Raw genomic sequence first — 144179 nt, forward strand, 5'->3', positions numbered from 1 at the left:
CTCCGCTGCCCCCTTCTCCTTTTGCTGTCAACCTTCCCCAGCCTCAGGGTCTTTTCCAATGAGTCGGCTCTTTGCATCAGTGACCAAAATATTGGAACTTCAACTTCAGCATCAGTTCTTCCAGTGAATAGTCAAGTCTTTTATCCTGATCTCTTAAGATGAGATCAGACCGGACTAGACTGCTCTTAAGCACCTTTTTTCATCCAGTAACAGCCGGGGTGCTACGCTCGCCCCTGGTCGGGGCTGTCTCACTCATTTAGGGCTGTTGAGTCCCCATCGCTACAACCAATTTAAAACAAAAGCAGCTCCTAGTCTCGGAATCAGTCATAGCAGCAGTTCAGATTGGCTTAGGGGTCAAAATAAAATGAATCTACCAACACTGATTTAACCTGAAGAAAAGCCAGCCCAGTAAGTGGGGGAAAACACCAGCAAACACTCAAGACCTGGGCTGACGTATTTATTCAAACCCCAAACTCTCCTTTGTTCTGTCTTCTGAGTCCACCCAGGTTTACATGAGAGACCTTCTCTGGGGCACTGTGGCCCCCACAGTGGGTTTTCTAGGCCACCATGTAAGGGCCCCAACACGAGCACCGGCAGATCATTGCTGTTGTCCTAGACAAGCTTGCCAAATGCCTACCTGGTCCTTCTTTATGGATGACCCCCATGCTGGTTGCTGTTCTTCCAAATTGGTGCCAATCTAATGCCCTTTCTGTGCTCAAAATTATACCAGACACTGATTTCCTATTACATCCATGAGCTCTCATTGATATTATTAATACTGACCCATCCATATATTTATTACTATCTTTGTAAAGCTGTTTCTCTTTTTTGGTACAATTCTACTTTCATGTTAAGCTTCTGTATCTAAGACACCACTTCATTTTACCTTCATTGAGATATCACTAATATTTTCCCATGCTGTTATATGTTTTTAATGGTGGCATAGTAAGTTGATAGGGCCTCCCTGGTGGCTCGGGGGTAAAGAATCCGCCTGCAATACAGGAAACCCATGCAGGAGACGGAGGATGAGATGGTTGGATGGCATCACTGACTGGATGGACATGAGTTTGAGTAAGCTTGAAGAGTTGGTGATGGACAGGGAAGCCAGGTGTGCTGCAGTCCATGGGGTCGCAAAGAGTCGGACACGACTGAACGACTGAACTGAACTGATCCAGGACACGTGGGTTCAATCCTTGGGTCAAGAAGATCCACTGGAGAAGGAAACGGCAACCCACTCCAGTATTCTTGCCTGAAAAATCCCATGGACAGAGGAGCCTGGTGGGCTACAGTCCGTGGGGTCGCAAAAAAGTCAGACACGAGTTAGCAACTAAATGATGAATAAGTTGATACACAATTTAGCAGTATCCTACTGTAGAACATTCAGGTGATTTTCAACATTTTGATTTTATCAAAGAATAATGTGGTGATTCTCTGTGCCAAGCATGATTCAAAGTAAATGCTTACAAGTGGAATTGCTAGGCCACAAGCCATGCATTTATTGGTGGCTTTTGTTACCTACTGCCAACTCACTCTTGGTAGGTCATGATTTTACATCTATTTTGCTGGACTCATCCTTATCCAGTTTTGACCAATCCATTCTTCCCCTGAGACATATGGGTGACAGGGCCATTGAAGCTGGCTCTCGGGATGGGAGGTTTCAAAGTCTAGGACACTAACTTTAGATCCCCATGTTCTCTTGGAAAATTCCTCTTCGTTCATCCAACCGCAATGTTCCAGGCACCACTCCATGAACCAGCCAGATAAAATTCATACCCCAACGGAGCTTACATTCCATCTGGGAGGAGACAGTATGTGTGTGCTCAGTTGCTAGGACTCTTTGTGACCCCATGGACAGTAGCCCACCAGGCTCCTCTGACCATGGGATTCTCCAGGCAAGAAAACTGGAGTGGGTGGCTCTTTTCTTCTGGGGATCTTCCTGACCCAAGGATCGAACCTGGGTCTCCTACATTGGCAGGCAGATTCTTTACCATCTGAGCCACCAGGGAAGCCCAAACAATGCGTATATCAGATGGCAAAGTAAACACAGTGGTGAAACATATAGCAGGGGAAGGAGGAGGGGAAAGCAGGGATGTGAGCTGCATTTCAAAGAAAGGTGGTCAGGAAAGAGCCCACAGGAAAGGTGATGCTTGGCCAAGCCCTCAAGGAGAGGGGGTGCTGTGCCCCCATCAGGACTGGGCACTCTGATCATGCACACAAGACAGGTGGTCTTGAGACAGTCGCTTAACTCCTCTGTACCTGCATTGTCTCCACATGGTGTAAGGATGTTAAGAGATCAAAAAGAATGAAGTAATGTTAATGTTCATAAAATACTTGGAACTGGCATATAATGGGGCTTCTCTGGTGGATCAGACAGTAAAGAATCTGCCTGCCAGTGCAGGAGACCTGGGTTCTATCCCTAGGTCAGGAAGATCCCTTGGAGAAGGAAATGGCTATCCACTCAAGTATTCTTGCCTGTCAGCAATTTCACTACAGCTTTGCTTGAAACACTGTAAATTTAGACATGCCCATTAAGAGGAAAGTGGCCACAGTCCTCTGCAGTCACACAAGGCACCTGATATAACATAAGAGATCAATGAACTAGATCTCCATGACAGGGCACAAGATGATACTGTTGAAGGAAAAAGACCATGTTGCTGAAGCCTCCATATCCAGTCAGTTCATTAAAAATCTAGTTGGTTCATTCAAAATCCACAAAGCAGTATTATGAAATTATGATAATATATATGTACATATGGGATTCCCTGGTGGCTCAGAGGGTAAAGACTTTGCCTGCAATGCAGGAGACCAGGGTTCAATCCCTGGGTCAGGAAGATACCCTGGAGAAGTGAATGGCTACCCATTCCACTATTCTTGCCCAGAAAATCCCACTGACAGAGGGTCCTGGCAGGCTACAGTCCATGGGGTCACAGAGTTGGACACAACTGAGCAACTGTGTATATACATATACATATATATATAGTAAAACATAAAAGATGGATATAAATGATACACACTGACTTGAGAATGATGGCTACTTCTTGGGAAGGAAGGAATAGATGAGAAGAGATACAAAAAAAAAAAAAAAAAAAAAAAGAACTTCAACTATATCTAATATTTTATTTCTTGAAAATAAAAGACCTGAAAGAAATACAGCAAAAATACATCTGTTCAATCTGAGTGATAAGGACCTCAAGTCTGTTATAGTATCTTCTGTTCTTTTAGGGATGTTTGAATTTTTTTCAAGTAGACTACTTCTAGTGTATCAGTCCATGTACAAGTTTTAAGAAAGCAAACAGCGTATGGATGGTGCCATAAAGTGAGGGCAATCATGATTAGAGCATCATGTTTCACTGCAATGGAGATTCAACCCAGAACCATCATGGGATGAGGAGGGATAAGGGAGCATTAAGTAAACAGAGATTCCCTAGCCATTTTGCAAATCAGACTATGTAACTTGTTCCACATTATTATATATACACTTGGAAAGAAATAAATAGAAGGGACTTCTCTGGTGGTCCAGCGGTTAAGAATCCACCTGCCGATGAGGGAGGCACAGGTTTGATCCCTGGTCGGGGAAGATCCCACATGCCTCTGAGCAACTAAGTCTGTGCCCCACAACTACTGAGCCTGTGCTCCAGAGCCCGGGAGCCGCGACTGCTGAGCCTGCGCTCCAGAGCCCGGGAGCCGTGACTTCTGAAGCCCTCACAATCTAGAGCCCGTGCTCCACAATAAGAGGCCTGTGCACCACAGCTAGAGAGGAGGGATTAGGGGGGATAAGGGATAAGGCAAGCTCCCCACTTGCCACAAGGAGAGCAAACCTGCACACAGCCACAAAGACCCAGTGCAGCCAGAAATAAATAAATAAATATATATATATATATATATATATATTTTTTTTTTTTTTTAAAGAAATGAATGGAAGAGGAACAAGCTTTCAGAACACTGGCTGTAACTGCCTACTTTATAAAATCAGCCCCTTTTTGCGGTTGTTTTAAAGGTAATTAAAACATATTTGATTCAGAGCATGTGATGAAAACCCTTGAGATATAGAGCCCAAGGAAGGGGGCAGGGGCTGCTCTACTGCCGATCTAATTATCCCTTTTCATGGCCTTAACTAAACCCACCAAATTGCCTGCTTCTAAGGCTGAGACACAAATGGACAGTGTCCAGGCTTTTGCTGGCCACATCGCCAAACCCTTCTGCCAAGGTTCTTTTAAAGTGTTCCTTTCAAAGAGCGGGTCCCTGGCACACGTAGATGTGTGGCACTCTAGCGGATGGGAGCTGGTGAAGGAGAATGCAAGTGTGATGAGAAGGGAAGGCAGGACAGTGAAAGACGAGCCAGACACACAGAGTAAGAACAAGGGTGGGAATAAAAATCGTCATTGCAGATAAAAGTTGGAGAACTACTGGACGACCAAAGAGGTGCTCAGCAGAAAAAGCACAAACTCGCATCAAATACAGTCCATTCTCATCGTCCATGATATTTCTGTCATATAAAGTAGCTGCTAGTGCTGATTTAGAGAACTGGAGAGCTCTGTTCCTAGGGCAGATGCAGGGCTAGGCTCCTGTGAGCCTTGGGTCACAACAGCCGTGTCACCCACCAATAGATAACCTTGCTTTATGTGTGTTTCATTTTAATAGCATCTTCGTAGGAGTAGTGTTCATCATTCAGTCGTATCAGACTCTTTGCGACCCCACTTACTGTAGCCCGCCAGGCTCCTCTGTCCATGGGATTCTCCAGGCAAGAATACTGGAGTGGGTTGCCATGCCCTTCTCCAGAGGACCTTCCTGACCCAGGGATCAAACCTTGGTCTCCTGAATTGCAGGTAGATTCTTTACTGTCTGAGCTACAAGGAAGTCCCTTAATGACATCTTACTTAATATATGTTGTTGATCCATATATAGGAAAAGAATTCCCCCCCAAAAAAGTGGATATACAGATACGTATAACTGACTCACTTTGTTGTATACCTGAAACTAACACAACATTTTAAGTCAACTATATGCCAGTAAAAGTTAAAACCAAAAACATTGGACAAAGCCAACAGCACCATAACTTGGGCCTGAACAAAGCCAACCTCACACACACATTTTTTCCATAAGGCACCTCCCAGCCTTTTTGTGCTTAGGGACACTAGACAGCATTTCTGCATTAATGGTGGGTGGAGGGGACATTTTACACAGGAAAATCACCAACAAAAAGCAGGTAAATGCAAGAATCACAACACTAAATTGACTGAGGAAAAGACACTTATTCACAGCATAAGAGCTGAAGCAAGAAGTCACCTGTTCATCCTTGCCTGGGAACAGACACATTGGGAGACTCAAAATTTAAATTCATAAAAACAGAATCTTTGGATAATGAACCCCCTTCCCACCTCCCTCCCCGTCCATTCTTCCAGGTTGTCACAGAGCACCACCTTTGGGCTCCCTGCGTCATACATCAGACTCCCACTCAGAGAGGCCTCGGTTCAGTTCAGTCGTTCAGTCATGTCCAACTCTTTGTGACCCCATGGACTGCAGCATGCCAGGTCTCCCTGTCCATCACCAACTCCTGGAGTTTACTCAAACTCATGTCCATTGAGTCGGTGATGCCATCCAACCATCTCATCTTCTGTCGTCCCCTTCTCCTCCTGCCTTCAATATTTCCCAGTAACAGGGTCTTTTCCAAGAAGTCAGTTCTTCGCATCAGGCGGCCCAAGTAATGGAGCTTCAGCTTCAGCATCGGTCCTATAAATGAATATTCAGGATTGATTTCCTTCAGGATTGACTGGTTTGATCTCTTTGCAGTCCAAGGGACTCTCAAGAGTCTTCTCTAACACAATAGTTCAAAAAGTATCAATTCTTCGGCACTCAGCTTTCTAGGGAGAAGGCAATGGCAACCCACTCTAGTACTCTTGCCTGGAGAATCCCAGGGACAGAGGAGCCTGTGGGCTGTCGTCTATGGGATTGCACAATCGGACATGACTGAAGCGACTTAGCAGCAGCAGCAGTAGCAGCTTTCTTCATGGTCCAACTCTCACATCCATACATGACTACTGGAAAAACCATAGCTTTGACTAGACAGACCTTGGGCGGCAAAGTAAATAGTAGCAGTTACCCTCCATCCAAAAAGCAAAATCTCATCTTCCACAAAGAGGTGCGTACACTTTGGGATCCACAGGGACACACAGTGCTCCACCCAAGTCAGATTAATACGAGTTTATGGACACAGCGGAGTCTCCCACTTGGCATGGAGAGCTCAAGAACCCATTTTGTATTAATACAATCCTCACTTCTGGCATTATCCACTGGACAATGCATCCTTGTCTTTTCCACTCACAAGGCAACCACAGCTTAGGGCGAAATCTCCAGGAAATGAAGTGAAATCACAATTCCCGCCCCAGAAGGGGCAAGCTTAGCCCCAAGTGTTCTGGAGAAAGAGGTTCAATTGCAATATGCAGATGACAACTCTGCTCCCTTGCAGCACCCCAAAGGTCTTGAGGACTCTGGACACGTGGTCTGGCTTCAGGAGCTCCACTTTTGCTAATCTCCCTGTTGGGTCAAGAGGAGCTGGAAGCATACAAGGTTATCAAGCTATTGCTGCTGGTACTATAAACAGGAAATCAACCCTGTATTCATTGGAAGACCTGATGCTGAAGCTGAAGCTCCAATACTTTGGCCACCTGATGCGAAGAGCTGACTCCTCATTGGAAGAGACTCGGATGCTGGGAAAGGCTGAAGGCAAAGGAGACAGGGGCGGCAGAGGATGAGATGGTTCGATAGCATCACTGACTCAGTGGATGTGAATCTAAGTAAACTCTGAGATAGTGAAGGAGAGAGGAGCCTGGTAGGCTGCAGTCCGTGGGGTCACAGAGAGTTGGACACGACTTAGTGACTGAACAACAACAACTATAAATTTAGGGGCTGATATAGGTAGTTATGGGGCAGCTCTCCCAAAACCAGACCTCACCACCACCCAGGGACTTCCTGGTCACACCATTGTCCACCCATGTACTAACGGGATGCCTCGCATTTGTGTTTGGGTCTAAGTCACATGCCTTAAAGCTTTGTTCTCAGAGCCAAAAAGAATGCTGGCAATTCAAGGGCAGCCAATGGCCATGCTGGCCTCAGAGGCTCCCTTGGCTGTTTCCCTGTGGTCAAGTACAGCGCCTATTCTGTCTAGAATTAGAGCGACAGCCCCACCGAACCCCCTGGCAGGCTACGGGAACAACAGGCATCCTTACCCGAAGACGAAGAGTGTGCAAAGAAGAGGCCTCTGAGAAACTCTCCCCATCTCTGCATCCCACCAGTCAGCAGGTTCTCAAGTCACTGACCGAACACCCCAAGCCCCAGCAGACTGTGCAGTGGGACCTGGGCCAGGGCCGGACAAACTTGGAAGGACTCTTCAAAAGCAGCTCATGCAATGGAGGCTGAAAGAAGAAACAGTCCGTGATCACACAGTCCATGCGGGTCTCTAAGCCCAACTGCTACGCTCATTCCACTACTACGTTTGCGTTTTCTCCACAGTGACAGTCTCGCAAACAGACCTGGACACCTGCCACCACCAGCACCACGGCAGCCTGTTCCCAGGTCCACTCTGCTGCTGGAGGACACCCGGAAACCTTGCTCAGCCCTCTTGGTACTTCTCCGTGAGGAACTGGTAGAATCATGTCTTTCTAACCAACGTGTGGGCACCATGTGGGCTGGCCCACCGCGAGGCTCATTGCGTAAGAATATGCGCAGGACTCATTCTTGGCTCTTGGAAGTCATCCCTTCAGTTCAAGAGACCCTTGGCAGCCATGAGAGGCCTCTCCACCAGCTGATGGCAACTCGGACCCTCCCTGAATCTGCAGGGTGTCCCACACCCCACGCCTCTCTCGCCATCACACCACACCTGCCCGCTCCCAGGTGTTTCCAAAACACATTTTTGGCACCTCCCATCTCCACCACCCAGGGACTTCCTGGTCACACCATTGTCCACCCATGTACTAACGGGATGCCTTGCATTTGTGTTTGTCCACCCCTGCTCCACACGAGACGTCCCGTGCCTGCTCGAAGGCCGTCTTCGCTGGAAAACTACCCCACCCCCACTCCCTGGACTAAGGAATCCAGTTCTTTGTTCGTATAGCACTCAGTTTGCATCTCATATCAGGGCAGAATAATTTCCACCTTCCCCGATCCGTGACAACCTCGAGGTTAGGGTCACGGCCCACTCATCTTTGTATCCTGCCCAGGGCAGCGCCTGCCCTGTGCGTCGCCCATACACACACCCCTCGGGGAATGCGGAGAGGAAAAAGCTCTGTGGGAAATGACAGAGCAGTTTGGAAAAAAACAGGACAAAAGGAGGCCTGGTCTCCAGGGTACACACTAACTTTGCTTCCGATGCTCTCAGGACTTCCCTTTGAAGACCTGAGATTAAAGCAGGTCCCAGGAGTCCCAGCTCCACTCTCCCTCCTACAGGGATGAAGCCAGGGGCCCTGGTCTGGTGGCGGGATGGGAAGGGCCCGGGGCAGAGGTCATTCAGAGCACAGTCTGGGCTGCAGAGACTGGCAGTGTCTACCTCTGGAAGGGTGTGGCGTGCCCAAAATGGACGTTTAAATGACCAGTCCCAACTCTTCCAGTAATCATCTCGGGGTGTATGTGTGCACACACTTAGCTGCTCAGTTGTCTGATCCCGTGGACTGGAGCCCACCAGGCTCCTCTGTCCATGGAATCTTTCAGGCAAGAATACTGAAGTGGGTTGCTATTTTCTTCTCCAGGGGATCTTTCCCACCCAGGTAATGAATCTGTGTCTCCTGTATTGCAGGCAGTTTCTTAACCTGCTGAGCCTTTGGGTTGCCTTGGAAGAGTCACTTATCTTAGCACTTGGGTGCCCCATCTGCAAAATGGGTATAATATGCGCCTTAGGGTGTTGAGGAGGGTAAAGGAATAATGCCCACACTGAGCTTTTGCTGAAGTTGTGTTTTGTGTCCCTCAGCTGTGTCAGGATGGATGGATCACTGCTCTTCTGGAGTAGCTCATGCTTCCAACACCTCTTATCATCAGCATTTCACCTTCATCAACACAAACCTGGTCTTTTGGCAAAAAGCTCGCTTGGGCTCAGTGGTTCTTACTTGCGGACATTTCAGGGTACAGGACTTGATTGTCTCAAGCTCAGATGCTTGCCCAGTGCTTCCCTGACTCGTGTCTCTGCGAAGCAGCTTCCAGGGCACACCTGGGACTAGCTTTCTGGCCTACAGTCTCCCTTTCATTCTCCGCCTTCGAGCCCACCTCGTGCAAAGAAAACAAAAACAAAAAGCAGTGCTTCTAGAAGTTCAATCCTGTTCAAAGTGGACCACGAATAGGGTGACAAGTGTGAGAAAGAGGCCCCCAGAGGCAGCGCTCCAGAATTGTGGAGTCACCCCAAGGCCTGGCTTCTTTGGCTTCTGCAGTTCACTTCAGATGGCAGACTCCTACCCCTTTGCATTTATTCTCGAGGGTGTCCCATCAGCCTCCCAGATCTGGCCCGACTCCTCATCACACCCCCTCAGCTCACAGGTCCAGGTGTCTGCAGGCGCTGCGCCCTCTGCCGGAACCACCACATCACGTGACTGGCTCCATATCCCGCGGGTCTCAGCACCCCCCGCCCCCTCCCACCCACATCCTCTGCCCTTTCCCTTCAGGGCAGCGCCCACAGTTCTTTGCCTTCCGAACTATCAGCCCCCAGGACCGTCTTGTTCACAGCTCCATCCCCAGCACGCTGCAAGTCACCATCCACTGAAGGGGGTGGGCCACCCAAACATCACCCCTGCCCACCACCCACCTGAGCAAGAGGACCCCTCCCCCAGCCCAGGGACGACCTGCAAACGAGCCCTGCTGCAACAGGCAAGGGTCGCCCTCAGCGCTGAGAGTCCAGCTATGAATCAGCGTCTGGGGGGGCAGGGGGCGGCAGCAAAGAAGGGACAGTGGCTTCATTCCGGAGCTTCCAAGGGGGGGAACTGGCACACGCACGGCTGTCCTACTTAGCCAGCCTCCTTCCGAACACTCTCTAAACTGTGCCGTGAGATTCCACACACCCAGTGACCTGGAATGCCCAACAGCGTCCATCCATCTTCCTGGGGACCAGCAAGTGCAGGAAAAGGAAGTGGCAGTACCACCCCCAGGCCCCAAGGGTGGCTGCTTACCACCTGCGTGGCACGTGGCACACGCTAACCCCAGAGTACCTTGTTTATAACCAGAGAGGACAGACAGCCTCCACGCTACCAGAGGGATAAGACAACATGGTGTCAGGGTCCCCAGCTCAAGATCTGAGCAGTCACTCGGAAGTTGCAGGGTCAAGGTCAAACCTCTTGGGAGTCTTCTTTCCTCATCCAGATAACAAGGGTACTGCTCCTCTTATCACTGAGCTGAAGAGGCTAAATGAGGTACAGACTGTGTGTGTGCAGCATGGCGCACACACATAACAAACACACTCTAGGAAAACGCAAGCTTGCACCTCAGTCATGAGCACCTGAGTGAAACTGTGAGACCCAGACCATTGGTAGAGAATCTGTGCTCCCTCCAGCCTTGGCTGAGCGCCTGCACTCTCAGGAAATTCCTAATGAAACAGGAAGTAGCCCATTTTCCCAGATAATCTCTACTTTATCCCTTTTATTTCCAGTGTCCAGTTCTTAATGACCCTCTTTACTGAACTATTGCTCTTCAAAGAGACTTTTTTTTATAGCTTTTTATGCCTCTGGAGAAAGTGGAAGTTGGCTCTTTTAAGAGAAAGCAACTTGAGGAATCCGAGGATCCAGGGCAGCATCACGGAGGGAGGCAGCCCCAGGCGAGTTCAGAGCTGGGCGAGTCAGGCACCTGTTTGCTCATCTGTCAGTGCTTCAGCGTCACCGTCACCGTGGTTAGAAGAGGCAGAGGCCCAGTCTCCGCCCTCTCCACCCCTACCAGGATCTGTCTGTATAATCAGTACAACCGGAGATCTACCTTGGCAACTGACACTTCTCCCAACAACCTAGGTGCAGAAGCTTTGGGTTGTGGGCAAGACACCCTGTGCAGGGCCCTGCTCTGGGAAGATGGAAAGGCTGGGCAACTTCTTCCAATGCACCAGCCGCTGGGAGGAGATACAGAGACTTTTCCATCTTCACCCATCCTCACTCGCCACGGAAGGTATCCCACTGCCAGGGAACCTGGGCCCTCAGCTCGCCAGGCCTGGGGCAGAGACCAAGAAAGTCAAGATGTGAGTTGCTCACACATGTTCTACTCTTTGCGACCCCAGGGACTCTAGCCGGCCAGGCCCCTCCATCCATGGGATTCTCCAGGCAAGAATACTGGAGTGGGTTGCCATTCCTTCTCGAGGGGATCCTTCCTGACCCAGGGATTGAACCCGGTCTCCTGCGTTGCAAGTGAATTTTTTGCCATCTAAGCCACCAGGGACATACATGCAACTTGGTGAAGGAGAATTCTCAGACTGGGGTGTAAATTCAGGCTCAAAGAACAAATTCTCTGGGACTGACCAGACATGAAATCTCAGTTGGTCTCCTGATCGGTTTTCTAGTAGGTTGAGAGAAGAAGGGCTTGAGGCAAATTAGAGCATGCCTGCTGTGTTCTCGTCTGTCATTTGCCTCCCTGCCAATGTAGTCAGCCGAGAAGTCAGAATGCTGGACGCTGACTTCATTTGCTTCTCAGCTTTGCTTTCTCTGGCTTGGTATTGTTTATTCTTTTATGTGAGTTCTACTAAAGCTAACCACACAGAATATACAGGACACCCAGGTAAATCTGAATGTCAAATAGACACAAATAGACAATGCATCATTTTTTTTTGGTATAAGTGTATTACCATGTAATATTGGGGGCATACTTAATGTGAAAGCTGACTTGTCATTTAGCTGAAATTCACATTTAATTGGCCATCCTGCATTTTGATTTGCTAAGTAAATTAATTCAATCAATTTCAAGCAAAGACTGGTTGCTTCTAAGTCTCAAAGTATAACATTTCAAAAACCCAATTTCTCCTCTGCCAACATAAAGAAACTCTTCAAGCTTGTGTTTTTACTTCCAGGACGTTTTTTTTAAAAAAAAAAAAAGGTCTATAAGTATCAAATAAAAACAACAACAAAAAAGATGCATCTTCTAATAAGTGCCCCAGACTTAAGAGTTCAGCGTGCCGCAGGCCACAGGCACTGGCACCAGCTAGCACTTCAGGCATCTCCAACTCAACAGCAATCAGCCTCCAGGCCATCAGGGTGGCGGGGAAAAGCGACGGGGTGCAGAATTCAGAGGTGACGACTTCCCCAAAGAGGCCTGTGGGGCTGAGGGGTGGGGAGCGGGCAGTGCTAGTGGCAGAGAAACAACAGGACGCAGGGCCACCGCCAACTGCCATCCGGCACGCGCCCCTTCCCCAAGAGCAGCGCCCGCCGCAAGGATGAGCAGAGGAGCAGGCACTGCCCAGGGGTCAAGGAGCAGACGCACCCTACCTGCCCGCGCCCCGGCTTCTCCCAGGCTTGAACCTGGGCTCCTCCCAACACTACCAGCAGTCTGGGCGGACTGGAGCTGTGTCTGAGGCCTCAGCTGGTGCACAGTGCCATGGAGGGCCAAGAGGCGAAGGGTCTTTAAAAAAATCACACACTTTCACTCAGATCGAAAGTGACACGTATAATACAGTGGTCTTAAAATTTTATTTTGCATGGGTGTATACAGTGTGAATAATGACCATGCAATCCAAAGTAGTTTTTATGAGCTTTGCTCTTCAAACTGGGGTTAGTGTTGCTGTTGGGCAGGAAGTTCTCACTGACAAATTATACTCATGAAGTGAAAGCAAGGAGGACGTGCTGGTGCCAAAGATTACCAAGCGGCCCTAAGGAAGTCAGCCCCCAGTTCTCATAGCAAAGAGGACCAAGAGCTAAAAGTACCTCGGGAAAATCCAACCGTGCCAACAGCACCCTCAGATATAAAGATCAAGCCTGTACATTATCTATCCTTGGTGCTCAAAAGTGAGAGAATTAAACAGGAGGCTAAAGTGTAGTGCCTTCTCACTTCCTCTTCTTGGTGGAATACAGCTTTTCTTCAAGTGGCACCGGGACGATCCCTTCACATTCTTTCACTTCCTGGGTCAGAGGGTGTTTTACAACATTTGGTCTAATCACGTCAATGTCTCTAGACAAGTGCTCCATTATGCTTGCAACAGTTGTTGTTGGTGCATAAAAGTCCACCAAGAAGTACCTGCAATAAAATAAACATGTGTGAACGGCTGCATTCGGAAATACAGCGATTTCACAATCTTGGTCAATGTTTTCATTTTATGTCTCCCCACATAAAGACATCAACTACCCACAGATACCCATCTTTGTCACAAAAGAAACTGCCAGCGGACCAGTTAAACGCAAGTGCAGCAGCATGCCCAACCTCCCTTTCCCATTCACTCTACTGAATTTTCCAAACCATGAGTTGACACTTTTTGTGAAAACATCTACAAGTCTTCTCATTTCCCAAAGAATTTTACAAGTGACTTGATGCACCTATGAGAACCATAAGCCATATTCACAAACAAGGAGAATGATTAAGAGAGGCCTAAGACTCATCTATGGAGAAGGACATGGCAACCCACTCCAGTACTCTTGCCTGGAGAATCCCATGGACGGAGGAGCCTGGTGGGCTACAGTCCATGGGGTCGCTAAGACTTCCCTGGTGGCTCAGATGGTAAAGCGTCCGTCTACAATGTGGGAGACCCAGGTTCGATCCCTGAGTCTCATGGACCCAGGCTACAGTCCATGGGGTCGCAAAGAGTCAGACACGACTGAGCGACTTCACTTATTCACTTACTCACTTAGTACTCATCTAAGGCCATTCGGTACCTTCAAGAACTGACAAGGAACAAAAAGAAAATAACTTGAATCGTGGTGAGAGAAAAGAATTTAACATTCATCTACTCAGACCAGACTAACAACAGATAAGGATCTCTTACAGCTCACTGGTCTTAAAAGATGAATAACTTTATCAGGGGTTGTCTGTACGCGGATACAAAGGAAGAAGCGTCTCTATTCCCTGCCCACCCCACCCCTCAGTTCTAAAAATTTAAGCCTCCCTTGTGCTATTTAGTTTGGACCACAGTGCTGTTAAACGGACAGTTTTCAGGGTGGTATTTCAGAATTCTTCAGTGTTCCAGCTGGCTACGATGACCTCTGACATCACTTACTTGGTTCCGGCCACACTCTCCTCCCAGGCATATTCCTATCCAAGGTCTCTGCAGGCACTGTGCCTCTGCCGGAAATGCTCTTCGCCCAGGTCCACACGGCCCGTCCCTCACTTTCACCGCATCTCGGTCCAAGAGTCACCTTGTCTGAGAGGCCTGCTGCCCCACCCACCCGGCCTCGGTTGCTCTCCCCTCCCTTTCTGACGCTGTGGTTCTGTTACCCCCACCCGCACCTGATCACCACCGATAGTGTGTTTGTTTACAGTCGGGCTCACTGCACTAAAACAGAATGGCCCTAGGAAGGAGGACTTTGTCACTACACCCCCAGCACCCTGAACACAGGCTAACACACGTCAGATCCACAGTGAATACCTCACCGTGATGTGTTAGCCTGAAGGGTGGAATTCTCGCAGAAAGCAGGAAAGACCAAACTGAAAATGAACAAACTCAGCAAGGAAGAAAGTTATTAGACTAACTATGGCATTTTGTGTAATTCTGCACAAACTCAGCGTTCAAAACTTGTAAGGAAACTTCCTAACCTCACATGTGACCATTCACAAGCTTAGTGGGAAAGCCAATCAAGTAAAAATAATTAAAAGTTAAAGGATAGAAAAACATATCATGCAAAAACACTAATCAAAAGAAAGTTCAAGTAGCTACAGTAATATCAGACCAAGGAGACCGCTGAACAACAACAAAAAATTATCAGGGGAAAAAGGAGACAATACAGAAAGATGGGTGCCCCAAGAAGACACAATAACCCTCCATGTGTACGTAGAGGTAACAGTTTCAACATACAGTAAGTAACAACTAACAGAAACGAAGAAAAGAGACAAGTCCACAACTAGAGCTGAAAACTTCTAACATGCCTCTCAGTGACTGACAGATCTAGTACACAGAACATCAGCAAGGATACAGAACAAGCGAACACCACTCAACCAACTGGATCTGATATTTATTGAACCCTCCACCCAACAACAGCAAGATATTACACATACCTGTTCTCAGGGCGTATAAAACATTTACTAAGGATGACCATATTCTGGGCCATAAAATGAGTCTCAGTAAATCTAAAGGGACTTGAGTCATGCAGATCTTGAGAAAAATCCCCCAAACATGTGGAAACTAAACATGCATCTAAACAACCTATGGGTCAGAGAAGAAATCAAAAGGAAAATTACAAAGGACTCTGACTGAATGAAAATAAAACAACACATGAAAATTTGGAGAATGCCACTAAAGTAGTGCTTAGCAATAAATTTACAGCACTAAACGTGTAGGTAAGAAAAGAAAAAAGATCTCAAATTAATGATTTCAGCTTCCACCTTGAGAAAATGGAAAAAGAAGAGCAAATTAAATACAAATAAGACCAAAAAACAAAATAAAAATCAGAGCAGAAACCTCTGAAACACGAAAGAGAACATCAGTGAAACCAAACACTAGCTCACTGAGAAGATCGATAAAACTGATACAACTCCAATCAGATTGATTAGGAAAAAGAGTTAAGATACAGATCACTGATATTTGGGAATAAGAAAGGTGAAATGACTTGAAAAAATACTATCAAAACTCACTCAAGAAGAAACAGATGACCTGACCAGCCCTGTATCTATCAATGAAATTAAATTTGTAATTTAAAATCTTCCCATAAAGATTACAGGCACAAATAGTTTCACTGGTGAGCTCCACCAAATATTTAAGAAAAAAATATCAATTCTGACACAAACTGACCTGGGAAGTAGGAAAACACTTTTGAACTTGTCCTAAGAAGTCAGCATTACCCTGGAAGCAAGATCAGACAAAGACACTTTTTTAAAAAGAAAAGAAAAACAGACCAGTGTCCCTCATAAACATAAATGAAAAAATTCTAAACAAACCTCTAGCAAATTGACTACTATAATAAATAAAAAGAACAATATATCCTGACCAAGTAGGATTTAGTTCAAGAAGGCAAGATTGGCTTAAACATCTGAACATGAATGAAATCAATCATATTAACAAGCTTAAAAGCCATGTGATCACTCCAATAGATGCAAAAAGGATTTAGCAAAACCCCATATCCATTCCTGATAAAACCCTCAGCACACTACAGAAAGATGGAATCTTCTATGACCTTATATAGAGCATCTGTGGAAAACCCCACATCCAACATCATACTAACTGGTCAAAGTCTAGGTGCCTTCCCCCTAAGAAAGGGAACAAGCAAGAATGTCTACTCTCACTGCTTCCATCCAACATTTTACTGAAGTGCAAAAGAGTAAAAGGCATCTAGATCGATACGGAAAAAGGAAAACCATCTTTTTTGCAGATGTCATAATTATGTATACAGAAAAATCTGAAGCTTATAAAAAAGATATCAAAACTCTAGTTTAGCAAGATACAAGATCAATAAACAAAAATCAACTGTATTTCTATATACTAGCAACAGATAACCAGACCTTGAAATTATAAATGAAATATTTAGCAATAAATCTGACAAAAGATGTGCAAGACTTCTACACTAAAATTACAGAACACTGCTGAAAGAAGTTAAAGAAAATCTACATAAATGGAGAGGTATACTTTGCTCATAGGTAGAAGATTCATTTTATTTAGATGTCTATTCTCCCAAACTGATCTAAAGAGCCAAAAATATCCCAGTCAAAATCCTAAGACTTTTTGTTAGAAATTTACAACTGATTCTTAAGTTCATAAGGAAATTCAAAAGACCAAGAACAGCCAACACAACTTTGATAAAGAATAAAGTTGAAGGACTAACATTACCTGATTTCAAGACTTACTATGAAGCTGTGGTAATCAAGGCAGTAAGGTACCTGCATGAAGATAAGACAAACAGATCAATAGAAAAGAGTTCGGAATTAGATCCATACACGTAAGTATGCTGATTCGTGACAAAGGTGCCAAGGCAACTCAAAAAATAAAGGACAGACCCTTTCAACAAAAGATACAGGAACAATTTGATATCCACAGACCAAAAAATGAACTCTTTGATCCATACTTGTACCATACACAAAAATTAACTCAAAATAGAACACAGATCTAAACATAAAACATAACGTTATAGAACTAGAAGGGAACCTGAGACAAAATCCTTGTGACCCTGGATTAAGCAAAGATTCTTTAGACAAGACACCAAAAGCACAATTTCCATAAAAGAAAAATTTGATATTTTAGGCCTCGGCAAAATTAAAAACTGCTCTTTGAAAGAGACTCTTTAAGATAATAGAAAGATAAGCCATACACTGGGACTTGCAAATCTCATATTTGATAGAGGGCTATTTCTAGAATATTAAAACCTTTCCAAGTTTAATTTAAAACTATTCTAAAAAAATGCACCAACAATTTGAAGAGGCATTTCGCTGAAGATATACAATGGCAAAGAAGTGTATGAAAAGATGCTTAACACCACTACTCATCAGAGAAATACAAACTAAAACTACAAAGAGTTACCTACGAGAATGGCCCAATGGATAAACCACAAAGAATGACCTATTAGAACGACCATAGCAAGTGCTGGTGAGCAGACAGAGGAATGGGCACGTTCATACACTGCCAGTGGGAATGCAAAATGATGTGACCAACTTCGGAAAACAGCTTGGCATTCTCTTAAAAAATAAAACATATATCTGCCATTATGATCCAGAGAAGGCAATGGCACCCCACTCCAGTACTCTCGGCTGGAAAATCCCATGGATGGAGGAGCCTGGTGGGCTGCAGTCCATGGGGTCGCTAAGAGTCGGACACGACTGAGCGACTTCACTTTCACTTTTCACTTTCCTGCATTGGAGAAGGAAATGGCAACCCACTCCAGTGTTCTTGCCTGGAGAATCCCAGGGACGGGGGAGCCTGGTGGGCTGCCATCTATGGGGTCGCACAGAGTCGGACACGACTGAAGCAACTTAGCAGTAGCAGCAGCAGCCATTATGATCAAGCCATTCCATTCCGAGATTTACATTCCTAGATACACCCAAAGAACAACTCGTATATTGATGTTTATAGCAGCTTAACTTTTAACAACCCCAAACTAGAAATAACACAAATATTCATTAACATGTAAACTGATAAGCAAACTGTGGTATATCCATAAAATGGCATACTACTCAGCAATAAAAAGGAATAAACTGTTCATAAATACCAGTGATGAATCTCATAATAATTTTGCAGAGTAAAAGAAACTACATCTTGATTGTGGAGGTTTCGTGGGTTTACACGTATGCACAGTTCACTGTGTGCCATTTCTACCTCTATAAGGCTGCTGAGTTTTAAACAGTATGCAGAAGTTGAATGAGCAAGATTTGGTGAATGACTTGACGCAGAGTGGTGGGAGTAATAACAGCTGATGAAGATACCAAAGGTTTTTCAAGAAATGAAATATTAATAAAAACACCAATTCCTCCACTACCTGGGCAAACTTCTTGAAGCACTGCATTGCACATTTGCTCAATGAGGAGACCACCATTTGGGCTTCCTCTAAACGTTACACACCAACCTGGCCACACTTTCCAAGGTTTAGCTCTACTTGTTTATTTCTACTCCACATAGCAGGCAACAGTACTGCAATCACCCAACTGAAGAACTGCTCGTTTGTTCAACGGCTAATTACTGATTACTTATCTTGATAAGGCTCTGAATTAGAGCCTAAGAAATAAGTGCGGAAAGAGTTAGTCGCTCAGTCTTTTCCAACTCTCTGCGACCCCATGGACTGGAGCCCACCAGGCTCCTCTGTCCATGGGATTCCCCAGGCAAGAATACTGGAGTGGGGTGCCATTTCCTTCTCCAGGGGATCTTCCTGACCCAGGGATCGAACCTGCATCTCTTGCATTGCAGGTGGATCCTTTACCATCTGAGCCACCAGGGAAGCCCAAAGTAAGTGTGCTAAGTCACTTCAGTCGTATCCGACTCTGTGCAACCCCACAGACGGCAGCCCACCAGGCTCCCCCATCCCTGGGATTCTCCAGGCAAGAACACTGGAGTGGGTTGCCATTTCCTTCTCCAATGCAGGAAAGTGAAAAGTGAAAGTGAAGTCACTCAGTCGTGTCCGGCTCTAGCGACCCCATGGGCTCAAGCAGCCCACCAGGCTCCTTGGGATTTTCCAGGCAACAGTACTGGAGTGGGGTGCCACTGTCTTCTCCAAAAGTAAGTGTAATCGCCCTTAAATTACCTTCTCCTTGTCCACCCCCAGCACAGTACCCACTCCTCCAACCCCCAAATAATTATGCCACCTGGTGGCCAGGGCTGGGAACTCACTCGCTCAGCATGGCCTCCAGCATCTCTCTTCCCTTGTAATCCATTCGTTCTTTCATCCTGTAGTCATCAGAATGCCATGGACAAGCTGTGACCTCACCCTGTGCCAGTCAATATCCCACTGTGCTTAATCCTACAGCAGGGAGTTTTACTTTAAATATATACGCATATGCTCTCTGAGCTCCCTTTTGCTCAGGGTCCCCTAGAAGTGTCCTCTTTTTGCTTTGCTCCACTTAAAGCCCTGATGGCCTGATAAGTGCACTGTGAACTGCCATCTCCTATACGGGGTAATCTATGGAAGGAGATGCTTATGAGCAAGGGACTGACAGGCTCTGGGCACACAGCAACCCCGGCAGCTACCACAACCAGCTCCCAAGTGTCCCAAGTCCCCTCCCTCCAGAAAAGTACACAGAGATCTCTTGCACTAGTGAGTTAAGCCTACCCTTCCTTATGGTCAAGTCATTCAAATACCATATCTGGGGTTCAGAAGTATTGTTTTCTTCCGTTTTCCATTCTACTAGGCGTTTCTGTGGGCTCGCCTCCAAGTCTCAACAGTTTCTGAGAGAGAGTTTGTTTACGACAGCCAGCGACCAGCCCAGCCGCCACCAGTCACTTCTCATGCAGGCTTCCTGGGCAGGGCTCCCCGTCCACCGGCACTCGTCAGATAATGCCGAGAAATAACCCCAGCCTTCGGATGCCACTTTGTGATAAGGGGAAAGACGATCCCCAAGGATGGAAACCAGAGGCCAGATGGATCAGACACCTCTCATTTCAGAAACGGAAAGGAAAACGTCTCAGGTAGAACTTTGTTTTGAACAGCTCCTGAAGAAGAGCTAGGAAGTGGACGCTCCACTCCACGTGGCAACTCAGGGAGTGCGAGCAACGGAAGCGTGCTGTGCATGGCTGGGGCCCACGAGCCTCTCCCCAGCAACAACCAGCGCTCCAGCCTCTCTCAACATGGTTTCCTACGCCATACCCTCCTTTGAATTTCACACCGATTAAGTCATTCGTTCAAGGTCACTCAGCTTACTAAGTGGCCACTGCCAGAATTCTAACAGCCACCGAGAGCTCTGGAACCTGAGGGTTAAAGAATCAGAGAACGGAAGGGCTGGAGGAGACCACAGAGACGATGCAGTCCAACCCCTGCCGCTGCTTTCGAGACAGCTGAGCTGCACTGGGTCACAGGGTGAGAGGCAGGCTCCAGACCCCCATGGCTCCCTCTCAGTCCAAATTACAGCAACCAGCCTTTTGGAGGGTTCTCAAGGATAAAGAAAAAGCCCAAGAAAAAGGCCTGGAGAGCCTAAGCTTGGCTTTGTGCGGCAGGGGTGAGGCTCTGTGACTTCCAAACCCCCCAGCCTTCACCTTCTTTTTACCTATTCTGCTTTCCCTCTCCCAGTCACACGCACCCAGCAATCAACTCCAGACAAAAGCACTGGCCAAGATGCAAATGGGCTTGTGCCCACAACCACAGCTGTGACACTCATTTCACGCTTATCACCCTGCTCATCTACGCCCGGGGCCCATGTGGGCAAAGACAGCTTCCACTCCCATGCTCCTCATTACATCATGGAAATTTCCACCAAAAGGAAACACCACCACCACAGGGAAGGGGAGGCGTGGCTCACAGATGGGCAGGTCTTGCTGCAGTCAACACTCCTGGGCCAGAGCTGAACCTCTGATCTCCTCCATCTCCCCCCACCCCGATCCTACCCCCTGGGAACCAAGCTGCCGCTCCCCACCACAAGGGAACCAAGCCAGGGTCCAGAACAATCTCTGTCTGCCTTAGCAGTCCAAGCTCATAAATCAACAGTCCACCGTGGCTTCTCCACACAGGGGTGCCCTGACCAGTTCTGCCAGGACATACTCTTTTTCTCACTGACTTGTCTTGGGCAAACTTAACTTGTCAGTGACCATCGATGATGGACAAAGCTCAGCAGACTAAAAAGATGAGGCACTCATGGCCTTGACCTGAGTCCGACTGGGCACAGAAGTCACAGGACCGCTGTGCTGGCGGAGACCCAGTCTTCCACAACCCGCGCACATCTTCCTGTCCTGCCGAAGGCTGTGGAAGGGACACATCGGTCATGGACACCGACTCCTGGCTGCTGGGGTTTCTAACCACAGGAGACCTGAGGAATGACCGTGGGACTTGCTATACGTGAGGACGTGAGGCTCAGCAACAGCCTACTCAGGGTTGTAGGCCTGGGCAGCTTCTGATGCCTGCAAGGATCCTTCTCCCGTGAAAGCACAGGTCCAGGACAGACCTGTAGAGATGGGAGTGTGGCTAACAAAATGACCTCAGCACACCCTCCCACTGAAATCCGCCATGGAGAGGCCATTCTGAAATTCAGATGAGAAGCTGTTCTCATTCTTGTTCAGTCATATCCATCTCTTTGCGACCCCATGGACTACAGCATGCCAGGCTTCCCTGTCCTTCCCCATCTCCCAGAGTTTGCTCAAACTCATGGCCATTGAGTCGACGATGCCATCCAACCATCTCATCCTCTGTCAGCCTCTTCTGCCCTAATCTTTCCCAGCATCAGAGTCTTTTCCAATGAGTTGGGGTGTTTGCATCAGGTGGCCAAAGTATTGGAGCTTCAGCTTCAGGGCTGTTCTAAGGAAGGCGCCAAAAGAGGGGCTCCATGTCTCCAGAGGAATCTTTGCCCCTCTTTTACCCACAATGAGATTATCCACGTGGGCTACCTGCCCTAAACCAGCTAGGCAGGGTCAGAACGCAGACCCCCAATGTCACATCACATGGTGACTCTTTCGTCACCTCCATTCTCACGATAAGCTCCTCGCTCAAGGAAGTTCAGAATTATGACTGTAACTGCCTGGTCTCGACGGGCCCCAAAGCTGACATTTCAATAAGGGGGGAAAAAAGAAATCAAGTTCTCCAAATAGCTAGTTCTCCCTTCTCCCCATTTACTCCAATCAGTGATGAAATCAATAAAATGAATGGATCACTTTGGAAAAATCCAGTGTAGTAATCTGAAGTCTAATCATACTGCATACTCCCAGGATCTTCAACCATGCTTTCAGTGACACCAGGGAAATGGTTCTGTGTACCAGGTAGGCAGGGTAAGTACTGCCCTTGCCTTCAACACAAAACCCGGTGGTGCTGGCACTTCAAGGTGTGTTTTTCCCACGTGTGGTTCTAATGATAGGATCACTTTATCCGCAAGGCAGACACGAGCTTAATCCCAGCATCTCGCCTTTCCACAGAAAAGCACTAGGGTTTTATGCGGCACCAGCTCTGCAGAAGTAGAGCCAGGAGATGACTGATACCAGACAGGGAGAGAAAGGGGCTTCCCTGGTGGCTCAGACAGCAGAGAATCTGAAATGCAGGAGACCTGGGTTCGATCTCTGGGTTGGGAAGATCCCCTGGAGAAGGGAATGGCCACCCACTCCAGGATTCTGGCCTGGAGAATGCCATGGACAGAGGAGCCTAGTGGGCTAAAGTCTATGGGGTCGCAAAGAGTCAGATACGAGTGAACAACTAACACTTTCACTTTCAAGGAGAGAAAAGGCAAAAAACGGTCCAATACAAGAGTGCATTTCTCATCACAGAGTCCCATGTTCCAAAGCTGGAGAAACGGGGGAGCCGTCTCGTGGGCAGAACTGCCCACATGGTCTTGAAGGTGATAATTCACCCTCCTGTGTATTTCTGAAGACACTCACTACAAAGCTCTCCACTACAAAACCCCACAGAGACCAGAGAAGACCCCATCAACAAGGGCTTCCCCAGGACGGGCTGAGCCCAGCACCACCAGGACGCTCCAGCCCAGCCCGGTTTCTGGAGGGAGCCAGCAGCCCCGAGCATCCTTTCGGCTCCTCCTTTCTATGTGACGAGCCCGGGGACCACTCAGTCGCCTCCTGACACAAGGCTCAGCTGGCTGCCAGCCCCCGGCCCACCCAAGGGGCGGGGGGAAGAAACGTGCCTTCCTGCCATGCTCCTGTATGGAAAGGGTGTATTTGGTTTTCATTTCACTTTTGTCTTCACCCTGCATTTACAAGTTTTCCATAAAAAGTGCCTGCTTGAGTGTGAGTTACGTTCTTTGTCTGTCTCTCTCAGACAGAGCCACACACGCGCTCACGGCCTCCCCTTCCCCCCCGGCAGACGAGTGGAAATTTCCAGTGAAGCGCGCAGCCGCTCACAGCGAGTGGGGTGGGTGAGGGGGTGGGGGGAGGAGAGGGCTCTGCAGCCTAGCCGTGCAGCGTCGTCAAGCCTTTCTGAAGAGAAGAAACAGATCCAAGTGAGCGCCACTGCCTAGACTGCATGGGTTAAGCCTGCCGGATTCAGGCTTCCCTGAGGCAGTGGACTGTTGGCCTTCAAACCACCCTCGGCATGGAAAAGCCCCCGTTTCTTCTGATATCTATTGGGTCTCGTACATTTGAAAAACCACTAAACCTGCTGCAGAACGCTTACACATCTTGGGACACTGCCACCGAAAAAGAGAGCGAGACCAGAACAGTCCTGCCTTGAGACCCCGTCATGAAGCACCTACATGCAAGAACGGGGTCAGGGTGCTGGCCTGGGCCTGATGCTGGCAGCAAAGCACAAGAACAGGGAAACGTTAGCGAACGGGAAAACTACAGGGGAGAATCAATCTCGAGAGAGAGGGTGCCAGCGCTCCTGGAGGACGCTGCAGACGCATTTGGGGAGCGAGTCAGTAAAATTCCACTGATTCACCATAGAGCCAGTTATTTTTATCGTTCTGCTTACCCGTAAATAGAAGGGCATCTTATATGTAGGCCAGAAGATCTCTGCTGTAAGCACCTACTCACCTTTTACAGCAGATGAGAACAGAGAAAGAAGGGACAAAACAGGCCAGGAAAACCCCCTTCACTACTTAAGCATTCATATACACACGTGTTCTGGAGTCAGCCCAGTGGCACTGCAGGAAAATCAGACGCGGTAGAAAACAGTCAAAACCAGCTGGGGCATTGGGGAGAGGGGGGTTCTTTTACACACGAGCTGAGGCCCGACGCTGCCATACGGACCAGGGTTTCTTCTAAGGTTCCCTCTCCCGCATGAGGAATCGCTGAGTCTCAGTCCAGCCCCATCTAGTGGAAAGAGAGCCTTAAGCCAGGCTGTGTGGCCCGGAAGGAAGACGCTGTGAGGCTGCAGGCGGAGGGTGATGGACGCATGCTACGCCTCGGTGCGGTGCCTGACCCTTCTGAACAAGGGTCTAAACGAGCAAGTACTCCCGTGGCTCCCTTCTGAGCATGTCACACTGGACCCTTGTAGACATCAAGGAACACGGGGAAGAATTTTCCGTAACACCAAACTTGCATTTCCCACAAAGTCGACACGGGTACAAAGTTGAGTGTGTAAAGGCACAAAGCAAAGAGAATCTGCGCCCCCCCCATCCCGCCCCGCCCCACCTCCAAGACTCAGGCAAAGCCTAGCTGGGACTAAATCCCAGGCCTTCTCGGACCTTCCTCACCCAGCTCCTAACCACGCTCCCTTCAGAGGTTTCCAGACACTGCCTGGTGAAACAGGGCTGGGGGGCTGGGGGCTGGGGGCTGGTGACTGAGGCTGGAAGCGGCCATCTAGAGAGCTGGCCCAGGAGACCCAAACTCCCCAACCATCCCAACCCGGCCCAAACAGCGACAGGGCGTCTGGTCAACAGCCTCCCAGTTCCTAATGTCACATCACTGGGGGACAAAAGTGATGCGTCCAACTCTACCAACCCTCAGAGATGATGAGTTTAAAAGTAAGTTCCTATGGATCAGCCTAGGGAACTTAACCATCCAGTTGTTCCAGTGAGAAAACAGGTCCCCAGTTATAAACAATAAACACAAATTCCTGGAATGTAACCTGCTCCCAAAGTCAGGACTAAGTTAGTATCTGGAATACAACGATTACATGTTTGGGGGCATAAACTGGTAATAGACTTGCTATAATAATAAACACCGGGTACCACCTCCTCCTTTTGGAAAACTCCCGAAATCACCTAGAGAAGCCCTACGTCTCCCACCTAAGCACTCTCTCATTCTTCTTTCAGGCCTACTTGGCATGTGTGCAGCAGGGGTGCGGATCTGGGGGAAGGAGGTGAGGGTGGCAGGTGATCGCTCAACATGAGGCAAGTAACTGGAAGAGGGACGGCTGGCAGGCAGCCTGGCTGGGAGGACCCTTCCACACCGAGCCCCTGCATCGACGCACCCTTGGCTGGTGCCCAGATTAGCAATAGGCAGACAAGTCCTCAATTCAACTGAAAACTCCCTGAGATGAGGAACCATGACGATCACAAGAACCATCCTGAGACCTAGGAAGACCACTAGGATATTATCACTTCTTCCCATAAAATGTAAAGGCAACAAGCCATTAAGACCCACAGCACCACAACACAACGTGGATTCTTGGGGGCATCAGGGCTCACTTGTCAACCAGCCAAAACCTGGCTCTCACACATCAACTTCAGGATTCAAATCAGCACGTGCATGTTCAGTCGTGTCTGACTCTGTGACCCCATGGACTGTAGCCCGCTAGGCTCCTCTGTCCATGCGATTTCCCAAGCAAGAATGCTGGAGTTGGTTGCCATGTCTTCCTCCTGGAGATCTTCCCAACCCAGGGATCAAACCTGTGTCTCCTGCATCTCCTGCATTGGCAGGCAGATTGCCTACCACTGCGCCACAGGGCCCCAGGAAAATTACAGATCCATTTCACAGCCTCCAGGGCTGTTTGGAGAGAAAAACTTCTGATGCTGATAAACGTGTAACGAACAAGTCTGCTCTGTCTCTTCTCAACCACGTCCTAAAAGCAAGCCTTGACTGTACCTAACACACCCTGGCACTCGGTCTGCTAAGCACACGTCTGTAACGCCTCCTCTGGCTATGCCAGTGCACAGAAAGAACTCTCCAAGTGAACGTCATGCCCACTACAAGTGTTGCTGGGGTCAAGAACTATGGAGCACAGCAGACCGAAATGAAGCTCCCCACTACAGACATCTGGCACGTCGCTCAATTCTAAATCTCCGACCCGGGGACTCCAGACTACACGAGCCCCCCCATCTCATTACCAAGAGCCACTGTGAAGAGTATCAGCGAGTGTTACAAAAACAAAAGAAACGTGGTCAAGTAAAACTGACAAACGGAGGCATCTTACGAAGGGGACTCTTGCCATTTACACAGTAAGGTATGTTGTCAACCTCCAGGAGGATTAGATCATGCAAGGTTTCCCATCTTTTTTTAAACAAACAAACCAACCTAGTGACATGTGGAATCTTAGTTCCCCGACCAGGGATCAAACCCTTGCCCCTTGAGCTAGAGGCGCAGAGTCTTAACCACTGGACCAGCAGGGAAGCCCCCTAACCCCCTTTCTTTAAGGCTTCCCACATCTGACTGATCACACACAGCCTCCATTTTTTGGCGGAGCGTATCTGTATCACTCGAGTTTCAGAGACCGCACTTTGGAAAATATTACCTCAGACAATTAAACCCCACATACTGCTTTATCCTCAGCAAAGCAAGCTTAAAAAACATGACCCACCCCGCCTTCCCCCGACTGGTGCTGGGCAATGCCTTTCTGTGGAGACGTGAAACAGACACGGCCTGATACACGTCAAGGATGCTACTTCTCCTTTCCTAAGGAGTTTGAAAGTAAAAACAAACACACACCCTCAACCCCCACCCCAGAAATAAAGTCCTTAACTGTAAATGACCCCAGAGTCCTCGAGGGGCACAGGCACCTTGACAGGAACCCGGGATGTGCAGCCAGTCTTGTCAGCCCTCTGGCTTAATTTCAGGTGAGCTCTTTTCAGAGCTGAATTTATTCTACCCTTGAAGGAGACAGAGAACCACCCTACCCCAGCACGGCACACAGAGGCCGGGAAACAGTAAGTCAGTGCCGTGGCTCTCAGAGCGCGCTCTGCAGCACCCTGAGAAACGCAAATTCTAGGGTGCTGGACGCACCAGCCCTCAACAAGGTCAGAATCCTCTACGTGGAAAGGGGTTTGTGCTGTGCTTAGCTGCTCAGTCTTGTTAAGACTCTTTGCGACCCCATGGACTCTGGCCCGCCAGGCTCCTCTGTCATGGGGACTCTGCAGGCAAGAATACTGGAGTGGGTTGCCATGCCCTCCTCAACAAGGTCAGAATCCTCTACGTAGAAAGGAGTCAGAGGAAAGCATTCCTACTGTACATTCCTGCAAGTAAATAAGGAGGAAACTGGCTTTTCTCCCTGTTCAGTACCTCTCACCACAGAACCTCGCTAGTAAGTCTTGGCCAAGTTTTATCGGCTTCTCTTAAAAAAGAAAAAGTGGGGAGGTGGGCGGTTGGCAAAAGGATTCATAGCCTGGCTATTAAGACCAAACTCCTTTTTGGTTAAGCTAAAAAAAAAAAAATTCAGACACACAATCTCGATCGCTCACTGCTGTTATGATGGTGGAGAGAAATAAGCCACCCTGCATTTCCTGTTGCCTAGCAACACCTCAGGCACGCTCTTCAGAGGTGTTCTGAACACTAGCACAGATCGAGGGGAAGCAATCAAAAGATGGCACGTGCCGTCCGCGCCACATCTCGGCTGAAGGTTTACAGGCGAGGAAGAACGCCCGAGGTGAGATGAGACTCCGCCTGGGCCGTCACATGCATCGCACCTGCACAAGGCCACATGCCCCACGTGACTAAGGGCAGTGTCATATGACACGCCGTGTGTCCCACAGAGCACGTCCTTCGAGGTCATCTCGTTCCACCCCTGTGGCAGCGTGGATGGGAGAACGACCACCTGAGTTTCTTCCAGAGAAGCTGAGTGGCCTGCTTTAGGCCACACAGCTGGGAGAGCCAGAATCAGGTCTAGTCCAAGGCTTTCCCAGCAAAGCTAAAAACTGATTCCCATGTCTCCATCAACCTACTTCTAGGAAACACAACAATGTAAGATTCCTCCTCCAAACAGAAACCAGGGGCACAACTTTAGAGACGCGTCAAACCAACCCAACAAACAAACTGACCTCAGAGCATTTCTCCAAGACAGTTACTGCTACAAAATTGAACCCTTGACATGTTTGAGGAACTTGCTATATACTATATGGGAAAAAAAAAAAAAACCCATTACAAAATATTGTGATTAAAATTGGTTGGAGTAGGTAAAACCATTCTTTTGGGGATTTTAAGCTCTAGTTATATACATTGGTATTAAGAAACGCATCTTGCTTGTTATCTGCAATCTTCGTAATTACAAAGGAAGCACTGAGTAGGTGGACAGCATGTTGCTCAATGAGGCGTTTTAAAGGCAAAAGTTAAAGAACTATCAAGGGAAGACAGTGCTTATGCTGACAACAAAGGGCTCCCACAATCAGAAGCTTATGAACGTCTTTTCCCTGGCATGGCCCCTTTTGGGGCTCTGGTTAGTTCACTGTGAGTGAGCATGCATGCATCCCATTTGCAACAGAACATGCTGGGGTACACAACCTGCATGCCACCTGGCACAGTGGGGTGGGCCTGTGAGCACCTCGTCACCTCTGAGATGAGCTCCACAGTGCTCCTGACGGCGTCAGGCACGGGTCTATGACCCGCGGAGGACTTACCCTCCCCTGGTGTGCCGCTGACTGTGGGCTGACATCTTATAAGGAAGCGTGCGTTCGCCCAGGTTCTCCAGGCTCCTCACCACCGCCCCTCTGTCCATCAGGGCTTCCAGCGTCCGCTTCAAGGCCGCAGCAGTCTCAGGCTGGGTTTTGTTTTGGTTTTTAAAAAGAAGAAGAAGAAAAAAACACATGAGAATCAGTGTAAGAAGCAGAATGATTAAAGTCTGGTCAGTTCCGATCATAACAGCTCTATCGGAAGGGATCTTTGGGTAAAATCAACAGAAACTATTTCTGGCTAATTTAAAGTTTTTTTTTTAAAAAAAAAGAGAGAAAGAAAGACACATTATTGTAAGGATACGAATAGCTCACAGATACGGAGGAAAATCTGGAGAGGCAGGCCTCGGAGAGTTCAGGGACCACAGCAGCTCCAGGGGTCTGGGAGGCAGGGACTAACCAGTGGCTTCTTCAGAGCACCTTGGCCAGGGTGAGTCAGCACCAGTCACTGCCAGTCCTTGCAGCCCAGGACTCAATATTCAAACTCCGGGGAAAGGGCATCCTCTCGGCAGGACGCTTGGACCGGCTGTCCCACCAGAACCATAGACAGCCAGTGGGGAAAGGGGCTGTCTCCCAAAGAAAAAGTAAGAGACTGTAAACCAGGGGAAAGGATGAGTAAGACCCAATCTCTGCCCGCATGGAGCTTACAATCTAATGAAGACATGAACACCAAACACCCACATTAAGAAGACCAGAGGGCAGGAGGCAGGAAGTGACACGGGGGCCAAAGAGCTTGTGAAAAGAGAAGACACACTCGGCTGGGAGAAGGGCTCCACTGAGGAAGGAGGTCTGGACAGGAGCCCTGAGAAATGGCCATGGGGGACGCAGGAGCACACCACGCGGGCACTGAGGAAAGGAGCAGACAGAAAGAACGAGAGACAGCTCGGAGCCCCACCGGACGAGGTTCAGGACGAGGGAGGGCTGAAAGGCGAAGACTGCCGGCTGCATCCAAGTACAGAAACAACTAAGATCTGTGACCAAGACCCCAAATTGAAATGATAAGAAACTCCATCATCCAGAGATAAAAGATTTTCAACACTGTGATGAATTTTTTTCAGGTTTCTATGCATATGTATATACCAAAAGCTTTTGGAAGAAGAGACACTTCACAGGGGTAAACTTAAGAAGACAACTAAATAAAGGAAGGTGGAAAATGGGGGAGAGATGAGGCCGAAGAGAGGCCCCAGACATGGTAGCTGGGAGAATGGGGTTACTGTTAACAGCTAAGGGAACAGCTGATCTCTCAAGATGCAAGCATTCAGCTGAAAACCACAGGGCAGGCTATAGGGTTATGTTTCAGCGTCATCAGCAGAGAAGGGCTACCTGAGACCCGGGAGCAGGGAGGGCACGAGAGAGGGCGTGGGGCGAGCAGGAGAGACCGAAAGAGCCTCGGGAAGCACAGACACTCGGGGGCTAAGACAAGGATTCCAAGTGAGAGAAGCAAAGAGCAACAGGAAAACCAGACCAGCTTTATCACAGAAACTAAGGGAACAGGCAGCTGCCAGAGAAACAGCATGGAGAAGGAAAGGCCACAGTACGGGGACCACACGGTCACTCAACAATCTTGCCAGAAGCTGTACTGCCAAGGTAGAGACGTGACGGAAAGAGAAAACACCAGAGTCTGAGGTGCAGACAAATCTGACCAGTGTCTAAGGAGAGAAAACAACGAGCAAGTCAGCAGTTAAAGGGGAATGGACCAGCCAAAGGATAACAAGATGGATGTTTTCATACATTGCCAACACAATGTGTTGCATAACTGCTACATGACCTGGTCTAGTGTTTTACTGTTACATATATTTAATTTTCATCAGGACCAAAAAAAAAGGGAGCAAAGAAGGTTTACAGATTTGGCAATTGGGCCTTTGAGAGATGTCATGACTTAGAGACCATGTGGCCATTAACAACTGGAAGAGCCTGATGCGAAGAAAAGGAACACAGAAAAAGCTGAGTCAGGGGAAGAAGGTCAGAGGACGAGGAACATGACAGTCAGACATGACTGAAGGAACGCAAGCAAAGAAATCTTGAAATGCAGGAGTGAACTTCAGAAAAGGCTACCTTCCGGTGGCTTGTTTTGGATCAAATGAAAAGAAAACTGCAAAAAAAAGTTTAAAGTGTACAACCTGAAGAAAACCCACCACGTACCTGTGTAATTTCTTTCTGACAAACACTGCTAAAATGCTGTGAATGCACTAAGTGTTAGTTCAAGGTTTAGAAATAAAAGTTCTACTTGAATTTCATATTGTAGCCCACTAGGGATTTTTTTTTTTAATTCCTACTAATGAAAATTATGTGTATTTACATACTTAACCAACCTTATGATAAACAGAAATTTCCTGGAAAAAAAAAAGGGGGGGCCAAAATCTGCTTGTATTAACACTGGGTAAAAATCTATGGCAATTTCTCCATAGACATTTTTGTATAGCTCTAATCGAGTGGAGCCTAAATTCTTCTCACATTTCATTAGTTCACAGACATTTCCATGTTCTGCAGAAACCTCATATCTAACAGGAGGGGAATATTTCATTTCATTAAAAATGCTATTTCTTGACTTGGTATTACATCAATTAACTTATGATAAGACAGATGAACAGTCTATACAAATTAAGAACGAATAAGGGAAACACACACACACACACACACACACACACTCTAATTACAGTCTTCTGACTAGCTCCTCAAATCATAAATTTTAATTCAGCTTTGCCTGATTAGAAAGGAATATATCTCAATGCCTCTTGCCTTGTTTAAACTCCAACTGAAGAGTTTACAGTATGAAACATGGAGCACCTCTTCTGAAGTATGAGCTTGTAAAATCAAAGATTTTCTTCTGTCCAAAAAAGGGGAAAGGCTACCTAACAAGAATGTAGCTCAGGAAAACATCAAAACACACTCTAACTTTGGCACGTCAAGGTCAAATGGCCAAATGGCAGATTGCTTGAATGGCCACATTCATTTCACTGTAATTCATGTTACCAAAAGTTAAAAAAAAAAAAAAAGACAAAGGAGGGGTTTAAAGTCTTGTTTGTGAAGAGAGTTGCTCAATTTGTCCTATATACCTGCCTCATCAACTTGAAGTCTGGGCCTGAGGGCTGAATCTTAGCACGCCAGAATTGCAAATAAAGTTTTAGTGGCACATAGCCAGCTCAGGCATTTTACATAGTGTCCATGGCTGCTTCCACGCTAAAAGCAGCCTTGAAGTTACAGCCGAGACTGTATGACCTGCTAAGTGAAAACTAATCTGGCTGACCTCTGCTCCACTGTTACTGGGTTGAGGGGAAGCGGGCAAGACCTCAACCCACTCTCCCTAAAAAGTGCGGCAGCCAGTATGGTGAGCCTGGGCCGCTGAGCTCCAGACCCCCCAGGATGGGTCCTCAGGTGGACGCACTGGGCACCAACGTGCTGAGGGACATCAGCCTCACCGCACAAGCACGCCGGGATGCAGACGGGTTTCTGCAAAATCCACCACTCTCCATTCACCGGCTCCTTATCTAATCAACCCATGAGCCCAGGCATCCAACTTTCCTCATTTGGTGAAACTCAGAAGTCTATTAAAATAAAAATGTTAGGATTCTTAAAAAAAAAAAAAAAAAAAGTTCTGTTCAACAAAGCACAATGTTCAATTTGTTAAAAAAAAAAAAAAAGAAAAAAACACCATATGTCTACAGGAAGCACAGGACCCTGCTGGCGTAATTCTCCTTTACAAGGCTTCTGAACCCTTTAATTCCAACTATTCTGAGAGAGGTTGTGCGCACGTGCTTCTTGCGGGCTTCTCTCACCCTATCTGTAAAGCAGCTCCTTAAGACTTTCCTCCAACCCACCATATGTCAATGAAACACAGTTCTGTTACGGCACAGACTGGGAAGCCGAAAACGTTCACTTGAGAAAAAAAATATGGAAACGAAACAGTGAATGAATGTGAATGGGAACTAGGAAAACTGAATTCCAGTCACAATTCCTTCACCAATACTACACAACTCAGGATAAATTATTAAAATCTATCCATTTTAAAGCTGTGCTTCAGTTTCCTCAGGTGCTAAGTCAGTGGCTCTCAACCACTTTTCTGTCTCTGTTGAGTTTCACACAAACAATACTTATGCCACAATTCTCAAAATATCCTGGGGGCACATAAAAGTTTTGTGTGTGTGTGTGTGTTTACCAAGTCTTTTCCCCCAGTGTTCCTCCTTCTGATATCCTATCATCCAGAGGTGCCCATCCCAACCCCAGACTCTTTAAGTCATTCTCCTTCTTGCCTGGAGAACCCCATGGAGCCTGGCAGGCTACAGTCCACGGGGTAGCAAAGAGTGGGACACGACTGAGCGACTATCACTCACTCCACTCACTGATTCAATACAGCAACGTGAGATTCAGGCGAGCATGCACATCTGTCCATCGTGCACACGACTGTTACAACAGTCCGTATCACTAGAACAGGCGCCAGAAACGGGCTGTTAAATTAACTACCGCACCTCCTCCCAAGGGGGCCTCTTGCTTACCTATTCCCAGTTTTACCCCGGAGGGACATGAAGTTTCCTCTTTTCTCTAATACAGTCTGAAGCCGCTTTTCACATACAACACAGCTTACTGTCAGGGCAGTGACTGTAACACCGAAGCAACATTTCAGCGTGGGTGTTTTCTGCACCTGTCTCGTGTATGCCAAAGTGCTGCTAACACTAATACTACAGTTTAAAGGAACCCAGAATTCATTTAATACAAGTGAAACTAAAAAGCTCATGTACTTTAGGAATAGAAAGTTCACATGTACATAATCACAAATGTTAAATTTGGACTGTTCTAATAATCTGCTGGTAAGATACAGTATTATCCAAGAAATTTACACTAAACAATACTTTAAAAAATAAAGTTCATCCTAGACAAAATTAAAACTTAAGTTAAAATTTTGAACTATTATTAATTACTGGAACTACTGGTGTTCAGCCTACCGAAGACGACTTAGGGCGAAACTTCAAATATTTACAGGGCTACTATGTAAAAGATAGACATGTTTTGATTGGGCCCCAAGACTTAGACTGGAATCAAAAGATAAAAATTACAGAGAAACAGAGCCTTGATGTATAACAAGAACACATTTCTGAAAATTACAGCCTTGATGTATAAACAAGAACACATTTCTGAAAATTACAGCTACATGAAAGTGAAACAGGCTGCCTTGTGAAGCACTGACCTACCCATCACTCAAAATGCAAAGACATCAGGTGACCAGCAGATCACTCCTTGGACCAGGTGGAAGGTTAGACCTGTCCCAGGCAGGAATCCTAGAGTGGGTTGTCATTTCCTCTTCCAGGGGATCTTCCTGACCCAGGGATGGAACGTGCGTCTCCTGCATCGCCTGGCTGACTCTCTAGCGCTGTTGTCACCTGGGAAGCCCCCTAAAGCCCCTGCTGAGATTAAATTCCACTACTACTCTGGCACCACTAATCATTCTGAAGGACACTAGGAAGTAAAATGGCATTTTTAAAAACACTCCAATTGCATGGTGGTAAGGAATACATTGACTACGAGTAAAGTCTGGTGGTGCCTAGATTTATACTAAGGCAACAGCTGTTTTACCCACTGTTGTCTTTGCACCGATCCCCTGAAAAGGTCCCTGGGAAGCCCAAGGCTCCTCAGATCACAATTTGAAACCTGCAGCTCTAAGGACTCTGATAGGCAAAGCTGCTATAATAAACAAAGAGCAAGGAGATGAGGAAAACAAAGGAAGAGCATCTCCACTTGCCATCAGCAGCGTTATTTAAGCTGAATTCACGGGAGTACCATGAGCAGCACCATCAGTCAATGGCCAGTGTTTAATTGAATGTATTTTCATCCCAAAAGAGAAGCCTGTCAACAAAACTATCTCATAAATTAGATTCTCTGGCAAACATGGCTTTGAATCAGTGGTATACGCAGCTATCACAACAACACCCTCACGTCCCACCAGAAAACCATACAGAAGACACAATATTTCTTTTAAACATTTATTTATTTTGCTGCACCAGGTCTTAGTGGCAGCATGTGGGATCTAGTTCCCTGACCAGGAATGGAACCTGGGCGCTCTGCACCGGGACAGTGGGGTCTTAGCCACTGGACCACCAGAGAAATCCCCAGGAAATCACAATATTTAATGGCATACAGCACCCACTCATATCTCACCTTTCTCACTCTACAAAGAGTAGCCCAATTCCTGGGAGCAAGGAGGATTTAGGGAAGGCAGAGCCAAGTCAGAAAACTGGCAAAACCTGTGAAAATGTAAATGTAAAAAAGCCTTTCCCTATCTTTGCTGCACCTTAATTCCAAGGTTTGTCTCCTTAAAATAATTTCCTTGAAATTTACATTTCCAAATAGAGAGACTTGTGCCTGGAAATTCTGCATTGAGATTCTCACAACAGTTGGAAAAACAAAATCTGTGAGCACCTTCCAACAGAAGAACCAGGTTCCAAGGAAGCTCTGTCACTGGCAATCCTGGGTTAGAAAAGAGAGCAGACACCACTTACCTCCAGCCCTGCCTAGCATCCACAGAGCCCGACTCTGGGTATGAGTCCATGGGAACTGTTTCATCAGATATTTTTTATGACTCAAGAAAATCTCTTTGCCCCACAATTTATTGACTCAAGAGCTGCAGTCCTCACAGTAATTAAGGATTAAAACTGTTAAATACAGAAGCTATTTTAAAAATCTGAATAAAATTCGGTAAGGACAAATGTAAACTAAAAAAAATTTTTTAATGTAAAGATATATAAATATATGCTGGAACATGATTATACTTATCTATAATGGACTATTATACACTATATAACTTGTAGGTTAAAGTGGCTAGAAAAGTAACTCTTGGAGAACTTTTAAAGGTCAAAGACAGAAAACACTTTAGAGATCTTAACTGCTCTACTACTTTGTCCATGAATCATATTTAATAAGACCATTTTAAAAAAATGTAAAATAACTATGAACAAAAGACTCAACAGACTTTAAAAGGCAGAGAAGAGGATGGGAGAAGAGACGGGAACCAAAACACATCAAGTGTAGCAGGAAAGTAACAAATACTGTAACGCTGTGAAAAACTATTTCTTTTTATATGCCTCTGCTGTGTGCTTTGCAAAACCGAAAATACCTCAAAATTTTAAAATATTGGTATTAAATACATTCACAGTTCAGACATTCCAAGTGGTCATTTAGCCATTAAAGCAAAAGCACCCTAAGAGCTGCTGAAGAATGTGCTAAGTGAAAAAGCCTTCGTGATTATGAGATTCAATGTTTTACATAATCATCTTTTATGGTAAACAATTATTGTGGGGGGGGGGCATCTAGAAATCTCTACTGGGGAACAACTTCAAGATAATTTTAATGGCATAAATCAGCTGTAAGAGAGAAGGTGCAGACATTCACATCTGGAAATGGAGTGAGAATAAATTGGATAGATCTCCCATACATACAACACTCTGTGGGTATCAGAAATACAGGTTGAACCTTGTGAAACTGCCATTTGGGGAGGATCAAGCAGTCCAAATAGTGACTATTTCCTAAGGTTCAACCTCATATTTACCCACCCACATTCCTCTCCAAGTGCCTCCCTCAGGACAAGGATTTCCAAGTCACTCATCGGGTAATCCACCTCCAAAAGAAATGCCACAGGATAAGAGACACAGAGCCCCCGCCCTTCAGAGGGCTGTGAGGGGGACATGCAGACACACACGAGTAACTAACGAAAGGGGCGCGGTTAGAGCTGGCGGACTTCAGCCAGACTCCGACGGCTGAGCACCTCTTCAAGACGTGGGTGAGGGTTAGCTAGGGTCCTCTCGGAGCACGTGTGGGATAACAGTTCAACAAGCAGCAGCTTCTGATGGAATTTGCATTTGGGACGGAATCCACGTGGGCACTTTACTCAGTACAGGTGGAAGCCTTGCTTTTTTCCACTAATGGCCATTTTTGGCCTAGAACACTTAAGACTTCAGTTTCTTTGAACACACTTTCGGTAAAAACATAAACTTTCTGGAGGGCCATTTTGGCAATATATATTAGTTTAAAATGTGTACACCTTCAATCCTACAGTCACTCCTAGGAAATTACTCTAAGAAAACTACGATACCCATGCACAAGAATTTAGCTACCAAAATACCACAAAATTATTAAGACAGTAAATAGATGAAAACATAGTTGTCCATTAATAGGAGTTTGGTTCAATAAGTTATTTTCATTGATTGAACAAGTACTATGCAGCCATTAAAAAAGTGCTGACCCTAATATCCTTAAATACTGACATAAAAACATTTTAATAAAATAAAGAAAAAAATCAGCATGCAGGGTCAATACACAGCTTCTTCCGGAAGAAAAAAGTACTAAAATATACATATATAGCTTCTGGATGAATATACACCTAAATTGTATTAGTTTTCCTTAAGTAGTAAGATGAGAGCATTCCAGTCTCTCTCTTTTTATATTTCATTATATTACCTAATTCCTTTTAAAATGAAAAGGTGTTTTAAAAACAAACTTTTAGGATGGGGGTGAAGGGCAAATTCAGTTTTAAGAAGAATTTATTCCCCTAAGCCTATGCCAACTACTATCTTCTTAGATGCCATAGTTTGTGAATTCTGTGTCAAAGCCTTGAAACTATGCCTCAACACTGGGAACTCCACCGACTCCATATCCATACAACATTCTAAATATTTTATCAGGGTGGTACAGATAGCTTTTCCGGGTTTACTGAAAGAGTCTTGCAAACTGTACTTCAAGCATCACAAGCGCTTGCAACTGGCTGCTCCGTCTTTGGGGAATGAGAGGGAAAACTGGATCCCTGAGATCTCTGAGTCTAGAATCAGGGCAGACTGAAGAGATGTGATGGGGAAAGGCCAAGTGTGGCCTTGAAAAACACAACAGCCAAGGAAAGCAAGAGAATGAGAGCAGTTAAGACAAGCTGCCCATTCTACAGCCAGGCAGCCAGGGCTGAGATTCTTGAGGATCTGGGAAAGCTAACACCAAAATGTATTCTTTGGACGATATGAGGAAAATAGAAAGAACCCAGGAAAGAATGGAAGAAAAAAAAATCAGAGTGGTCAGTGTCCAATGACTGCCAAGTTCAGCACAGATGAACGCTGTGTCGACAGCAGAGTGCAAATAGTAAAGTCGGGTCACGGTCCGCGGCACGGTCGAACGTGCGGGTATAAAAGGGTTAGCCGCAAGATTGGCGCCATGCCTTTAAATCACAAACTGGACTTACCTTAAATGCAGTGGGCGTCCAAACGACCCCTGCAGCTAGTCTGTGCAGAGACATCAATACCGGCATTGGTGTCAAAGGTTATAAATGAATAAATTTAAAGAACGAGCAAGAAAGAACCTATGATTACAAGACAGCCAGAGAATGGCTACCCACTCCAATATTCCTGCCTGGAGAATCCCATGGACAGAGGAGCCTGGTGGGCTACAGTCCATGGGGTCGCAAAGAGTTGGACACAACTGAGCGAAACACACGAAATGACTAGTTGTCAGCTATTTATGTGCCTGGGTTATCAGTGAACATGGGCTTCCCTGGTGTCTCTGATGGTAAAGAAATCTGCCTGTTATGCAGGAGACCCAAGTTCGATCCCTGGGTTGAGAAGATCCCCTGGAGAAGAGAATAGCTACCCGCTCCAGAATTCCTGCCTGGAGAATCCGAACAGAGGAGCCTGGCGGACCCCAGCCCATGGGATCACAGAGAGTTGGACACGATTAAGCAACTAGCACTTTTTTTTTCACTCATCAGGAAACGTGAGTAGTTCAACCGCAATGTACTTTTTGTTCCTTAATAAACCTACTTGTGTCCAAGGTCTCAACTCAAAAAAGAATGTCATTCAGAGGTCACTTAGGGCCAAAGTGGGGGCTCATTTGCCCATAACCAACCATTCCCTTTGTGATTCCGGTTAGTCAAAGGAAAAGGGCGGAATCCCCAAGGCATTGCTCTAGATCTCATCAGAATCATCTGGGGAGTCTTTAAAGGGCACTCCGTTTCACCCTCAGATATGCTGATTCAGTTAGACTGGGGGTTCAAAACCTTGGGCATTACAATTCTTCAGAGTGCCCCAGGTGTGAACAAAGGTGAGAATGACATTCTAGTAGCAAGTTGGCTGGCTTCTCATCACTCCAAAGATGAATGATCCTGGCTGAACTATAGTTAACAGAGGATTTTCAGCAATGCTCTCCTCCAACTTTAAGAAGCATAAAAGCTCCACTTTTCTCCCAGTAATAATGGAGCCCTCCCTGAATGTGAAATGACAATTTTAATAGGTGACTACTTGTGGTTAATACTACCTGAAAAGGTGGGAAAATGCCAAAATTGAAGTATCCATGTTTGCTATTCTGAGAACATTGAAAACCCACAATCCTTTTAAAACTGGGGGATTTCCATTTCGGTCCTCCTCATTCCCCCTCCAGACGCACTTACAGATGAATAAAAGATGGGAATCAAGAAGACTGGCAGGAGTCCTGGTTACCATGGCAGCAAGCAGATGAGATGCCACAGCTCATGAAACTGATAGTGAGAGCAGGCATCAGGTGGACAGCATGGAGCGGCACCTGGCTTATTGACTGCTCTCCTTCATGCACAATTCAGTGCACGGCCTTCGCCTTATATTTCAACCCATTCAGGGCGCAGGAGGGGACGCAGCACTGGAATGACAGGGAGACCAGGGAGATAAGAATCAGCAAAGGGCTTTGATAGTAGAGAACAAGGGTTATCAGCAGAGTCAGTTTAGCTTCTGTGAATCTTCTAAGTGTCACTGTATGTATGGGTTTAGCAAAAATATCAGCCGACTGGTTTAAGGGAAATTTTTTTAAAATATGCCTCGAAAAGAGGCAGATACGTGGGCTTTGGCAAGAGTCAGATTTGTGTTATCTTGGTGAACAGACCCAAACTGTGACTATCCTGCAGGGGTGCTTAATTCAAGCAATGGGAGGAAGGTTCTTACAGGACTACATTGCTCTAAAGAGAAGAGAAAGGGCTTAAAAGCATAGAGGAATTCAAGAAATCAAAATACCCTTCAAGAGTCAGCTACTTCCAAGGAAAAGTGTGCCTCTCCTTCCCTAATCCTGTGTGTGTGTGTCTCACTCCACATGCATCTTGAGAGTGCCATTATTTAGGACACCCTCTTCCCCAACCAAGCCTCTCCAAGTGGCTTTCTGTTCCATCGTCACCAGGTGCTGGAGATCCAAAGAACCTGGAGCACAGGATGCAGCCGACCAAAGTCTGATGAATAAGTGCATCAGAGAGTATGTGGAAAGACAGACGGACGTTACTAACTGTACTTAATTCAACTAGAATGGAAAAAATGGCTTCAACTAAAAAATGAAAATTCAAGGAGAAATAAGATCTTCATTGCAAAAAGGCAAACAGCACACACATACACATATATACAACTACACATTATATATATAATGTATGTATATAAAGGTAGAGACGTGTAAGAAAGTTAAGCATATCTTGTTAGTCAAAATCAGAGACGTACAGTCAAGGAACTAGGAACAAACAGGTGGAGGGTAGAAATAAAGACACAGTGGGAGACTCAAAATGGTGCCTCCAAACTTCTGAAGATTCTTGGGATGCAATAAAACCAGTGGACATTCGACTCGTAGAGTGTACCAGAGAACAGTACAACAAAACTGAGACTCCAAACACCTATCAAAACTTCTGTTAATGAGTCAGCAAGCCCCGTGTGAAGACAATAGTATTTTACAGAGAATCTGCTATAGGGCATGACAATAAAATCTCAAATGAGAGCTAGAAGGAGTAAAATCCAAAGTTAACGACAGACCTCATTCTGTTCTATTTCCTTTCCTGTCAGTCTAAAATCAGCAGGATCTACCCTGGAGTACTGCATTCAAACTTGGAGGTCACATATAAAAGTTGTCTAACTCCCAAGGTAAGCAGAATTTCTCAGTTCCCACTGTGCTTCTGGTTGACAACATGTTCTTTTAGGATAAGGCAGAAATGGGCACCAGGCCCTGAAATTTCAAGCTTCAAAAGCTAAGTGAAGAGTGGATACCACGATTCCCCAGCAAGTTGGGAGGATTCAACAGAAGCATATTTCGCCCCCTCTTGAAAACCTACAAGGACTCCTGTGAAAGTGTTGCTGCTAACACACAACTCTACAAGAATGAGGGAGAGGAGGGGAAAACAGCAGTATGATTTTAAGAAAAAGAAAGCAGGTGGAGAAAAAGCACCAGTGGGGAAAATCAAGAGTCAACCATACTTACACTGTAGAATTCCCAAGACCTGGGGACCGGCAACACGGAGTACACCTTTGAAAATGAGGGTGAGTCAGGAACTAAAATAAAGCTGCTTGAAAGTTTATGGAGTAGTTGGACCCCTAGATGCATGTTTGGAGGCTGAGTCTCTGGAGTGGATAAAACAGAAATACATGGACTGGAGGGCACAGACACAGCTGTTAAGAGGCGATATCATGCACACTCAGTCATGTCTGACTCTGTGACTCCGTGGCGTGGACTGCAGCTCTCCAGGCACCTCTGTCCACGGGATTCTCCAGGCAAGAATACTGGAGTGGGTTGCCATTTCCTCCTCTAAGAGATCTTCCCAACCCAGGGATCAAACCCACATTCGTGTCTCCTGCATTGTCAGGCAGATTCTTTTACCACTGTGCCAGTAAGTACTCAAGAAACAACGGAACGTGCCACAGAGAACCCAAACTAGCTTGAAGGGACACCTGCTAGCTAAATCTGGAAACATCTGAGCAAAACAATGACAGTAATGAATCATAACCTACTAAATAAGGCAGTACATGAGTTCAAACTGATAGATAAAAGGCAGTACATGAGTTCAAACTGATAGATAAACAGGGAGAAGAGGAAATTCTTGATTTCAGTATAGTAAAAAAAAGAAAAAGAAAGAAAAATCACTGTTTTACACCACCACAGGAATAACTTGCTCAGGCAAGAATTATCAATGGATTCTAAAACTATGGGCTAGTTTGATGAGGAATAATAAGTTATTTATGTGAACTCTGTGAAAGCCACTCAGTCATGTCCAACTCCTTGCAACCCCATGGTCTATACAGTCCATGGAATTCTCCAGGCCAGAATACTTAAGTGGGTAGCCTTTCCCTTCTCCAGGGGATGTTCCCAACCCAGGGATCAAACCCAGGTCTCCCACATTGCAGGTGGATTCTTTACCAGCTGAGCCACAAGGGAAGCCCAAGAATACTGGAGTGGATAGCCTATTCCTTCTCCAGCAAATCTTTCCAACCCAGGAATTGAACTGGGGTCTCCCGCATTGCAGGCGATTCTTTACCAACTGAGCTATCAGGGAAGCCCAAATTAGAGTTTATCAGGGAAAGTGAAAGTTAAGTCGCTCAGTCATGTCCAACTCTTTGCAGCCTCATGGACTGTAGCCCACCAGGCTTCTCTGTCCACGAGACTCTCCAGGCAAGCATACTGGAATGGGTTGCCATTTCCTTCTCCAGGGGATCTTCCTGACCCAGGGATCGAACCCAGGTCTCACGCACTGCAGACAGACACTGTAACCTCTTGTGCCACCAGGGAAGCCCAGGGAGATACACTCAATTATCTCCCCCACAACTTACTTATTACCAAAAGGGAAGATGTTTACTAGATAGTGGAGAGACACAGTACGTACCACTTGAATCAAGTATCAAAGTTAATGTCAACAATAATGAGACAATACATCACACACCTCCCAATGTGAGGCTTTGTGGACCTATTATTATTGTTTATGTTGTAGTCAAAATGTAACCAAAAATGCATACTGAGTCAAGTCATGAGGAGAACAACCCTAAATAGGAGTGGAATTCACAAAATGACTGGCATCTAAACTTCAAAAATATCAGTACTACAAAAGACAAAAAGAACAGCTGGGAAACTATTTCAGACTAAAAAAGATAGACATTAAAGCTAAATGCAGTGAACTGGTTTCCAAACTTAAAAATAAAAAATAAAAAGTTGCTATAAAAGGACATTTAACAGAGTAACATTTGAATAAAAGCTTTAGATTAAAATATTGTACCACTGTTTTCAGATTTTGATAATTATTTTATGCTTATATGGGTGACTGTCCTTGTTTTAAGAACTATACCCCCAAGTACTTAAGAGGGTAAAGGGGAGTGAGGTCTGCAACTTATGTTTTCAAATGGTTCATGAAAGTGTCTGATGAGAGAAATGACAAAGAAGTTGTGGCCAAATGTTAACTACTATAAATCTGGATGAAAACGATTTCTGGGTTCTTCACACTATCCTTACAATTGTCCTACAATCTGCAATTATTTCAGAATCAGAAGTGAAAACACTGAGCATATTTTTATTTACTCTATATTATCAGTTAATACTTGCGAGTCCATGCTTACCAAGGTGAAGAGGAGCAATAAGCGGTAGGGGAAATGCACTGGAACTCTTCATGAGCCAAGAGAAAAGGAACTGAGGCGCAACCTCGAGGACGGGCGTGTGTTCGTACTGAAAATACTCAGTCACAGAAATGTAAATTTTTCATTTTATTCAAAGTTGGTACAGAAGTGCTAACGTTTCCATAAAATAATTACTATACTTCAGTTACAGGACAAAATACCACAGAAAGGAATATACTTTGCAAGAAATGTAGTTCATCTTAAGTTTCCAAATACTTTTAAAGGCTAATGCAGCAGCTGGCAAAATAACACACAGTACACAGAGAACAGTGTATTTTACAGAGTCAGTAATGAAAACTGACAGCTCTTTAGCAGATTTGCTTCATTTTTTTTTTTTAAACAATAACACTTTTAAAAACACATTAAACCAAGATCATATATGTCTACAATTTAAAAAATCAGATTGCATACAATAGAAGAGTCAAGTTAGAATTGTCATGTATGGTTAACAATCCTAAATCTACAATTTCAATTGTATTCCTTTCAATATGGAAGTTACCTGGTTTATACCAAATTCTACTTTCTGTTCGCAACTAAAACATTATACAATGAGATGGACTTGGTAAGTCAAACCTTAAAAAAGAAAAAAAAAAAAAAAACACGCTGCAGACAATGAACGGTACACTGGAAATCAGTTTACAATTCAAAAAACTCACCAATAACTCAACAACTTCATTTAACATCACATTTGGTCTACAATGCATAACTGACAAAACAATCCATGTACACAATACACACCCCAGTGCACAGACTGGTCTCATAGAACGTGTGAACAAAGCTTTAATAGGCAGGACACTGGGAAAAACATTTTTCAATGTAGACATCTGTTAAAAATGCGTTAATACTTACATATCAAAATTACTAGATAGAAGGCAGCAGTACTCTGCTGACATTTGGCTTAAAAATAAAGGAATGAATGAAGCAATTTCACAGGATATTAGAAAAGGAATTGGTTTTCTTCTTGAAGAAGACTACTAACTTTTGCACAGCAACTATTTTTGATATCCACCTTATCAAAAAAAAAAAAAAAAAAAAAAAAAAAAGGAGCAGCAGCAGCAGCAGCACTGAGAAACATAGCACAGTTCACATGTGACTGCCAACACAGGCCCAGGCAGCAGAAATGGGACATTCAAGCAAAGAACGGGTAAATCCTCGCTTTCATTTCTGAACTCTGTTGGCAATCCATCAACTGAAGCAATATTGGTGGGGGGAAGCAGGGCAACAGGTTCCATACCATCATCTGACACGAATGTAATATTCATTATTTAAAAAGAAAATAATAAAGCTTTTGCATATTAACAACCCCACAGAAAAGTCCATGAACAAAAAAGACTAGTTGATCTGTTTGCCACTCAAGAGAGATCTCACAGTGAAATGAAAAAGTTCTAACTGTACGTATTTACACCGCGACAGCCACGTGCACCTAGACTAAAGCAATCGTTCATGGAAATTAGAGATGAAAGATACTCTGCCAAAGGCATCTTCAAAAGCATCCTTTAAGTTCTTAAAAACAATTGTAGATTTAAAAACAAAATTTAAAGGTACAGAGCACATTCTATATAGTATATAGAACTAACAGGTTATTACTGCTTTGCCTTATCACACATGGCTAAGCCAAAGATGTTCCTCACACCTCTCCTTTTCCCTGTATTTCTCGTTCCTCTCAACTCCACCAAAGCCTGAGGTGCTACATTCTTAAAAACTGCTGTAGGGACACACCTGCTGGCTTTTTGCTGTGGGCCATACTCTCTCCCTCAAAGTGCTCAGGCTAATTCTTCTAAACCATGTTCCATTAGTCTACACCAGCTTGAATCTTCTTTCCATATTATTATTAAAGTTGACTATCCCTAAGATAAATATATGAAACAGAGGAGAGTGGGAAAAAGGTAGTCACTTGTCTCCATTCTGAGAGTTTTCCTATCTTTTGATGTATAGGCAAGATCCAAGAGAGAGATCTATTTATTCATTGCCGATAAACAGGGGCTAACTATTCAAATGAAGAAAGTGAGGAGTAAAACAAGGGCAATGCCGAGTGCAAGAAAACACATTATTTTTTCTTCTTTTGCAGGCATATTCATAGATTTCATCTAACCTAGTCTTGTAACACAACAGGCAAAAGAATCCTTTAGACCCTTACAATCAATGTGAAAAGCAAAAAGTAGTTGATTTGGCAGATGTCTCACTTTGTTTGATGCTTGTGACACCTGGATCGAATTCTGCTCTATTAAAATGAAGGTAGTCAGGCATATGAAAAAATACCTTCATTAAGCTTATTAAACTTACACAAAGATTAAAGATTAGTATTTGCCCTATTAAAATATGAGATTTCTCCATGCTCTCAGGGTGCTATTGACAGGAGGTAAAATTTCCTACAGATTTATGATTAAAAAAAATAACCCAAAGGCTCTACAGCTTAAAGCATGTTTGTCAAAATGCTCCACCCACAGAAACCTACAAGTCTGTTCCTGTTTCTCCAGTTCAATCGTAGGGAAGAGCCCACAGGCCCCGTTTTAGCTGGTAACCCCCCAGTACAACTGCAGCAGTCCTGACACTAGTATTCTCTCCTCCACCAAAGCAGAACACAGGCCCTCAGACTAGGACACTGACCCTCTTATGACTGAGGACCCCCGATTCAGGTACCTCTCACCGGCCAGGGCTTGCAGCACTGCGGTGCTCATCCCGACAACTCCGGAGACGACCCATGGCGGGCTTCTTATGCTGGGCACTTGCGGGATACTGAGAGTACTGTTAGCCTTGTGCTTTCCACACGTGGAGTTACACACATGAGGGAACATGGTTTTGTGCTTTCTATAAAACTTACTTTAAGCTTTGTTATCATGGAATGTGAAACTCTTGTCACATGTATGCTCTCAGACATGCCTACCCAACCTACACTGGAAAATGATAAAAGTTAAAACATACTCACAGAATAAGTAACCTTAAATCTTTATTTAAGGATATAAAGGAAACAAACACAGATGAATAAATAACATTTAAGCTGCAACACAAGTTAGACCTACCTGGTTCTTTGAACCTAAATAAAGGCTGCATGTAAAATACGTAAATATAAATGTATTTTCTTTACTAGTCATAGCAAAATTTAAAAAGAGGAATTATGTAAGAGTTATGTTTCAAGAAAGGGAAAGGTGTGAACTAGCAGATTAAATATCAGCAACTGAAAGGCGCTAATCAAAACATAAATTTCAGAAGCTGGTTATATTAAGGAATACCCTACAGAATGGCCTGTGCCACTTTGGGATTTCAATACTCTACATAGCAATGAGCTTTATTTCAGTTTCCAACTACTAAAACAAAAAAGTGAGTTATTAGTGAACATTCCACTTACAGAGGTATAGGCGACACTGATATACTGAAAAATTATCCAGACAAGTTTCTCCAGAGGCAATAAAAAAAGTAAACACTCCTTTACCCAGCAGCACTTGGGTATACAAGGTGAATTTACCAGGGAAAATACAAGTCTCCAATAAAGATGTGGTTAGCTACTCTCGATCTGTGCTGTTGCCGAAATCACTGAAAAATGTACTTCCCTCACTGATAGAGTTCACTCTCTGTAAACTGTCTGGGGGTGCAGGGGGGGGGGGTGCGGAGGCTCCATTATCGGGGAAACAATTACAATCCAGGGCTTCTCTGAGGAGAGCAGGGCACTGCACCTACACTAACAAGAATCTGAGGCCACTGTGCTTTGTCTGATTTATTCTAGCATCCCTCTACCCAAACACACCATAAATCCAGGTAGCCAAATCGAACCTCAGAAGTCATTACATAAATTAAGGTTACTGGTTTAAGTCAAGTCTCAGATTATGGTCCTCCCTCCAAAAAATAAAGTGCATGAGATGAGAAATGATGCAGATGTATCAAACCTTGGTGTTTACTTCTGAACAAAAGACTACATGCCAATGGTTAAGGCTATTAGTTACCAGATAAATGGGGTGCTTAACCCGAAACAAAAAGCTAAACCCTATCTTTTATAAAGGATTTGAGATGGAAACAAACATATAAAATTATATCAATTCACACAACATTCCTTTAAAGGTGAATCAGTAATTTAAAGCCTTATTCCTGCATTGGAGAGAGAAGTTTAAATAAAAACATTTATATGACAACGTGAATAATGGTGTGAGACTGAGCACTGGCAAAGCCTATCAATTATTTTGAACCTTAGCTAAATTCTGTTCTGCAGTCAAAGTAACTGAAAGTAACTCTTCCATCAGAGGTGAGAGTTTGACCAAAAAAAATACCAAATTAGGAGAAGTTAGCTTAATGGAGGAAAAGGGGGTTGGCAGCCCTGAGTTAAGTCAACTAAGAAAACCAAGCGTAGTGATTAAAACATCAACCGTAGTGATTAAAAGATTACTTCTTACATAATCCAGCTTCACACCTAACTAGTACAGAAGAGTTTCTCTCTATGCCAACTGACTAGTTCCAACTTTTTACCTTTAATTGCTGCAACAAGGCTTTTTGGCATCAAAACAAACCCCATTCCTCTCTACATTGCGATACCATCATTTCCAAGGGACTGGTGTGAATTTTAACTACTTCTGCCTAATTTTTGAAAAGTGAGCTTCGAGAATAAAATTCTGATAAATTATTAGGGCTTTTGTTATTAGTGAACACTCTGGAGCATTAACAGTTTAAGCTAATAGGTATTTTAGTACATTTAAACACAACTACTATTTAGCGAATCCTTCTCTGGGTCCAGGCCTTCAAATCTGGGGCAGAGCACCACTTGTGCACACCGTGGCAATAAGCCTGAGAGTGAATTAAGCTGACAAAAGATCAAAATAGGAATATGTTAAGTGTTCAAACAAGAATAGGTGAATTAATTAAAGCAATGTGAGAGAAGACAAATCAAGGGGAAAACCAGTCTCTTTGAATGGTAGGTGGGCCGACACATAAACAGGAATAAGTCCTATCTCTGACGTCTGCTCAGGCTAATGTCAACATTAAAAGGACAAGCAACTTAACACCCAGCTAATGAGAAATCTTAGGAATACTGACGCCTAGGGCTGCTACACCCAGGTACTTCTCAGCATCTCATCTAGCAGTTTTTCCGACTTCTTCAGAAAATCTTGTCCTGGCAGGTCTCTGTAGTAACATAATTTAACAGCAATGGTCTTTAAACATCTCTCAACCCAAACTCGGAAATGCAGAGGTGTCACTGCTAAATACCTGTGGGGTCATTTTGAGCCATCATAACTCAGATGAAAATGACACAGGGGAGTACAGGGTAAACAAAGGAATGCCAAGTGCGAACATTAATGGGTCTAACTTTTTAATAGCTAATAATATAGCAGGTCTACAGGGTGGTGAAGAATGAAAGTAACCTGTATTACGTGATCTCTAAAGAGAGAGGATCCACAAAACTCAATATAGAGAAGATAACAAGGGACTGAGAAATGTAGAGACTTAAAGGTTCTAACCACCCTGGACAAGACTTTTTAAGCCCCTACTCAGCCTCAGGTTAGAGAACTGAGTAGCAACCTTCCTCCCCAATTCTTAAAATGTGAAATTTCATCAAGCAACAGGCCCCTGTTAATTACTTCATGTGCCATCCCTAAGAGTTCGGGCTTTGTGACCCAGGCCAGCCTCTTTCTGCAAAAAGACAATGGCGCCTTTGAGCCAAGTGAAAAAGAAGCCTTGGGAGATCAGATCTGCTGGACGGAGGCCAAAGGACACAGCAGCACTGCTACTGCTTGATGCTTCTCTAACCAGAAGATAAGAGTGATAACTTCACTAGGAAAGAAAGGCTGGGGAAAAGATTGGCTCTGCTGTTTCAAAAGCCACTTACTATCTCAGGGTAGAAAGACAAAATATTCTTCAACAGGGAAATGAGACATTCCACAAAGAAACCCATAATCACTCTGCATGCCAGGGCAACAAGCTCTTCTCATCAGATCTTGAGACTAAGACTGCCCGAGAGGACAAAATCTAAGAACTGGGGATACCAGATGAGACAGTAATTTTCTCCACCTTTGAATACCAGTGTCCTCACTTCATTCTGACTTTTAGCTAACTATTTCAGTCAATCACTCTTAGCCAGTTCTCAATCTTAGCTTGAGCCAATAAGAAAATATATACATATTAACGTCTAGGTATCAATGTCATCACTTAGGACCCATTTAGTGTAAAGTATGACTATTTTGCTAGCTTTAGGAGAGACTATGTATCATTCCATGATCATTCTAACGAAGTAACGACTGAAGAATGGTCCCTTGAAATGAAGCGGCAATCAGGAATTCACATACTCATTCAAGCATATTATCTATTACTGGGAAGCAATAAGAAGGGCAAGCTTCAGGGACTTCAGTCTAAATAAAGTGATGTTTACACTGGCAAGAATAAACAATCCTAATGGATATGCTAACAACCATTCCTTATTTACAAACATTAGTACTCTAAACTTGACCTACTGCTATATACACACAAATAAGACACAAGATGATGTATTTTATGTACCATACTAAGACAACAGCAGAGAGAAGGCAGGGGGATGCTAAGACCCCAAACTATTAGGAGTCAACATTAAACAAAGCGGGGGAAATCCACTTAAGACACCACCTATTCATTTATGCTTTTAACAGAAGGGATAAGAAGGCTGCTCAGCCAATATGTCAAATCTCACTGCTGAGTTACACAGCAATGTGTTCAAAGAAAAATTTTAATTTCTACAACTTAATGGCAATTTTAAAAATCTGAGATCTTATTATTTCCCCAAATACCAAAAGGCTGTCTCAAAAGAAGAACAGTTCCTTTGAGAAAAGAAGAGGACAAACCATAAGTCCAGATTTGGACACCTGGTTTGCTGTTCTTCCCAACAGACTTTGTAACCTTGGATATGTCACAGCCTCGGCCTCCACTTGAGGACGGTCCTTACTTTCATTTGGCCCCCAGCTTATTAAATCTTAAGAATGAAACTAAAAAAAATTCCACAAGGCACTCTAATAAGCTCTCAGAAATCATACTATTCAAACACAAATTATTTTCTCAACTACAGATTCAGTCCATCACAAAGCCTCCTGGAGATGGGAAGACATTATGCTACCTAGTAATTTCTAAAAATCAACTTTGAACTAATCAAGTCCATCATAATGAACTTAGTTTACAAATACAAAAAAATTTAAAGTCATCATGACTGAGTTTTGATCCAAAATCTACAAAAGTATCTAAAAAAGTAATAATTTTCCCCTAAAGAATACAAGGTTAATAAAACCATGCAATTTAAAAAATATCAGAGATTACAGAAAAGTCAAAGAAAGTAGATACAAAATTAGTTTCCTTCATGTGCCATGGAGGAAAAAGGACAGCATGCACAAAGAACGACATCATGTGGAGAGCTTTTCTCAAACGTCTTTTGTACCCTGTGCTCATGAAGGGGAATCCACCTGTGAAAAATGGATTCTCTTCCAGGAACGCTGAAACTGGATACTGAGCCATGCCAAGACAGAGGATCCTACAATTACACAAGTCCTGTAATCTCCATAGGACACAGTACTAAATCCGTAGAAGCTCTCTTGAATCTGCCATCCATTCTACAGAAAGGCTATACTGCAACCCCACCAGTGGCAAAGCATGCACTCTTCTGAGTTTCCTGTTACTGATGGCCTGTTTGCAATGAAATATCCTCATGCTCTAAGTCACTGTAACTGTTTAAACAAAAATGCAGAGGCTGCGTACATACGTTATCTTAAAAAAAAATTTGGAAAAAAACTTATGAAGGATACATTATGATCTCAGAATGATATTTTCACTCTAAAAACTCAACTTCAACGTATCACGATCTAATCAAGTGGGGCAACCCAACACAAAAGCCAAGTTAAAATTTTTCTTCAAATTTCCAGACATATTTTCCAATGGATCCACTCAGGAAGGTTAACTAGTTAATAAAGAATGTTACCAAATGACAAGAACAAAGCTAGAGAATTAATGGTGTACAAGGAGTCACCTGTTCAGCTTAACTGATCAAACACTGCTTTAGGGGATGCTAATTTTCAAACTATATAAACGATCTTAACTTGGTCAGTAAATTTGGGGATCATCAGCAATGTTAACTTCATTTTCTCCCCCCCATAATCATTTACAATACAGTCATATGACATACAACTTTATAAAGACAAGACTACTTGGTGACCATTTGAGTGTGGTTCACTTAAACTTCAGAGGAGGAAAAAAAAGAAAAAAGAAAACAAAAACAGCTGGAACTTTTCCCCAACATTCCATATACTGGTGGTACAGGAACAGCTACAAAAAACATTCCTCTTCCTTTCTTCCAGCATACAGAATCCATAGGCTCATGCTAACAAAACGAACCTGGCAAACGAACTTGCCCTGAAACAAGTACTCCACAAGCACATGTTAGATTTTCAGTACATAATGGATTATACAATGTACAAATTCAGTTCTTTAAAATGGGAGTAGGGATTACAGAGACAGAGAAAAAACTTTAAAATGAGCAAGTCTTCTATTTCAGGGTAAGAAGGTCTACCAAGATTTGGCAGTGCGGACAGTGTATCTTACTCATGATACCTTAGCATATAACTCTGCTCTAAGTGCTCTATGAGAATAATTGGTCTCTCCTTACTTTGGTATGGAAAATTTTAAACCATATTTGCACTATTCAGTCTGTTTAAACAAGTTTTACTTCATTTAGGTTGAAAATTTACTTTCATCCATCTCTGGGAAAATAAAAGTCTTGCAAATAGATGATTTTTCTGCTAAGTAAAATTTGGCTAAAACCTACAGCGTAAACAATGCCTGAGAGATGCAACAGTTACATAAGTTTGCAGGATTTTTTTGTTGTTGTTGTTGTTTTCCAAAGACCAGTATTTTCTTAAGTTAGTGTCTCATCATATCCTTAAAAGTTCATAAGGAGAAATAAACAAACATGAAAATTCCAAGTGAACACACAGCAAAAAGTCCAATATTGAGTATTACTTTAACTTGTGGAGGTTCTTCCAACATTTGTAAACAAACAGCCTCCTCCTCCATCAGGTCTCTGAGACTCCTCTTGCTGAGGCTCTTACTTTTAAAGCCACAAAACCAATCGATGAACTTCCAGTACTGGCTTCCGTCCTCTGCTTCTTTCTTTCTCTCTTTCTCACCCATGAGCGCTGCCTGCCCGTTGGAATACGCATCCACGGGTGTTTCTGCCTCCGAATGACCTAAGGAAGCCACTGGGTTGCCCTCCTCTCTGCAGGTCACCAACAGATTCACATCTTCCGGCTGCAGGCCCTTGATGCTGTCCTCAGACTTCCCATTGGGGATGACGTGGTTGATGGCCTCGCTATTCTCACTGCATCTCAGAATGCTCTTCTCTTGCATTTTGTACGGTTCATCTTTTGGGGAGCAGCTCTCCTTGACCACCAGGCTCTTCTTAGACCAAAAGGTGGTGGTGCGAATCTGTTCCTTCGTAGGAGGTGGTGTGAGAAGACTAACAATTACAGTAATGAGTCCTGTGATCCAAAACAACGCTGTGGCCACATACATGTAATGGATGTCTTTAATGAAGACTGGCCTGTTATCAGGTTGGTCACATTCCGGGGCACGGTAGGCAAAGGCCAGTGTCAAGCGGACTGCTCCAAGGATAAAGCCCGCCATTCCACCATAGAAAGCCCCTTGTTCATTGCAGCGCTTCCAGAAAATGGCCAGAAGGAACAGGGCTGCAACTGGGGGCGTCAGATAGTCAGCTACCTCCTGGATGTAAAGGTACATCTGGCCTCCTTGCATCTCCACGATGATGGGCACCCACGCGATGCTGATCACCACCATGAAGGCCACAAATATCCTGCCCACGATCATCAGTTCCCGGGAGCTGGCGCTCTTGCGGATGAGTTTGTACACATCGAGGGTGAATATGGTGCTGGCGCTGTTGAAGATGGAGTCCAAGTCACTCATCAGAGCGGCAATCATCACGGCCATCATCAGGCCCCGGAGGCCCACGGGAACCAGCTTCATCACGAGGCGCGGGTAGGCAATGTTAGAGCACCCAGCTCTGCTTCCACACACCTGCATGCAGTGCTCGGGGTTGATGCAAGCTATGTCATCGGCAAACAGTATCCGGGAAATCATTCCGGGGACCACTATGATAAACATTGGCAGAAGCTTCAGGAAGCCGGCCATCAGGGTGGAGCCTTTGGCATGAGCAATGTTTTTGGCTGCTAGGACCCTCTGCACGATGACCTGGTCAGCACACCAGTACCAGACTGAAGCCGGGGTCTGCCCAAGGATGAATCCAGGCCAAGGAACGTCTTCATCTGTTGGGTTCCGCAACATTTTCAGTGCGTCTTTCTTGGGGTGGACATTACAAGAATTTGTGTTGGAAAGGTTGTACGTCAGCAGGATGGAAGTGACATTGGGTGAGGCCAACATGTACCTTCTCTTAACTTCCTCAAACCCGCCAATCTCCATCATGCTAATCACCATAAGTGTGAGTGCCCCAACGATCATGAGCAGAGCCTGCAAGGTGTCTGTGTAGATTACTGCGACAAGGCCTCCGGTGACTGTCAGCAAAGCGGTCATGCCAATGAGCAGGATGACAGACACATAGAGGTTCCAACCCAAAGACTCCTGGATAAAGAGGGCACCCGAATACAGATCCACAGAGAGCTTGGTGAAGATATAGAGAATCAGAGACAACGCTGCAAAATAGACCTGAATCCTATGGCCACCAAATCGCTTGGACAAATATTCAGGCATGGTGTATACCCCCGACCGGATGTAAATCGGGATGAAAACCCATCCCAGAAGTTGCAAAAGCAGCAAGGCATTGAACTCCCATGCGCCCACTGCAAATCCACTTGCGGCTCCAGATCCTGCCAGCCCAATGAAGTGCTCACTCCCAATATTGCTCACAAATAGAGAGGCACCAATTGCTACCCAGGTCATAGAGCGCCCCGCCAAGAAGTATCCACTCACGGTGCTTCTATTAGATTTCCACATGGCAAAAAAACCAATGCACATGACCAGGATAAAATACAGGGCCACTATGGCAATGTCTGCTGTCTCCAGTACAGCCCTCATGTTTGGTAACTTTGCAAATAAAAGCGTCCAATGACAGAAGTGTCCGACTTTTTATTTACTCATGAGTAACCCCAGCCAAGTCTGGAAACCATACGTGAACTGGACTACACAGAGCAACACAGCAGGTCAAAGTCTTTGTCCTTTGGTTTGCTGTCTTGATGGTGGTGGTTGTGATAAACTTTGAAGGAGACAGTTTAAATTTTCCTCCGCTTCTTAATTGGGATTGAGAACTTAGCTCGTCCTCTTAATCCACTCTCCACAAGACCATCAGCATTTACTCAGGGGCTGGAGGAGACATTCTGAGTTGCAGCTAAGTCTAGTGAAGCCTACTGTACCAACCCTGCAAGGCAGCAAAGACAAAAGACAAAGATTGAATTAGAGGAGGGGCTCACCAAGCGATGAGGAAACTTTCAGTCTAACAAAACGGCGCAACAAGACATTATTAAAAAAAAAAAAACTTTAAAAATATATATACTTTAGTTCCACAGGAAAGAGCAATCCATGCTATCACTTAATGTCAGGAAGAATATTTATCATTTTAAACTGAAAACAAAAATATACTGTCCTAAATAAGTGGTCTAACTTCTCTGGCAACCGACAACTGCCCATCGTGACACTGCACTTTCTTCTCTTACTGTGGTAGTCTCAGACTGGAAAAGCACCGAGGTCGTAAAGCAACCTGGGGGAGGGGGACTCTAATTATTCATAATAAATAAGGTCACCTAAATGAATCTTCAGTCTTCCCAGGTGGCTCAGTGGTAAATAATCCGTCTGCCAATGCAGGAGACACAGGTCGATCCTTGCGTCGGGAAGATCCTCTGGAGGAGGAAATGGCAACCCACTCCAGTATTCTTGCCTGGAAAATCCCATGGACAGAGGAATCTGATGGGCTACAATCCATGGGGTCGCGCACAGTTGGACACGACTTAATGACTAAACGACAACAAAATGAATCTTCAGATACTGCTGAGTTCTAAGAGTAATGTATTTTGTAGCTAAATTAGGGTCCTGGATAGAACAGGTATTGACTAGGTATTATCATCCACTCCCAAACACAATACCAAGTATTGCTTAATCTAGGTAGACTACTGTCACAAAACTTCCCTAAATTCCTACCACAAATGTACATCTGTGCTAGTCATCACACAGTAACCTAGAAACTTGACGTGACTCCTGCCTCAAAGGGAACCAGATGTTCCTACAAAGACAGGAACATACAATTTATAAACAACCCTAAATTTTTATTCTGCTAGCTAGAAGGAAGACACTGAAAAAAGTGTTTTTTCTTGTTGAAGGGTATACAAGGCAAGGAGAGGAGGGAAAAAGAGAAAAATTTTCTGGAAGACTGAAAAACAACATCATTATTGTTATATCTTCCAAACCTAAACAAAATAGACATCTGTAAGCCATTAGGTAACAAATTATTGTCAATATTAATCAGATTTTTTCAGTCCTGGATTAAGAAAATCACTGAAAAACCGACATTTAAATTTACCTAAAATTTAGTTTATGAATATGACAGGTTTTCTCCTGGAAAAAGAGAGAAATTCTGAACCTTCAAAGTAATTATAATTGGAGCTGAGGAACAATATGAAAAACATTTTGTTATTCAACCTAATGCCTTCCACATGTTAACTCCTAAAGTGATTTCTCCTTTTGAGATAAGGCAACCTCAGAGTGAAATGTTTTTCTATGCTTGACAAAGCAGATGCTTTTTGATGAACCTAGATTATTTTCCTTTAAAAATTAGTAGCAAAGTTATCAAGTCCTATAAATGATACTAAAGCCATCTCTTTTCAAAACAGACCACAGTACAAGTCACTTAACAGCATACGTCTTAAGGAGCTGGGGAAAAAGCTTAAACATAAATGCTCTACTGTATTAGTTATTAAGTCTAATTAATAACAGTGCCACATAGAAATGTCTTAAACCCTTCTCTATGCCTTTTTGAAGTTGAACACACTACAACAATTATACTAAAAAAAACTGACCGAATAAAATCCTTCGTCCTAAAACTCAGTGTCAATAATGACTGGCATGAGTAAAACTGCCACAAACAAAAACACACTAAAAGCTGGGACTTGTTTCGCTTTATTCTTGCCAAATCCTGAAACTGGTAGTATTTCTATGACTACTTTCTCTGACCCTGAAACATTCCAGTTATTTAAAAAAAAAAAAAAAAAAAAACCTGGATACTATTTAGGAAGAATTACCTAAATTTCAAACAAAATCTAATCAAATAACTAATTAACAATTATTATTTATAAAGGCACCTTTAGTGTTTCAGTTAAGAATTAGGTCCTCAACTACAAAGACAACTGTAGCTGGCAGTTACGAGATTCTTCCCTGTCATCAACAGAGCTCCCACTGCCACCCAACATCCAGCCACACCCCTGTGATTCTCTTCCAACTTACACATAGATAAGCCTAGTTCACTGGTCCAAGGGCCAAGTGTCTCTCTTCTCAACGGCAGTCGTTGGCCATCTCCTCAAGAAGGGACAAACACCCAGTGTGTTTATTTTTGTTTGGAGGGAAAGTGGAGTGGGGTACGCATTGTAGTGGCCACTACAGCAGCTTATTCGTTCAAAGAACAAAGCGCTCAGACACAAAATAAGCCCTTCCTTCTCCAATCACTAGGAAGCACTGCAAATCGACCACACTGTTTCCCATTGTCAAACATGATGCAAGTCAGACATCTAACCCATACTGCGCTCCCTGATGAACGCTTAGGCTGGTCTAACCCCTAACTTCCCTAGAACAGCAAGTGGGTCAGCTAGAGAAAAGATGTTCTTTCTGCCCAGAGCAGGGGTGGCAGGAAGAGGCAAACACTAGCTCAGGGCTTGAGTTCGCAACGCTTTCTGCCTCCTCAGATCCTTCAAAAGCCACTGCCGGCAGCCCCCATCTCACAGGACACCGTCAGTCTGTGGACAGACTTAAGATTTTTCCAATTTAAACAAAAAACATCCAGAAATCAGCACCTAGTTAAGACCGGAAAAGGAAAATAAAAATAGGTCAAATCAGTTTATAGAAAGATGTAAAATACTACAATGCAATGCACCAAATTCATATCTAGCCATTTAGAGATTGTCACAGCCTTGACCTTCAGCCTTTCAGAAAATGAACTGTGCAATTCCTAAAAATGGTCTCAAATAAAACATAGAGTAGGTTTTGCATATTTTTTCCCACTCTTTTTAAAAAGCAAACATTTCTACAACAAAAATATAATGAACATTATCCAGAGTTCCTTTACTGTTAGAAAGAAGCCACATGGAAAAATTTTTTCTCCAGCTGCTAAAAAGAAGCCTTTTAATTTATGTTTTCATATTTCTAGGACTAAGCTGGTTCACAGTTGAGAGAAATCCCTTAAGTGAGAAATGTAGGACAAGGAATAAAGTAGGTATAGTAATGATAAGTATGTGAGCTGGTTCCTTCCTACTGCATTTTTAGGAAAACAATATAATGTAAGTAATAGTCACAGAATATATAAAGAAATAGTCCCCTAGTTATAATGGCCACTGTAATAAATTTAGCCAATTTCAATCAAACACAAGGGTGTCATGAAACAGAGAGACTCCTCCCAACAGGAGGGGGCTTCCTTCTCAAAAAGCAGTGTTTTATTGGGAGTTCTGCACAAAATTAGAATACAATCTTGTACATGAAAGCACTATTTCATGTACTTGGATGAACTACATTACAACTGAAGAATTAATCCAGATAGAGAAGCATACATAAATATTTGCTGCTTGAACTAGAATCAAATAGGAAAGACCAAATTAACATCATCTATTAAACTCCTTCATAATATATCAAAACATAATTAGTTATAATGACCAAATCTAACATCTCTCTTCTATTATCTAGGGAGACCATACAATTTATCTTCCAAACTAGGAAGTTATTCTGGGACAGTCCATCAAAATAGGATGTATGGTCACTCTAAAAAGAAAATCATCTGCTATAGAAACCAAAGAACAAGTAAAACAATTCCTAAAGCCATCAGGGCTCCAAGTCATAATCAACTCAATGAGGCATGTGGACTGACAAAGAGTAGAACCCAATGACTCTCAAAGTGACCAAACCATGATCTTTTTAGCTTTGGGCTCAAAATGACCATCTGAACAGGCAAAATCCAGTACTGTCAAAAGTAGGCTTGCCAAGTCTTGTGCATTTGCTGACCCAATGGTCTGATAAGGAGTAAGTAACACCTAGGAAGTATGTCATCTTGCCCAGTGCAACAGACAGGTGTTCAGTGAATGTCACTTCACCATCTACAACTTGCATAGACTGGAAGTGGTGCTATAAGCCTCTTTCAAAGTAAAGTGCCAACGATACCCCCGGCATTTTAGGAGCTTCTTGTGCTGTGCCTGCTACATGCTCAGTTGCTCAGTCATGTCCGACTCTTGGGACCCCATAGGCTGTAGCCCACCAGGCTCCTCTGTCCATGGGATTCTCCAGACAAGAATACTGGAGTGGGCTGTCATTTCCTCCTCCAGTCCAACTCTTTAGGACCCCATAGACTGTAGCCCTACAGGCTGTTCTGTCCATGGAATTTTCTAGGCAAGAATACTGGAGTGGGTTGCCATTGCCTTCTCCACAGGAACATCTTAGAAATTATTTATTGATAAAAGATGAAATAATGTATTAAATACGCAGTTCTCTCACAAATATTTTAAACTGACTCCCAACCACCTCATCAACTATTAGTGCCTATCTACATCACTTCATTCAAATAAAACTCACTCAAGTAAAACTCAAGAAAACAAAAAACTCACTAAATGTATATAAAAATCTACTTTTCAGACATATTTTTCACCTTGACTCGAAGTCCAATAAACCCAATTCCACTAGTGGAACAGGTTACTCGTCTTGGTACGTAAATGCTCGTAACAGGACCTTTTGTTGCCCAATCCCTGCTTACCTTAAAAACGTAGAGCTTGGCTATGAGGGCAGTTTATCAGTGACACCAAAACGAAAGTTGAGTGCTTCTAACAGAACTTAGATCAATTCCAGCCTATTCAAAATTACAAGTGGAGCTGGAGATATTATCTGTAGTCATATAACAGTCCCTAAAACTTTTAAGGAGTCTGCCCTTAAATTTCTTTGGCAAAGTATTTCAAGTATGCCAACAATCTCGCTGAGCTTTTCGAAGTATATAAGAAATGTTCAAAGCCCTGAATTAAACTCAAATGGCTTATTCTGAGGGTTTATATTCTGAGGGTTCCTAGTCCCCGTGTCCCATCACAGGGGAGGGAGGTGAGGCGGAATGAGCAGGGATTAAAGCCCCACTCCAGCAGCCTCGACCAAGCAGAACTTTTCAGCAAAGTACTGGTGGGAAGGGGATTAGGAGGGATGGCTTCCCAGGTAAGTAAACTAAATCTTCAAATAAAATCTTCTTCATCTAGGAAAGTTCATAAACCACCAGACTTATCACTTCATCCATATACAAAAATCCCCTGAGATGTAGTCATTTTTATTTGTTTCTACCACTGCAGAAGTGTGGCTCACAACGGCTCTTTTTGGTTTTGCTTGTTCTTCTAAAGAAGTCTCAGAGAATGAAGAAGGGCTTTTGGGTATGGGGGCAACTTTGAAACTACCACGGGTTTCAACCTTTATTGGATGATACTAGATATTTGTGTATGGAGCAAACTCCAATAACCTATTTCTTTGAGAGAAATGAAAATGTAAAATAACAGAGCTGTAGTGCCTATGGTACCGTATCATGTAATCCCAACAACTAAACATTGGTGTTAACTTTGAATGGGGAAGAATTCAAGAGGTTCAGCGCGGTTTGCTTATAAAAGATTGATTATCATGTAAGTTATACATAATGGAGATTAAAAAATAAAACCCTGGCACTAAGTCCTGACACCTTGCAGGTACTGTGCTTTAAGTGCTTTCTGCATTACTTTAATCCTCACAATAATTGTAGGAGAAGTACAATTATTATGATATTACACACAAGAAAACTGAAACCAGTGAGGTAGTGTAACACCCCAAGATACAGTTATTTGTGTTTACATCTGGATTTGTACTCCCATCTGGATTTGTACTCCCATCTGTGTCTAAACTGCTTCTTCACTTAATCACCACACAATACTACCTTTAACGAAAAGGGCAATTTAATAACAGAAACAATATTAATAAAAGATTGTTCAACATCATCATCAAAAAGTTTTAAAATTTTTGAGCTTGCAGAGAAAACACCTGAGATGTATAAATAACAAATGTTAACAGAAAAAGTACATAGGAGAAAGTCCAACTTAAATATCTATGTATGATCATACGTGATAGATATATGTACAAAGAAAATAAAGAGATTAAAACAAAAAGAAGTCCCAGGTACAGGCTTCCTATATAAGTACAAACATGCAGATCAGAAAATCCAGCTAGAAGACCAAGGTTTAACCAGTTTCTCATCCAAGACGAAGGCTTTTGCCTCCATTCTGTTTTTCAGCATTAGAATTAAAAAATTAAGTCTCAAAGTCTATTCTACACCTGACCTTGTTACCATGGCTATATGAGTCTCAGTCTGCTAACTTCCATCTTTAAGACATTAGACTGAAAAAGTCAGCTCTATGATCTATAAACATGAGTTCTCATAGTAAAACCTACAGACCACTTTTCTTACTGAATGAACTGTTTGTAACCACCTATCCTTTTCTCAGAGTACGCACAATTTGGCTCATCAACTCTGAAACCACTGAATTCTTCCTCATCTCAGAGAATGTCAATTCCATCCTTACTATTATTGCTCCAGTCAAAAATTAACAGCGATCTTTGAAGGCTTGGGCTTCCCTTGTGGCTCAGACGGTAGGTAAAGAATCCACCTGCAATGCAGGTGATCCAGGTTCAATCCCTGGGTTGGGGAGATCCCCTGGAGAAGGGAAAGGCTCCCCACTCCAGTATTCTGGCCTGGAGAATCCTATGAACTGCAAAGACCATGGGGTTGCAAAGTCGGACATGACTGAGTCACTTTCACTTGAAGGCTTGCTCACTTTCCCTCCCCCCACACACAATCAATCATCAGCAAAATCTGCTGGCTTCATGTCAAAAATATACCCACAATCAGAACATATAATCTCAACTGCTAGCACCCTGACCATTTCCCTAATCATCTCCATCTCTCCTTATCCTGATTTATATTTTCCCCCACAGCACACAACACCTTCTAACATACTTTAATAAATCTTCCTTATGTTTACTGTCACCTCACTACCAGAATGTAAATTCCATGAAGGCAGAGGCTAGTCTCTCAGGTTCACAGATGTGGCTGGTCTGTCTAGAACATCATCTTACACACTACAGGGCTCAAATGTTTGTTAAATGAATCCAATATTAATGAGTAAGCACCTGATCAAGAGTGTTAAACTTCCAATAGTCTATACAGTCATCAACAACTGGGTTTTAAAGCAGTAAAAGAAGGTAGATTAAAAGGCCAAGAAGTAGGTGAGCATTTCCTCCCTGAGGAAAGTGATTTGCAATCTCAAACAGCACTGGTTGAGAGTGTACAGAATGACAAGGTAAATCAGACTAGGCAAGCATGCTGCCCTTTGTTCCGATAAAACCTCAACAGGCCATGACACAACAGAAACCTGTCTGGAGCCACCATCTCATCTACCTGCCTGCAGTCCTTCATTGTGCTAACTCCACTTCAGAACGTGTCCCAGATCTCACCTCTGCAACCATCAACGGCCGCTTCACCGTGAGCAGTGACACGTGCTTCGTGTGTTACAGCTGTTTCCATGCTGGTGTGGGCAAGCAGCACCTCCCTCAGCTCCCTCGACACAGGCCCCAGCGTCCTGCTGATGTCAACGCAGGAAGAATCTTTCCCATCTCTGCCTCTCCACTAACACCTGAAAAGTTCATTAAAAACTTACTTTAATAACTGCTACTGCTACTGCTGCTAAATCACTTCAGTCGTGTCCGACTCTGTGTGACCCCATAGACAGCAGCCCACCAGGCTCCCATCCCTGGGATTCTCCAGGCAAGAACACTGGAGTGGGTTGCCATGGCCTTCTCCAATGCGTGAAAGTGAAAAGTGAAAGTGAAGTCGCTCAGTCGTATCCGACTCTTAGCGACCCCATGGACTGCAGCCTACCGGGCTCCTCCGTCCATGGGATTTTCCAGGCAAGAGTACTGGAGTGGGGTGCCTTTGCCTTCTCCGACTTTAATAACTAGCACTTCCCAACACGAGTGCCAGGCACCACTTTTATACAACACGCACCAGGTCACTTAATCCTCACAAGAGGTAGGCATGATGACTGCTCCCAATTTACAGATGAGAAAATTTGAGGACATATTAAAAGAATTACTAAGGAAGTCCAGAACCATCCTCTGTGAAGTAAAGATGAAGAATGTATCCTTTCACAACACTCCCCAGGAAGATATACGTAAAAAGTAGAAATAAATACAACTCAGAAAAAAAAAAAAATCTGCTAATCAATTCAGAGGAAATGAGGCCATCTGAGAATCATCTTCTGTAATCCCTAATGAAATAATGTTCTGAGGCAATGATTATGGTTGATGCTAAAAGGTGAAAACGTCTGATGGGGACTTCAGAACAGACGGATGAAGTTGACAACAGCTGCCTCCTGACATGATGCTATACCCCAGAACTCTTGCAAAAACATCAAGTAAATACAACCTGTAGACGCTGGGATTCAGATTTAAGCAAGTCAACTGTAGTGACACATCTAAGCCAATTTAGGGCACTTGTATATAGACATCACACGTTAAGGGGTTATAGTTGTTCTTAAGCCCTTACCTTTTAGATATACACTAAATATTTACAGGGGAATTTTTGTATCTGCATTTGCTTTGAAGGACTCCAGCAAAAACTGATTTAGTATGTGCATGCACATACACACGTGTGTGTGTGAGTTGCTCAGTTGTGTCCAACTCTTTGTAACCCCAACTGATTCAGAATTATCAATAAATGCTAAATCCAATGGAAGACTGCTGGAGAAAAGAATATTCAGTATCAAGTTTGTCACTCCATAAACCACTTAATAATTTCTAAAGGAAAAAAAGCACATTAATAATGCAACAATCTGGTGGCTATCACCCTAACCGAATGATTGCGTGACACCCCCAAGAGTGGGACAAACTGGCCTGTCTCCTGGTGTAACACACTGGTCTCCCTGTGTAATGTTCCTGCCAAAAATGTTTAACCTATCTCTAATCATGAGACAACAACTAGACAAATTCAAATCGAGGGACTCTCCAGACCAGAGGGCCTGGACTCTTCAAAGTAACAATGTCTTTAATGACAAAGAATGGTTCAAGATCTGTTCAAGATCAAGTAGACTACATAACAACCAAATGCATGAACCTTGATTGAATACTGAATTAAAGAACTAAAGGCTAACACTGGAATAAGGTAACCTTGAACACAAACTGAACATTCTGCAATTGCATTGTAGTAATGTCAAACCTGATTGTAATGGTCATGCTATGGTTAGAAAGTCCTTATTCCTAAGAAAGGCATGTCAACAATACCTGCAACAAATGGTACAGATAAAGAGCCAATAGGGCAAATTTTAATCCCCAGTGATCTAGGGGGAAGGCATACAAGTGTTAACTGAATGGTTCTTATAACTCTTCTAAAAGTGTAAAATTTTCAGATGAAAAAATATAAAGTACTCCAGCAAAAAATAAACGAATAAAAGGAAGGGGTGGTGGAGATAAAGCAAGAGTGGTAAACATTGATAACTGTTGAAGCTGGGTGATAGGTACAATATAGAGATTCGTTAAACGAGTTACTTCTGTGTATGCTCGAGCCCACGTCTTAATTCTCACTTCTACAAAACGGAAAAAAACATGTACTTCAAGTCAACATCATCAAGACAGATTACTAATCAAGGTAGATTACTAGGTAAAAGTCCTGCGGGAAAGAAGCAAGCATTAAACAACCATCATATACTGTCAATTCTTTTGGGAAAGGCTTGGAGATGACCTATAACAAGAGAAGCCTGCTAAACTGAATGCATGTTAATATAATCACCCCAACATGTCTGCACTCATCTCTGCTCTTCTGCCCACAGCTAGTGGCCAAGGCTCGCTAAAGTCTCAGCCTTGCCTGAGCACTGTAACAAAAATACATTATGCCACATTTTGTCCCTTCATCTTGATGTTTCTCTTCACAGCATCTACTAGTCTGTCTCCCTCATTAGGATGTAAGCTCCAGGAAAGCTGGAACTTTTTCCTATAGTTTACAACACAGGGTAGTGGTAGGCACTCAAAATAGATGTGAAACACTTCCTTCAGTCTAAAGCAACTTTTTAGCTCTAATACTATTACAGTGGATGCAGTGATCAAAAGTTTAGCTTCTAGCTTTGAGACTGCCTTTAGGATCCTAACTTGGTACCTTACTGAGCTATGTGGTCCTGGGTACCTTTCTGCTTCAGTGTTTTCATGTGTAAAATGGAGAATACACACACATACACACACATATAATACACACACACACAATACACACACCTTGCTTAAACCAGCCACTGAGGATTAGGTATTACAAGCCATAAGTTTTATAGATGTGGGACATCCAACCATGTCAACTTGTAGTGGTTTACCTTCATGTTTTCCATCTTATCTTACTTGGTTCCAATTTTATGTTCCTAGAAAAACTGTTCCTAGAAGCAGAGAGGCCAAGAAGTTTCTCATTTTTCCATGAGACTGAGGCCAGAAAATGTAAACACAAGAGTCTTCCTGGTAAACCAGATTCTAACTCCCAGGAGGCCAAGTCATAAAACAGAAGATCCTGAAATTGGGATGATTCCTCAGGCAGATGCTTTTGGTTAGAAAACTTTTAAATCTTCTAATCTTCTCAAAGGTTTGGGGAATACAGAATTTTCAAGAAATAAACAACAGGACCATAAACAGGCTAACAGTTTTTGGAAGGAATGGTCGAGATTATGCCCTGAACAGAACCTAAGAAGTGAACATAAAACTGAGGCATGGTTTTGTAGATTACAAATCCAGCTGATTTTTCTCTTACATTTCAAAGATAGAACAAGTAAAATACAGAGAAATAAGATCAGAAATGCTTTCCTTGGATGTCAGAAGGCAGGAGATCTTGAAATTGTAAGTAGCTTCCAATTATTTCATCCAAATCAGGTAAAATATTTAATAAAGGAAAGGGTATTAGGAGGAATTTCTTTACTCTAATCTTCTTAAACTGGATTTGCACAAACTCCTGGTCCTCAGTCTACACATAAGAACGCATTCCTGAAACCAATCAGGCTACGAGAGTCAACGTTACAAAACTGCACTCTCATGTCACTGCCAACAAAACAGGAAACAGTATACCAGCACAAAGAATGAGAATCAGAACCACCTACTACTGGGTCATAGACTTACCTTGGTTGAAGCCAACTTTTTTAAAACGACACTTAAGTACACCTTCCCTGTAATATATACCTGACAAAGATCCTACCTCCAAACTTAGTTGACCACCACACAGCCAAGGTGTTCTCGTACTAAACTGCTGCTGCTGCTAAGTCGCTTCAGTCGTGTCCGACTCTGCGACCCCATAGATGGCAGCTCGCCAGGCTCATAGCAATCTGGCTGTTATAGCTGCCCTTGGGTTTCTACACCTGACAAAATCAAAGCATTTTAATAGCCAAGGAGACATTTTAAACACTGAAGTCTAAACAAAGTTACAAAACCAGGGATTTTTTATTTTTTTGGCTGCACCACGGGGCTTATAGGATCTTCATTCCCTGGCCAGGCATAAAACCCGCACACTCGGCAGTGATAGCTCAGAGTCCTAACAACTGGACCACCAGGGAATTCAAAACCAGGAATTCTTGATGCTAGGGCAGAAACAGGCAAATGCCAGTTTATAAGCATTGAGTGCTTCAGATGGAGGTTTTAAGAAGTCTCTGCTTTCACTTGCGATTTCATTTTTAAGCTCTCATCCATGTCAATCTCTACTGAAATGTTCCCAAAGTGGGTAGGGATTCCCTTAACTAGGGCACTGTAATCGTAATAAAAATGATGAGGGAGATGAGTGGGAACAAGTCAATTGTACCCTGGACTTGAAAGGTAGGGAAGAACAAACTGGACCCGAGTTTATCTGCAATCTGCTGTCGAGTACCTGGAGTGGGAGTGGGGAAGCAACAAAGACAAAGAGGGAAAGTCAGTCAGGGTAATGACTTGGCTTCCGTCCTATGGAAACATGAAGCCTGGCCAAAAATTGTAACGTCACATCATCCCCTTGATCTACACTGACAAGAGGAACACCTAATTTTTTTTCATAGTAATACTATATTCCAAGGGTCATGTGTCATATAAGCTAACGTGAGGAAAAATGTCATCTTCTAGATAAAGCCGACTCTTTCAAGAAGCATTATTTCAAACCTGTAGGACTTCAGTACAGCAGTTGTAAACCAAACTGTACTAAGGTATCCTTAAAATAAGCAATCACCCAGATGTCTAAAGACAAAGTGGACTATGAATACCAATTTCTGACAGTTCATACTAAGTCATACCTCAGTCTTTGTGTGACTCTCTGAAGTCTGTACACTTGGCCTAAATGGGCATACATAATCCACTAGTCCAAATAAACTGATACTCGTTTTAAAGACCTGGATGTGTTTGCCATTTACTATTAGTCCTATTGTAAATCAATGGTCAATTAATTAGATGGGTTCTGTCAATGTGAGCAGCAATTTCTGTAAGCTCAATGCTGAAAGAGGTCCAAAGGCAATTAAGGATGTCTTTAAAGAACATCTAAAACCCATTATCTAAATCAGAAATTACAAGATGTTAGCCAAACCTGACCAACAGATACATTTCCTTAGATCCATGGCGCTTCAATACCATGGTGCAAACATCTAAAAATGTAACAAAGACAAAAAGTAACCCCAAAAAATCAACTTCCTGTAATATCTGGAGTTTTGGCTAAGAATAGGATAGATAAAGACAAGCTGGCAAAACCAGGCCCGCACTCCCCATGGCAGTAATACACAGCGGTAGTAGGCACCAGCACCACCAGCACGAGCGAGCACGCACGTGCGCGTGCACACACACACCCCTGTAGCAGCTCCACCATTTTGCCACAGGCCCACTAACCCCTTTCAGTCTCTGAATTACAACATTACAAACTCCAACAAAATAATCTAAGGCTAATTCATACTTACCAGTTTTAACACACCAAAGTCAAGAGAATTCAACACATAACCTTTCTATTCCTCAGACAACTTTGTTAACAGTTTTCATTGACTCATGAACATATTTACTTCACACTGCCATCTCCAAACACAATGAAAATGATTTTAAAAATACCAGTATTACTATTCAATCTTCTTAGTCACATTCTTATCTCTTCATCCACTATTATACACTCACACACATTTCTCAAATCTGCTTCATAAGTGTTCGATATTTTGTATCATCCAGTATCTCATTATGGAGCTTCAGAGTAAAATAATCCAGTACAAAAAAAGTCACAAATTAAGTCTGAAACAAAGTTGGGCTTAAGAGGCTGACAGTTAAATATACATCAAAATAAAATGTGCATTCTCTTGTAAATGGTCTTGAAGATTTGGATCATAGGTACCTCTGGCTTACAAGATAATTATTTAAAATTCAATCATGTTAATGATATATATACATTCCAGCAACATATGCTATAATGCAAAATACTGTTTTATTTTAATTCTTTTATAAAAATAAAATCTGTACCAATAGGAATGGGAAAAAAAAACTCTTTTAAAAAATCAACTATTAAATGGAAAGATGTAGTCTTATAATACATTGCTCCATCAGAAATTAAAAGTTAAAAAAAATAAATGAAAAGAAAAATACTAACTGAAGGTATCACATGGCAACAGAAATCGATTAGGCTATGATCCACCAGCTCCATGCGTCGATTCTACTGAAACAGGGTCATCCCTGAAGTTTCAGCAGCAATTTGGAAAATAGCAATCAAAATTTACTTGAAGATTAAGATACTAAGCTTTCCCCTCACCTGCCTCAAATCATTTTGACACTTACAAGCCTATCTAAAGTAATTCTTTTCTTTAGATTTTCTTCACTTTCTCCAACCTTTTCTTCACTTAAAATACACATAAGTCTAAGTACTAGTTATACAAGGTCAGATGAGAGACAGAGATGAACACAAAGTCCAGCTTCAAATAGTTTAGTTCTTGATGAGGAATCCCACCCAGGGCACTCAGCCTGGCAAAGGCTGGCAGCTGCTGAATCAACGCTGCACATCTGTCTGACAGAAAGGCTGTTCCATGCGGTGGAGTTCATTCACCAGACCCCTCACATACATTCTACATTTCACGGAGGCAAAAGCTCAGCCTTACTTAATCAGCATGCAAGCTATTAGGAAGCATGGCTCATGTTCACTTCTAAAACTTTCACGTTCAATTCAAAAACTTTTGAGCAAGTGCTATATGTCAGGTTTGACTCAAGTCTTGGATTCTGGTAACTTAACACATTAACAAAATTTATCTTCTGGAGTCTCTTCATTAATAAAGTGGGAATAATGGGAAATTACACAGTAAAGTTTAATACCTTGCCTGAAAGCACAAAGGTACCTTAATGACACACTGAACACCTACTGCCTCCAAGGTTATGTTACCAACTTATCTTCAAAGACCCTCCAACTGACTGATCACTCCCATTTCACAGACAGAAATGAGGATCCAAGAGGGTTACGATTCCTTGTAGGCAGGTGCCAGGAACCAAACCCAGGTTCATTGTCCCCAAAGTTCTTTCTGCTGCCCCAGTGTCAGTTCTTTGTTTATTCCAACGTAACACAACCAGGACCTTCATTTCGGACCTTTTGCTCTTCTATTCATTGAGAAAACAAAAACTGGAGCACTGACTGAAGTGGAAGCGTCTGTATCCAAAACAATCATACACAAAAGTATTAAGTAAAAAAGGGATTAAAGCTGCCAGAGCAAATTTTTAAAAAATCATACATACCTTAAACATTTTACCTACATTTAACATATAAGTGTATTTCCCAATCTTAGTATGGGGCCAAGCCCTTGAAAGAACGGGACTGATGACGTAGAGCTCCTTGCTGAAGTTCCTTCTGCTTGATCTAAAGCAGTATCTATAAATCCATCATCTACCATCTCCATTCCAGTTTCACCAAAGTGCAAAGCTTTAAGGAGTCCTTGTAATGCAGTCTACATACAGAATCATCCTGGACTATTGTTATCTTCTCTCCAACACTTTATGACAGCTATATCTGATTCTACAGCCATTATTTTAGGGACTCACCTTCAGCATGTTTTTCCAAAGAATCCAACTTGGTTTTCAGGAGAGGAAAAAAAAAGTTTGTACTCATTTAATCAGTTTACATATTTAAATTATTATAAGAGCAAGACTACCTGCCATGAAATAGTCATGGAAACCAACACAACTTCTGGTAAGCATACAACTCCCTCAGTGCAACACGCACTGATCTGAAAGCAACTTACTAGCACCAGAGGTCAGCACGCTGTCTCATAGTCAAGAACTGCTTCAGACTGATGAGAACAGGAAACCCCAAGGCAGCTAAATAAGCATCAACCTTGTGGGTAAAGCAGAGCAGACATGAAACAGACCTGTCCCTCAAGCACATGTACCCTACCAAAGGGGATATGAAACATTCACCAATAAACTGTAACACTAACGAGAAAGCTGTCCACGAGATAAGACACAGAAACACGCCGTGCAAGTTCAAAAGAAAGATCACAATTCATAACAGTGCAGGTCCACAGTATTTGTTTCATATACCGAGTCAAAATGAACTTGAGGTATGTTTTCTTGGAGACGATCATTCCAAGAAAAGCAATGTCACACAAGCACCAAAGGAAATTAAAGGGAATGATATTTATAGGGATATACAGCAATTTTCTTTACTCAGTACTGTACAAAAATGGAGAATGAAAGAAATTAAAAGATGAGGTTAAAATAAAAGACTGGAGTCGTATTACAGGTGGCCTTGGATGTCAGACTTCATTCCGAATATCTCTGAGAAAGAGCACATTTCTGAATGTGCTGTAATTTGGCAATGGTGTTGACACAGTCAACTGATATGGGAAGGTGATGAAGTAATCAAAAAGGCATCACTACACAATGCTTTGTAATAATACAGTGGTTTGTATTATTTCCCTAAAAATGCATCCCAATTTAACTCTTTCAAAGTATTTCAAGAACCTGTATCTCTGCACCCCAGAAAGCATATTTATAGGCATGAATTACCCTCCCCTCAGCAGTATGTTAGAGATCATCTAAGAAACTGCAAGAATCTAAGCAAGAAACCTAAGTAGCTCAGCTAGGGCAGAGTAGAGACTATATGGGAATGAGACTGCAGGAACAAAGAGTTGGATTGGTTTAGTCCCATGTGACAGAAAACAGGAGCCACAAACAGAAACAACTCAGGCAAGTTTGGGGGTAGGCGACTCATTAAGTTTGAACCAAACCAAGTTAGCAGTGCCATGGGAATATACCAGCACAGAAAAGCACAAAATGCCAGAGTTCTTGGCTTGTTACCAAAGAAAGGCAAACCATATGAAGGTCAAACCATACGAAGGCAAAGGTACAGTATAGAAAGAGGAGGGAAAGGAAGGGATCAAAGCAGAAATCTCAGGATATAGCACCGTAAGAAGTTAAGACAAATGGTGAACCTAGGAAATTATAACTGTTTCCTCTAAATCAGGGGTCAGCAAACTTTTTTGTTGTTGTTGTAAAGGACCAGATAATAAATATAAACAAATGAATATGGTTATGTTCCAACACACCTGTATTTATGGACTCTGATATTTGAATTTCATATAACTTCCATAAGAACTTTTAATTTTTTCCCAACTACTTAAAAATGTAAAATCCTTCCTTAATCCCACAGGCCACACAAATGCAGGCAACAGGTTGGATTTGGCCTGTGAGCCATACAGTTCGCCAACTGCTATTTGGAGCACAACAAGGATATCAGGACTGGATTAACTGTCTTTTTCCAAACTTCTGATGGTAGCTTTTCCTTCAGATAAATTGGTAACTTACCAGATATTCATTAAATGTTAATGACTTCTTTAAATCTGACTAATTCCTTCAATTTGATTCCCCTGAGAAAGATTAACTACATGTGTTGGCAAACAGTCCCTGTTGGTTTAGAATTGCCTTCCACTGAACAGATGCATTCCTCATGATGAACAGATAAATCCTACCTGTACTACAAATACAATGAAGGTACTAGATGAAAAACATTAGTCTAGAATTTCTTCATTGCTTTCCAACTTAAGTTTTCCTTAGAGTGATTTTATAAGCTAAAGGTTGAGAAGCTTCAATGGTAGTCTGCATTGTGAAAACATCTAGATTTTGAAAGGCAATAAATATCTGCACTGAATGTGCGAGTCACAAAGAAAAAAAACAAAGTTTAGTACAGAAAGTCAACTTATGACCAGCAATCTTCACACATACAAACCATGTCTGTTGAGGAAGGCTTCCTCAGCCCCCAGCCACTCCTTGTACCTTAGCTGTAGCTCAGGGGCAGGGACAGCATTCCTTCTTCAATCGCTTGCTGCAGCAATGAGCTGGAACCCAAGAAAACTTTGGTACCAAGTCAAAGTACGACACTGCTTGCCCACAAGGCTCAGTTCTTTCCTTACTGGGTAACTGTTTTAAGTGATCTGATTGCAAGTAGACAAAGCACAAAGGGTGGCTACTGAAGATAAAGATTACAAGCTAAGCTGTTAAGGGCAGGCTGGTGAGGAGGAAAAAAAAAAAAAAAGACCCAACAGTCATCTGACAACTAGAACAAGGATGTTTCCATTTGAACTTCTGTCTGCCACCACCTGACAGCAAAAATACCCCTAGTTCCTAGTTATCAAATATTGCCAAGCAAGCCAAGCTACAATGACCTACGGTCAGCCAGTCTCATACTGAGTTCCCGGCTAGACCCTATGCCTCCAGAAGTATCTAAAATGCTAACAGTTTGCGGAACCTACTTTCACAAGACACTAAACTTGGGGTGCTGCTGCTGCTGCTAAGTCGCTTCAGTCGTGTCCGACTCTGTGCGACCCCATGGACTGCAGCCTACCAGGCTCCTCCGTCCATGGGATTTTCCAGGCAAGAGTACTGGAGTGGGGTGCCATTGCCTTCTCCTCAACTTGGGGTACAACTCTAGAATACACTTTTGCCAGGTCTTCTAATCAAAAAAACCTGACTGAAGAAAAATATGACAAACTCTTCCCTGCATTATCAGAAAACCTATTGCTTTGTACAATTATAGAAACTAGAATATAATCATACTTCTTTTTCTAAATGTATAAAACCCAAGTCATAAACTCGGCACATCATAAAACTCTGTACTTGCAAAGAACTATTTCAATGGGCTACCTTAAAATTTAAAATATAATCTGACTTTCAATGAAATATGAAAGATATTGAACATAAAATAACTTGTGAAATCTGTTTTAATAAAAAATATTTTCAAAGTAGCCATCTGCTTTTACTTCTATTTGAAAAAATACACAAGAGGATATATAAATGCTGTTTTATTGTACACACCTATATTTACTTAGAACTAAACTAAGAATTAGAACTAATTATTGTTTAAACCATTAACCTTTAATTCTTCATGGAAAAATTCCTGAGTAGCAATGAGAAGAGTTCAGGAAAAAATATTTTCCCAGGGCTTTTACAACTCTAAATATTCCAACTGGTTATCATCCTTTGGGCAAATGTGATAACACATGTTAAGTGTTCCTAAACTAAGTAACCAAAAAATATAAATGTTCTGCATAGATCTCTTTTTAACCTCAAAATTCCTCTTCCTAAGCCTATCCCAAATGTACAAATTTTTCTACAAAGTTCAGTTTTTCAACACAGTACATGCCTTTCAAGTTAAAAAACTGTCGATTCATTCTTTTACCTAGCTTAAATGAAGTGCCAATCTTTTATATCAAATTTCAAAGTGAACTCAACAGACATAACCCATTTCTCAAACTCTCAAGAGAAGGGACCTCAGAAATCAGAGTCATATCTCACTCATCGAAGTCAGGACCCCTCATCGCCTCTATCTACCTAAACTTCCCACAGCAAGAGGTCAGCGGGAACGTGAAGAGAAAACTCATCATCTCACAGGTAATCTGTTAATTTTTCAGTTGTTGAAAAATGTCTTCCAGAGGCTGGACTGAGACTGCTTGCAGTGTATGGTCTTTCCTCTGCAGCTATGTCCTTCCACACTACAGCCTTGAATACTGTGTTTGCAAGAAGTTAATGTAACTCTCACAATGCTAATCTATGATAAGCTTCTCAAAACCTTTTTATTCTGGAAACTCTTCTACATAATGGTCTAATACTGGTCTAAGCATCCATCTTCTCAAATGGCGTTAATCATGACCTTTAAAAGTCTAATTTCACCACGTCCATGACTTTACTGCATCAATTTTCAGAATTAAAGTTATCTACTTTTCACATCAGATTATGGAAATAAGACAACTTTATATATACACGTTTAATAAAACTCAAGCTAAATGGTACCTGCAAATAAATTTCTTCTTGGGAGGTCTGGCATCTACATTCCTAAGTGCACAGACTTGCAAGTGCAAAAAAAGACCCACAGACTCCCAACTGCAAACAGAGAAAAGACACTGAAACGTTTAAGTGACTAACACACAACTGAATATAGTTCAATAAGGATTCATTCTACCTACTACACCCTGAAATCTTCCAATTGGGACTCATAGAGAGACTGCTACAATGCAGTGGGGCTCCAACGAAAGAAATGATCTGCCTCTTAAATTCAACACCTCTTCTATGCTCAATTTTTAGGACTCTGAGCTAGGGAGTCAAAGGAAATGCAAAAGTTGGGAGAAGGAAAAGTAATACACCCTAAAGAGAGGAGGAATACTCTTCAGGCCTATGGTGGTGGTTTAGTCACTAAGTCACGTCCAGCTCTTTTGCAACCGCATGGACTGTAGCCAACCAGGCTCAAACGCTCTTCAGGCCTATAGAATATCCCCCCGAAAAACAAACAGGAAAATCTCTCTGGGAATCTATGAAAAGACTGCAAAAATGAGTCTCAATATCCACATCTAAGAATTACCTAGAGTATTCCCTCCATTGCAAAATACATAAATGACTTGAAGGAGGTGGAAATTAAATCAAAAAGGTACACCATAAGAGACATACACATTTCATCTAAAAATATAAAAGATATGTTACTTAAAATTGGGGAGTTACAACACGCTACCTACAGCAGAACCACAAAACTGCTGCATATTAGAAAGGTTTCCCTAAAGCCTGTCAAAGTTCATCGTCGCATTTTTCATTTATTTCCCCCAAAGTATTGATCTTATTTTAGAACTCAATTTTCCCAAATTGAAAGCAAACAGAACTTGGAAGACAGGAAGTTTTATGTTTATTACTCAAATTGACAACCTACTCAAAAGCAAGTTTTATGAATACAAAAAAGAGAGGGTTTTGTTGTTGTTTAATCTTACTTTATTTAGGTCAAGGATCTCTTCAACACAACTTCATCACTGTTACAATGTCCTTATCTGCAGCCATGGAGGCCTGCGCCTCCAGGCAGGAGTTCACCTTGATTATCTGCAAAGCACCCCCACACCACACTTGCCAGGATTTCAAGAAAGGTTAATTGAATTATTATTTTAAACTGCACTATGTAGCTTATCTGGAATAAAAATATGTGTGCTCCACACCACAGATGATCGAATAGTGGTTGTTACAGGATACCAAAAAAAAAAAAAATTATATAACATAATAAATACATTTAACATACTAGAAGCTCTGTGAACATATGTACAGTACTCGGCAGCTATGCTAAACATAAAGAAGAGTTCTGAATTTTCATTTCAAAGGTTTATAGAATAAACAAACACTATACACATTGACTCATGATACTGGCTTTCTCCCTAAAACAAGGTTAAACAAAAGAAATTTCAATACATTTCCCAGGTTCTGATACCTCCTAAAACGGGTAGGTTAAAAGGAAGATTTTTTTTCATTGTTCCTATTCTCTTTAAGCACTATATTTTAGAGGGAAGTGGGCCAAGAAAGCGGTAGTACTTAAGAGGCTAAACAATGCAACCTTATCGTCTCCCAAATTCAGGAAGAACAAGCTTGAGGCCAGAGCAGCATGCCTGACCAGTCTCTCCAGACCTGATCCAGAGACACTGGTGCCTTCCCAGCTCATAGTGTGCCAAGAACGTAAAAATTTCCTAATGCTCTGGGATTGGTAGTTTTCCAATAGCCCTAAATTTAAGTACCACCTAACTTTCTAACAGCTCGTTTTCAAAACTGACCCGAAATATACCATGTGCCCAAGTCTCTGGCGCTGTTAAGAAGCTAGCTATGTTCCCAAAGTCCAAACATTAATTTTTGTTGTTGTTGTCGTTATCTATACCTGCAAGGGAAGGGGGGAAGGGGAGGAAAAAAAAAGCATACACCACACGCTACGTTACCAAATTCACAGAAGAATGGGGGTTTCGGCGACGGCTTGAGGAGCACCTGACCCAGAACAGAGAACGAAGAGCGGCTCCGGGCTGCGGGGTCCCTGTCCTCGGCCACACCATTCCCTGGAGTGGAAAGGGCTTGCAGGATCGCTTAGCATCCCTCCAAATCTGAAATCCCCTACCTCAAGAGCAATCAAAAGCAGGGCGAGGGGAAGGTGGGGAAGCCAAGTTTCTTCCGGAAGGCGCAAAAATAAAAAATAAATAAATAAGGCCACAACTTGGATGAATGAAAACTGGGCTAAGCGTACCCGGAGCAGGACTGCCGCTGAAGTCAGAAAAAGAGAAAGTCAAAGAATTTTTTTTTTTTTTTTACGTGAGAGCCGGTTCTACGCGACCGTGGTCCAGACACAACCGCGCGCGCACGCACGCACGCACACACACACACACACACACGCTTTGGAGAAGGTTTTATTGAGCACGGACGGTTCCGGGGCGGCCGGCGGGCGCTACAGTGGAAGGCGGGCGGGCGGGCGGCGGAGGCAGGCTGAGGCGAGTGGGCGGCGGCGGAGCGGGGCCGGCGACGAGGCAGCTTCGCGACGGCGGGCGCGCGGGGGGCCCCGGGCTCCGGGCCCGCGCTGGCGCGTGTCCTCCCCGCGGACCTTCTCACTGGGATCCCGAGGGCCGGCCCGTCCCCCCACCTCCCGCCACCCGCCCGCCCGCCCGCCCGGCGAGGCCGCGTGCGAGGCACACACCCTCCCGCGCCGGCACACCCCCGCCTCCCGCGCGCACGCGGCCTCGCCCGGCCGGCGGGGGCCTCCCCCCCTCCACAAGCGCCCCCTCAAGCGAGAACGCCCCCCGCCCCGGTCCCCCCGCCTCCCTCCTCAACCTCCGGCCGCGCGGGGACTGAGGGAAGAGGCGGCGGCGGCGGCCTAGCGGGGAAGGCGGGCTCTGAGGAGAGGTGAGGTGGTGGGGGGGGGCGGTGGGAAGGTCACTTACCCGCTGCATGGCTTTCAGGATCAAAGCCAGCTCGTAGCGGGGCATGCCCGAATGGACGGCGCGCGGCTTCCGCACCGAGCCGGCTCCCGGGACACCGGAGGGGTTGGAGGGATGGGCTGACCCGCGCGGAGAAGCTGACGGGCTCGAATGACTGGGCCGGAAGGCTCCCGGGCGGCGACAGCACGCTCCGGCCGCGCGAGCCCGGGCTTAAAGGCGCTGGCAGCTGCGCAGACGGGACTGCCACGCCCCCTCGGCGGGCCACACCCCCCACACGGGCGCCAGGCCACGCCCCCTCCTTAAGGCGGCCGCGCCGCGCCCCCATCTAAAAGCCCGGCTCTCGGCGGCGCGCGGGTCCCATAGGGGCCCCTTCCCCGCCCCACCCCAGCTCCCAGCCCCCTGGCCGGGCCGGCGCGACGGAGCGGAGACGCGCCGCGGGTCTCTCCGGCCGGAAGCCGCAGGCAGCCGCCGTCAGCCACCGATAGCCCCCCTCCGACCCTGCGCTGGCTACGTATGCTTCTCGAACCAGCTGGAACTTTCCAGGCCTCCCGTCGCGTCCTGGGCGGCGGGCGAGCCTGCCCCCCCATGTGCGCGTGCGCTGCGGTGCGGTGCGATGCGGTCCGTGCGCGCGCGCGCGCGCGTTTCTACTCCGCGACTCCGGGGCGCGAGGGGCCTGGTCCACGGTCACGCTTCTCCGTGCGGAAATGTCTGCGGGACACGGGGTTCTCTTTCCCCGCACCCCCCGCCCCACCCCCGGCCACTCACCCAGGTTCTGGAACGTTCTGCGGCTTGGATCTGCGCCCCCCTCCACACACCACCACCCCTCACTCCGCAGGGGATGCTACCCGGGTGGGCTGCCCTAAGCGCCCTTGCCCACAAGCTCTCCTTTTCCAGCGTGGCTGCCCAGGGGCGGCTTCCCGAGACCCCTTCGCCGGGAAAAGTGAGAGCCCGGCGCTGGCAGTGGCGGGAGGACTCCCCTATTCGCCCCATCCCTCGTGGGCTGCCTGACCTTGGGGCCGGCTCCTGCATAAAAGGGGGATGTGAAGGGCACCTACTTTCTAGGGGCCGTGATAACCTGCAAGTGACTTGATGCTCATAAACCGCTGAGAACGATGCCTGGCACACACTGGCATTTGTTGTTGTGTCGCATAGCCTGACCCACGTGTTGTTGCTAAGGACAGGCTAATACTCCGGCTCAAACCGATATTCTTTCAATGTTTACTGGGCGTTCACTTAAGAGAACCAAGCTGAAAGCTTGGAAGGCCGTTTAGTAACCATCTGGGATCGTGCGTGCCCTGGACGCAGTGCCACTCCACCCCCCCCAAACATGCACACAGCTCACTGCCCAACAGCCTTGGCTGTGCTCGCCCTGGCACGTGGTGGTGGTGGTGGTTTAGTCGCTAAGTCGTGTCCAACTCTTGTGACCGCATGGACTGTAGCCCGCCAGGCTCCTCTGTCCGTGGGATTTTCCAGGCAAGGATACTGGAGTGGGTTGCCATTTCCTTCCCCGGGGCATCTGCCAGACCCAGGAATAAAACCAGGAAGGGAACCGGGGGTCTCCTGCATCACAGGCGGATTCCTGCATTGCAGGCAGATTCTTTGCCAACTGAGGAAGGAGTTGGACTCAATGCATCTTTCTCAAGCTAAGCTCCTGATACACCTGCAACTGTCGCCCCTGCCCATGCTTGCCCCATTAAAAGGGTCTGTAGGCATGATGTTTGTCAACATTTCAGTGCTTTAACAATAAGGAAAGCTTACTGAGCGCTTACTATGTGCCAGGCACCACAATGCGGCTTTTTATGTGTCTTATTGGTGCAGGCCACTATCCGTGGGGTCACAAAGAGTCGGGCACGACTGAGCGACATCACTTTCACTTTTCACTTTCACTTTATCAGTCTCCTAACAGCTCTATGAGGCAAGAACTATTATGGTAACCCCTCCTTTGGGATTTAGAAACGGGCACGCAAGACCAGCCCCAGGTCTGATAGAAACAGGGACCGAGTTTGGAGCCAGACTGACTATATGGAGGCTGAGCTCATACTGTTTTGCAGTAGGTCTACCATGTACTCTGTGTAAACCAAAATTGAGACTCCATTTACCACCTTATCCAGACACCTTATTGGTTCTTATCCCCAACCTCCCATCCACCACCAAAGGTGAGGATGGTTTGAATACAACCGCTTCTGTGATACCTGGATTTTGACATTTTCTTCGACCTCTCCATCACCTTGTCCTTTCAGGGAGAAACCATGGAGGCAGTAGTACAAATTACCTGGTTAGTGTAATTTCGCCTTTGGTTAAAGAGAGTAGGATAGTGTAAATAAATAAAAAGAAGGAAGTAAGAAATTTCTGAACCTTCAGAAGTGAATTAGGTACAGGTTTCCCAGGATGGTTCCTACCTCAGCTGTCCCTCCTGATATGAACCACATGTCCAAGTTTAAATGAGAAAATGTGGACCCCCAAAGGATGTGCCAAGCCAAAGACCAGGGCAATACCATGAGCTGACTTCAACTTTTAGCATCTCCTCTTGAGTCGCCATAATTTCCCCTAATGCCCAGGGTTGCTTGAGAATCTGGTGTCCTCCCCTCCTCCTCCCTCTAACCTGAAAAGTAGCATAAGGAAATTAGCCTGATTGCATAATATTTCAACAGTCAGCACCCCCAACTCTCCCAATCTGGTGACTGACTGCCTGAGGGCTCATCGGTTTCTTCTGAGAAGGAGAAAAAAGAGTTGTACTCCTTTGATTACTTGAAATGTTGATTAAAACATGCTTACTGCAGTTGAAACATGTAAATAAGAAAATATATTCAGTAGCTGTTTACTGTTCCTTCTTTTTTGGTTGTTAGTAAATTTTCTGCTGTGTGCTCAGTTGCTTCGCTATGTCTGACTCTTTGCAACCTCATAGACTGTAGCCCGCCAGGCTCATCTGTCCATGGGATTGTCCAGGCAAGAAATACTGGAGTGGGTTGCCATGTCCTCCTCCAGGGGATCTTCCCCACCCAGGGATCGAACCTGAGACTACTGTGTCTCCTGCGTTGCAGGCGTATTCTTTTACTGCTGAGCCACTGGGAAAGTCCCATTAATACATTTTACAATCCTTCAAAAAAATGTTTAAGCACAGTAGCAGAATACTGGTGGGTTCATTTAAAATAATAATAAAATCAGAGAATGCTGCTGCAAATTGAGTGTCTTCCTATGATAACTATAAGTGTTAATTCACCAAAAAAGATTTTTTGAATTTTGTACTATGTGTAGACAGTTAGTGGGCTTCCCGTGGTAGCTCAGATGGTAAAGAATCTGCCTGCAGTGCAAGGAATCCAGGTTCAGTCCTTGAGTTGGAAAGATGCCCTGGAGAAGGGGATAGCTATCCACTCCAGTATTCTTGCCTGGGAAATCCCATGGACAGGGGAACCCGGTGGGCTACAGTCCAAGGAGTTGCAAAGAGTCACACACAACTGAGCGACTAATACACACACACACAGAGTCATTTAGAATTACAAAATGTTTCTGCAGTATTCATTTATTAATTTTAAAAATTGCTCTGATACTTAGAAATAAGCTTAACCAAAAAAGGTGAAATGTCGATGTACTGAGAACTACAGAACACTAATGAGAGAAATTAAAGCAGACACAAATAAATGGAAAGAGATCCATGTTCATGAGTTGGAAGAATTAATATTGTTAAGATGCCAGTACTACCCAAAGCAATCTACAGATTCAATGCAATTCTTATCAAAATCTCAATAATAATTTTACAAAATTTTGAAAAACCAATCCTAAAATTCATATGGAATTTAAAAAACAAACAAACAAAAAAACCTGAAAAGCCAAAGCAATTTTGAGCAAGAAGAACAAAGCTGGAGGCATTGTACTTCCTGATTTCAAACTGTATTACAAAATTATCGTAAGCAAAATAGTACTAGCATAGAAACAGACATATATACCAGTGGAACAGAATAGAGTGACCTGAAATAAACCCACAAGTATAAGGCCAACCAATGACCTTAGCAGGGATCCAGGAATACATAATGGGAAAAGGATAGTTTCTTCAGTATATTGTGCTGGAAAAACTGCATGTCCACTTGCAAAAGAATAAAATTGGACTTGTCTTATAGCACCCACACATGTGCTGGGTGCTAAGTCAATTCAGCTGTGTCCAATTCTTTGCGACCCTATGGACTGCAGCCCGCCAGACTCCTCTGTCTATGGGATTCTCCAGGCAAGAATACTGGAGTGGGTTGCCATTTCTTCCTCCAGGGGATCTTCCTGACCCAGGGATCGAACCCGCATCTCCTGTGGCTCGTGCATTGCAGGCAGATTCTTTACCGCTGAGCCACAGGGGGAGCTTCATACCACCCACACAAATCAACTCAAAACAGATTAAATATATATATATATATATATTTGAACTGTGGTGTTGGAGAAGACTCTTGAGAGTCCCTTGGACTGCAAGGAGATCCAACCAGTCCATTCTAAAGGAGATCAGTTCTGGGTGTTCTTTGGAAGGAATGATGCTAAAGCTGAAACTCCAGTACTTTGGCCACCTCATGCAAAGAGTTGACTCATTGGAAAAGACTCTGATGCTGGGAGGGATTGGGGGCAGGAGGAGAAGGGGACGACAGAGGATGAGATGGCTGGATGGCATCACTGACTCGATGGACGTGAGTCTGAGTGAACTCTGGGAGTTGGTGATGGACAGGGAGGCCTGGCGTGCCTGGCAATCTTGGGGTCGCAAAGAGTCAGACACGACTGAGTGACTGAACTGAAGACTTGAAACCATAAAGCTCCTAGAATAAAACATGGAAGAAGCTTCTTAACATTGGCTTTGGTAACAATTTCTTGGGGACTTCCGTGGTGGTCCCATGGTTAAGAATCTACCTGCCAATGCAGGGAACCTGGGTTTGATCCCTGGTCTGGGAAGATCCTTGGGATTATCATCTGGGAAATGCAAATCAAAGCCGCAATGAGATGTTACCTCACACCTGCTGAAAGGACTGTTACCAAAAAGCCAAGAGAACACGGTTATGGCAAGAGCCTGGAGAAAAGAGAACGCTATACACTACTGGTGAGAATGTAAATTGGTGCAGCCACTATGGAAAACAGTGTGGATGCTCTGCAAAAAAAAAAAAATAATAGAAGTAACATATGACCCAGAATCCTTCTTCTGATTCTATATCTAAAAGAATTAAAATCAAAGTGTTAAAGAGATATCTCACTTAACAGTGAAGACAGGAAATAAAATGTTGAAGAATGGGGCTTCCCTGGTGGTCCAGTGGTTAAGAATCCAGCTCCCAACGCAGGAGATATGGGTTCGATCCCCGCTCCAGGAAGATGCTGCAGACCAACTAAGTCTGGGTACCACAGCTACTGAGCCCACTCTGGAACTACATAAGCCCAAATGCCTGGAACTACATAAGCCCAAATGCCTGGAACCTGTGGTCCCCAGCAAGAGAAGAGGGCACAGTGAGAAGCCCAGGCACCACAACAAACAATAGTCCTGGCTCACCGCAACTATAGAAAGTCCACACGCAGCAACAAAGACCCAGCACAGCCAAAAAACAAGTAAGTAAATCTTTTTTAAAAAAATGTCCAAGAGTAGATAAAGAATATGTGGTAAATGGGATATTATTCAGCCTTGAAAAAGAGAAACTGCTGTTTGTTTGCAAAGATGGGCTCAATAAAGGACAGAAATGGTATGGACCTAAAAGAAGCAGAAGATATTAAGAAGAGTTGGCAAGAATACACAGAAAACTGTACAAAAATGATCTCCATGGATGAACCTGGAGGATATTATGTAAGTGAAATAATCCAGACACAGAAAGACGAATGCTATACGATGCCACTTACATGAAATATCTAAGGTAGTGAAACACACAGAAGCATACATGGGAAGTGATTGGCAGGAGCTGCGAGAAGTGAGGAACCAGGAAGTATTAGTCAAAGAATACAAAGTCTCAGTTTGACAAGAAAAAAAAATTTTTTTTCTGTAATTTAGAGTTTCCTCAAAGTTCTCCAAGCCAGGCTTCAGCAGTACATGAACCGTGAACTTCCAGATGTTCAAGCTGGTTTTAGAAAAGGCAGAGGAACCAGAGATCAAATTGCCAACATCCGCTGGATCATGGAAACAGCAAGAGAGTTCCAGAAAAACATCTACTTCTGCTTTATTGACTATGTCAAAGCCTCTGACTGTGTGGATCACAATGAACTGTGGAAAATTCTGAGAGATGGGAATATCAGACCACCTGACCTGCCTCTTGAGAAACCTGTATGCAGGTCAGGAAGCAACAGTTAGAACTGGACACAGAACAACAGATTGCTTCCAAATAGGAAAAGAAGTATGTCAAGGCTGTATATTGTCACACTGCTTTTTTAACTTATATGCAGAGTATATCATGAGAAACGCTGAGCTGGAAGAAGCACAAGCTGGAATTAAGATTGCCAGGAGAAATATCAATAACCTCAGATACGCAGATGACACCACCCTTATAGCAGAAAGTGAAGAGGAACTAAAAAGCCTCCTGATGAAAGTGAAAGAGGAGATTGAAAAAGTTGGCTTAAAGCTCAACATTCAGAAAATGAAGATCATGGCATCTGGTCCCATCACTTCATGGGAAATAGATGAGGAAACAGTGGAAACAGTGTCAGACTTTATTTTTGGGGGCTCCAAAATCACTGCAGATGGTGACTGCAGCCATGAAATTAAAAGACGCTTACTCCTTGGAAGGAAAGTTATGACCAACCTAGATAGCATATTGAAAAGCAGAGACATTACTTTGCCAACAAAGGTCCATCTAGTCAAGGCTATGATTTTCCCAGTGGTCATGTGTGGATGTGAGAGTTGGACTGTGAAGAAAGCTGAGCGCCAAAGAATTGATGCTTTTGAACTGTGGTGTTGGAGAAGACTCTTGAGAGTCCCTTGGACTGCAAGGAGATCCAACCAGTCCATTCTAAAGGAGATCAGTCCTGGGTGTGCATTGGAAGGACTGATGCTGAAGCTGAAACTCCAGTACTTTGGCCACCTCATGCGAAGAGTTGACTCATTGGAAAAGACTCTGATGCTGGAAGGGATTGGGGGCAGGAGGAGAAGGGGATGACCGAGGATGAGATGGCTGGATGGCATCACAGACTCGATGGACATGGGTTTGGGTGAACTCCAGGAGTTGGTGATGGACAGGGAGGCCTGGCATGCTGCAATTCATGGGGTCACAAAAAGTCAGACACGACTGAGCGACTGAACTGAACTGGATTGTAACATTTTATATGGTATATGTTTAAGATTCAATTAGCCAGAAATTGTAATTCATTTTCAACTAAGTTTTTGTGATAGGGAATAAGTGGTGCAGTGGTAAAGAATCCACCTGCCAATGCAGGAGATGTAAAAGACTCAGGTTTGATCCCTGGGTTGGGAAGATCCCCTGGAGAAGGAAATGACAACCCACTCCAGTATTCTTGTCTGGAGAGTCCCATGGACAGAGGAGCCTGGTGGGCTATAGTCCACAGAGTAGAAAAGAGTGAGATACGACTGAGCACACACACTACATTACATTATTAGAAAAGAAAAAATAAGGGAAGTCAAGAGAGTTCCCTGGTGGTCAGTGGCTACTCCGTCCTCTCAGTGCAAGGGACACAGGTTCGACCCCTTGTCACAAAGCTAGATCCCACGTCACAACTAAAGATCCCACGTGTGACAGCCGACACCTGGTGCAGCCAAAAAGAAGCCCAGGTGTCAAAATCTGATTCTTTTCCAAAAAATAACTTCAGTGCATGCCCTAGGCCAGTATAATCACCTCTGCCTTCTTACTTTATATTCCTGTATAAGGAGACTTACCTTGAGTTCACACGAGATCATTAATTCTCAAAGATACCTCAAAAATAGACCTGAGTTTCTAACTACAGCCCTTAGAAAGTGAAGAAATGTGAATGTTTCCAATCAATGGAGAAAAAAAATCCCATGGTGTCACCAAGTCATATTTAAAGCTGTCAATCATCGCTCTCATCAGCCTATCAGCTTCTCCGTGGTGAAAAAGGGAGCCACCATTTCTGGCAAATTCAAGCTCTGTCTCCCAAATCCCTCCTCACTGAGACCTGGGGCTGTTTTCATCGCTAATTGCTCAGAGCCAGACTGTGGCCCTGTAAAATCTTGTGTCTCTGCCTGGCTGCTCAGTACCACCTTTGTTCCTCAAACAGTGGCTCATACCCAAGTCACAACATTTCAAATGTATCCTGTTCCTAAATGTTTTACCAGTAAGCCAGTGAAAGAAAAAAAAAAAGTGTTAGTCACTCAATCATGTCCAACTCTTTGTGACCCGTGGACCATAGCCCACCAGGCTCCTCTGTCCATGGAAGTCTCCTGGCAAGAATACTGGAGTGGGTTGCCATTCCCTTCTCCAGGGGGATCTTCCTGACTTAGGGATCAAACCCAAGTCTCTTGCATTGCAGGCAGATTCTTTACCGTGTAAGCACCCAGGAAGCCCCGTGAACCAGTAATGTTTCCTGTCCCCCACTCCCCACACCCTTGCCCCCATGTTTAGATCCTTTTAGCCGTGTTGATTTGCCTGCAGTTGTCTGTCTTCTCAGCAAGCCTCCTGGAAATATCTAGACTAATCTTTACCTCTCTCACCCCATCAACTTGCATGTGCTATTGGTTGTGTGCCTTGCGGAATGAAACCCTGTAGGCAACATACATTATTAGGTCAGGCATTAGGCAGTTCCCTAAACATTTTCCTCCCTTTTGATCCACCAATTTCAAGTTATTTTTTAATTTTGAAAAAATAAGGGTGTTTTTTTTTTTAATTTTTTTGGAAGCTCAACTCTGGGCTTCACTTACAAAGAAAAATAAAAAGATAAAGCAAAAGTTTGCCTAAATGAAATGTCGGAGAAGGCAGTGGCACCCCACTCCAGTACTCTTGCCTGGAAAATCCCATAGACGGAGGAGCCTGGTAGGCTGCAGCCCATGGGGTCACACGGAGTCGGACACGACTGAAGCGACTAAGCAGCAGCAGCAAATGGAATGTTCTCTTATTTTCACCTTTTCCCACCCTCTCCTGCACATAAATTATGGGATGTTTGTGGGAGACGCTCTCCTTAGCACAGTATCTTTTTTTTTTTTTAGGAAACAAATACTTAATGTATTTTTTAATTTTATGATTGTAAAGAGACAATACTTCCTGTATCTCCACTTACTGAAGCAGTTAGTTTTTCTTCTAACTTTATCGTGAAATATCCTCAACTGCCTATTGGAGGCCTTTAACTGTTCTTAATGTTAAACGTCAATAATGTGGGAGGTATTAAACAGCTTTGTGTTCTTTCTCCACAAGTGCAAAGTCCAAAAGAACACATATAGGAAGATTTTAGATTTATAATAGTAAAATGAACAAAGGCCATGAGCTGGAGAAGGTTGCAGATGGATCAGACAGCATCTGCAGGGATCTTAGAGGGGTCAGGCTTCTGGGGTGAGGTGAGAGCACCCAGAAGAATAAACTAGGGGCTTCTTAGATGGCTCAACAGGTAAAGAATCTGCCTGCCAATGCAGGAGACACGAGAGACGCAGGTTTGATACCTGGATTGGGAAGATTCCCTAGAGGAGGAAATGGCAACCACTCCCATATTTTTGCCTGGAAAATTCCACGGACAGAGGAGCCTGGTGGGCTACAGTCCACGAGGTCAGAAAGAGTTGGACGTGACTGAGCATGCACACACGATAAGATCTTAGATGTATATTAATAAAATGAACAAAGGCCATGAGCTGGAGAAGGTTGCAGATGGATCAGACAGCATCTGCAGAGGTCTTGGAGGGGCCAGGCTTCCAGGGTGAGGTGAGAGCACTGAGAAAAATAAACTAGGGGGTCAGTCATTCAAGGGGAGGCCTGCTCAGCACGGGGGAGTTTCTCAGCTGGAGGTAATTGGGGCTAAATGGATTCAAAGGGAGCAGGTGTACAAGTGTGCACCTGTGTAAGCAGGAACACACTCAGAGGTCACCATGAACCGGGCTCGTGGAGGTTGAAGGAAGGAGTGTGAGGGATGGAACCTGTCAGATTGGGAGACTGACAGGATATTTGAGGGGCAGCTAGAAAGGCAAGGGTCAAGAATAGCGAAAATATTCTAGACTGGCTTCCCCTTGTTTTGGTCATACTCCCGGGTGATGTTTCCTCAGCTCCTAATTCATCACGCTTATATTACAACTCAGCGTGTTGGTGTTTTTTCCTCTGGTTGTTTTATCTTCATAAATGTTAATAGCAAGTGTATAATCTTCTGTAGAGCCCAGGTGATGTCTTTTACTGCTCAGAATAGTCTCCCCATTCAGAGAACTTTAACCAAAGGAAGGAAGATGATAGTCCTGAAGCCTGCTCGAGAAGCACCCCCAAAATGACCTGGCCACCCGAGGGATGTCGAAAGGTGGATGTTGTGACACCATGGGTCAGCACTTCCCGTGGTAAGAAAGTCAACATACAAGCACCATCTCAAAGTCTAGCCCTCTGGGAGGAGCATCGCCCCCTGTGTTGCTTGGGCTCTGTTGATGGACATTGGTGAGAATGTCCCCATTATCATCAGACAGGACTGAAGAGAGATTTAGTAAAAAAGGCAAAGCACATAGGCACTAGATTATAAGTAATAGCTCTGCAGCCCCCTGCTGGCTCAGGGTCAAGTTTGCCTTGGCAAAACAGATCTATGCCCTTGATCTGAACTTCGTTGACCATCCTTTTATAAAGGAAGAGGAGGACAGCCAGCTGAGAGGGTGTAGGAGGCAGAGGGGATTCCAACAGAGAACATGTTCAGAAGGTAAATGATTATTTTTACTGGAGAAGGTATTTAGTAAGTAGCCAGCTTCCTCAGAAGCTGCTATGAGGAAGATTCTGTACTTCAGAATGTATCAAATCTAGATAGAATGTTTTCCTATTAGATTGTATCTATTTTTTCAGATTGCCCATATTTTTTTGAAAGTCTCCAAAAGAAATTCATTAACTTTATAATGCTTGAAGTTATTTTCTTTGAAAGTGAAAACTGCTCAGTTGTGTCCAACTCTTTAGGACCCCATGGACTGTAGCCTGCCAGCTCCTCTGTCCGTGGGATGCTCCAGGCCAGAATACTGAGATGGGTAGACATTCCCTTCTCCAGGGGATCTTCCCAACCCACGGATCAACCCAGGTCTCCTGCGTTGCAGGCAGATTCTTTACCACCCAAGCCACTAGGGAAGCCCAAGAATACTAGACTGGGTAGACTATCCCTTCTCCAGGGGATCTTCCTGACCAGGGGATTGAACCAGGGCCTCCTGAATTGCAGGCAGATTCTTTACCAGCTGAGCTACCAAATACTGGAGTGGGTTGCCGTGCCCTCCTCCAGGGAAACTTCCCAACCCAAGGATCCAACCCAGGTCTCCCGCATTGCAGTTAGATTCTTTACCGTCTGAGCCTTATAAAATCGTAGCATATTATTAGCTTCTACAGGTAAACCTCCTTCCTTGTGCTGCTGTGCTGTGCTGTCTTTTTAGTCGTGTCCAACTCTTTGCGACCCTAGGGACCATAGCCCATCAGGCTCCACTGTCCATGGGATTCTCCAGGCAAGAATACTGGAGTAGGTTGCCTTGCTCTCCTCCAGGGGATCTTCCCAACTCAGGGATCAAACTCTGCTGTCTCTTGTGTCTCCTGCATTGGCAGGTGGGTTCTTTACCACTAGCGCAACCTGGGAAGCCCAACCTCTTTCCTTACAAAACTGTAAACCAGGGGTTGGTTTGCAAACCCTAAGCAGTGGGCCAAATCTGTTCTGCTGTCTGTGTAAATAAGGCTTTATTACAAGAATACAGCTAGGTGACTTTTTCACACATTTTCAAGGGGCTGCTTTCATGCTATAACTGCAGAGTTTAGTTCTCAACAATTTTACAGGCCACAAAGCCTAGAATATTAAGTATCTAACCTTTAACAGAATGTTTGCTGACCGCTGTTACAGATAAAAAGACACATAAGAAACATGCCAACAAAATACAACCTGTGGAACTTTTCTGAATCCTGATTTGAACAAACCAAAGATAAGAAAACATTTTTAAGACAGGAAAATGGACATGGGCAGATAGATTATAATAAAGAAATATTGTTAATTTCATCAAATTGGCCATATTTAAAAAATAAATACAGTGGCAACAATAGCAACTATTTATGCTGCCAGAAGGAAAATAATTTTCCTCACATGCAATTAAGATTACAGGATAATTGGGAGCCATTAGGTGGTTCCTCCCACATTACATCAGCTTGAACTTTCAGCCTAGGTTTACTGAGGTCTTAGGAGAACATGCAGGAATTTGGAGTTAGCTATAAAGTTCATTCCGGAGAAGGCAATAGCACCCCACTCCAGTACTCTTGCCTGGAAAATCCCATGGATGGTGGAGCCTGGTAGGCTGCAGTCCATGGGGTCGCTAAGAGTCAGATACAACTGAGCGACTTCACTTTCACTTTTCACTTTCATGCATTGGAGAAGGAAATGGCAACCCACTCCAGTGTTCTTGCCTGGAGAGTCCCAGGGACGGGGGAGCCCGGTGGGCTGCCGTCTATGGGGTCGCACAGAGTTGGACATGACTGACATGACTTAGTGGTAGTAGTATAAAGTTCATTCAGGTTTTTCCATAAGATGTTACCGAAAAACCCAGACTTTTTGGATTGGCCAATATCTTGGGAATTCAGTTTCTGACTTGAATAAAGAAGTCCACAACTGACCTTAAAATCAAATATGTAATCACTAAAAAAAAAATCCCCATGTTAACTAAACACTCATCTATAATATTATTGCAGATGCAACAAGTCTTTTTAGCGATAAAGAATTGTTACATACAACGCTATTATTAAATGATTCCTACAAAGGGTGAACTTTTGGGATGATTGCTGCTGCTGCTGCTCCTGCTAAATCGCTTTAGTCGTGTCCGACTCTGTGCGACCCCATAGACAGCAGCCCACCAGGCTCCCCTGTCCCTGGGATTCTCTAGGCAAGAACACTGGAGTGGGATGTCAGTTCCTTCTCCAATGCATGAAAGTGAAAAGTGAAAGTGAAGGCGTTCAGTCGTGTCCGACTCGGTGCGACCCCGTAGACCGCATTAGTTACTTACAAATCCTTTCGCTTGTTTTTCTTTACCCCTCTCCACCAAAATGTCCAGCATGTAAATGAGAGGGCCCTTGGGACCCAAAATTACAGTTCACCTCCATCAGTAATATTCCTGATTGACCTTGGAGAGTAGCCAGGAGGGGCTCTCCTCTGGTTACAAAATGATTCTGTGATTAAGAAATGACAAGTCCCTGGATGCAGCAGAGCAGAGCAGTTGGCCTGATGGTGAAGAAGACCAGCCACTGGCTACAGCGAGGACCAGGCACCCTCCTCCTTTCCCCAGCTCATCCCCACTCACCTGGATCTCTGAGGCACATCCTCATGCCAGGGCCAAAGGATCTTTCTGGAAATAGATCTCATTCCGTTTCTCCACAGCTTAAATACTTCAGTGGCTCCCTATTGCCCTCTGGTTCAAACTCCTCCGTCTGCGGGGTCCTCCATCTACCTCTGTCACCTGCCACTCCTCACCTCGTCACCCCACTGGATTTGCAAGTCCCTAACCCCTGCATGCACCTCCCCTCCTGTCCTTTGCCCTCTGCTTGGAACACACTGTACTTCCTCCACGTAGCCTACTCCTATCCTCCTTCCTTTTTTAAAAAAAAGAAAAAACTACGAGTTATACAGACAGAGATTGCATGAAGCCCATATGAAGAATTTAGGGAAAAATTATTCAAGACAAGTATCCTGGATTCCCCCATCCCAGAATCCTCTTCTGTGCCTCTCCAGAAACATAGCCCCAACTTGCCCCCACTTTCCCTGCTTTTCTTTCTTTCTTTTTTTTTTTTTTTTTTTGTTTTTGATATTTATTTATTTTATCACCGCAGATCTTAGTTACAGGGATCAGGCTTAGTTACTTTGAGGCATGTGGGATCTTGGTTACCGGACCAGGGATCAAACCCAGGTGCCCAGCACTGCAAGACAGATTCTTAATCACTGGACCACTAGGGAAGTCCCTCCTTGTATTTCTTTATGGTCTTACCATCTATGCATATATTCCCTAAGCAGTATCTTATTTCTGCCTCCTTTTAAAATGTTGCATTCGTGACTTGATTTCCACCCCCCAACATTGTGTTCGTGATCCAAGTTATTGAGTGTAGCCATAAATCCACTTCCTTTCCTTGCTGATACTATTCCATTGGACCACAAGTCTTCTGTTCTGCTGATGGACATGGACTGTTTCCTTTGTGGGTGCCGAGTACCAGTGATACTGCTGGGCACATTTTTGTACACACAGACCAGAGCATCCATGTGCATGGGCAAAGATTTCCTCTAACTGCCATCCCCAGGAGTGGAGCGCTACCGCCCAGGCCATGCAAATACTTCAGCTTCCTACATACCGCCAGTGGTTTTCCCAAGCTGTGGTACCAGTATGCACCTGCATTAGCAGCATGTGTGGTTTTGCTAATTCCTCTTCTCTGCTCCTGTGTCAGTTTTGACCACTGCACTGCAGAAAAGGAAAGGAAAGTGAAGTCGCTCCGTCATGTCCGACTCTTTGCTACCCCATGGACTGTAGCCTACAAGGCTCCTCCGTCCATGGGATTTTCCAGGCAAAGGTCCTGGAGTGGGTTGCCATTTCCTTCTCCAGGGGGGTCTTCCAACCCAGGGAATGAACTCGGGCCTCCCACATTGCAGGCAAATGCTTTACAGTCTGAGCCACCAGGGAAGCACTGCAGAAAGCTTTGCCCTCATCCTGAAAGTCTGGATTAGATGCCTTTGTGCTCCTTTAGCACCTGTGCTCACCTCATGGCCACAGGAATCCGACCCTAGGGCATATGCATGACAGATGTGAAAAGATGCAGCTCAGATCCCTAGCTGCTGGCCCCCGGGAGCCCCTCCTCCACTCGTGCTAAGACCACACGTCCCTCAGACTGCTCCCAGCCAAGGACTGAGCACAGTGGGGTACCATTCCAGGCTCAGTTCTATTACCCCCAGGACTCCTCTGATGGATGACGCGGGCTCGAGGACTTCTCGGTGAGCTGGAACGTCCTTTCTTGGAGTTGCACGGCAGCACAACGCTCTCTGTCCCCACCTCCTCTCCCCCGCCTTGCACAGATGTCCTGTAATGCAATCTGAAAGCTCTCCCACCTTCTCTGGTTCCCTCCTTCATAGGTCTGTCCTTGATAGGCATTTCCTCCAAGAAATCTCTTACGTGAACATGTTTCTACTGTCATCTGAGGGCAGAAGAAAATTGCTCGGCCCAACCTGGATACCTCTTTTATTTCCATGGGTGTAGTCTGAAACTATACTTCCTTAATTAAAAGGTGTGGCCAGTGTGCAGCAGTGAATGAAGGAGCTAAGATTCTCTTTCTTTTCAGGAGGAGAAAGCAAAGTCTCCTCCTAGGTCATTGGCTCGGGAATGCTCTGACCTCTCATTCCACAGTTCAAAATCCTCTGAGCACAACCCCACCTATCAGACTTGTAAGAATCCTAGAAAGGGGAAGGGGCCAGTCATCAGTGGCCTCTCAGCTGGCTCCTGTGATCCCCACCTACTGGTGTTATACTTTAGATAATTCCCTGTCCTTGAGTGTGAGCCAGATTTAAAGACTAGCTTCTAGAGTAGTGAATACAGCAGAAATGACAGAACATGACTTTGGAGATTAGGTTATAGAAAGACTGAGGCCTCCATTATAGTCTCAGAGATGGAGTAGAAAAGACGCTAGGTTCTGTATCAGAAGACTTAAGTGTAGTTTTTCTCTGTATGACATGGCCAATACTGATAATACCTCTTTTCATCTTAAGTTCTTTATCTGTTAAAAGGAAAAATAATACCTAACTAGCTCCTATGATTGTTTTATACAGGAAGTTATATAAGAGAAAACTTTCATTGAATGTTGCTCTATATACTTTTTTTGGACCAACACAAGGATCACAGCAATCTGATGAGTGGATACTGTCATCATCCCCATTTTATAGATGAGTAAACTGAGGCACAGAGATATTAAAGAATTTGCCTAAAGTAATATCTGGAGAAAGGAAAGACTACCCACTCCAGTATTCTGGCCTGGAGAATTCCATGGACTGTATAGTCCATGTGGTTGCAGAGTCAGGCACGGCTGAGTGATTTTCACTTTTCAAAATAATATAACCAGTGGGCTTGCCTGTTGGCTCAGCAGTAAAGAATCTGCCTGCAATCCAGGAGCTGCAGGAGATGTGGGTTTGATCCCTGAAGAAAGATCCCCTGGAGGAGGGCATGGCAACTTACTCCAGCATTCTTGCCTGGAGAATCCCATGGACAAAAGAGACTGGTAGGCTATAGTCCATAGGGTCACAAAGAGTTGGACATGACTGAAGCAACTTAGCACGCGTGCATGATATAGCCAACAGTGCTAGAGCCAGGATGTGCCCGTAAGTAATTTGGCTCCAGAGTCCACATCATGAACACAACCCTATTATCTATGGGTGAAAGCACTTTATCTAAAATATTATAGGAATATAAATCATGCACTGACATATTGGTATAAAGATAAACACAACAACCATTGGAGCAGAATAGAGTCCATAAACAGACCCACACACATATGGTTAACTGATTTTCAACACACTTGCAAAGGCAATCCAGTGGAGAAAGGATCATCTTTTCAACAGATGATTCTGGAGAAACTTAATGTTTTTATTTGAAAAAATGAACCTCAATCAGTACCTCACACCATAGGCAAAAATTAACTAAAAAAATTTATCATAAATCTATTTAGGTAAAACTTAAAGCTATAAAACTTTCAGAAGAAGAAAATCTTTGTGACCTTGAGTTAAAGATTTCTCAGTTGCGATACCAAAAGCACAACTCATAAAAGAGAATAGTAATAAACTGGACTTTATCAATATTTAAACCTCCTACAACTTGAAAAGACATAGTTAAAAAGCAAGCCAGGGACCATGAGAAAATATTTCCAAGTCATGTGTATGATAAAAAATTGTGTCCAGAATCTACAGAGAAACTTGAAACACAACAGTAAGAAAACAACACAGTTTTAAAAATGGACAAAAGATATGAACAAACGCTTTGTCAAAGAAGATGATGAATGAGCTCGTGAAAAGATGTTCTTCATTAGTCATTAGGAAAATGCTAATTGAAACCACAGTCAGCTACCACTGCTACAATGGCCTGAGTTTGTTTTTTAAAGCAACTATTGGTGAGGAGAAGGAGCAACCACAATTCTCCTGCATTGCTGATGGGAATGAAAATGGTGCAATCATTTTGGTAATTCCTTAAAATGTTACATATAGACCTAGCCTAAGGCCCAGGCATTCTACTATTGGGTGTAAATACCCAGTGTAAATACCTAAGATGAATGAAAACATATGTCCACATGAAAAGACCTGTATAAATAAATGTTCATAGCAGCTTAACTTGTAATAGCCAAATACTTGAAACAACTAAACAACTCAAATGACCATCAATAGACAAATAAATTGTGGTATGCTCATGCAATGGAATACTACTCAGCAATAAAAAGAATAAGAGCGAGCTATTGATCTGTTTAAAAACATGGGTGACTCTCATTATGTGGAGTGAAAGAAACCAGACAAAAAGAGTACATACTGAATGGTTCTGTTTATATAAAATTGTAGGAAATTCAAACCATAGTGACAGAAAACAAATCAGCAGTTGCTTGAAGGCTTGAAGTAGAAGTGAACGAAAGAGTCTATGAAGGGGCATAAGGAAACTTTTGGGAGGAGATAGATATATTTGTTATCTTGATTAGGGCAGTGGTTTCATGGATGTATACATATGTCAAAACTTAACAAATATGTGCAGTTTTGCATATCAATTATAACTCAAAAAAGCTGTAAAGCATAAATCACTCACAACATTATTATAGCCTAAGAAGTAATTGTAAGTCATTGCCTGACTTACCTTTCCCTCATCTTCTGCTTCCTCTTCCCCAAATTCCTGGATAAGGAGTCAAGACCATATTCACCTCTGGTATTCATATCAATTAAGGAAGGAAAAAGTCCATGTGGAAAGAATTTTGTTAAGTTCACAGGAGATACAAAGTTGGATAAGAAATAGTTCATGTCTTCAAGAAGTTATAATCCAGTGCTCACTTCAGCAGCACGTATACTAAAACTGGAATGATACAGAGAAGATTAGCATGGCCCCTGTGCAAGGATGACACGCAAATTCGTGAAGCGTTCCATATTTTTAGAAAAACACCGATACAGTATACTAACGCATATATATGGAATTTAGAAAGATGGTAACGATAACCCTGTACGCGAGACAGCAAAAGAGACACAGATGTAAAGAACAGTCTTTTGGACTCTGTGGGAGAGGGAGGGGGTGGATGATTTGGGAGAATGGCATTGAAACATGTATAATATCATATAAGAAACGAATCGCCAGTCCAGGTTTGATGCAGGATACAGGATGCTTGGAGCTGGTGCACTGGGATGACCCAGAGGGATGGTATGGGGAGGGAGGTGGGAGGGGGGTTCAGGATTAGGAACACGTGTACACCCATGGCAGATTCATGTTGATGTATGGCAAAACCAATACAATATTGTAAAGTAGTTAGCCTCTAATTAAAATAAATAAATTTAAATTTTAAAAAAAGAAGTTATAATCCAGATAGAAAGGATATAAGTATGTTTAAAGTTAAATTATCTAATAAAGTATAAATATCAATTCTAAAAAATAGAAAACATTTAAAAAGAGAATGATTAAATGCCTAGTGAAGCATACAGGCAAACGATTTCCAAAGAATTACTTTGAGCTGGGATGGTTCAGGAATGTTTCGTGTAGGATGTGGGATCTGAGCTGGAATGTGAAGAATGGGTAACATTTAGATAGACAGGAGAAGTAAGGAGAATAAACATAAGATGTTTTGATGGGGTCAGAGGATGGTGACATTGAGTGAATAAGTTGGATGGGAAGAAAGTCTTTTATAGAAGAATCACAGAATTTAACTGTTCAAAAGTAGAACCAGAGTTGGAGGGTCTTGAGTGTCAGGCAGTCTAAACTCCCAGCCTTTATTTCATCTTAACATGAAGAAGAACTTGTGAACTAGTGAATTTTTCAGTGTTGGAATCATTCAGCAGAGAGTATACAAGCATATGTGAGGAATATAGAACAGAGATAACTTCCCTGAACAGACAAGTTCTTCCCAATCACAAGACATGGGTCACAAATTCACAGGCTTTTCAAGAATCATTAGGGGTGGCCCTGGAAATTTGTCTGATAGTATCTTGGTTCCTCCTGGAGGTGGTGCCTGACTTCCACGTGAGAGTCAACAGGGACCTTTTTTTCCCCTAATCCACCCTGCCTTCCTTCAGCTGGGGAATGGATGATCTAGGTGCAACCATAAGACTCTCTCCCATGATTCTGACTCCTGAATGAATGACTCAGGGACATGAGGACCAGTTAGAAGTCATTCATCATTCTGGTCAAACCTTGGTCTGCTCCATGGCTGTGGCTATTCTTCCTGCTAACCAGCACTCAGGATACTATTGATCCCTGGCCAGTACTCTGTGTGCTGAGTTGCTCAGTCATGTCCAACCCTTTACCACCCTTTGGGCTGTAGGCCACCAGGCTCCTCTGTCCTTGGGATTTTCCAGGTAAGAATACTGCAGTGGGCTACCATTTCCTTCTGCAGGGGAATCTTCCCAACCCAGGGATTGAACCCTCATCTCCAGTGTCTCCTGCATTGTACGCAAATTCTTTACCTGCTGAGCCATTGGAGGCCAGTACTCTGGTATATGGTTAACTCTGTGATTCCCTCCCAAATACCATTCCAGCAAGTTTTGTTTTTGCCTAAGACATTAGAGTCTGTTTCTATTGCTTAAAGCCAAGAACCAGAACTGACATGGAAACCTTTGGATCTTAGTGCTTCACTTCCCTACATGCTTTACTGGCCTTACTTCAGCCACCTTAGATCATATGGAGCAGATGGAGCTATTCTCTTTTCCACATGAGTTCTTCCTAAGTCTTACGACAGCTCTCCAACCTATCCTAACCTTTTCCCTCCCTAGGCTAAATGGTCCATGTTCTTTTGGGCGCTTCTCATTTTGTATGAGCTGGATTGCTTCACTAGCCTGCACACTTTTTCCAAGGGTACTTCACATTCACATTTAGACCTCTGTGACTCAATAAATCTTTGTTGAATGAGTGTTTCACGAATTTAAAGTTTTACTTTTGGCTGCACTTCTTTTGTATAAAACTATGTAAAGACTGTGTTATAGTTAAGGGACTGGCTCAGCTGCTGAAACATAAGTCAAAATAATAGGGACTTAAAGAAAATGGTTTATTTCTCTCACATGGAAAGGTCTAAATGTAAGTTGGTCTGGGGACCCTAGCTCTTTCTAGATTTTTGATCTCTATTTACAATACATTACTTTCATCTTGAGTTCCAGCATGGCTGGACCTGCTGCCAGAACCATGTTCAAATTCCAGGAGAAAGAAGGGAAAAAGAAGAAAAGGACATTCCTTTAAGGAATGTTCTGAAAGTTACTCCTGTCATGTCCACTCCTTTTTTAATGGGTCAGAACTTAGTCTTATGGCCTTGCCTTGCCTTCAAGAGGGGCTGGGATATGTAGTTTTTGCTGGGAGAGAATGGTGAACTAACAGCTTTAACTACAGACTATGCAATGCAATTTGGGGATCTCCCAGTAGACTAAGTATAATGAGATGCTATACAAGTCACAAGTGGTTAATTGACTGTAACTTTCTTACACCAGTTCTGGGCATTTTGCAAGTGAAGAACTGACTCATTGGAAAAAACCTTGATTCTGGGACAGATTGAAGGCGGAAGGAGAAGGGGACAACAGAGGATGAGATGGTTGGATGGCATCACCAACTCAATGGACATGAGTTTGAGCAAGCTCTGGGAGTTGGTGACGGACAGGGAGGCCTGGCATGCTGCAGTCCATGGGATTGCAAAGAGTTGTATATGACTGAGCCACTGAACTAAACTGAACTGTCAGAAGTCACAAGTGGTTAATTGACTGTAACTTTCTTATACTCAGCATTGGGTATTCTGCAAGAATTATCAGGCCAGAGTTACTCTAATAAATGAGTTTTAGGTAAATGCAATTTTGTGAACTTTTCAGGGGACCCACCTTGGACCAGTACTTATAACCCTAAGGTCAGATCCACACCGGAAAGTTCCTCTCATTGAGACAACCAAGTAGCTATTTCTTTTTAAAATAAAACCCTTGAGTTTGCTTAGTATGAAGAGTATATTTTCAGGCATATTATATAGCATTTTTTGGTCACAAATAATAGAAACTGTTTTGTTCAGAAGGGGGAGATGAATTATTATTAGTGTACCAGATGCCTCCCAAGACTCCAGGCTATGTGCGGCTGACTGGGCTTCAGGAACAGACTAGAATCCAAAGGCTCCCCATCTATCTTTGTTTCAGCCTCTCTGCCATGAGCTTGATTCTTCTGTCTCTAAAAGGACCCTTTGCACCTGCTCTCCAGTCTCCAAGAGTAGACGAGAGCTAGTCCCAGTTCCTACATATGATCCTTCTAGCCACCTAGAGAGAGTCTGAGGCTCTCTTTCAACTGGCACTCTTATTAACCTTGCTTAGGTCAGTGGTCACCTTGGACCAAGGTGGACCAAATCATATCATTATGACAGCTAAGATACCTCTGAACTCTGTAGACATGGGGATTTGGAGTGGGGAGAAACAGTATGCAGCCAGGAGAAGCCTAGACAAGCATCCCAATAGGCATCTTGTCCCCCCATGTGTGCGTGGAGGAGTATCATAAGCAGAATGAAATTTAGAAATATGACCATGAGATCTATGACACAGACAAACTGGAAACATGATGTAATGGGGTTAGGGAAGAAACTGAATCTCCCTCAAGACATTCTTGGTTGTAAATAACAGAACCTATTGAAAGGCTCATAAACATGGCACTCGAGATTTTTTTAATATCTGATGAAGGCTTTTACGTGTCAAGGACCAAGCTTCCCTGGTGGCTCAGTGGTCAAGAATCTGCCTGCCGGTGCAGGAGACATGGGTTCAAGCCCTGATCTGGGAAGCTCCCACGTGCCACAGAGCAAATAACCCTGTGCACCACAACTATTGAGCCTGTGTTCTAGGGCCCGTGAGCCACAATTACTGTGCCCATGTGCCTCAGCTACTGAAGCCTGAGCACCCTAGAGCCTGTGCTCTGCAACAAGAGAAACCACCGCAGTGAGGAGCCCATACATCACAGCTAGAGAGTAGCCCCCTCTCGCCGCAACTGGGGAAAGCCCACCTACGGCAACGAAAACCCCAGTACAGCCAAAAATAAAATAAATATATGCAGAGAATCACCTATACCTACTTGTTTTAATTAATATTCAAATTGTTGGATTTTTTAGATTCCTGGAACTTATTTATCTTAGATTCCTTGTACTTTGGAGAAGGAAATGGCAACCCATTCCAGTATTCTTGCCTGGGAAATCCCATGGCAGAGGACCCTGATGGACTGCAGTCCACGGAATCGCAAAGAGTTGGACATGACTTAGCAAATGAGCATGCCTAGTACTTACTTATCTTATAACTGGAAGTTTCTGCCTTTTGGCTACCTTCATCCAATTCAACTTCCCCCAGCAGCCACCCCTGGTAACCACAAATCTATATTTTTGTTTATGAGCTTGTTTGTTTGTTTTTGAGGTGTAATTGACCTACAAAACTATGTTATTTCCTGTTATACAACATAATGAGTTGAAATTCCTATCTCAAAGAGATCACCATAAGCCTAGTTATGATCTGTCAGCATATAAAAATATTACATAATTACAAAGATATTATAATTATTCTCCACATTGTACATTTTATATGTGTGACTCATTTATTTCACAAATGGAAGTTTGTACCTCTTAATTTCCCTCACTTATTTATTTCCTCCCTCACTCTCCCCTCTGGCAACCATCTGTTTATTCTCTATAACACTGTTTCTGTTTTGTTCTGTCTGTTCATTTGGTTTATTTTTTCAGATTCTCCATATAAGTGAAATCATGTAGTATTTGTCTTTTTCTGCCTGATTTGTCTCACTGAATATAATACTCTGTAGGTCCATCCACATTGTCATAAAGGACAAGATTTCATTCTTTTTTATGGCTGAGTAATATTTCACACACACACACACACACACACACTCCATATCTTCTTTATCCATTCATCTATTCATGAGCATCTGGTTGCTTCCACAACTTGGCTATTGTAAATAATGCTACAATGAACATAGGGGTGCATATACCTTTTCATATTAGTGTTTTTGTTTTCTTCAGATGAATACCCAGGAGTGGAATTGCTTGATCACATGTTAGTTCTATTTTAATTTTGGGGTGGTCTCCATACTGTTTTCCATAATGGATGCACCAATTTACATTCCCACCAACAGTGCATGAGGACCCGCCTTACTCCAAATCCTCTCCAGCACTTGTTGTTTCTTGTTTTTTTTGATAATTGCCAGTCTGACAGGCATGAGGTATTCTACAGTAATGGAAGTTCAAAGAAAGCTGGAGTAATAATACTTACATCAAGCAAAATACATTTTAAAACAAAGACTGTGACAAGAGACAAAGAAAGATATTATATAATGATCAAGGGATCAACCCAAGAAGAAGATATAGCAATTGTAAATATATGTGTGCCCAACATAGGAGCACCTAAATACATAAAGCAAATATTAACTGACAGAGAGAAACTGACAATAACACAGTAATAATAATAGGACTTTAACACCCTGCTTACATCAATGTGACATCAATGTGACAGATCATCCACACAGAAAAATCTAAGGAAACACTGGTTTTAAACAACACATTAGGACTTCCTCAGTGGTCCAGTGGTTAAGAATCCTCCTGCTAGTGCAGGGGACACAGGTTCAATCCTTGATTCAGGAAGATTCCACATACCGTGAAGCAACAAAGCTCATATGCCACAGTTGCTGAGCCTGCTCTCCAGAGCCTGTGAGTTGCACAAACTACTGAAGTCTGCGTGCCCTGGGGCTCGTGCTCCACAGCAAAAAAAGCCACCACAATGAGAAGGCCATGAATTGCAATGAAGGCCCAGCACACAGCCTCCTCCCTCAAGTTAGACCCAATGGACTGTATATATAGGGAGACAGCATTTCATTCAGAAGAATACACATTCTTTGCAAGTGCTCCTGGGAATATTCTCCAGGATAGATCACATGCTAAGTTACAAAACAACTCTCAGTAATTTTTAAGAAAATTGAAATCACATCAAGCATCTTTTCCAAACACAACACTGTGAGACTAGAAATCAACTATAGGAAAAAAAAAAAAAAAAAACCTGCAAAAAACACAAACAATTGGAGGCTAAAAATGTGCTACTAAACAAGCAATGTTTCACTAAAGAAACCAAAGAAGAAATTCAAAAATACCTAGAGAGAAATGAACATGAAAACACACTGATCCAAAATCTAGGGAACACAGTAAAAGTGATTCTAAGAGGGAAATTTATAGCAATACAAGCCTACCTCAGTTCAGTTCAGTCACTCAGTCATGTCCGATTCTTTCCGACCCCATGGGCTGCAGCACGCCAGGCCTCCCTGTCCACCACCAGCTCCCAGAGTTTACTCAAACTCATGTCCATCAAGTCGGTGATGCCCTCCAACCATCTTATCCTCTGTCATCCTCTTATTCTTCCACCTTCAATCTTTCCCAGTGTCAAGGTCTTTTGCAATGAGTCAGTTCTTCACACCAGGTGGCCAAAATATTGGAGGTTCAGCTTCAGCATCAGTCCTTCCAATGACTACTCAGGACTGATTTCCTTTAGGATGGACTGGATCTCCTTGCAGTCCAAGGGACTCTCAAGAGTCTTCTCCCACACCACATTTCAAAAGCATCAATTCTTTGGTGCTCAGCTTTCTTTATAGTTCAACTCTCACATCCATACATGATTGCTGGAAAAGCCATAGCTTTGACTAGATGGACCTTTGTTGACAAAGTAATGTCTCTGCTTTTTAATATGCTGTCTAGGTTGGTCATAACTTTTCTCCCAAGGAGCAAGTGTCTTTTAATTCCATGGCTGCAATCGCCATCTGCAGTGATTTTGGAGCCCCCCAAAATAATCTGTCACTATTTCCACTGTTTCCCCATCTGTTTGCCATGAAGTAATGGGACCAGACGCCATGATCTTCATTTTTTGAATGTTGAGTTTTAAGCCAACTTTTTCACTCTCCTCTTTCACTTTCATCAAAAGAGGCTCTTTAGTTCTTCTTCGCTTTCTGCCATAAGGGTGGTGTCATCTGCATATCTGAGGTTATTGGTATTTCTCCCAGCAATCTTGATTCCAGCTTGTGCTTCATCCAGTCCAGCACTTCTCATGATGTACTCTGCATATAATTTAAATAAGCAGGGTGACAATATACAGCCTTGACATACTCCTTTCCCGATTTGGAACCAGTCTATTGTTCCATGTCCAGTTCTAACTGTTGCTTCTTGACCAGCATACAGATTTCTCAGGAGGCAGGTCAGGTGGTCTGGTATTCCCATCTCTTTAAGCCTACCTCAGAAACAATAAAAATCTCATAATAATTTAACCTTACACCTAAAAAAACTAGAAAAAGAATTACAAACCAAAGTTAGAAGGAAATAAATCATAAAGATCAGAGCAGCAATAAATGAAATAGAGGTTAAAAAACAATAGAAAAGATCAAAGAGCCAGTTCTTTGAAAAGTTAAACAAAATTAGTAAACTTTTAGCTCGACTCTTCAAGAAGAAAAAGAGTCAAATCAATAAAATCGGAAATAAAAAAAGAGAAGTTACAACTGAAACCTCAGAAATACAGAGAATTATAAGAGATTACTACAATTATATGTCAATAAAATGGACATCCTAGGAGAAATGGATGAATTCCTAGAAATGTACACTCTCCTGAGACTGAACCAAGAAGAAACAGAAAATACGAAGGGAGACTAATTACCAGTAATGAAACTGAATCAGTAATTTAAAAAATTCCCAGCAATGTAAGTTCAGGGCCAGAAGACCTCACAGGCAATATTTATTAAGATTATTTCTTTAGAGCTGTTTTCGATTCATAGAAAAATTGAACAGAAGGTACAGAGATTCCTCATAGACTCCCTGACCTCACACATACATAGCCTCCAGCAGAGTCAACACCCCCCACCAGAGGAGTACTTTTGTTATAACTGATAAACCTGCATTAACACATCATCACCCAAAGTCCAGAGTTGTATTCAAGTTCACTCCTGGTATTATACCTTCTATGGGATTGGACAAATGTGTAATGCCAATGTTTTCACCGTTACAGTATCATACAGAGTATTTTCACTTCTCTAAAAAGCCTTGTGCTCTGCCTATTCATCCTTTCTTCCTTTCTAACCTGTGGCAATCATTGATTTTTTTTTTTACTGTCTCCATAATTTTACCTTTTCCAGAATGTCACGTAATTGAAATAATACAGTGTGTAGCCTCTTTAACAGAGAAAGCAATGGCACCCCACTGCACTACTCTTGCCTGAAAAATCCCGTGGACAGAGGAGCCTGGTAGGCTGCAGTCTATGGGATCGTACAGAGTCGGACACGACTGAAGTGACTTAGCAGCAGCAGCAGCCTCTTTAAACACAATACCAAAGGCACAGTCTATGAAAGAAAGAACAACTCAGTTGTGAAATAGGCCCAAGACCTTAACAGACACTCTATCAAAGAAGATATACACACGGCAAAAAAGCATGAACATATGCTCTACATCATGGGTTACAGGAAAATGCAAATTAAAATAATAGGAAAATATTACAACACACAGATTAGAATGGTCAAAATCCAGAACATTGAGAGCGTCAGATGTTGGTGAGGATATGAAGCAATAGGAAATGTAGGAATTCAAAATCATACCAATCATACAGCCAGTATGGAAGACGGTATGGTGATTTCTTATAAATCTAAACATATTTTTAACAATCCATCGTATTTCTTGGTGTTTACCCAAAGGAGTTAAAAGCTTATATCCACACAAAAACCTGCACATGAATTCTTATAGCAGCTTTATTCAAAACTTGGAGCAACCAAGATGTCCCACAGCAAGTGAATGAATGAAGACACTGTGAACTAAAATGGAGCAGCTTTTATAAAAGGGTTTTTAAATGAAGCTGAGAGAACATTAACATCATACATACTCATCCTCCCCAGGTGGAGCCATGAACTTTTGAACTGGGCCAAAACACAATTATTCCAAGGACTCTGCAAAAACACCTGCAACTTATCACATTAATGAACTTTTTCTTCCCTCTAGCAATCAATCATGTCTAGCCAAGACTTACTTCTGCCTCCAACTCCAGATAAAATTCTTTGTAATGCAAACTTCTCTTCTTTACCTTTAAACGCCCCTGACTTTTACTCCCCAGTGCGACTCTGTTTGGATTGCTAACTGAACTTGTGTGTCTTGAATTGCAATTCTTCAATCCCCAATAAACACTTTTTGTTTGATTATTGCCTCCTAAGTTTATTTAGGTTGACAAAACTATGGTACATCCAAACAATTGGATATTATTCAGCAATAAAACATACATGGACTGTGAAGCCACGAATAGACATAGAGGAAATGTAAATGCTATTAATAAGTCTAAGACGTCCATCTGAAAAGATGTAACATTTTTAAAAGTTAGGATTTTTGTAACCATTTATGATGGTGACTGCAGCCATGAAATTAAAAGACGCTTACTCCTTGGAAGAAAGGTTATGACCAAACTAGATAGCGTATAGAAAAGCAGAGACATTACTTTGCCAACAAAGGTCCAGCTAGTCAAGGCTATGGTTTTTCCAGTAGTCATGTATGGATGTGAGAGTGGGACTGTGAAGAAAGCTGAGCACCAAAGAATTGATGCTTTTGAACTGTGGTGTTGGAGAAGACTCTTGAGAGTCCCTTGGACTGCAAGGAGATCCAACCAGTCCATTCTGAAGGAGATCAGCCCTGGGATTTCTTTGGAAGGAATGATGTTAAAGCTGAAACTCCAATACTTTGGCCACCTCAAGCAAAGAGCTGACTCATTGGAAAAGACTCTGATGCTGGGAGGGATTGGGGGCAGGAGGAGAAGGGGACAACAGAGGATGAGATGGCTGGATGGCATCACCGACTCGATGGATGTGAGTCTGAATGAACTCCGGGAGTTGGTGATGGACAGGGAGGCCTGGCATGATGCGATTCACAGGCTTGCAAAGAGTCGGACACGACTGAGCGACTGAAATGAACTGAACAGAACTGATGATTGAAGGGAGAAATATCAATAACATCGGATATGCAGATGACCCCATCCTTAGGGCAGGAAGTGAAGAGAAATTAAAGAGCCTCTTGATGAAGGTGAAAGAGGAGAGTGAAAAAGCTGGCTTAAAACTCAACATTCAAAAAACGAAGATCATGACATATGGTCCCATCACTTCATGGCAAATAGATGGGGAAACAGTGGAAACAGTGGCAGACTTTATTTTCTTGGGCTCCAAAATCACTTTGGACAGTGACCGCAGCTATGAAATTAAAAGACACTCCTGTGAAGAAAAGGCATGACAAATCTAGACCATGTGTTAAAAAGCAGAGACATCACTTTGCTGACAGAGGTCCATCGAGTCAAAGCTATGGTTTTTCCAGTAGTCATATATGGATGTGAGAGCTGGACAATAAAAATCACTGAGCGCTGAAAGGTTGATGCCTTTGAACTGGTGTTGGAGAAGACTCTTGAGAGTCCCTTGGACTGCAAGGAGATAAAACTAGTCAATCATAAAGGAAATCAGTCCTGAATATTCACTGAAAGGACTGAAGCTGAAGCAGAAGCTCCAATACTTTGGCCACCTGATGCAAAGAGCCGACTCATTGGAAATGACCCTGATGCTGGGAATGATTGAAGCAGGAGGAGAAGGGGACGACAGAGGATAAGATGGTTGGATGGCATCACCAACTCGATGTACATGACTTTGAGCAAACTCCGATAGTTGGTGATGGACAGGGAGGCCTGGCGTGCTGCAGTTCATGGGATCACAAAGAGTTGGACATGACAGAGTGACTGGACAACAAATGTTTAACACAGAATTTTTTCTTAATTAAAATAACATTAATTGTTTCCACTTTTCTCTGATTAATATTGAACTGACTCTTATATTTAACATAGTTCTGTTCAGTTCAGTTGCTCAGTCATCTCCGACTCTTTGTGACCTCATGAATTGCAGCATGCCAGGCCTCCCTGTCCATCATGAACTCCTTCGAGTCGGTGATGCCATCCAGCCATCTCATCCTCTGTTGTCCCCTTCTCCTCCTGCCCCCAATCCCTCCCAGCATCAGAGTCTTTTCCAATGAGTCAACCCTTCACATGAGGTGGCCAAAGTACTGGAGTTTCAGCTTCAGCATCAGTCCTTCCAATGAACACCCAGGACTCTCACATCCTTTAGGATGGACTGGTTGGATCTCCTTGCAGTCCAAGGGACTCTCAAGAGTCTTCTCCAACACCACAGTTCAAAAGCATCAATTCATTGGTGCTCAGCTTTCTTCACAGTCCAACTCTCACATCCATACATGACCACAGGAAAAACCATAGCCTTGACTAGCCGGACCTTTGTTGGCAAAGTAATGTCTCTGCTTTTCAATATGCTATCCAGATTGGTCATAACTTTCCTTCCAAGGAGTAAGCGTCTTTTAATTTCATGGCTGCAGTCACCATCTGCAGTGATTTTGGAGCCCCCAAAAATAAAGTCTGACACTGTTTCCACTGTTTCCCCATCTATTTGCCATGAAGTGATGGGACCAGATGCGATGATCTTCGTTTTCTGAATGTTGAGCTTTAAGCCAACTTTTTCACTCTCCACTTTCACTTTCATCAAGAGGCTCTTTAGTTCCTCTTCACTTTCTGCCTTAAGGGTGGTGTCATCTGCATATCTGAGGTTATTCATATTTCTCCCAGCCATCTTGATTTCAGCTTGTGCTTCTTCCAGCTCAGCGTTTCTCATGATGTACTCTGCATATAAGTTAAATAAGCAGGGTGACAATATACAACCTTGACATACTCCTTTTCCTATTTGGAAGCAGTCTGTTTTCCATGTCCAGTTCTAACCGTTGCTTCATGAGCTGCATACAGATTTCTCAAGAGGCAGGCCAGGTGGTCTGGTATTCCCATCTCTTTTAGAATTTTCCACAGTTTATTGTGATCTACACAGTCAAAGGCTTTTGCATAGTCAATAAAGCAGAAATAGATGTTTTTCTGGAACTCTCTTGCTTTTTTCATGATCCAGCAGATGTTTTCCTAAATAATCAACCCAATTTATAAACTTATAATTTAATTTCCTGAAACATTTTAAGTGCATTTACAATTAAAATATATCTGTCTCTCTAAAACACTTAAACATCTGCCATGACAAATGTATAAAACTGACAAGTGAAATCTTTCTACGTCTTTAAGCAATTACTGAAATTTAATAATTTAATCTACTGAGTGAAGTTTCTTAAGACTCATGGTGGATGACTGCCAAATATTTCCTCTTGTTAATTCTCCCATTTCTTCCTTTAGCTAAAATCCCTGGATTTCAGCTGGACACATGTCCACCCAGCCGTAGGGTGCGTTTTGCAGCTAGTGTGACCATGTGACCAATGAGACATGAGCAGACATGATGTGTGCTCCTTTAACATTCTTACCCTGGACTCACTTCTTTCCCACTTCCCTTGGATGTCGTGGTGTGCCAACATTATCCAGGTTGATAAAGATAACCCCTCAGGCCATGGCAGCGCCAAAGTACAGAAGGACCCAATTTCCTAGAGACCTCACATAGCAAAGTTGCCTGGTCCACCGCTCTGGACCACATACCACCTGACTGTTACAGGAGCATGAAGTAAACTTCTATCATCTTTTCGCTATTGTACTTTAGGAAGCCCCTTCCCTGATAGCCTAGCTTATTCACAAATGAACGGCTTCCCTGATAGCTCAGTTGGTAAACAATCTGCTTGCAGTGCAGGAGACCCCGCTTTGATTCCTGGGTCAGGAAGATCCGCTGAGGAAGGGATAGGCTACCTACTCCAGTATTCTGGCCTGGAGAATTCCATGAACTATATAGTCCATGGAGTTGCAAAGAGTTGGACACAACTGAATGACTTTCACATACACAAATGAACAAATTGTTCTAAAACATTTATGTCATACAGTATTACAGTCACAGTGATAATCCAGTATTGGAAACATCATTACCTTCTTTAAAAAACACTAACCTGTGAAGATAGGTTGATACACAATTTCTCCAATTACAAAGGAGAAGGGCGTTCTGTAAGACAATGTAATTCTTTTGAAAGTAAAGTGGTAAAACAGTAAGAAAACTAAGGTATTACTAATTTGATGTTTGCTATCACTCACCCTATGTCCACGTAAGGAGAGGCTATCCACTTCTATATTAGTCTTGTCCATGATGTTCTACATGATGAACACTTAGGCCATGATAATGGCATGAAAGTGTTCCACACAGTTCTTGATGCACAGTTATTAGATTTTCATACAAAGACACTCACATACACACAAAAGATATGTTCATGAACTGTATGGCTTGATGATTGTTTACTGTACATTAAGTGGAAGTGAATCATCATAAAGGTCTTTGTCCTTGTTGTCTTCATGTTGAAGAGGCCAAGAAGAAGAGGAGGAAGAGGCAGCAGAGGCAGAAGAGGTGGAGAAGTGAGGAGGGGAGCAAGGAAGTGCAGACACACATGGTGTAACTTTCTGGAAATACATCCTGAGTTCTGTCTGACTTCTTTGTTTTTTCATTTCTCTAAAAGTGTTTCTACCTGGTTCTAATCATTCTCCCACTGTTTGTTTCAGTTTTGTCCATATCATAAGAGGATACACATCGTAAAAGAAGTCAAAAGCAGTCTTCAATAATCAGAACTCTTTTATTCTTCTACCAGATTGTCTGATGCCAACTTGTTTTCTGGCACTGTCTTTTCGGTCTTCTTCTTCATCATCTGACACTCATCTCCATCAAGTCATCTTCTGTTCATTCCTCTGGTGTGGTGCCTATTAACACTTGAATTTCTCCAAGACCCATATCTTGGAACCCTTCATCCCAACTTTTTTTTTTTTAATTTTTCCATATCCACAATCTCTTTCATGATCTCCTTGATTGGCTCTGTCATAAGTCTTGTGAAGTCATGCACAACATCTGGACGGAGTTTCCTCCAGCAGGAATTCATTGTTTCATGATGGCTGTCGCAGATTTCACTACAAAAATGACGCCATCTCCAATGATGTAATCCTTCCAGATGGTCATGATGATCTTCCTACTGGGGGTCTCTTCCATAGCACTGACAATCCCTTCCATAGAGTACTGCATATAATGATACTTCAAGGTTCTTATGATCTAGAGGCTGAATTAGAAAGGTGGCAAATAGACCAATTCAGCACCTTCATGGTGAGTTCATGGGGTTCTGGGTGGCCAGGAGCACTGTCCAATTAACAAAAGAATTTTAAAAGGCAGTCCCTTACTGGCAAGGCAACTTCCTAACTTTAGGGATAACACACTGGTGGAACCAATTCCGGAAAAAAGGGTGGTTGTTCAAGTTTTTTTGTACAACCAGCAGTCCTGATCAGAAACCCAACTGCATTTGCACAAAACACTAGAGTTGGTTAGTCTATCACTTCCTACCTTAAATCATGGTGCTCACTTCTCTTCTTTAGTAATAAATGTTCTTTGTGGCATTTTATCCCAGAATAGGGCACTTTCATCTGCATTTAAGACCTTCTCAGGCACATTTCTTTCTCCTCAATGATGTCTGGGAAGTCATCTACCTCTTGGTCAGCAGAAGTTGCTTCTTCTGTTATCTTGACCTTTTTTACGCAAAGTCTCTTTCTAAAATGATCAAACCATCCTTTGCTGGCATTAAATCCTCCTGTTTTAGATCTTTCACCTTTCTTTTGCTTTAAGGTGTCATACAATGACTATGCCTTTTCTCAAACTATCTTAGAGTCCATAGGAATGCTAATCCTGCATTCCCACAACAGCTGCATTTTCAATACCAGATAAAAAGATACTTCATAAACCTCAAGGTTTTCACACGCACTGATGTAGCTTTTTTTTTTTTTAACCAGAGTCCTTACATTGCATTCATTTATCTTGAAATGGTGGGCCGCTGCCATCTCCATGGCACATGTCAAGCAAGTCAACCTTTTCTTGTAATGTCATGGCTTTCCTCTGCTTCTTGGGAGCACTTCCAACATCACCAGTGGCACTTTGTATGGGCCCCAGTGTGTTATTCAAGGTTTACAGTATTGCCCTAAACCCAATGAAAAGTGAGCCAGAACCATGGTCACTTTTTACTTTGAAACACAATATATTTGAGAGAGGAACTGCTCACTTGGAGATGATAAGCATCACATGGTGTTTTAACCAGATATCACAGCTCTTGAGCTCACATACAACAGAAAGTGGCTATGAAATTGTTACAGTAGCACAGTATGCACCACAGTTTACTTTATGCAGCTATGATTTATTACTGTATCTTTACATTTGCTTATATTTCTCTTAGCAGCAAATGGTACCATGTGTGGTCTGTAAGTGCTGGTGTACATGCTTTGATAAAATTTAACTATTTATAATAGATTTTTGCATATTTTACTGTACAAGAAAGATCTTCACTATCCAGATAATCACGATGGTGTGATCACTCACCTAGAGCCAGACATCCTGGAATGTGAAGTCAAGTGGGCCTTAGGAAGCATCACTATGAACAAAGCTAGTGGAGGTGATGGAATTCCAGGGGAGCTATTTCAAATCCTCAAAGATGATGCTGTGAAAGTGCTGCACTCAATATGCCAGCAAATTTGGAAAACTCAGCAGTGGCCACAGGACTAGAAAAGGTCAGTTTTCATTGCAATCCCAAAGAAAGGCAATGCCAAAGAATGCTCAAACTACTGCACAGTTGCACTCATCTCACACGCTAGTAAAATAATGCTCAAAATTCTCCAAGCCAGGCTTCAGCAATATGTGAACTGTGAACTTCCAGATGTTCAAGCTGGTTTTAGAAAAGGCAGAGGAACCAGAGACCAAATTGCCAACATATGCTGGATCATTGAAAAAGCAAGAGAGTTCCAGAAAAACATCTATTTCTGCTTTATTGACTATGCAAAAGCCTTTGACTGTGTGGATCACAATAAACTGGAAAATTCTGAAAGAGATGGGAATACCAGACCACCTGACCTACCTCTTGAGAAATTTGTATGCAGGTCAGGAAGCAACAGTTAGAAATGGACATGGAACAACAGACTGCTTCCAAATAGGAAAAGGAGTACATCAAGGCTGTATATTGTCACAGTGCTTATTTAACTTCTATACAGAGTACATCATGAGAAACGCTGAGCTAGAAGAAGCACAAGCTGGAATCAAGATTGCTGGGAGAAATATGAATAACCTCAGATATGCAGATGACACCACCCTTATAGCAGAAAGTGAAGAAGAACTAAAGAGCCTCTTGATGGAAGCGAAGAGGAGAGTGAAAAAGTTGGCTTAAAGCTCAACATTCAGAAAACGAAGATCATGGCATCCGGTCCTATCACTTCATGGGAAATAGATGGGGAAACAGTGGAAACAGTGTCAGACTTTATTTTGGGGGGCTCCAAAATCACTGCAGATGGTGACTGCAGCCATGAAATTAAAAGACGCTTATTCCTTGGAAGGAAAGTTATGACCAACCTGGATAGCATATTGAAAAGCAGAGACATTACTTTGCCAACAAAGGTCCAGCTAGTCAAGGCTATGGTTTTTCCTGTGGTCATGTATGGATGTGAGAGTTGGACTGTGAAGAAAGCTGAGCACCAATGAATTGATGCTTTTGAACTGTGGTGTTGGAGAAAACTCTTGAGAGTCCCTTGGACTGCAAGGAGATCCAACCAGTCCATTCTGAAGGAGATCAGCCCTGGGATTTCTTTGGAAGGAATGATGTTAAAGCTGAAACTCCAGTACTTTGGCCACCTCATGTGAAGAGTTGACTCATTGGAAAAGACTGTGATGCTGGGAGGGATTGGGGGCAGGAGGAGAAGGGGACAACAGAGGATGAGATGGCTGGATGACATCACCGACTCGATGGACGTGAGTCTGAGTGAACTCCGGGAGTTGGTGATGGACAGGGAGGCCTGGCATGCTGCGATTCATGGGGTCACAAAGAGTTGGACACAACTGAGCAACTGAACTGAACTGAACTGATGGTAATAAATGATCAAATGGACTAGCATCTATGTGTATTTTGTACATTTATGACTTACCTTTTCCTTTCTGTCTTTTTTTTTCTTTGGGCTATGCAATTTACAGAAAAATTATGTAAAATTTTCAATTTGTTGCAAATATCAAGAAAAAAATCTTCCAATGTATTTATTGAAAAAAATCCACATATAAGTGAACCTGTGCAGTTTGAATCCGTGTTGTTCAAAGGTCAACAATATTTCATAGGATCTAAGATATCTTCAATTATAAGATGTAACATTATTTTAATATCACTCAGTTCAGTTCAGTCGCTCAGTTATGTCCGACTCTTTGTGACCCCATGGACTGCAGCACACCTGGCTTCCCTGTCCATCACCAACTCCCGGAGTTTAATATCCTAGAGCTCTTAATATCATTAAGAAAGAAGAAATAGCACCATTTATAATTATATGATGTCATTGACTGTAGAATACACTCCAATTTCCAAGATGCTAAAATGGATAAAATACAGCAGTACTCTGGTCTTGATTAGTTCATTTTCTATTCTGATCTCCACATTTTCCAGAGGTTACAAAATCACTAACCCAACAACCAAGAAGAGGATATTTGCTATCTCAGGCCAACTGAGTCTAGTTGTGAAAAATTCAGGACCTTGAAGTAGTTACAGATTCAAGTTTTTGGTAGAGATGTGGAGACTGGTAGTGGACGTGGGAGCATGGTAATTCTAAAATGATTCTTCCTGAGCAGCTGTGAAAACTAGGGTTGAGATATTAGAGTTGGAATCTATCTGCTGGGTCAAAAGGAATTTCCTTGCCTACACCTTTCACCTACAATTTTGTTTTCATTAACACTATATCATGTGTTCTCTGGGTGGCTTTCAAGTTTCTCCTTTGTACTATTTTAATTGAAGTCTCTTTCAACTTTTTGTCCCCTGATATGAGTAGACATACCCTATAAATATATGCAGACTCACACCCACATACAGACAGGAGATTGCAGCTCATCACTTATCTGTAAGATGAGAGTTAATTGAATGCTGAAATTCTTTTTATGTTTTTGCCTGTCTCATTGACCATCATTTTGTAATTATTACAACGAAGAAGCAAAACCCAGGAATTTACTAAAGGATTCCAGAGTATATCCTAGAATCCATAAACAGAATGTGAAGCTGAGGCTACTAGAACTAGATGAGACTAAGGAACTAGATGTGACAGTCTTGGTGTTTCTGGGACTACATATATCCTCCCTGCTCCAGAAGTATCTGACGCTGTCTCCCCCTTCCCCTACCCCATCTTGTCTCTCTGCTTTTCCACCCAGCCCAAACTCCCACTGTGGAAGGTGGCTGTCCCATAGCCCGACTTCCCTGACGACACGTGTGCTGAGTTCAAGTGACTGCTGACATTGATCATCATCTTTGGTCTGAAGAAGGAAACTCACTTGAGATCCACCTTGGGAGATACCTCCACCTTGAATCCAAGGGAGTGTGGCCATGAAATTCAAATACTTGATCCTCAGGAAAGAGCTGTTCTCGGCGGTTTGGGGATAGTAGAACTTGCCGGTAAAGGGTATGGTGCCAAAGCTAGACTTTCTGGATCCAAACCCATGGTCCCACTGTGTGGCCTTGGCCAAGTGGGCAGATTTTCTGGGTCTCAGTTTCCCCATCTATAACACAATCAGGCCCAAGGCAAAGGACGGTGGTGAGGATTATATGGTAGCATGTGGAAAGCATGGAAAACCTGCCTGCCGTGTAGGAAGTGTTTCATAGCTGTTTGCTGTGTATTCTGATCAAAAAGACAGACAAGAAAACAGATGGAAATTGCATGAATTTACTCCCCATCACAGGCACTAGAATTATTGCATTCACAAATTAACCTATCTACATACATATTAATCTAAATCAGATTCTCTGGTTTGGCTCCCACCACCAAGCCTGACAAGGGACTCTATCTCAGTCATGACTTGCCCCTGGGATGTCCATTCTCCATCTAGAGCAAAGGGATGAATCCAAAGGCAGCAAAGCCCCAGGCCAAGCACTAGTGTGGAGTTCACTGATGGACTCACCATGGAGTGGTCAGTTTACATGCTGGGGGGCTGGACCCAATGACGACCAAAACCACACACCTTTCTGCCTCCTGAAGAAAAACATACAAGGTAAAATCAGCAAGGCTTATTGATTGAGTGGACGTGGAGGGTGAGGCAGAAGAAGGTGTCAACAGGGACTTCTGGGCTCTGATTCTCTCATTGGATGGATACTGGTGACATTAGGGAGATGACATGAAAGGGAAATCACAATTTCTATTTAAGGCAAAAAACAGGAAGTTTGGTAGTGTACAGAATCAGGCTGCCTGGGTTCCAATCCAGTTCTGCGCCCACTAACTGCACATCCAGGCAAGCCCCTTGGCCCCTTTCTCAGGTTTCTTCTCTGACAGTGAGGAAGGTACTGTTGTGAAGATGAAATCTGTGTCCATGTGCGAAGCCTCTGAGACAGTGCCTGGCTCCATCAGCATCAGCCTACAGAACATAACGGGTTTGTGGTGCCTCTGGGACGTCAGAAGGATGCCAGCTTCACGGAGCAGGGGCTTAGTCTAACTGCTGCTGGTCCTGGCTCCTGTAGGACGCCCAACACACAGAGGGCATCCATTAAGTATCTGTCGACAGCACAAGGCAGCGTTTCTCGCATTTTGTCCAGGGGAAGGCTGTGGGTGTCAACCTGTGAGTCCCGGGATGGGAGGTACCCGAGCCTTTAGCTCAGTGAAGCTCCCGGGAACGGAGACTAGAGGAAGAAGAGCATCAAACTTGAGGCAATGTGTTCCATTTGGGACACAGATCACGGCCATTTCTGCCCCCAGGCTCCTTCCCCCTAAGGAGTCCCATGACATGCTCAGTCGTGTCCGATTCTTTGCGACCCCATGGACTATACAGTCCATGGAATTCTCCAGGCCAGAATACTGGAGTGGGTAGCCTTTCCTGTCTCCAGGGGATCTTCCCAACCCAGGGATCGAACCCAGGTCTCCCAGATTGCAGGCGGATTCTTTACCAGCTGAGCCCCAAGGGAAGCTAAGGGGTCCCTTCAGGGGGCCTAAATTAAGAATATTCTAGGAGGAATTCCAAGACAGCTCAGTCTTCAGACAAATGGCGGCCTCCCCATCCTGGTGTCGTCTGGGGGAGGGGGGCATTCTCCTTTCTTGGGTCCACAGCTGTGCAAAACAACAAGGCGACCCCGTGGGCGTTTCATGTCCCTGATAATCCAGCCCCCAGAGTGCGTGCGCGCGTGCTCAGTCGCCGAAGTCGTGTCAGACTCTTTGCAACCCCATGGACTGTAGCCCGCTATTCTGCTCTGTCCATGGGATTATCCAGACAAGAATCCTGGAGTGGGCTGCCATTTCCTTTGGTGTTTTATGTCCCCCGTAATTCGTCCGGCAGAGAGTCAGCTCTAACGCCGGCTGGCTGCCCTGTTCCTGCGGTCCCGTCCTGCTTTACCGCTCCCCCCAGTCCCCGCTCCTCTTCCTGCCTCTGCCGCCATCCGCGCACCTCCCGGGTGGAGAAACAGGCCTCGGAGCCTGCTGCTGCGCCTTCCTGGGCCAGCTGTCTGCTGGCTTGCCGCTCCAGAGCCTCCTGTGATACCATCCCCCTGCCTTTTAAACTGGAGGATAATTGCTTTACAATGTTGCATTCGTTTCTGCTGTACAACGAAGTGGATCAGCTGCATGTGTATCTACATCGCCTACCCCCCATCCCACCGCCTGCCATGCCACCCCTCTAGGACATCACAGAGCACGAAGCCGAGCTCCCTGTGTCATGCAGCCCCTTCCCACTACAGCAGCTTTACACATGCAAGTGCAATCTTAATCTCCCAGTTCGTCCCACCCTTCCGTCCCCACCCCCAACTGTGTCCTCAAGTTCATTCTGTCTGCGGCTCTATTCCGGCCCTGTAAATAGGCATCTGTGTATCATTTTTCTAGATTCCACATATATGCGTCCATATGCGATATATGTCTTTCTCTTTCTGACTTTGCTGTGTATGGATGGCCTGGGAGTCCACTATGGGTGAGCCAGGGTAGTGTGCTAAGGGGCTCCAGACTGGCCCCAGGAGGCTGAGTGCTCCACCCCCAGGAGTGTACCGGGGTGTGACTTAGTGACAGGTGTCAGGGACAGGGTGTGGGAACGGCCCTCAGGAACTTTCTGGTAGTTCTCCCTGCTCAGTGTGCTCTTCACAGCCTGTGTTTAATAGCTTTTGCACATTCTGAATGCCAACACCCTAGGACAGAGCCCTATCTGCCCCACCTCAAGAAGGGGGTCTAGTCTCCAGGGGACGCCCTGCCTAGAAGGTTCGAGCCTACTTCCGTAAACTTCCCCAGATAAATAGACAAATCCCAGGCCACAGAGGACAGAGGGAGTCGAAGGAAGCCCGGGACAGCTCTGTTCTTGAAAAGCCTGAGAAGAGAAGATAGCTTTCCGATTAGACTTCAGGGCTTTTAAAGTTATTTTTATTATGTGTATTTTCCATTGCAAGATCAATATAACCTCATTACAGATAAATTGGGAAATAGTAAAAAAACAAACAAAAAAAAAAGCCCATAATCCCACAATCCAAACCCAGCCACTGTTGACATTTTAGAGTTTCCTTTTCTAGACTTCTTGTGCATTTTTATTTACATAATTTTAATCACACTACACACATCATTTTGTATTCTCTTTCCTTCCTTAATATCTTACCAGCAACATTTTCAGGTTCTTTAATTATCTTTGTGACTATTCTAAAAACTGTTGCATTAGGGACTTCCCTGGTGGCCAGTGGCTAAGACTCCACACTTCCAACGCAGGGGGCCTGGGTGTGATCCCTGGACAGGGAACTTTATTCCACATACTGCAACTAAGACCCTCCAGAGCCAAATAAATAAATATTTTTTTACACTGATGTGTTATATTCCATCCAAGGAAATGCCATTGTCCTCTTAATCATTCCCCTGCTTTTGGCCATTTTGCTTCACCATTTTTCATGCTTCATTCTTTTTTTTTTTTAATTGGCGGCTAATTACTTTACAATATTGTATTGGTTTTTGCCATACATTGACATGAATCAGCCACGGGTGTACATGTGTTCCCCATCCTGAACCCCCCTCCCACTTCCCTCCCATCCCACCCCTCAGGGTCATCCCAGTGCACCAGCCCTGAGCGACCTGTCTCATGCATCGAACTGGGACTAGCCATCTATTTCACATATGGTAATATACATGTTTCAGTGCTATTTTCATGCTTCATTCTTAAAACCAATCCAAAGATGAACATCTTTGGGCATCGGTTTTTTTCTGTATTTTGGAAGGCCTCCTTCACTCAGCATCCCAAAGAAGAATTTCCTGAACTATTTATGGTCTTAAGGTCACACGGTTTTTCCAAAGAGGGCACAGCGGGTGGAGCAGCCCTCAGAGGAAAGCCAGAACTGGGGGGAAAATGAGGCCCAAATTGCAAGTATCCTAAATTCTCAGTCTCCAAGAAACTACAACCAAACTTCCCCAGAACTAGGGAAAGAGGTCAGAGGACCCAGGAAGAGGAACTGGGAATGGCTGAAAACACCTGATTTATGTGGAGATCTGTGCCAGAGAATGTGAGTAATGAGTCTAGACGTGGTAATTGCCCACGTGTGCAGACGGTGCACTTGGACCTGCACCGCCCTGAATTGCTCAAGTGCTCTGCTGCAGAGGCTGGGCGTGGGAGAAGGATGGGTGAAGGCCATGATCCCAGGGGCATGACACTTAGAGAAGCTCTACTCTCCTGGGAGATGGCATCCAAAGTTACAAAAAGACAGAAACCGCCCCAACCCAATGGTTCCTGGAAGTCACCCCACCTAGCACCTCACCCAGGGTGAAAAGTATTAGTCACTCCGTCGCGTCTGACACTTTGCGACCCCATGGTCTGTAGCCCTGCCAGGCTCCTCTGTCAATGGGATTTCCCAGGCAAGAATACTGGAGTGGGCTGCCGCTCTCTTCTCCAGGGGATCTTTCCAACCCAGGGATCAAACCTGGATTTCCTGCATTGCAGGCAGATTCTTAACCGTCTGAGCCACCAGGGAAGCCCTGACCTCACCCAGGGCATCATGTAAAGAGGGAGCCCCTGCTTGTGCCAGGCTGCTTGCCTTGGTCCGTTCCTTCAGGCCACACTCCATCCTGGATTTTATCCTTTCAACTTTCATTCTTACTGGTCATTCTTGCATGCTTCAACTGTGTTCATAGGCAAAATCCTTTTGCTTTGGACTTTGGTTCCTTCAAATCGTAATTCACCATCCACCAACATCTCTGAGCCCATCGTGGGCACCTCTCTGCTTCGTCCTTTCACATGGCTCCAGGACCTCTGCAGTACCCACCCTGGAGGGCCCCCTTCCTGGGTTGTCTCCTCACTCACAGGCTCCATGCACTACCTCGACACTGCTGGCACCTAGAGAGATCTTCCAGCCCAGATCTCTCTCTTGGGCTCCAGGCCCACATTTTGGCTGACTATTGACATCTCTACCAGGACGTTCCAAAGCCACTTAGATTCAAGACTCCAGCTGAATCCAGTAACTCCTCTTTGGGTTCTGTGTCTTGTGCGTGACACTAACAAACATCTAGTTCTTAAGCCAGAAATTTGCAACCCTTCTAGCCTTGACTCTGGAGAAGGCGATGGCACCCCACTCCAGTACTGTTGCCTGGAAAATCCCATGGATGGAGGAGCCTGGTAGGCTGCAGTCCATGGGGTCACTAATAGTCAGATACGACTGAGCGACTTCACTTTCACTTTTCACTTTCATGCATTGGAGGAGGAAACGGCAACCCACTCCAGTGTTCTTGCCTGAAGAATCCCAGGGACGGGGGAGCCTGGTGGGCTGCCATCTATGGGGTCGCACAGAGTAGGACACGTCTGAAGCGACTTAGCAGCAGCAGCAGCCTTAACCCTACTTCTTACTTCCATCATTTAATCAGTTGCCAAGTAACACTCAAATCCATCTCATCCTTCTGATCTACCTCACTCCAGGGTCCTTAAATTCACTCCTGATCACCCCTCACTGACTTGAGTCTTCTTCTGCTTCCAGAGTGGTCTATCTCAAATGGCATTCTGAGCAGGTCGCCCCCTACTGACACTCTCACTGGCTCCTGGATACTCTGGAGTAACATTCCAAATCCATTCACTCATTCAAAAAATATTTACTGAGGTCCTACCATCTGACAGGCACTGAGCCAGCAGTGGGTATACATTGGTAAATAGAGAAGACATGGTGATATAAAATTCAGTGAAATCCAAAGTCATCTGTGAATGGCTCTTCCACATATCCAGCTTAACCTCTCAGTGCATCCCTGCCTTGCACCAGACTGTTCCCCCAAAGTACCACTTCCTTGCTTTTAGTAAGTTGGTGCCCTTTACAAGCTTCCCCACATATTTGGATGATTATGGTCCTCTTAACTCAGCTGCATTCTCAGCTCCTCTTGAAAGCTTTCCCTCACACCCCACTATAATCCTGTTCATATTCACCTGCCCTTCCTCTATGCCACCAGCATCTCTGTTTAACTCTACAGTTGACTTACTACACAGTGTAGTATTCTCTTTCCCACCCACACCCTCTACACACACATACACATACTTAGAAGCTCCTTAAGTAATGGTTATTTTTTTCACCCATACCCAACGATGTGTGGTACATAGTCAGCATTTGGTAAATGAACTAGATAGATAACAGACTTCATTCTTGTTATTGAATTAATATCATATTTAATATTAATATGACTCTTGAACAACCCATAGTTGAACTGTGGGAGTCTACTTATACACAGATTTTTTTTTCATTAAATATACTACATATCTGGGGGAGATTGACAACAGTTTGAAAAAACTCACAAACTGTGTAGCCAGCCAAGAAAGATTTTAAAAATTAAGAAAAAGTTAGGTATGTCATGAATGCATAAAATATATGTAGGTATACATACAACATACAATATATGTATTAACTGACAATTATTTTATCAGCAATGCCTCTGGTCAACAAGGCTGCTAGTAGTTAAGTTGAGGGGGAGTCAAAAATTATACACAGATTTTTTGAATGTTGCAGGGCATCAGTGTCCCTAACCCCAGTGTTATTCAAAGGGTAACTCTTTTATTTACATAATTCATTATAAATGCAAGCAACTATATTAATCACTTTGGATGTAACGTAATAAGCTCCAGAGGGACTAGCATTAAGCTCACCTGTTCAGTGCTTAGTGAACAGTTTTCTTGACTGCCCATCATATGTCAGGCATCATTCTGGCACTTGGGATACTGCAAAGTTAGCAAGTCCATCTCCTATTGAAGCTTGTATTTGTATAAATGTATAAATATGTATAAATATGTGCTGTTGTTCTTGTTTAGTCACTAAGTTGTGTCTGACTCTTTTGGGACCCCATAAACTGTAGCCCTCCGGGCTCCTCTATCCATGGGATTCTCCAGGCAAGAATACTAGAGCGGGTTGCCATGCTCTCCTCCAGGGGATCTTCCCAACACAGGATAGAATCCACATCTCTTACGTCTCCTGCATTGAAGGTGGGTTCTTTACCACCTGTACCACCTGGAAAGCCCCTATAAAAACATTTTGTTGTTCACTTATGCAGTCGTGTCTGACTCTTGTGACCCCATGGACTTCAGCACACCAAGCTTCCCTGTCCATCATCATCTCCCGGAGCTTGCTCAAACTCACGTCCATTGAGTTGGTGATGCCATCCAACCATCTCATCCTCTGTCGTCCCCTTCTCCTCTTGCCTTCTCTCTTTCCCAGAATTAAAGTCTTTTCCAATGATTCAGTTCTTTGCGTCAGGTGGCCAAATGATTGGAGTTTCAACTTTAGCAACAGTCCTTACAATGAATACTCAGGACTGATTTCCTTTAGGATGGACTGGTTGGATCTCCTTGCAGTCCAAGGGACTCACAAGAGTCTTCTCCAACACCACAGTTCAAAAGCATCAATTCTTTGGCACTCAGCCTTCTTTATGGTCCAGTTCTCACATCTCTATGGACATTTGTTGGCAAAGTGATGTCTGCTTTTTAATACACTGTCTAGGCTTATCATAGCTTTTCCTCCAAGGAGCAAGCGTCTTTTTAATGCCGTGAAGAAAATCTCAGAATAATGGGAGAGAGAACTGAAGGAGGCAATGGAGAGGCACTCATAATTAGCTAAAGGATTCATGAAGACCGGACTGGAAAAGGTCAGTTTTCATTCCAGTCCCAAAGAAAGGCAATGCCAAAGAATACTCAAACTACTGCACAATTGCACTCATCTCACACACTAGCAAAGTAATGCTCAAAATTCTCCAAGCCAGGCTTCAACATTATGTGAACCGTGAACTTCCTGATGTTCAAGCAGGATTTAGAAAAGGCAGAGGGACCAGAGATCAAATTGCCAACATCTGTTGGATCAATGAAAAAGCAAGAGAATTCCAGAAAAACATTTACTTCTGTTTTATCGACTATGCCAAAGCCTTTGATTGTGTGGATCAAAACAAACTGTGGATAATTCTTCAAGAGATGGGAATACCAGACCACTTGACCTACCTCTTGAGAAATCTGTATGCAGGTCAGGAAGTAACAGTTAGAACCGGGCATGGAACAACAGACTGGTTCCAAATAGGGAAAGGAGTATATTGTCACCCTGCTTATTTAACTTATATGCAGAGTACATCATGAGAAATGCTGAACTGGATGAAGTACAAGTTGGAATCAGGATTACTGGGAGGAATATCAATAACCTCAGATATGCAGATGACACCATCCTTATGGCAGAAAGTGAAGAAGAACTAAAGAGGCTCATGATAAAAGTGAAAGAGGAGAGTGAAAAAGTTGGCTTAAAACTCAAAATTCAGGAAACTAAGATCATGGCACCTGGTCCCATCACTTCATGGGAAATAGATGGGAAAACAGTGGAAACAGTGGCAGACTTTATTTTGGGAGCTGCAAAATCACTGCAGATGGTGACTGCAGCCATGAAATTAAAAGATCCTTGCTCTTTGGACGAAAAGTTATGATCGACCTAGACAACATATTAAAAAGCAGAGATGCTACTTTGCCAACAAAGGTCCGTCTAGTCAAAGCCATGGTTTTTCCAGTAGTCATGTATGGATGTGAGAGTTGGACTATAAAGAAAGCTGAGTGCTGAAGAATTGATGCTTTTGAACTGTGGTATTGGTGAAGACTCTTGCGAGTCCCTTGGACTGTAAGGAGATCCAACCAGTCCATCCTAAAGGAAATCAGTCCTGAATATTCATTGGAAGGACTGATGCTGAAGTTGAAACTCCAGTACTTTGGCCACCTGATGCGAGGAACTGACTCATTTGAAAAGTCTGTGATGCTGGGAATGATTGAAGGCAGGAGAAGAAGGGGACGACAGAGGGTGAGATGGTTGGATGGCATCACCGACTCGATGAACAAGAGTTTGAGTAAACTCTGGGAGTTGGTGATGGACAGGGAGACCTGGTGTGCTGCAGCCCATGAGGTTTCAAAGAGTCGGACACAACTGAGCAACTGAACTGAACTCTTTATCTCAACTTCCTCATCTGTAAAGTGGGAATCTTAAGAACAGCTCCAATGTCAGGGTACTTGAAGGACTGAATGAGAAAATATGGACGCAGCAGTGACATTTCATAAAAGTCACCTTATTGCAGGGTTTGAAGCCAGGGAGAGAGGTAATCTAATTTTTGCTCTGACAGGAATACCCAGCTGCAGATGGGAAATTGTTTGCATGACCAGGAGGGGCATCATGGAGACCACACAGGAGGCTATTGTGATGGCAAGGTGAAGTTTCTGACTTCAGGTCTCTGGAAGCTGCTCTCGTTAGGTGTCCCTGTGCTTTATTGACACATCCCACTACAAAGGCAAGTTAAGAAGATTTTCTGCTGGGTACAACAAGCATGTCTGTGCCTGATGGGATGTGTGAGAACAAGCCTGGGTTTCCAGCAGCTCCTGGGAATCACACACTTGTCCAGCGTCAAGCTCTGTGTGGATCACACCTAGGCAGACATTCACATCTGGCTCTCCAGTGTGCTTGTGTCTCTGCTGTTCCCTTCCTGTCTTCTTGGAGTTTCAGATCTGTCACTGTGTCTATTTGGATCCATAACATTTGGACATTTCCCCTAGAGTTTCCCAGAGTTCTAGAAGCTCCTCTGCCATCACTGCACTTTTAAGACTTTTAAAGCTTTGATGAACTGAATGAAGGAGAACATGTGCAATCTTAGATTGGCTAACTAAACACTCAGAAACGCACACATTTCTTATAAACATGATCTACCTGTCATCTGTTAATGGTCAAGTTTTTGAATGTCATCAGGGTGCCATGCTATGATTAAATACTTGCCCGTTCAGTGGTTGGACTGTAACATGAAAATTACAAACACATTTACTTCAGGAAATACAATAATATATATGCTTGTTGAATGAATGAATGAACTAATTCTTGACTAATGGCACCCCCAAGAGTGGAAGTAAGAAAGAAGCTACTACAACTTCTGCTTCTCTACTTCTGCTTCATTGACTATGCTGAAGCCTTTGTGTGGATCACAACAAACTGTGTGAAATTCACCAAGAGATAGGAATACCAGACATACCTTACCTGCCTCCTGAGAAACCTGTGTGCAGGTCAAGAAGCAACAGTTAGAATTGGACATAGAACAACAGACTGGTTCCAAATAGAAAAAGGAGTACGTCAAGGCTGTATATTGTCACCCTGCTTATTTAACTTATATGCAGAGTACATCATGAGAAACACTGGGCTGGAAAAGCACAAGCTGGAATCAAGATTGCCAGGAGAAATATCAATAACTTCAGATATACAGATGACACCATCCTATGGCAAAATAGAAGAAGAACTAAAGAGCCTCTTGATGAAAGTGAAAGAGGAGAGTGAAAAAGTTGGCTTAAAGCTCAACATTCAGAAAACTAAGATCATGGCATCCAGTCCCATCAATTCAAGGTAAATATATGGGGAAAAAGTGGAAACAGAGGCAGACTTTTTTTTGGACTCCAAAATCACTGCAGCGACTGCAGTCACAAAATTAAAAGACGCTTGATCCTTGGAAGGAAAGCTATGACCAACCTAAACAGTGTATTAAAAAGTAGAGACACTACTCTGGCAACAAAGGTCCATCTAGTCAAGGGTATGGTTTTTCTAGTAGTCATTTATGGGTGTGAGAGTCGGACCTTAAAGAAGGCTGACTGCTAAAGAACTGATGCTTTTGAACTGTGGTGTTGGAGAAGACTCTTGAGAGTCCCTTGGACTGCAAGGAGATCCAACCAGTCCATCCTAAAGGAAATCAGTCCTGAGTGGAAGGACTGATGCTGAAGCTGAAGCCCCAATCCTTTGGCCATCTTATGCGAATAACTGACTCATTGGAAAAGACCCTGATGCTGGGAAAGATTGAAGGCAGGAGGACAAGGGGACAACGGAGGATGAGATGGTTGGATAGCATCACGGACTCGATGGACATGAGCTTGAATGAGCTCTGGGAGTTGGTGATGGACAGGGAGGCCTGGCATGCTGCAGTTCATGGGGTTACCTGGAGTCGGACATGACTGTGCGACTGAACTGAACTGAACTGAAGAAAGAATCAACTAGTGAAGCTGCTCTAAACTATCTCCACTTTAATCTTGTGTGACTTGGTCCAAATTTCTGGGCTTGGTCCTTCCTTCCTCCCTCCCTCGCTTCCACCTTTGTTTACTTTTAGTTGTGCAAGTGATACATACAGCATCCACACACCAACAAGGACTCAGGCCTCTCCCTAGAAGTCACCACTGTTTTTAGATTTATATAAATACTTCTGAAATTATTTCTATGTACTATAGAAGTATATGTAGTTGGATATGTAGGTATGTACTACAAAAGTGCATGTATGAATGTACATACAAAAATATATAATAATGTTTTGTTTGATATAAATGTATCACATTGTGTGCATCATTATGAAACTTGCTTAGTTTTCTCAAGGGTAACCGTATGTCTTCAAAAGCTCTCCAATGTCAATATGTATAGTTCTACTTCATTTTGTTAAACTGAGGCTCAGCATCACTAGACACTGTCATTTACATGTATCTTAACATATTTAATCATTCTTTTTTCTTTTTGTAATTGTGTGTGTGTGTGTATGAGACAGAGAACCCAAGTACAGAAAAGGGGAAAAAAACAAAAACATATGGCTTAATTTTTTAAGTGAACATCTCTTTAGTTCAAAACAGAATATTACCAGCAGCCTAGAAGTCTCCTCAATATCCCAATCATCATACCTGTTTGATAAGAGTAGCCATTATCCTGGCTTTTATGGAAGTCACTTCCGAATTTTAAAAAGTTTTTAACCTCCTAAGCTTATATCCCTAAACACTATAGTTTAGTTTCACTTGATTTTTGAATTTCATATAAATGGAAACTTGTCGTGTGCCTTCCTTTGCATTTGGTTTCTTACTTCATTTATGTTTATGACAGTAATCCATGTTGTTACATACAGCTGAAGTTCATTCATTTTCATTGCTCACTTTATTTTGTGAATATGTTCTCATTCATTTATGCACCCCACTGTTACAGGACTTTTTGACTGTTTACAGTTTGAGGTTTCTGGGAACTTTTTCCTGGACATTCTTGTGCATACACATGTGCATGTATTTCTATTGGGCATAGATATAGGGATGGAACTGTAGGAATATAATGTGTGTGTACTTTCAAATTCAGAAGTAATGCTAAACTGTTTTTCAAAGTGGTTGCAGCATTTATTCTCTTTTTTTTTTTTAAATTTTATTTTATTTTTAAACTTTACATAACTGTATTAGATTTGCCAAATATCAAAATGAATCCGCCACAGGTATACATGTGTTCCCCATCCTGAACCCTCCTCCCTCCTCCCTCCTCCCTCCCCATTCCATCCCTCTGGGTCGTCCCAGTGCACCAGCCCCAAGCATCCAGTATCGTGCATCGAACCTGGACTGGCATCTCATTTCATACATGACATTTTACATGTTTCAATGCCATTCTCCCAAATCTTCCCACCCTCTCCCTCTCCCACAGAGTCCATAAGACTGTTCTATACATCAGTGTCTCTTTTGCTGTCTCGTACACAGGGTTATTGTTACCATCTTTCTAAATTCCATATATATGCGTTAGTATACTGTATTGGTGTTTTTCTTTCTGGCTTACTTCACTCTGTATAATAGGCTCCAGTTTCATCCACCTCATTAGAACTGATTCAAATGTATTCTTTTTAATGGCTGAATAATACTCCATTGTGTATATGTACCACAGCTTTCTTATCCATTCATCTGCTGATGGACATCTAGGTTGCTTCCATGTCCTGGCTATTATAAACAGTGCTGCGATGAACATTGGGGTACTCGTGTCTCTTTCCCTTCTGGTTTTCTCAGTGTGTATGCCCAGCAGTGGGATTGCTGGATCATAAGGCATGTCTATTTCCAGTTTTTTAAGGAATCTCCACACTGTTCTCCATAGTGGCTGTACTAGTTTGCATTCCCACCAACAGTGTAAGAGGGTTCCCTTTTCTCCACACCCTCTCCAGCATTTATTACTTGTAGACTTTTGGATCGCAGCCATTCTGACTGGTGTGAAATGGTACCTCATAGTGGTTTTGATTTGCATTTCTCTGATAATGAGTGATGTTGAGCATCTTTTCATGTGTTTGTTAGCCATCTGTATGTCTTCTTTGGAGAAATGTCTATTTAGTTCTTTGGCCCATTTTTTGATTGGGTCATTTATTTTTCTGGAGTTGAGCTGTAGGAGTTGCTTGTATATTCTCGAGATTAGTTGTTTGTCAGTTGCTTCGTTTGCTATTATCTTCTCCCATTCTGAAGGCTGTCTTTTCACCTTGCTAATAGTTTCCTTTGATGTGCAGAAGCTTTTAAGATTAATTAGGTCCCATTTGTTTATTTTTGCTTTTATTTCCAATATTCTGGGAGGTGGGTCATAGAGGATCCTGCTGTGATGTATGTCAGAGAGTGTTTTGCCTATGTTCTCCTCTAGGAGTTTTATAGTTTCTGGTCTTACGTTTAGATCTTTAATCCATTTTGAGTTTATTTTTGTGTATGGTGTTAGAAAGTGTTCTAGTTTCATTCTTTTACAAGTTGTTGACCAGAGTTCCCAGCACCACTTGTTAAAGAGATTGTCTTTAATCCATTGTATATTCTTGCCTCCTTTGTCGAAGATAAGGTGTCCATATGTGCGTGGATTTATCTCTGGGCTTTCTACTTTGTTCCATTGATCTATATTTCTGTCTTTGTGCCAGTACCATACTGTCTTGATAACTGTGGCTTTGTAGTAGAGCCTGAAGTCAGGTAGGTTGATTCCTCCAGTTCCATTCTTCTTTCTCAAGATCGCTTTGGCTATTCGAGGTTTTTTGTTTTTCCATACAAATTGTGAAATTATTTGTTCTAGCTCTGTGAAGAATGCTGTTGGTAGCTTGATAGGGATTGCATTGAATCTATAGATTGCTTTGGGTAGTATACTCATTTTCACTATATTGATTCTTCCAATCCATGAACATGGTATATTTCTCCATCTGTTAGTGTCCTCTTTGATTTCTTTCACCAGTGTTTTATAGTTTTCTATATATAGGTCTTTAGATTCTTTAGGTAGATATATTCCTAAGTATTTTATTCTTTCCGTTGCAATGGTGAATGGAATTGTTTCCTTAATTTCTCTTTCTGTTTTCTCATTATTAGTGTATAGGAATGCAAGGGATTTCTGGGTGTTGATTTTATATCCTGCAACTTTACTATAGTCATTGATTAGTTCTAGTAATTTTCTGGTGGAGTCTTTAGGGTTTTCTATGTAGAGGATCATGTCATCTGCAAACAGTGAGAGCTTTACTTCTTCTTTTCCAATTTGGATTCCTTTTATTTCTTTTTCTGCTCTGATTGCTGTGGCCAAAACTTCCAAAACTATGTTGAATAGTAATGGTGAAAGTGGGCACCCTTGTCTTGTTCCTGACTTTAGAGTAAATGCTTTCAATTTTTCACCATTGAGGATAATGTTTGCTGTGGGTTTGTCATATATAGCTTTTATTATGTTGAGGTATGTTCCTTCTATTCCTGCTTTCTGGAGAGTTTTGATCATAAATGGATGTTGAATTTTGTCAAAGGCTTTCTCTGCATCTATTGAGATAATCATATGGTTTTTATTTTTCAATTTGTTAATGTGGTGTATTACATTGATTGATTTGTGGATATTGAAGAATCCTTGCATCCCTGGGATAAAGCCCACTTGGTCATGGTGTATGATCTTTTTAATGTGTTGTTGGATTCTGATTGCTAGAATTTTGTTAAGGATTTTTGCATCTATGTTCATCAGTGATATTGGCCTGTAGTTTTCTTTTTTTGTGGGATCTTTGTCAGGTTTTGGTATTAGGGTGATGGTGGCCTCATAGAATGAGTTTGGAAGTTTACCATCCTCTGCAATTTTCTGGAAGAGTTTGAGCAGGATAGGTGTTAGCTCTTCTCTAAATTTTTGGTAGAATTCAGCTGTGAAGCCGTCTGGACCTGGGCTTTTGTTTGCTGGAAGATTTTTGATTACTGTTTCAATTTCCGTGCTTGTGATGGGTCTGTTAAGATTTTCTATTTCTTCCTGGTCGAGTTTTGGAAAGTTGTACTTTTCTAAGAATTTGTCCATTTCTTCCTCGTTGTCCATTTTATTGGCATATAATTGTTGATAGTAGTCTCTTATGATCCTTTGTATTTCTGTGTTGTCTGTTGTGATCTCTCCATTTTCATTTCTAATTTTATTGATTTGATTTTTCTCCCTTTGTTTCTTGATGAGTCTGGCTAATGGTTTGTCAATTTTATTTATCCTTTCAAAGAACCAGCTTTTGGTTTTGTTGATTTTTGCTATGGTCTCTTTTGTTTCTTTTGCATTTATTTCTGCTCTAATTTTTAAGATTTCTTTCCTTCTACTAACCCTGGGGTTCTTCATTTCTTCCTTTTCTAGTTGCTTTAGGTGTAGAGTTAGGTTATTTATTTGACTTTTTTCTTGTTTCTTGAGGTGTGCCTGTATTGCTATGAACTTTCCCCTTAGGACTGCTTTTACCGTGTCCCACAGGTTTTGGGTTGTTGTGTTTTCATTTTCATTCGTTTCTATGCAAATTTTGATTTCTTTTTTGATTTCTTCTGTGATTTGTTGGTTATTCAGCAGTGTGTTGTTCAGCCTCCATATGTTGGATTTTTTAATAGTTTTTCTCCTGTAATTGAGATCTAATCTTACCGCATTGTGGTCAGAAAAGATGCTTGGAATGATTTCTATTTTTTTGAATTTACCAAGGCTAGCTTTATGGCCCAGGATGTGATCTATCCTGGAGAAGGTTCCATGTGCACTTGAGAAGAAGGTGAAATTCATTGTTTTGGGATGAAATGTCCTATAGATATCAATTAGGTCTAACTGGTCTATTGTATCATTTAAAGTTTGTGTTTCCTTGTTAATTTTCTGTTTAGTTGATCTATCCATAGGTGTGAGTGGGGTATTAAAGTCTCCCACTATTATTGTATTATTGTTAATTTCTTCTTTCATACTTGTTAGCATTTGTCTTACATACTGCGGTGCTCCCGTGTTGGGTGCATATATATTTATAATTGTTATATCTTCTTCTTGGATTGATCCTTTGATCATTATGTAGTGACCATCTTTGTCTCTTTTCACAGTCTTTGTTTTAAAGTCTATTTTATCTGATATGAGTATTGCTACTCCTGCTTTCTTTTGGTCCCTATTTGCATGGAAAATCTTTTTCCAGCCCTTCACTTTCAGTCTGTATGTGTCCCCTGTTTTGAGGTGGGTCTCTTGTAGACAACATATGCAGGGGTCTTGTTTTTGTATCCATTCAGCCAGTCTTTGTCTTTTGGTTGGGGCATTCAACCCATTTACGTTTAAGGTAATTACTGATAAGTATGACCCCGTTGCCATTTACTTTATTGTTTTGGGTTCGAATTTATACACAATTTTTGTGTTTCCTGTCTAGAGAATATCCTTTAGTATTTGTTGGAGAGCTGGTTTGGTGGTGCAGAATTCTCTCAGCTTTTGCTTGTCTGAAAAGCTTTTGATTTCTCCTTCATACTTGAATGAGATCCTTGCTGGGTACAATAATCTGGGCTGTAGGTTATTTTCTTTCATCATTTTAAGTATGTCTTGCCATTCCCTCCTGGCTTGAAGAGTTTCTATTGAAAGATCAGCTGTTATCCTTATGGGAATTCCCTTGTGTGTTATTTGTTGTTTTTCCCTTGCTGCTTTTAATATTTGTTCTTTGTGTTTGATCTTTGTTAATTTGATTACTATGTGTCTTGGGGTGTTTCGCCTTGGGTTTATCCTGTTTGGGACTCTCTGGGTTTCTTGGACTTGGGTGATTATTTCCTTCCCCATTTTAGGGAAGTTTTCAACTATTATCTCCTCAAATATTTTCTCATGGTCTTTCTTTTTGTCTTCTTCTTCTGGGATCCCTATGATTCGAATGTTGTAGCGTTTAATATTGTCCTGGAGGTCTCTGAGATTGTCCTCATTTCTTTTAATTCGTTTTTCTTTTATCCTCTTTGATTCATTTATTTCTACCATTCTATCTTCTAATTCACTAATCCTATCTTCTGCCTCTGTTATTCTACTATTTGTTGCCTCCAGAGTGTTTTTAATTTCACTTATTGCATTATTCATTATATATTGACTCTTTTTTATTTCTTCTAAGTCCTTGTTAAACCTTTCTTGCATCTTCTCAATCCTTGCCTCCAGGCTATTTATCTGTGATTCCATTTTAATTTCAAGATTTTGGATCAATTTCACTATCATTATTCGGAATTCTTTATCAGGTAGATTCCCTATCTCTTCCTCTTTTGTTTGGTTTGGTGGGCATTTATCCTGTTCCTTTATCTGCTGGCTATTCCTCTGTCTCTTCATCTTGTTTAAATTGCTGAGTTTGGGGTGTCCTTTCTGTATTCTGGCAGTTTGTGGAGTTCTCTTTATTGTGGCGTTTCCTCGCTGTGTGTGGGTTTGTACAGGTGGCTTGTCAAGGTTTCCTGGTTAGGGAAGCTTGTGTCGATGTTCTGGTGGATGGAACTGTATTTCTTCTCTCTGGAGTGTAATGAAATGTCCAGTAATGAGTTATGAGATGTCTATGGTTTTGGGGTGACTTTGGGCAGCCTGTATCTTGAAGCTCAGGGCTGTGTTCCTTTGTTGCTGGAGAATTTGCTTGTTATGTCTTTCCCTGGAACTTGTTGGCCCTTGTGTGGTGCTTGGTTTCAGTGTCGGTATGGAGGCGTTTGATGAGCTCCTGTCAATTAATGTTCCTTGGAGTCAGGAGTTCCCTGGAGTCAGGGTTTGGACTTAAGCCTCCTACTTCCAGTTATCGGTCTTAATTTTACAGTAGTTTCAAAACTTCTCCTTCTATACAGCACCACTGATAAAACATCTACGTTAAAGATGAAAAGTTTCTCTACTGTGAGGGTCACTCAGAGAGGTTCACAGCGTTACATGGAGAAGAGAAGTGGGAGGAGGGAGTTAGAGGTGACCCAAATGAGATGAGGTGGAATCAATAGTGGAGAGAGTGGGCTGGCCAGTAGTCACTTCCTTATGTGCACTCCACAACTGGACCACTCAGAGATGTTCACGGAGTTATACAGGGAAGAGAAGAAGGAGGCAGGAGACAGAGGTGGCCAGAAGGATAAAAGGGGGAAATGAAAAGGAGGGAGACAGATCCAGCCAGTAATCAGTTCCTTAAGTGTTCTCCACCGTCTGGAACACACAGAAATTCACAGAGTTGGGTAGAGTAGAGAGGGGTTAGGGAGGAGATACAGGTGACCTGGTGGAGAAAATGGAGAGTCCAAAGGGAGAGAGAGCAGTCAAGCCAGTAATCTCGTACACTAGTGAAAAATGGGTCCTGAAGATTGGGTTCTTAAAGGTACAAAATTGGTAACAAATACATAAAAACAAAAATTAGAAATCTAGAGTAGAGTTTGGAATTTCAAAAATGCGATGTTAATGAAAAGAAGAAGGAAAAGAAAGAGAGAAAAAACGAACAAAGAAAAACAAACAAGGTCGTGAAAGTAATAAAGAAACTACAGGTACAAAATTGATAACTAATACCAAAAAGCAAAAATTAAAAATCTAGAGTAGAGTTTGGAATTTCAAAAATACAACGTTAAAAAAAAAAAAAAAAGAAGAAGAAGAAAAATAAAGAGAGAAAACAAACCAACCAACAAAAACAATGTCGCAAAAATTATAAAGAAAATACAGGTACAAAATTGATATCAAATACCAAAAAGCATAAATTAAAAATCTTGAGTAGAGTTTGGAATTGCAGATATATGATGTTATATAAAAGAAGAAGAGAAAGAAACAGAGGGAAAAAAAAGTCACAGAAATTATGAAAAAAACTATAGTTACAAAATTGATAGCATATATCAAAAGGCTAAAATTAAAAATCTAGAGTACAGTTTGGAATTTCAAAAATACAATGTTAAAGAAAAGAAGAAAAAGAAAAAAGAAAAAAGAAAAAAAAAACCACGGTCAAAAAATTATAAAATATATATATGAAGTTTGCTGAAGAAGAAAAAAAAAATAGGGTCTTTTTTTTTTTTTTTTGCAAAGTAATAGTTATAAAAGTGAAAATTAAAGGACAATAGAGGACTTAAAATTTTTTTTTCTTTTTTAATTAAAAAAAAAAAAGAAAGATTGATCGTAAAAATAGTAAAAATATATCTAGGTCTTTCTCTGGTTTTGTTGTGAGTATTATGGGTTCAGTTCATTTTTGGCAGTTCCTTAGTCCGACTTATATTTCTCAAGATCTATAGGCCCCTTCTTATGTAATCCGTAGTAACCACAGGGTTTTAATCTATGGCCTGTAGCTTCCAAGGCGTTTCCCTCTGTTACAGCTTCTTCTGTTTGCTGGTCTCTTCAGTGTCTGCTTCCCGCCCTGACACAAAGGGGATGGTTGAGGACACTATTTTTTTTTTTTTAATTTAGGCTCACTTGTTCAGCCGCGCTGTGGGGAGGGAGGGAGGGATGCTGCAAACAGATAACACTGGCGTGCGCTCGCAGTGCCTCAGCCACACTGGGTCTGCCCCTGCTCACGGCGTGTGTAGCCTCCCTGCCCACACTGCTTGGGCTCTAGGTTGTTCCGCCGGGAACAATCAGAGGCCGGCCCTGGGCTGAGCTCCCAGGTCCAAGCCGCTCAGGTTCAGGCACTCGGGTAGTCCTCAGAGGCGCAGACTCGGTTGGGCCTGCGTTTTGTGCTCTTCCCAGATCCGAGCAGCTCAGGTGATGTGTTTGGCGGGCGCCAATGCTGCGACTTATCGCCTCCCCGCCACTCGGTTATCTGGGTGTAAAACCGGCGCACCTTCTCAGGCAGATGTTGACCGTCCAGACCCCCAAGAAGTTTTAGTTAGCAAAGAAGCCTGCTTACAGTTTTATAGATAGTGTCTCTCTGGGGCTGCGTTTGCCCCCTTCCAGCTCTGGCTGCCTGTCACCGGAGGGGGAAGGTCTGCAGCCGGCTATCTCTGCTCAGTCCTTTGTTCCGTGCGCGGGCCTGGCGGTGTCTTAGGTTAGGGCTGGCTTTTCGCGTGGTAGATATCCCACAGTCTGGTTTGCTAGCCCAAATTATTTCGCTCAGATAGCGCTCAGGACATTCGGGCGGATTCTTACTCTAAGGGACACAGCCCGCGCCGCGCTTCCCTGCCCAGCCCCCGCTTGCTAATGCCGTGTGCTGGCGTCTGCGCTGCTTCTCCGCTGGGGGAGTTACCGTAGGGCTCACAATCCGCGATTTTTAATTGTTTATTTTTTTTCCCCTCCCTTTTATGTTGCCCTCTGTGCTTCCAAAGCTCGGCACAGATTCGGCAGTGAGAGGGTTTCCTGGTGTTTGGAAACTTCTCTCTTTTTAAGACTCCCTTCCCGGGACGGAACTCCATCCCTCCCTCTTTTGTCTCTTTTTTTGTCTTTTATATTTTTTCCTACCTCCTTTCGAAGAGTTGGGCTGCTTTTCTGGGTGCCTGATGTCCTCTGCCGGCATTCAGAAGTTGTTTTGTGGAATTTACTCGACGTTTAAATGCTCTTTTGATGAATTTGTGGGGGAGAAAGTGTTCTCCCCGTCCTACTCCTCCGCCATCTTGGCTCCTCCCCTCAGCATTTATTCTCTTATTAGCCGTGTATGAGAGTTCCCTTTGCTTTATTACTTCACCAACACTTAGTATTATCAGTCTTTTTAATCGTAGCCATTTTGATGAATCTGTTAATTCTCACTGTGGTTTTAATGTGCACCTTTTTGATTTAGAGGTATATTGGCCATTTGGATTAATGTCTTTTGCCCATTCAAATTGTTTGCCTCTCACCTAGTTATCTTTTTCTCGTGTGCACATGTGCTCAGTTGCTAAGACTCTTTGTGACCCCATGGAATGTAACCTGCCAAGCTCCTCTGTCCATGGAATTCTCCAGGAGAGACTACTGGAGTGGGTAACCATTCCCTTCTCCAGGGGATCTTCCAGATGCAGGGATCGAACCCAGGTCTCTTGCATTGCAGGCAAATTCTTTACCATCTGAGCCACCAGGGAAGCCTTTTCTTATTGGTTTATAAAAGTTGCTTTTAAGAAAAATCTTGAATGGTTGCTTGCCCTTTCTCTATGTTAATGGTATCTTTGGTTGAACAAAAATTCTTAATTTTAATAAAGTACAATTTTTTAATCTTTATTTTGATGGTTAATACATTATGCTCTTTAGGAAGGTTTTTTTTCCTCTCTCAAAGTAGGAAAAGAGTATACTCTATTATCAACTAAAAGCTTGGTTTTATCTTTCACATTTAGATCTAGAATACATCTGAAATTGAATTTTATGTATGATGTGAGATATGGGTTGAACTTTTTTCTTTCCATGTAGATATTCTTTGTCGTATATCATTTGTTGGAGAGAGCTGTGTTAAATACCCAGGCTCCAAATATGCATGAGTGTGTTTCAAGATCTCTTTATATTGTGCCATTGAAACAACTGTCTACCCACCCACGAATACACATTATTTTAATTACTGTGGTTTCATAACTTGATATCCAGTAGAGCAAATCCTTCTGCCTTATTATTCTTCTTAGGAAAGTTTTGCAATTCTCTGTCCTCTGCATTTCAATACCACTAGGTCTTTTTGACACATGGTATGATATTATTTATGAATAATGAGATTTTTATATTTTCCTTTCTAATTCATCTCTCTTCATTTCCCTATCTTGTTTTCTCTACATTGGCTAGGAGCCCCAGCATAATGCTGAATAGGAGTAAGAGTGGACATTTGTGTCATATTAACATCTTCAAAAGGAAACCTTTTAACATTTCATCCAATAAGTATGATGTTTGCTACTGTAGTTTTTTTTCCTTATATAACTTTTACCACCTTGGGGAAGTTCTCTTCCATTTCCAATTTTCTAAAACAAAATTTTATGGATGATAAATTTTATCAAAAGATTTTTTTTCCAAATCCCTGAGGTAGTCATAATTGTTTTAATCTCTTAATATAGCAAATTACAATGATTATTTTCTAATGTTATTCACAGAATAAGTTTAATTTAGTCAAGATATCATTTTTTCATAATGCTGAATTTGGTTGGCCAGTGTTTGGGTTTTTTTTTTTTTTAGTTTTGTCAACTTTATTTATTTTTTAATATAAATATATTTATTTTAATTGGAGGCTAATTACTTTACAATATTGTGTTGGTTTTGCCATACATCAACATGAATCCACCACGGGTGTACACATGGTCCCCATCCTGAACACCCCTCCCACCTCCCTCCCTATACCATCCCTCTGGATCATCCCAGTGCACCCAGAGCATCCTGAATCATGCATCAAACCTGGACTGGCGATTCGTTTCACATATGATATTATACATGTTTCAATGCCATTCTTCCAAATCATCCCACCCTCTCCCTCTCCCACAGAGTCCAAAAGACTGTTCTATACATCTGTGTCTCTTTTGCTGTCTCGCATACAGGGTTATCATTACCATCTTTCTAAATTCCATATATATGCGTTAGTATACTGTATTGGTATTTTTCTTTCTGGCTTACTTCACTCTGTATAATAGGCTCCAGTTTCATCCACCTCATTAGAACTGATTCAAATGTATTCTTTTTAATGGCTGAGTAATACTCCATTGTGTATATGTACCACAGCTTTCTTAACCATTCATCTGCTGATGGACATCTAGGTTGCTTCCATGTCCTGGCTATCATAAACAGTGCTGCGATGAACATTGGGGTATACATGTCTCTTTCAATTCTGGTTTCCTTGGTGTGTATGCCCAGCGGTGGGATTTCTGGGTCATACAGCAGTTCTATTTCCAGTTTTTTAAGGAATCTCCACACTGTTCTCCATAGTGGCTGAACTCGTTTGCATTCCCACCAACAGTGTAAGAGGGTTCCCTTTTCTCCACACCCTCTCCAGCATTTATTGCTTGTAGACTTTTGGATAGCAGCCATTCTGACTGGTGTGAAATGGCACCTCATTGTGGTTTTGATTTGCATTTCTCTGATAATGAGTGAGGTTGAGCATCTTTTCATGTGTTTGTTAGCCATCTGTATGTCTTCTTTGGAGAAATGTCTGTTTAGTTCTTTGGCCCATTTTTTGATTGGGTCATTTATTTTTCTGGAATTGAGCTGCAGGAGTTGCTTGTATATTTTTGAGATTAATTCTTTGTCAGTTGCTTCATTTGCTATTATTTCCTCCCATTCTGAATGTTGTCGTTTCACCTTGTTTATAGTTTCCTTTGTTGTGCAGAAGCTTTTAATTTTGATTAGGTCCCATTTGTTTCTTTTTGCTTTTATTTCCAATATTCTGGGAGGTGGGTCATAGAGGATCTTGCTGTGATTTATGTCAGAGATTGTTTTGCCTATGTTCTCCTCTAGGAGTTTTATAGTTTCTGGTCTTACGTTTAGATCTTTAATCTGTTTTGAGTTTATTTTTGTGTATGGTGTTAGAAAGTGTTCTAGTTTCATTCTTTTATAAGTAGCTGACCAGTTTTCCCAGCACCACTTGTTAAGGAGATTGTCTTTTCTCCAGTGTATATTCTTGCCTCCTTTGTCAAAGATAAGGTGTCCATATGTGTGTGGATTTATCACTGGGCTTTCTATTTTGTTCCATTGATCTATATTTCTGTCCTTGTGCCAGTACCATACTGTCTTGATGACTGTGGCTCTGTGGTAGAGCCTGAAGTCAGGCAGGTTGATTCCTCTGGTTCCATTCTTCTTTCTCAAGATTGCTTTGGCTATTCGAGGTTGTTTGTATTTCCGTACAAATTGTGAAATTATTTGTTCTAGCTCTGTGAAAAATACCGTTGGTAGCTTGATAGGGATTGCATTGAATCTATAGATTGCTTTGGGTGGTATACTCATCTTCACTATATTGATTCTTCTGATCCATGAACATGGCATATTTCTCCATCTATTAGTGTCCTCTTTGATTTCTTTCACCAGTGTTTTGTAGTTTTCCATATATAGGTCTTTAGTTTCCTTAGGTTGATATATTCCTAAGTATTTTATTCTTTTCGTTGCAATGGTGAATGGAATTGTTTCCTTAATTTCTCTTTCTGTTTTCTCATTATTAGTGTATAGGAATGCAAGGGATTTCTGTGTGTTGATTTTATATCCTGCATCTTTACTATATTCATTGATTAGCTCTAGTAATTTTCTGGTGGAGTCTTTAGGGTTTTCTATGTAGTGGATCATGTCATCTGCAAACAGTGAGAGTTTTACTTCTTCTTTTCCAATTTGGATTCCTTTTATTTCTTTTTCTGCTCTGACTGCTGTGGCCAAAACTTCCAAAACTATGTTGAATAGTAGTGGTGAAAGTGGGCACCCTTGTCTTGTTCCTGACTTTAGGGGAAAGGCTTTCAATTTTTCACCATTGAGGATAATGTTTGCTGTGGGTTTGTCATATATAGCTTTTATTATGTTGAGGTATGTTCCTTCTATTCCTGCTTTCTGGAGAGTTTTTATCATAAATGTATGTTGAATTTTGTCAAAGGCTTTCTCTGCATCTACTGAGATAATCATATGGCTTTTATTTGTCAATTTGTTACTGTGGTGTATTACACTGATTGATTTGCAGATATTGAAGAATCCTTGCATCCCTGTGATAAAGTCCACTTGGTCATGGTGTATGATCTTTTTAATGTGTTGTTGGATTCTGATTGCTAGAATTTTGTTAAAGATTTTTGCATCTATGTTCATCAGTGATATTGGCCTGTAGTTTTCTTTTTTTGTGGCATCTTTGTCAGGTTTTGGTATTAAGGTGATGGTGGCCTCATAGAATGAGTTTGGAAGTTTACCTTCCTCTGCAATTTTCTGGAAGAGTTTGAGTAGAATACATGTTAGCTCTTCTCTAAATTTTTGGTAGAATTCAGCTGTGAAGCTGTCTGGACCTGGGCTTTTGTTTGCTGGAAGATGTCTGACTACAGTTTCAATTTCTATGTTTGTGATAGGTCTGTTAAGATTTTCTATTTCTTCCTGGTTCAGTTTCGGAAAGTTGTACTTTTCTAAAAATTTGTCTGTTTCTTTCAAGTTGTCCATTTTATTGGCATATAATTGCTGATAGTAGTCTCTTATGAGGAGAAGGCAATGGCACCCCACTCCAGTACTCTTGCCTGGAAAATCCCATGGATGGAGGAGCCTGGTGGGCTATAGTCCATGGGGTCGCTGAGGGTAGACACAACTGAGCAACTTCACTTTCACTCTTCACTTTCATGCATTGGAGAAGGAAATGGCAACCCACTCCAGTGTTCTTGCCTGGAGAATGCCAGGGACGGGGGAGCCTGGCGGGCTGCTGTCTATGGGGTCACACAGAGTCGGACACAACTGAAGTGACTTAGCAGTAGTAGCAGTCTCTTATGATCCTTAGTATTTCTGTGTTGTCTGTTGTGATCTCTCCATTTTCATTTCTAATTTTATTGATTTGATTTTTCTCCCTTTGTTTCTTGATGAGTCTGGCTAATGGTTTGTCAATTTTATTTGTCCTCTCAAAGAACCAGCTTTTGGCTTTGTTGATTTTTGCTATGGTCTCTTTTGTTTCTTTTGCATTTATTTCTGCCCTAATTTGTAAGATTTCTTTCCTTCTACTAATCCTGGAGTTCTTCATTTCTTCCTTTTCTAGTTGCTTTAGGTGTAGAGTTAGGTTATTTATTTGACTTTTTTCTTATTTCTTGAGGTATACCTGTATTGCTATGAACTTAGCTCTGCTTTTACAATGTCGTGTTTGGGATTTTTGCTTGTGGATTCTAGAGTATAATTGACTTGAATTGTCCTTTCTCATAATGTCCTTGTCAAGTTTTGACATCAAGGTTGTGTTTTCCTCATATAACAAGTTTTGGAGAATTCCTCCTTTTCTATTTTCTAAGACCATGCATATAAGACTGGTGTTATTTCTTCATCAAATATTTGAATTCACCACTGAAGATTTCAGGGAACAGATTCTGACTTTCAGGACTGTGGAATTATGTAGTGACTGAGTTTTCTCAATTTAATCCACACAACATGATATCTGGACAATATTATTCAGAGTTTATATTATGTTAGTGAAAGAGTAATTGCAATTTTGGATTATGAATTTTAAATCATTGTAACTAGGCTCAAACACATCTTTACTAGTCAAAATAGGATCCATTACAATGAACACATTTTTGCCAATGAGAAATAATTTTTATTCCTGTAATGTAAAAAAAGCATTTTTAGCATCCTGCTAACTGTGGAAGCGCTTTTCTTGCAAAAAGTTGTAGAGATGCTTGAAGAAGAGGTAGTTGGTTGGCGAGAGATCAGGTGACTATGACAGATGAAGCAAAACTTCACAGTCTAATTTGTTCAACTTTTGAAACATTAGTTGTGCAACGTGCTACGGTTGGGTGTTGTTGTGGAGAGAATTGGGCCCATTCTGTTGACCAATGCCAGCTGCAGGCATTGCAATTTTCAGTGCATTTCATCAATTTGCAGAGGGTACTTACCAGATGTAATGGTTTAACCAGGATTCAGAAACTTGTAGTGGATCAGACAGGCAGCAGACCACCAGACAGTGACCATGACCTTTTCTTGGCACAAGTTTGGCTTTGGGAAGTGCTTTGGAGCTTCTTCTCAGTCCAGCCACCGAGCTGGTGGTTGCCAGTTGTCATATAAAATCCACTTTTTTGTCGCCCGTCACAATCTGAGAAATGGTTCGTTGTCGCACAGAATAAGAGAAGACAACACTTCAAAATGACATTTTTTTTATTTCCAGTCAGCTCACCAGGCTCCCACTTACTGAGGTTTTTCACTTTTCCAATTTGCTTCAAATGCTGGATGGCCATGGAATGGTCAACGCTGATTTCTTCAGGAACACCTCGTGTATTTGTAAGAGAATCAGCTTTGATGATGGCTCTCAATTGATCGTTGTCAATGTCCGATGGCTGGCCACTATGCTCCTCATCTTCAAGGCTCGTTTCCTTTGCAAAACTTCTTGAACCATCACTGACCTGTACATTCATTAGCAGTTTCTGGGCCAAATGCATTGTTGGTCTTAAGAGATGTCTCTGCTGCTTTAAGACCCATTTTGAACTCAAAAAAAAATGCTCGTTTTTTTTTTTTCTAACATCATTTCTATAGTCTAAAATAAATACAAAATAAACATCAAATAACAAGTTATTAGCGAAAACAAAGCTAGAAATGCACATTAAAATGATGTGTAACATAATCACATATATTTAAGAATGTATTCCAGTATCAAATAGCAAAGTTCAAACAAAAAAGGGAAATTTTCTTCATCCAGCTAAAAGTAATTTCTTCTGTTTGCTTATTTCTTCCTCTACAGTTTTTTAAAATAAACTGTATAGTTAACCTTTTACTACATAAGCTTATTAAACTCATACCTTAATTTTTGTGTCAACAGAGACTACAATGGAGGCTAGTATGATGTTTGGCAGAAACCAACACAATTCTGTAAAGCAATTATCCTTCAATTAAAAAAAAAAATTTTTTAAAGGGTGATGGGTTTTTGTGATCCAACTAGGCCTAGTGCAATGGGACAGGCAAACCTATCTGGAAACCGCTGGAGAAGGAAAAACAAAAAGTCACTACAGAAAACATGAAGGAACTTTCAAAAACATTCTTATTTTCATCCTTATCTTAGTCTGTTCAGGCCACTAAAACAAAAACACCATAGCCTCATCTTCCCAGGTAGCGCTAGTGGTAAAGAACCCAATGTAGGAGACATAAGAGACGTGGGTGCTCTATAGTGACCTCCATGGGAATGGAGTCTAGAAGAGAATGTATATATGTATACATATGGGCTTCCCAAGTGGCCCTAGTGGTAAAGAACCCACCAGCCACTGTAGGAGATGTAATAGATGTAGGTTCGATCCCTGGGTCAGGAAGATGCCCTGGAGGAGGGCATGGCAACCCACTCCAGTATTCTTTCCTGGAGAATCTCATGCACAGAGGAACCTGGCAGGCTACAGTCCATGGGATTGCAAAGAGACTCAACAGAAGCAACTTAGCATGCACACATGGCTGATTCACTTTGCTGTATAGCAGAAACTAATACAACAGTCAAGAAATTAAAAGACGCTTACTCCTTGGAAGGAAAGTTATGACCAGCCTAGATAGCATATTCAAAAGCAGAGACATTACTTTGCCAACAAAGGTTCGTCTAGTCAAGGCTATGGTTTTTCCTGTGGTCATGTATGGATGTGAGAGTTGGACTGTGAAGAAGGCTGAGCGCCGAAGAATTGATGCTTTTGAACTGTGGTGTTGGAGAAGACTCGTGCGAGTCCCTTGGACTGCAAGGAGATCAACCAGTCCATTCTGAAGGACATCAGCCCTGGGATTTCTTTGAAAGGAATGATGCTAAAGCTGAAACTCCAGTACTTTGGCCACCTCATGTGAAGAGTTGACTCATTGGAAAAGACTCTGATGCTCGGAGGGATTGAGGGCAAGAGGAGAAGGGGACGACAGAGGATGAGATGGCTGGATGGCATCACTGACTCGATGGACGTGAGTCTCAGTGAACTCCAGGAGTTGGTGATGGACAGGGAGGCCTGGCGTGCTGCGATTCAAGGGGTCGCCAAGAGTCGGACATGACTGAGTGACTGATCTGATCTAAACACAATAGTGTAAACCAACTATACTCCAGTTTAAAAATCAGTTAAAAAAAAGAACACTAATCATATTCACGAAGGATAATTAGGGAGTTTGGAATGGTCATGTACATATTGCTGCTGCTGCTGCTAAGTCGCTTCAGTCGTGTCCGACTCTGTGTGACCCCATAGACTGCAGCCTACCAGGCTCCTCCATCCATGGAGGAGCAAGAACGCTGGAGTGGGTTGCCGTTTCCTTCTCCAATGCATGAAAGTGAAAGTGAAGTCGCACAGTCATATCTGACTCTTCGTGACCCCATGGACTGCAGCCTACCAGGCTCCTCCGTCCATGGGAGTTTCCAGGCAAGAGTACTGGAGTGGGTTGCCATTGCTTTCTCCGCATGTACATACTACTATATTTTAAATGGATAACCCACAAGGACCTACTGTACAGCACAGGGAATTCTGCTCAATGTTATGAGGCAGCCTGGATGGGGGGGATTTGGGGGAGAATGGATACGTGTAAATATATGGCTGAGTTCCCTTGCTATCCACCTGAAATTATCACAACATTGCTAATCAGCTATACCCCAATATAAAATAAAAAGTTCCAAAGAAAAAAAATCTTAACAACAACAAAAAAACCCAAATTATAGATCCGGGGTGGGGGGGAGGGGCGGGGAATGGCTCATCAGTTGAAGAACTGAAGCCTCCAGCCAACAGCCGTGGGAGTAAACCGGGAAGCCAATCCTTCAGTCCTGATCAAACCTTCAAATGAATGCAGTCCCTGCTGAAATCCTGAGCCAAAACTACCCAGCAAAGCCGTTCCTAAATTCCTGGCCACAGAAATTGTGAGATAATAAGTATTTGTTGTTTTCACTTCAGTTTAGTCCCTCAGTCATGTCTGACTCTTTGCGACCCCATGGACTGCAGTAGCCCAGGCTTCCCTGTCCATCATCAACTCCCAGAGCTTGTTCAAACTCATGTCCATTGAGTTGGTGATGCCATCCAACCATCTCATCCTCTGTTGGCCCTTTCTCCTCCCGCCTCCCATCTTTCCCAGTATCAGGGTCTTTTCCAATGAGTCAGTTCTTTGCATCAGGTGGCCAAATTATTGGAGATTCAGCTTCAGCATCAGTCCTTCCAATGAATATTCAGGACTGATTTTCTTTAGGATAGACTGATTGAATCGGGTCTCCTTGCAGTCCAAGGGACTCTCAAGAGTCTTCTCCAACACCACAGTTCAAAAGCTTCAATTCTTTAGAGATCAGCCTTCTTTATGGTCCAACTCTCACATCCAAAAATAACTACTGGAAAAACTATAGCTTTGACTAGACGGACCTTTGTTGACAAAGTAATGTCTCTGCTTTTGAATATGTGGTCTAGGTTGGTCACAGCCTTTCTTCCAAGGAGCAAGCGCCTCTTAATTTCATGGCTGCAGTCACCATCTGCAGTGATTTTGGAGCCCAAAAAATAGTCTCTCACTGTTTCCATTGTTTCCCCATCTATTTGCCATGAAATGATGGGACCAGATGCCATGAGCTTTGTTTTCTGAATGTTAAGTTTTAAGCCAACTTTTTCACTCTCCTCTTTCACTTTCATCAAAAGGCTCTTTAGTTCTTTGCTTTCTGCCATAAGTGTGGTGTCATCTGTATATCTGAGGTTATTGATATTTCTCCCAGCAATCTTGATTTCCCCTTGTGCTTCATCCAACTCAGCATTTCTCATGATGTACTCTGCATATAAGTTAAATAAACAGGGTGACAATATACACAGCCTTGACATACTGCTTTTCTGATTTGGAGCCAGTCCATTGTTCCATGTCTGGTTCTAACTGTTGCATCTTGATCTGCATACAGATTTCTCAGGAGACAGGTAAGGTGGTCTGGTATTCCCATCTCTTTCAGATTTTTCCACAGTTTGGGACTTCTCAGGTGGTGCTAGTGGTAAAGAATCCATCTGCCTGCCAATGCAGGAGATCTGGGTTGGATCCCTGGGTCAGGAAGATTCCCTGGAGAAAGAAATGGAAATCCACTCCAGTATTCTTGCCTGGAGAATCTTATG

At 43.0% G+C, this 144179-nt stretch overlaps 2 protein-coding genes and 1 non-coding gene across 9 annotated transcripts; 1 reads left to right on the forward strand and 2 right to left on the reverse strand.

The window, feature by feature from the left end:
• Positions 1–12613: 12613 nt before the first annotated feature.
• On the reverse strand, positions 12614–76954 carry MRPS6 (mitochondrial ribosomal protein S6). 4 transcript variants are annotated; one of them, XR_008710233.1, is made up of 5 exons: positions 76817–76954; positions 16927–16959; positions 15878–15928; positions 15145–15292; positions 13041–13176 (listed from the first exon to the last, which is right to left on the reverse strand). XR_008710233.1 is itself a non-coding variant. In XM_055567631.1 (3 exons), the coding sequence occupies exons 1-3, from the start codon at positions 76859–76861 to the stop codon at positions 12987–12989; spliced, it is 375 nt and encodes a 124-aa protein (XP_055423606.1). In that variant the 5' UTR covers positions 76862–76950; the 3' UTR covers positions 12614–12986. The 4 variants fall into 4 exon arrangements, 2 of the variants coding, with proteins under 2 accessions (XP_055423606.1, XP_055423607.1); XM_055567631.1 differs by lacking the exons at positions 15145–15292; positions 15878–15928; positions 16927–16959 and adding an exon at positions 28915–29054 and having other exon boundaries at positions 12614–13176; positions 76817–76950; XM_055567632.1 differs by lacking the exons at positions 15145–15292; positions 15878–15928 and having other exon boundaries at positions 12614–13176; positions 16910–16959; positions 76817–76948.
• SLC5A3 (solute carrier family 5 member 3) lies at positions 43436–76955 on the reverse strand. Of its 4 annotated transcripts, XM_055567628.1 has the most exons (3): positions 76817–76954; positions 62073–62251; positions 43436–54738 (listed from the first exon to the last, which is right to left on the reverse strand). In XM_055567628.1, the coding sequence occupies exon 3, from the start codon at positions 54396–54398 to the stop codon at positions 52242–52244; it is 2157 nt and encodes a 718-aa protein (XP_055423603.1). In that variant the 5' UTR covers positions 54399–54738; positions 62073–62251; positions 76817–76954; the 3' UTR covers positions 43436–52241. The 4 variants fall into 4 exon arrangements, with proteins under 4 accessions (XP_055423603.1, XP_055423602.1, XP_055423605.1 ...); XM_055567627.1 differs by lacking the exon at positions 62073–62251 and having other exon boundaries at positions 76817–76955; XM_055567630.1 differs by lacking the exons at positions 62073–62251; positions 76817–76954 and adding an exon at positions 56814–58102.
• Positions 76956–94937: 17982 nt separating this feature from the next.
• On the forward strand, positions 94938–95044 carry LOC129645082 (U6 spliceosomal RNA). The gene has a single exon (XR_008711173.1). It is a non-coding gene; the product is annotated as a U6 spliceosomal RNA (small nuclear RNA).
• Positions 95045–144179: the final 49135 nt, after the last annotated feature.

Source organism: Bubalus kerabau, chromosome 2 (genome assembly GCF_029407905.1).
Source record: "Bubalus kerabau isolate K-KA32 ecotype Philippines breed swamp buffalo chromosome 2, PCC_UOA_SB_1v2, whole genome shotgun sequence".
In the NCBI taxonomy this organism is placed as follows: domain Eukaryota; kingdom Metazoa; phylum Chordata; class Mammalia; order Artiodactyla; family Bovidae; genus Bubalus; species Bubalus kerabau.

Coding starts and splice junctions, on each gene's coding strand:
- SLC5A3 (XM_055567627.1), bottom strand. CDS start 54,398: ATGAGGGCTGTACTGGAGACAGCAGACATTGCCATAGTGGCCCTGTAT.
- MRPS6 (XM_055567631.1), bottom strand. CDS start 76,861: ATGCCCCGCTACGAGCTGGCTTTGATCCTGAAAGCCATGCAGCGG. Junction 29,055..76,816: donor TCCTGAAAGCCATGCAGCGG/GTAAGTGACCTT, acceptor AACAAAACCCAG/CCTGAGACTGCTGCGGCCTT. Junction 13,177..28,914: donor CAGCGGCACACCAGGGGAGG/GTAAGTCCTCCG, acceptor ATTTTATTGCAG/GTACTTCTTGGTGGACTTTT.